This window comes from Gambusia affinis, linkage group LG16 (genome assembly GCF_019740435.1).
Source record: "Gambusia affinis linkage group LG16, SWU_Gaff_1.0, whole genome shotgun sequence".
In the NCBI taxonomy this organism is placed as follows: domain Eukaryota; kingdom Metazoa; phylum Chordata; class Actinopteri; order Cyprinodontiformes; family Poeciliidae; genus Gambusia; species Gambusia affinis.
The window spans coordinates 25,610,264-25,753,890 of record NC_057883.1 but is presented as its reverse complement, the minus strand read 5'-3'; the positions used below and the strand labels follow the sequence as shown (position 1 = coordinate 25,753,890).

General features: G+C 37.9%; 8 protein-coding genes, 2 long non-coding RNA genes and 2 other non-coding genes across 20 annotated transcripts; 3 read left to right on the top strand and 9 right to left on the bottom strand.

Moving 5' to 3' along the window:
• Positions 1-42,379: 42,379 nt before the first annotated feature.
• On the bottom strand, positions 42,380-46,685 carry rpl13a (ribosomal protein L13a). The gene is made up of 8 exons (XM_044143708.1): positions 46,661-46,685; positions 45,386-45,474; positions 44,305-44,377; positions 44,152-44,217; positions 43,858-43,959; positions 43,144-43,229; positions 42,903-42,962; positions 42,380-42,630 (listed from the first exon to the last, which is right to left on the bottom strand). The coding sequence occupies exons 1-8, from the start codon at positions 46,683-46,685 to the stop codon at positions 42,421-42,423; spliced, it is 711 nt and encodes a 236-aa protein (XP_043999643.1). The 3' UTR covers positions 42,380-42,420.
• On the bottom strand, positions 43,736-43,810 carry LOC122846726. The gene has a single exon (XR_006373272.1). It is a non-coding gene; the product is annotated as a small nucleolar RNA SNORD50 (small nucleolar RNA).
• On the bottom strand, positions 44,031-44,112 carry LOC122846737. The gene has a single exon (XR_006373280.1). It is a non-coding gene; the product is annotated as a small nucleolar RNA Z195/SNORD33/SNORD32 family (small nucleolar RNA).
• Positions 46,686-46,711: 26 nt separating the features above from the next.
• atp5if1b (ATP synthase inhibitory factor subunit 1b) lies at positions 46,712-50,606 on the bottom strand. Its single transcript, XM_044142475.1, has 3 exons — positions 50,454-50,606; positions 48,451-48,563; positions 46,712-47,167 (listed from the first exon to the last, which is right to left on the bottom strand). Exons 1-3 carry the CDS (start codon positions 50,520-50,522, stop codon positions 47,026-47,028), a joined length of 324 nt encoding a protein of 107 aa, XP_043998410.1. The 5' UTR covers positions 50,523-50,606; the 3' UTR covers positions 46,712-47,025.
• Positions 50,607-51,637: 1,031 nt separating this feature from the next.
• Positions 51,638-69,180, bottom strand: zmpste24 (zinc metallopeptidase, STE24 homolog). 2 transcript variants are annotated; one of them, XM_044142473.1, is made up of 9 exons: positions 69,079-69,180; positions 67,167-67,313; positions 56,072-56,275; positions 55,822-55,974; positions 54,786-54,927; positions 54,516-54,700; positions 54,328-54,429; positions 53,554-53,697; positions 51,638-52,806 (listed from the first exon to the last, which is right to left on the bottom strand). In XM_044142473.1, the coding sequence occupies exons 2-9, from the start codon at positions 67,260-67,262 to the stop codon at positions 52,582-52,584; spliced, it is 1,251 nt and encodes a 416-aa protein (XP_043998408.1). In that variant the 5' UTR covers positions 67,263-67,313; positions 69,079-69,180; the 3' UTR covers positions 51,638-52,581. The 2 variants fall into 2 exon arrangements, with proteins under 2 accessions (XP_043998408.1, XP_043998407.1); XM_044142472.1 differs by lacking the exon at positions 69,079-69,180 and adding an exon at positions 68,303-68,948.
• A 1,973-nt stretch (positions 69,181-71,153) lies between these two features.
• Positions 71,154-89,270, bottom strand: rlf (RLF zinc finger). The gene is made up of 8 exons (XM_044142462.1): positions 89,048-89,270; positions 83,793-83,947; positions 82,067-82,148; positions 79,962-80,097; positions 78,959-79,161; positions 78,032-78,168; positions 77,451-77,592; positions 71,154-76,155 (listed from the first exon to the last, which is right to left on the bottom strand). The coding sequence occupies exons 1-8, from the start codon at positions 89,225-89,227 to the stop codon at positions 71,638-71,640; spliced, it is 5,553 nt and encodes a 1,850-aa protein (XP_043998397.1). The 5' UTR covers positions 89,228-89,270; the 3' UTR covers positions 71,154-71,637.
• A 1,888-nt stretch (positions 89,271-91,158) lies between these two features.
• znf593 (zinc finger protein 593) lies at positions 91,159-92,465 on the top strand. The gene is made up of 4 exons (XM_044142471.1): positions 91,159-91,245; positions 91,479-91,694; positions 91,952-92,014; positions 92,091-92,465. The coding sequence occupies exons 2-4, from the start codon at positions 91,495-91,497 to the stop codon at positions 92,215-92,217; spliced, it is 390 nt and encodes a 129-aa protein (XP_043998406.1). The 5' UTR covers positions 91,159-91,245; positions 91,479-91,494; the 3' UTR covers positions 92,218-92,465.
• Positions 92,466-94,667: 2,202 nt separating this feature from the next.
• Positions 94,668-104,678, top strand: selenon (selenoprotein N). Its single transcript, XM_044142470.1, has 12 exons — positions 94,668-95,072; positions 96,287-96,404; positions 97,292-97,422; positions 97,492-97,704; positions 97,782-97,906; positions 99,002-99,139; positions 99,702-99,783; positions 100,609-100,797; positions 100,874-100,979; positions 101,491-101,603; positions 101,687-101,788; positions 102,190-104,678. Exons 1-12 carry the CDS (start codon positions 94,887-94,889, stop codon positions 102,358-102,360), a joined length of 1,674 nt encoding a protein of 557 aa, XP_043998405.1. The 5' UTR covers positions 94,668-94,886; the 3' UTR covers positions 102,361-104,678.
• LOC122845917 lies at positions 97,212-99,382 on the bottom strand. Its single transcript, XR_006373160.1, has 3 exons — positions 99,296-99,382; positions 98,996-99,179; positions 97,212-97,947 (listed from the first exon to the last, which is right to left on the bottom strand). It is a non-coding gene; the product is annotated as an uncharacterized LOC122845917 (long non-coding RNA).
• si:ch211-15d5.11 (nuclear receptor coactivator 7) lies at positions 103,824-122,880 on the bottom strand. 6 transcript variants are annotated; one of them, XM_044142463.1, is made up of 16 exons: positions 122,752-122,880; positions 119,265-119,452; positions 118,176-118,387; positions 117,504-117,556; positions 116,033-116,149; positions 114,674-114,844; positions 111,828-111,959; positions 111,566-111,750; positions 110,465-110,793; positions 110,126-110,264; positions 109,112-109,280; positions 108,929-109,036; positions 108,131-108,283; positions 107,952-108,047; positions 105,852-105,925; positions 103,824-105,059 (listed from the first exon to the last, which is right to left on the bottom strand). In XM_044142463.1, exons 2-16 carry the CDS (start codon positions 119,363-119,365, stop codon positions 104,924-104,926), a joined length of 2,175 nt encoding a protein of 724 aa, XP_043998398.1. In that variant the 5' UTR covers positions 119,366-119,452; positions 122,752-122,880; the 3' UTR covers positions 103,824-104,923. The 6 variants fall into 6 exon arrangements, with proteins under 6 accessions (XP_043998398.1, XP_043998399.1, XP_043998401.1 ...); XM_044142464.1 differs by having other exon boundaries at positions 114,674-114,841; XM_044142466.1 differs by having other exon boundaries at positions 118,176-118,375.
• A 3,261-nt stretch (positions 122,881-126,141) lies between these two features.
• mtfr1l (mitochondrial fission regulator 1-like) lies at positions 126,142-137,368 on the top strand. Of its 3 annotated transcripts, none has more exons than XM_044142460.1 (8): positions 126,142-126,256; positions 127,222-127,345; positions 127,440-127,547; positions 127,984-128,093; positions 128,859-129,070; positions 131,034-131,421; positions 132,469-132,619; positions 135,230-137,368. In XM_044142460.1, the coding sequence occupies exons 2-7, from the start codon at positions 127,331-127,333 to the stop codon at positions 132,587-132,589; spliced, it is 954 nt and encodes a 317-aa protein (XP_043998395.1). In that variant the 5' UTR covers positions 126,142-126,256; positions 127,222-127,330; the 3' UTR covers positions 132,590-132,619; positions 135,230-137,368. The 3 variants fall into 3 exon arrangements, with proteins under 3 accessions (XP_043998395.1, XP_043998396.1, XP_043998394.1); XM_044142461.1 differs by having other exon boundaries at positions 132,469-132,608; positions 135,230-135,543; XM_044142459.1 differs by lacking the exon at positions 135,230-137,368 and having other exon boundaries at positions 132,469-134,173.
• Positions 127,981-128,926, bottom strand: LOC122845912. Its single transcript, XR_006373158.1, has 2 exons — positions 128,838-128,926; positions 127,981-128,114 (listed from the first exon to the last, which is right to left on the bottom strand). It is a non-coding gene; the product is annotated as an uncharacterized LOC122845912 (long non-coding RNA).
• Positions 137,369-143,627: the final 6,259 nt, after the last annotated feature.

Here is a 143,627-nt window from a genome sequence, read left to right as displayed (position 1 = left end):
AGCCTTTGTATTTGATCGAACTCCTCCTACAGTTTTTCTGATACAGACTTCAAAATCGCTCAGCACACACTTGAGGCATGAAAGGTGAAAAGTTATCAAAGGAATTGTCGTACTTCAAAGTATGTGGGCGTGGCTATGTGTCAAACTTTGACTATTCGCCATGAAACATAAAACTCTTATAACTCCTACAGTAAAACTCTCAGAGGAACCAAACTTTCAGTGATTGATCATCATGGGTTGACCCAAAAGACCCTGTGGTCAAATGATGACATCACTCAGGCCACGTCCCCTGAGAACAGGAAGTGTCATGTTTTACTGGGAACGGTCGCTATCTTACACCTTTGACCTAATCAACTTGAAAGTTTTTCCAGACACAGAAGACATTCTGGTGTATTTTGGATTCCAGCCCGACCGGCTTTGATGGAGCAGGTGGCGCGTGGCGGTGACCTCTAACGCTGTCATCGCTCTGATTTCCACAGTTTTGGGCAGCTGTTCCAAACTCACTAGGATGGATCTTATCCACCCCTGAAAGAAATCCATAATAAAATTTGGTAGTGGCCTAATGTATTTATGGCGCCCTAGAAAATTTTAAATGATCAGCCTCAAGCCATGCTTCAACCTAGAATTACCAAACTTGGTACATATGTGTATCTTTTCAGGACGAACAAAAAGTCTCAGCCATATTCTAAATTCAACGGATTTTCTGTAATTTTAGATTTTTAGAAAAAAACATATGTTATTCCCATTAAGTCCTCTTGGTGTCACTGTTACTCCATAATGAATAAGGCGAGAATTACACAGTATGAGAGAGGTGCTAATGTGGCAATTGGTCACTATCACGCCATACATGACTAACATTTTTACCACTGCACCCAAAGATGCATCTGTGTATTTTGTAGTTCCACAGTTTGTTCGATACTTTGCTGCGTTGGGATAAAAATAGCCCACGGATAACATTAACGATCAATCCTTCCTTAATCCCGCAGTGCTTTTATTACAAGTATACATTTCCATCTCCTATATTTGTTTATATCACTTATTAGCACTAGAGAACTGAATATGACGGTTGACAGTCAAGCTAACGAAGCTATTATGCACAGAAGCATGCTTGATTTAACGAAAGAGCTGCAGCCTAATTTGCAATTAATTTGAAAAAAGAAAAGAAGAATTTCTGATATCTTTATTATTGAACCCTCTTTATAATTAAGAAATTATGGAAACATTGTTTCAAAACATCTTGTATTAGGCCAAAGCTTAAATCTTATTTCAGTTCGGTTTTCAGACGCCTCTCCTACCCACTTATATTTAGCAATGTGCTGATAAAAAATAGTCCACGGATAACATTCACGATCAATCAAGTCATGATATGAGTTCGATCATAACGCTTTTTATTAAGAATATGACGGTTGACAGTCAAAAGATTTTGTCGGACCTAACAGGGAGACAGATGTCTATTAGAGATGTCCTGTTGTTGCATAACTTATCAACGTGTTTGCTGCAGAGATGTGGATTCTTGAGTCTGATAAACAATTTCTTGCTCATTTAATGGAAGCCATTATTTTTGAACTACATCCTCAAAGCTGTGAGTTTAGTACTTTCAAAATATCCTTACAGTTAAAAGTTTGGCAAACCTATTAAACGATATTACAAAGGTGTTGACAGGAAGTGAATTTTATTTTAGACAATAAATGAACTGGTCCAACGTGAAAACAGCCAATGAACGTCCGTAGTTGAGATTATAATGGAAACTTAACGCACTATAATTTTATTGAGATATGTCAAACAGGATGAGTGCTGATATTAAACGAGGGGCCGTAACGCAGAACCTGAGGCGGGGGTTTTAAAGTAAGAGTTTTCCACATGTGGACCATAAATTACATTTTATTTTGGACAATCTCCTCTTCAGTTCAACCTTATCTGGATACATTGTTGATGTTATTATAAAATAGCTTACAATTAAGAATTGGCAAAGCTCAATGTGATACACAGACTCAGAGGAACCAAACTTTCAGTGATTAACGTCATGTGGTCAAATGATGACATCACTGGTTAAACTGTCACCTTAAAGTAAATATTGTTGTATTTAACATTTCAGGTAAGAAGTGAACATGTAATGAAATTGATCCTGTCCTCAATTTTATGTAATTGAACATTACAGCTAACAAATGTGATGATAATGAGGTAATTTATGAATTTGAGTATATTTTTAAATACAATTAGTTAAAAAAAAATGTAATAAAGATGAATGTTTTCATCTATACTCTCTAGTAGAACAATTTCACCTTGATTTTGAGTTAATGGGCCACACGATTTGGAAGCATTGTAGAAATCATATTATTTAATATTAAAATTATTTATCAACCATCTTCTTGGGTGTCAAACGTCCTCAAGGGTTGTCCTGCAACTTTTAGATGACATCTGTCAATGTTGAATATGTTAATTGCAAATGTCAGACCTCGCCATATTCATAATTGTCTTTAAATCACATGGATGATCCGATTCACCAAACTTGAAATGTAAGACCTGTGGTAACCTTTAAAGAGCTCAAATGTTTTGAAATGTAATTTGACTCCACTGTAGGTTAATCCATCAGCTATATCTCCGCCGTAAAATGGACCGATCGCCAGATTTTTGTGAGTCAGCGCTGCCAACGATTCTGTGTCGCCTGTGGCGACATGAAGGTTCACACGGCTCCTGTTCCAGGCGCTGCTCTGAAACGGCGCGAGCTGCTGATGGTGAGCCGAGTAGCTTGAGGGCCGCACAGGCTGCTTGCAGCTTTAATTATTATTATTATTATTCTGCCTCTTTGCCTTTTGGCTTTATCATATTCAAAAACTCACCAATTTGGCAGGCGAGCCTGTTTAAAATTTTGAATTTTAAGGTTTTAAAAATCAGAAAAATGGCTCAACAGCGCCAACTAGCAATTTTCAAAGGACCAAACCATTCACCTAACTTCATCAGAGACATGAAATTTGGTACAGTTGTAGAGCTCACAAGATGCTCAGAATTTACAATTATTGTTATAGTCCAACTATCACAGGAAGTCGGCCATTTTGTATTGAAGGTCACATTTTGACCCCATTTTGGCCATTTATAGCATTGTATTTGATCGAACTCCTCCTAGGGATTTTGATTGATTGGCTTCAAACTTGGTGAGTCTGATCAGAAGGCATGTATTCAAAGTTATCAAAATGGTGAGTTTTGAGCATGTTGAAGGGGTTAGCAGGGTCAAAGTTCACCGACTGCCACGAAATCTAAACAGTTATAACTCCTACACTAAAACTCTCAGAGGAACCAAACTTTCAGTGATTGAGCATCATGGGTTGACCTAAAATACCCTGTGGTCAAATGATGACATCACTAAGGCCACGCCCCTGAGAACAGGAAGTGTCATATTTACTGGGAACGGTCCCTATATTACACTTTGACCTAATCAACTTGAAACTGTGTTAACAGACAGTAAACATGTGGCTGTATTTTGGATTCCAGCCCCGACCGGCTTGGATGGAGCAGGTGGGTGGCGGCATGTCAAGTGACCTCGCCGCTGTCATTCGCTCTGAATCCACAGTTTTGGGCATAGCTGTTCCAAACTCACTAGGATGGATCCTTATCCACCCCTGAAAGAAATCCATAATAAAATTTGGTGGGCGTGGCCTAATGTATTTATGGCGCTAGAAAATTTTAAATGATCAGCCCTAAGCCATGCTTTAACCTAGAATTACCAAACTTGGTACATATGTGTATCTTTTCAGGACGAACAAAAAGTCTCTTGGATCCATATTCTAACGGATTTTCTGTAATTTTAGATTTTTAGAAAAAATATGTTATTCCCATTAAGTCCTCTTGGTGTCACTGTTACTCCACACATGAATAAGGCGAGAATTACACAGTATGAGAGGTGCTGTAATGGCGATATTGGTGTCACTATCACGCCATACATGACTATGTGTACATTTTACCACTGCAATTCCCAAAGATGCATCTGTGATTTTGTAGTTCCAGTTACGATACTTCTGCTGGCTATAAAAATAGCCTCCACGGATAACATTAACGATCAATCCTTCCTTAATCCCGTCTGCATGTGCTTATTATGTAATTATACATTTCCATCTCCTATATTTGTTATATCACTTATTAGCACTAGAGAACAGAATATGAATATGACGGTTCACAGTCAAGCTAACGCAGCTAAGCTATGAAGCATGCAGGATTTTATCGGAGAGCAGCGCCTGCAGCTGCACTCTGCTTATTAATTTTCCTGAAGTAAGAAAAGAAGAATTTCTGATATTTTTATTATTGAATCATCTTTATAATTATTGTGGAAAAAAAGATTCTCTGTCAAAACATCTTTAATGTAGCGCACGCCAAAGCTTAAATCTTATTTCTCAGTTCGCTATTTGAACCTCCGGTTTCTAAGAGCGGTTTGCATCCATAAAACATCTTGTACGAAAGACGCCAAAGCTTAAATCTTATTTCTCAGTTCGGTTTTGTTTATTTGGTTTTTTCTGTAAGCTAAAAATGAATAAGCAGAATTTGAACCTCCGTAGTTCTAAGAGCTTTGGATCCCAGCAGAGATACTTCTGGCTCGATCTTTAGCACACAAAACGCACCACGCTCATCCCCCACCCTCAAGGGTTGAATATGAGGGTTGACAGTCAAGCTAACGCAGCTCTTTGTTTTGACTTGATGTTTTTTCAAAAATTGCATAGAAACGAATGAAGAATTGCCTTAATTTTCATGCTAATAATGTTGTAAAACTGTTGTTTGCAATATTTTTACATCAGTTTAAGAAATTTACAGTATATATTGTAATTCTAAATTATAAAAATATTTTGTAAATATTTGACATTTTCACAGTGAATTATTTATTTTTTCAAATCGATTTTGTTTGAAATCAAAACAAAATTTGTTTTGATTTTGATCAAATCAAATAAAAATCAATGATTTGAATGAACTTTAAACTCATTCTTAGAGTTTAAAATAGAGTTTAAAATAATTTTAATTTTAATGCCATGGCTCTTCAGCATTTATGTGAGCTTTAAGGATTAATTTTTGCTTTGAGATCTGTTTACTTTCTTCCTAGTTAAAGAAAGCATTTCAGCAGCAAGGCATTTAAAAGTTTTTACACCAAATCAAAGACAAAAACACAATGCAACATAGAATCAACAATCAAAACAAAACATCAAGTCAGGTTTTGTCAATACATTTGCAATTTATTACATTTCAAATACAACTCTAAACAAGTGGGTTTTAATTTAGATTTAAAGGAAGTCAGTTTTCAGCTCTTACAATTTTCTGAAGTTTGTTCCAGATTTGTGGTGCATAGATGCTAAATGCGCTCATTTGGTTCTGGGGATGTAGAGCAGACCAGAACCAGAAGACCTGAGAGGTCTGGAAGGTTGATACAACAGCAGCAAATCTTAATGTATTGTGGTGCTAAACCATTCAGTGATTTATAACCAACAACAGTATTTTAAAGTCTATTGTTTGAGCTAAGGGAGCCAGTGGAGGGACTTTAAAACTGGTGTTATGTGCTCTATCTTCCTGGTTTTAGTGAGAACACCAGCAGCATTATGGATCAGCTGCAGCTGTTTGATTGTAACAGACCTGTGGACGCAGTTGTAATAATCAATGTGGCTGAAGATAAACGCATGGATGAGTTTCAGATCTGGCTGAGACATTAGTCCTTAATCCTGGAAATGTTCTTCAGGTTATAGTAGGCCATCTTGTATGTCTTGTGGTTGAAGTGGTCAGTCCATCACTACTCCCAGGATTCGGCCTGATTGCTGATTTTAGTAATAACTGAAGCTTTGCACTGACTCTAGATTGTTCCTCTTAGGTCCAAAGATAATAACTTCAGTTTTGTTTCTGTTCAGCTGAGAAAGTTTGGCACATCTGTTCTAAGCATCTGTTCTGTGTTTGGATGGGTTCTGAGTAACCTGGTGACTTTAGATGTGCCGCTGCACCACCTGGATAGAATGATTAGTTCATTAGTCCCACTACCCACAGAAAGTCACCATTTTTTCCTGCAGTATGTCTAACTTTTTCTGTTTTTTGGATTTAATCCAGTGCAAACCACTTAAAATAAGGTGATGACATCTGTCAATGCTGGCTGAACAGTGTGGGCGCCAGATGGCTAATCAGACCCTCGCCATATTCATACGATTGTCTTTAAATCACATGGATGATCCGATTGAACCAAACTTGAAATGTAAGACCTGGTAACCTTTAAAGAGCTCAAATGTTTTGAAATGTAATTTGACTCCACTGCCCTAGGTCAATCCATCCGCTATATCTCCGCCAAATGGACCGATCTGCGCCATTATTTGTGAGTCGGAAGCGCTGCAACGCATTCTGTGTCGTGTGGCGATCGGGCGGAAAGGTTCGCGACGGCTTATGGCGGCGCTGCCTGGAACGGTGAGCTTCTGGTTGCTGTAACTCCGCGTGGCAGAGAGAGCGCTTGACAGGGAAGGCTGCTTGCAGCTTTAATTATTCTTCTTATTATTCTGCCCCCAAAGACCTTTTGGGGATTTATCATATTCAAAAACTCACCAAACTTGGCGGAAGCATAGAGACTGGTGAAAATTTTGAATTTTAAGTAAAATCAGAAAAAAATGGCTCAAGATTCAAAAGACCCTTTTCTATTCACTTACTTTGTCGTAGAGACTTGAAATTTGGTACAGTTGTAGAGCTCCCAAGACGCTCAGAATTTACAATTATTGTCATAAAAGTATCACAGGAAGTCGGCCATTTTGGATCGAAGGTCACATTTTGACCCCATTTTGGCCGTAGCATTGGTATTTGATCGAACTCCTCCTAGGGATTTTGATTGATTGGCTTCAAACTTGGTGAGTCTGATCAGAAGGCATGATTAAAGTTATCAAAACGGTGAGTTTTTGAGTATGCTGAAGGGGTTAGAGGGTCAAAGTTCACCTACCGCCAAACTCAAAACAGTTATAACTCCTACACTAAAACTCTCAGAGGAACCAAACTTTCAGTGATTGAGCATCATGGGTTGACCTAAAATACCCTGGGGTCAAATGATGACATCACTAAGGCCACCCCCTGAGAACAGGAAGTGTCATATTTTACTGGGAACGGTCCCTATATTACACCTTTGACCTAATCAACATGAAACTGTGTTAACAGTCAGGAAACATGTTGCTGTATTGAAGATTCCAGCCCCGACCGGCTTTGATGGAGCAGGTGGGCGTGGCGGCGTGGCGGACATCTAACGCCATGTTTGGCTCTGAATTCCACAATTTTGGCGAGCTTCTAAACTCATTAGGATGGATCTTTATCCACCCCAAGACAGGAATCCATAATAAAATTTGGTGGGCGTGGCCTAATTTAGCGCCCCTAGAAAATTTTAAATGATCAGCCCAAGCCATGGTTTAACCTAGAATTATGAAACTTGGCACACATTTGTATCTTGTCAGACGTACAAAAAGTCTCTTGGAGCCATGGTCTCAACAGGAAGTCGGCCATTTTGGAATAAAGTTCCAAAATTGACCCCATTTTGATGTTTACAGCCTCAGTATTTGATCGAACTCCTCCTACAGTTTTTCAGATACAGACTTCAAAATCACTCAGCACACACTTGAGGCATCAAAGGTGAAAAGTTATCAAAGGAATTTTCGTACTTCAAAGTATGTGGGCGTGGCTATGTCAAACTTTGACTATTCGCCATGAAAAAGTTATAACTCCTACACTCTCTCAGAGGAACCAAACTTTCAGTGATTGATCATCATAGTTGACCTAAAAGACCCTGTGGTCAAATGATGACATCACTAAGGCCACGCCCCTGAGAACAGGAAGTGTCATGTTTTACTGGGAACGGTCGCTATCTTACACCTTTGACCTAATCAACTTGAAAGTTTTTCCAGACACAGAAGACATGGTGTATTTTGGATTCCAGCCCGACCGGCTTTGATGGAGCAGGTGGCGTGGGGCGTGGCGGTGACCTCTAACGCCGCTGTCATTCGCTTGGCTCTGAATTCCACAGTTTTGGGCAAAGCTGTTCCAAACTCACTAGGATGGATCTTATCCACCCTGAAAGAAATCCATAATAAAATTTGGTGTGGCCTAATGTATTTATGGCGCCCCAAAATTTTAAATGATCAGCCCCAAGTCATGCTTTAACCTAGAATTACCAAACTTGGTACATATGTGTATCTTTTCAGGACGAACAAAAAAGTCTCTTGGAGCCATATTCTAAATTCAACGGATTTTCTGTAATTTTAGATTTTTTAGAAAAAATATGTTATTCCCATTAAGTCCTCTTGGTGTCACTGTTACTCCACACATGAATAAAAGTAGAATTATGAGAGGCTTATATTAACCACTTGGTGTCACTATCACGCCATACATGACTATGTGTACATTTTTACCACTGCAATTCCCAAAGATGCATCTGTGATTTTGTAGTTCCAGTTACGTTGTTTTGATACTTCTGCTGGCTCGTGGGATAAAAATAGCCTCCACGGATAACATTAACGATCAATCCTTAATCCCGCCTGTGCTTTTATTATGTAAGTATATTTCCATCTCTATATGCTTATATCACTTATTAGCACTAGAGAACTGAATATGACGGTTGACAGTCAAGCTAACGCAGCTAAGCTAGGCGCACAAGCAGCATGAAACGGAGAGAGCGCCTGCAGCTGTACGCTGCTAATTTTCCTTGAAAAAGAAAGAATTTCTGATATTTTATTTTTGAATCATCTTTATAATTCAAAATTGTGAAACATTGTTTCAAAACATCTTGTACGTAGCGCATGCCAAAGCTTAAATCTTATTTCTCAGTTCGGTTTTTAATGTAATACGTAGTAAATGGCTGTAAGCAAAAAATAGCTCCACGGATAACATTCTATCAATCAAGCGTGATATGTTTTCTAATAACGCAATATTTTGTTGTGAATATGACGGTTGACAGTCAAGCTAACGAGCTAAGCTGTCAAACGAATAGGAGACAGATGTCATGGGTATTAGCAGATGTCCTGTTGCATTCCAATTTATCAACTTTGCTGCAGAGATGTGGATTCTGGTGAGTCTGATATGAACAATTTCTTGCTCATTTAATGGAAGACATTATTTTGTTTGAATTTCATGCACACTCAAAGCTGTGGAGTTTAGCTCAAATATCCTTACAGTTAAAAGTTTGCCTGGCAAACCTATTAAACGATATTACCTCAAAGGTGTTGATAAAGTGAATTTTTAATTAGACATAAACTGGTCCAAAAAAATGGAAAACAGCAATGATCAACTCATTGCAATTATCAACGATTATAATAATTTATTGAGATAAGTGTCACAAATCTGTGCAGAAATCTGAGCTGTTTCTTTAATATGACGGTTGAAAGTTAACGTAGCTAAGCTGTAAATAATAGGAGACATATGTCATGGGTATTACGAGATGTCCTGTTGTTGCATTCCAACTTATCAACGTGTTTGTTGCAGAGATGTGGATTCTGGTGAGTCTGATATGCTAAACAATTTCTTGCTCATTTAATGGAAGCCACATTATTTAGTTTGAACCGCATGGGCTGCACACTCAAAGCTGTGGAGTTTAGTACTTTCAAAATATCCTTAAAGTTTGCCTGGCAAACCTATTAAACGATATTACCTCAAAGGTGTTGATAAGTGAATTTATTTATTAGACAATAAAAAACTGGTCCAAAATGTGAAAACAGCCACGAATGAGCGTGTCCGTAGTTGCAAGAATTATAATGGAAACTTAACGCACTATAATTATTAATATTGAGATAAGTGTCACAAATATGAGCAGGAGGAGCTGAGCTATGATATTAAACATCAGAACGCAGAACCTGGATGGGTGGGCTTTAAAGTCTTAGAGTTTTCCACACAGCAGTGGACCACATAAATTACTCACGTTTTATTTGGACATCTTCAGTTCAACCTTATCAGTGGATACACATTGTTGATGTTACCATTATAAAATAGCTTACAATTAAGAATTGGCAAAGCTCAATGTGATTTTCTCAGTTGAGGAACCACTTTCAGTGATTAATCGTCATGTGGTCAAATGATGACATCACTAAGGTTAAACTGTCACACTTAAAGTAAATATTTGTTGTATTTAACATATTTCAGGTAAGAAGTGAACATGAAATTGATCCTGTCCTCCAATTTTATGTAATTGAACATTACAGCTAACAAATGTGATGATAATGTGAGGTAATACATTTTATGAATTTTTTTTATTATATTTTTAAATACAAATTAGTTAAATAAAAAGGGGTCAAATGTAATAAAGATGAATGTGCTTAAAAACAATCACCTTGATTTTGAGTTAATACACGATTTGGAAGCTAGAAATCATATTTAATATTAAAATTATTTATCCAACCATCTTCTTACAGCAGGTGTCAAACTCCAGTCCTCAAGGGCCGCTGTCAACTTTAGATGACATCTGTCAATGCTGGCTGAACAGTGTGGCGCAAATTGCAAATGTCAGACCTCGCCATATTCATATTGTCTCTTTAAATCACACATGGATGATCCGATACCAAACTTGAAATGTAAGACCTGTGGTAACCTTTAAAGAGCTCAAATGTTTTGAAATGTAATTTGACTCGCCCCCTAGGTTAATCCATCAGCTATATCTCCGCCGTAAATGGACCGATCTGCGCCAGATTTTTGTGAGTCGTCGGGAGCGCTGCAACGATTCACGTGTCGTCTGGCGATCAAGGTTCGGACAGCTCCTGCTGCGGCGAAGGCGAGAGCTTCACGGTTGAACTCGTGGCCAGTGAGCAGCGGCGCTTGCTCGAGGCGAGCTGAGTTTAATTAGGCCCGAGGAAAGCGCTGGCCTGGTACTGTTTATTAGGCCCGAGAGCAGCGAAGGCCTATTATATCTGGTTTATTATTATATTATTACGAGCAGCAAAGCTGGCCTATTGTTTTTGTACTGTTTATTATTCTTCTTCTTATTATTCTGCCCCCAAAGGGGCCTTTTGGGGATTTATCATATTCAAAAACTCACCAAACTTGGCGGAAGCATAGAGACTGAAAAAATTTTGAATTTTAAGGTCGGCAAAAAATCGCAAAAAAATGGCTCAACAGCGCCACCTAGAAATTTTCAAAAGACCCTTCTATTCACTTACTTTGAGAGACTTGAAATTTGGTACAGTTGTAGAGCTCCCCAAGACCAGAATTTACAATTATTGTCATAGTCCAAGTATCACAGGAAGTCGGCCATTTTGGATCGAAGGTCACATTTTGATTTTTGCGTTTACATTGTATTTGATCGAACTCCTCCTAGGGATTTGATTGATCGGCTTCAAACTCGGTCAGTCTGATCAGAAGGCATGGCGATTAAAAGTTATCAAAACGGTGACTTTTGAGTATGCTGAAGGGGCTAGCAGGGTCAAAGTTCACCAACTCGCCACAAACTCTAAACAGTTATAACTCCTACACTAAAACTCTCAGAGGAACCAAACTTTCAGTGATTGAGCATCATGGGTTGACCTAAAATACCCTGGGGTCAAATGATGACATCACTAAGGCCACGCCCCTGAGAACAGGAAGTGTCATATTTACTGGGAACGGTCCCTATATTACACCTTTGACCTAATCAACATGAAACTGTGTTAACAGACAGAAACATGTTGCTGTATTGAAGATTCCAGCCCGATTTGATGGAGGTGGGCGTGGGCGCTAAGTGACCTCTAACGCTGTCAGCTTGGCTCTGAATTCCACAGTTTTGGGCCAAACTTCTCCAAACTCACTAGGATGGATCTTTATCCACCCCAAGACAGGAATCCATAATAAAATTTGGTGGGCGTGGCCTAATTTTTCTATAGCGCCCCTAGAAAATTTTAAATGATCAGCCCAAGCCATATCTAACCTAGAATTATGAAACTTGTTACACATCTGTATATTGTCCTGATGTACAAAAGTCTCTTGGAGCCATGGTCTCAACCCAACAGGAAGTCGGCCATTTTGGAATGAAGTTCCAAAATTGACCCCATTTTGATGTTTACAGCCTTCAGATTTGATCGAACTCCTCCTACAGTTTTTCAGATACAGACTTCAAAATCGCTCAGCACACTTGAGGCATCAAAGGTGAAAAAGTTATCAAAGGAATTTTGTACTTCAAAGTATGTGGGCGTGGCTATGTGTCAAACTTTGACTATTCGCCATGAAACAAAAAACAGTTATAACTCCTACATTAAAACTCTCAGAGGAACCAAACTTTCAGTGATTGATCATCATGGGTTGACCTAAAAGACCCTGTGGTCAAATGATGACATCACTAAGGCCACGCCCCTGAGAACAGGAAGTGTCATGTTTTACTGGGAACGGTCGCTATCTTACACCTTTGACCTAATCAACTTGAAAGTTTTTCCAGACACAGAAGACATTCTGGTGTATTTTGGATTCCAGCCCGACCGGCTTTGATGGAGCAGGTGGGCGGCGGGCGGAAGTGACCTCTAACGCCGCTGTCATTCGCTTGGCTCTGAATTCCACAGTTTTGGGCCAAACTTCCAAACTCACTAGGATGGATCTTATCCACCCCTGAAAGAAATCCATAATAAAATTTGTGGCCTAATGTATTTATGGCGCCACAGAAAATTTTAAATGATCAGCCCCAAGCCATGCTTTAACCTAGAATTACCAAACTTGGTACATATGTGTATCTTTTCAGGACGAACAAAAAGTCTCTTGCCATATTCTAAATTCAACGGATTTTCTGTAATTTTAGATTTTTAGAAAAAAATGTTATTCCCATTAAGTCCTCTTGGTGTCACTGTTACTCCACACATGAATAAGGCGAGAATTACACAGTATGAGAGAGGTGCTGTAATGGCGATATTAACCACTTGGTGTCACTATCACGCCATACATGACTATGTGTACATTTTACCACTGCAATTCCCAAAGATGCATCTGTGTATTTTGTAGTTCCACAGTTACGTTGTTTTCGATACTTCTGCTGGCTCGTTGGGATAAAAATAGCCTCCACGGATAACATTAACGATCAATCCTTCCTTAATCCCGTCTGCATGTGCTTTTATTATGTAAGTATACATTTCCATCTCCTATATTTATATCACTTATTAGCACTAGAGAACTGAATATGACGGTTGACACCAAGCTAAGCTTTTATGTGCAGCATGCATGATTTATCGGAGAGAGCAGCGCCTGCAGCTGCACTCTGCTTATTAATTTTCCTGAAGTAAGAAAAGAAGAATTTCTGATATTTTTATTATTGAATCATCTTTATAATTAAGAAAATTGTGGAAACATTGTTTCAAAACATCTTGTAATGAAGCGCATGCCAAAGCTTAAATCTTATTTCTCAGTTCGGTTTCACATGTATTTTCACTTTTTATACGTGTATGGCTGGCTATAAAAAAATAGCCTCCACGGATAACATTCACGATCAATCAAGCTGTGATATGTGCAGTTCGATCTTTATAACGCACGCACACGCAATTTCCCCCCCTCGAAGGTGAATATGACGGTTGACAGTCAAGCTAACGTAGCCTTGTCGGACTTAATAGGAGACAGATGTCATGGGTATTAGCGAATGTCCTGTTGTTGCATTCCAACTTATCAACGCTGCAGTGTGGATTCTGGTGAGTCTGATATGCTAAACAATTTCTTGCTCATTTAATGGAAGCATTATTTTGTTTGAAGATATTACACTCAAAGCTGTGGAGTTTAAATTTCAAAAAATATTTGTTAAATATTTGCCTGGCAAAATTTTATATTCAAAGGTGTTGACAGGAAGTGAATTTTATTTATTAGACAAAAAATAAACTGGTCCAAAAACAAAACAGCCAATGAACTGTCTCAGAGTTGCCAAATTATCATGGCAATTAACGCCACTATAATAATTAATATTGAGATATGTCACAAATCTGTCAGCAATCTGAGCTGGAATTGCAGGAGGATCGCTGACTTTGATATTAAACGCAGCAACGCAGAACCTGGAGGCGGTGGTGGGTGCTTTAAATATGATCAAGACAACGTAGCTAAGCTGTCGGAATAACAATAGGAGACAGATGTCATGGGTATTAGCGGTGAGATGTCCTGTTGTTGCATTCCAACTTATCAACGTGTTTGCTGCAGAGATGTGGATTCTGGTGAGTCTGATATGCTAAACAATTTCTTGCTCATTTAATGGAAGCCACATTATTTTGTTTGAACCGCATGGGCTGCACACTCAAAGCTGTGGAGTTTAGTACTTTCAAAATATCCTTACAGTTAAAAGTTTGCCTGGCAAACCTATTAAACGATATTACCTCAAAGGTGTTGACAGGAAGTGAATTTTATTTATTAGACAATAAAATAAACTGGTCCAAAGTGAAAACAGCCACCAATGAACGTGTCCGTAGTTGCTAAGAATTATAATGGAAACTTAACGGCACTATAATTATTAATATTGAGATAAGTGTCACAAATATGAGCAGTGAGCTATGATATTAAACGCAGGGCCGTAACGCAGAACCTGGAGGCGGGGTTTAAAGTTTTAGAGTTTTCCACACAGCAGTGGACCATAAATTACTCACGTTTATTTTTTTGGACAATCTCCTCTTCAGTTCAACCTTATCAGTGGATACACATTGTTGATGTTACCATTATAAAATAGCTTACAATTAAGAATTGGCAAAGCTCAATGTGATTTTCACAGTAGAGAGCTCAAACTTTCAGTGATTAATCGTCATGTGGTCAACTGAGTACCTCACTCCGGTAAACCTGTCACACTTTAAGTAAATATTTGTTGTATTTAACATATTTCAGGTAAGAAGTGAACATGTAATGATATTGATCCTGTCCTCCAATTTTATGTAATTGAACATTACAGCTAACAAATGTGATGATAATGTGAGGTAATACACATTTTTTTATATAGAGTATATTTTTAAATACAAAATTAAATAAAAAGGGGTCAAATGTAATAAAGATGAATGTGCTTCATCTATACTCTCTAGTAGAACAATTTCACCTTGATTTTGAGTTAATACACGATTTGGAAGCTATTGTAGAAATCATATTATTTAATATTAAAATTATTTATCCAACCATCTTCTTACAGCAGGGTGTCAAACTCCAGTCCTCAAGGGCCGCTGTCCTGCAACTTTTAGATGACATCTGTCAATGCTGGCTGAACAGTGTGGGTAAATTAAATGTCAGACCTCGCCATATTCATACGATTGTCTTTAAATCACACATGGATGATCCGATTGGCACCAAACTTGAAATGTAAGACCTGTGGTAACCTTTAAAGAGCTCAAATGTTTTGAAATGTACTCCACACTGCGCCCCTAGGTTAATCCATCAGCTATATCTCCGCCGTAAATGGACCGATCGCCAGATTTTTGTGAGTCGTCGGGAGCGCCATTAACGATTCACACAAGGTGTCACGCTCCAAGCGGGCGCCGCTCAAAACGGAGAGCTTCCGGGTCTGAACTCCGAGAGTGGGGTGCAGCGCGAGTAGCGCGTTGTTTGCTGCATTAGGGCAGCAAAGGCTGCATTGTTTTAATTTTGTTTATTCTTCTTCTTATTATTCTTCCCCCAAATGAATTGCCTTTTTGGAGGCTTTATCATATTCAAAAACTCACCAAATTTGGCGGAAGCATAGAGACTGTTTAAAATTTACGATTTTAAGGTCGTCAAAAATCGAAAAAAATGGCTCAACAGCGCCACTAGCAATTTTCAAAGGACCCTTTGCTATTCACTTACTTTGTCGTAGAGACTTGAAATTTGGTACAGTTGTAGAGCTCCCCAAGACGCTCAGAATTTACAATTATTGTCATAGTCCAAGTATCACAGGAAGTCGGCCATTTTGGATAAGGTCACATTTTGACCCCATTTTGCACATTTATTTGATCGAACTCCTCCTAGGGATTTTGATTGATCGGCTTCAAACTCGTCAGTCTGATCATAAGGCATGGCCGATTAAAAGTTATCAAAACGGTGACTTTTTGAGTATGCTGAAGGGGGTTAGCAGGGGTCAAAGTTCACCGACTCGCCAAAACTCTAAACAGTTATAACTCCTACACTAAAACTCTCAGAGGAACCAAACTTTCAGTGATTGAGCATCATGGGTTGACCTAAAATACCCTGGGGTCAAATGATGACATCACTAAGGCCACGCCCCTGAGAACAGGAAGTGTCATATTTACTGGGAACGGTCCCTATATTACACCTTTGACCTAACTAATCATGAAACTGTGTTAACAGACAGGAAACATGTGGCTATAAGGATTCCAGCCCGACCGGCTTTGATGGAGCAGGTGGCGGCGTGGCGTGACCTCTAACGCCGCTGTCATACGCTTGGCTCTGAATTCCACAGTTTTGGGCCAAACTTCTCCAAACTCACTAGGATGGATCTTTATCCACCCCAAGACAGGAATCCATAATAAAATTTGGTGGGCGTGGCCTAATTTCTCTATAGCGCCCCTAGAAAATTTTAAATGATCAGCCCAAGCCATGCTTTAACCTATAATTAAAACTTCACATCTGTATATTGTCCTGATGTACAAAAAAGTCTCTTGGAGCCATGGTCTCAACCCAACAGGAAGTCGGCCATTTTGGAATAAAGTTCCAAAATTGACCCCATTTTTGATGTTTACAGCCTTCGTATTTGATCGAACTCCTCCTACAGTTTTCAGATACAGACTTCAAAACTTCAAGCACACACTTGAGGCATCAAAGGTGAAAAAGTTATCAAAGGAATTGTCGTACTTCAAAGTATGTGGGCGTGGCTATGTGTCAAACTTTGACTATTCGCCATGAAACATAAAACTCTTATAACTCCTACAGTAAAACTCTCAGAGGAAGTAAACTTTCAGTGATTGATCATCATGGGTTGACCCAAAAGACCCTGTGGTCAAATGATGACATCACTCAGGCCACGCCCCCTGAGAACAGGAAGTGTCATGTTTTACTGGGAACGGTCGCTATCTTACACCTTTGACCTAATCAACTTGAAAGTTTTTCCAGACACAGAAGACTTTCTGGTGTATTTTGGATTCCAGCCCGACCGGCTTTGATGGAGCAGGTGGGCGTGGCGGCATGTCAAGTGACCTCTACGCTCGGGTCTGATAAAATACAATATCAGACCCGAGCATATGGATTTAATCCAGTGCAAACTCACTTAAAATGATAAGGTGATGACATCTGTCAATGCTGGTTGAACAGTGTTGGCGTGGCCAAATGGCGAATATCAGACCCTCGCCATATTCATACGATTGTCTTTAAATCACACATGGATGAGCCGATTGGAACCAAACTTGAAATGTAAGACCTGTGGTAACCTTTAAAGAGCTCAAAAGTTTTGAAATGTAATTTGACTCCACTGCGCCCCCTAGGTTAATCCATCAGCTATATCTCCGCCGTAAATGGACCGATCTGCGCCAGATTTTTTGTGAGTTGTCGGGGAGCGCTGCCGAACGCTTTCATGTGTGTCGTCTGGCGGGCGATCGGGCGGGGAAGGTTCGTGACAGCTCCTGCTGCGGCGAGCGGGCGCCGGTGCGAGAGCTTTCGCGGCGGCTGGAACTCCGCGGTGGCCAGTGAGCCGGAGCGGCGCTTGCTGCGAGGGCCGCACGACGCTGCTCCGCAGCTTTAATTATTATTATTATTATTATTTTCCCTCCAAATGAATTGCCTTTTTGGAGGCTTTATCATATTCAAAAACTCACCAAATTTGGCAGACACATAGAGACTGTTTAAAATTTACGTATTTTAAGGTCGACGCAAAAATCTAAAAGAAAATGGCTCAACAGCGCCAACTAGCAATTTTCAAAGGACCCTTTGCTATTCACTTACTTTGTCGTAGAGACTTGAAATTTGGTACAGTTGTAGAGCTCCCCAAGATGCTCAGAATTTACAATTAATGTCATACTGCAAGTATCACAGGAAGTCGGCCATTTTTGATTGAAGGTCACGTTTTGACCCCATTTTGGCCATTTACAGCATTGGTATTTGATCGAACTCCTCCTAGGGATTTTGATTGATCGGCTTCAAACTTGGTGAGTCTGATCAGAAGGCATGGGCGATTCAAAGTTATCAAAATGGTGAGTTTTTGAGCATGCTGAAGGGGGGATAGCAGGGGTCAAAGTTCACCGACTCGCCACGAAACTCAAAACAATTATAACTCCTACACTAAAACTCTCAGAGGAACCAAACTTTCAGTGATTGATCATCGTGGGTTGACCTAAAAGACCCTGTGGTGAAATGATGACATTACTAAGGCCACGCCCCCTGAGAACAGGAAGTGTCATGTTTTACTCTGATCGGTCGCTATCTTACACCTTTGAACTAATCAACTGGAAACTTTTTCCAGAGAAAGAAGACATGTGGGTGTATTTTGGATTCCAGCCCCGACCGCGATGGCGCAGGTGGGCGTGGCGTGGCGAAGTGACCTCTAATTGCTTTGGCTCTGAATTCCACAGTTTTGGGCAAAGCTTCTCCAAACTCACTAGGATGGATCTTTATCCACCCCGACAGGAATCCATAATAAAATTTGGTGGGCGTGGCTTAATTTCTTTATGGCGCCCCCTAGAAATTTAAAATGATCAGCCCCAAGCCATGCTATAACCTATAATTACGAAACTTCTTACACATCTGTATATTGTCCTGATGTACAAAAAAGTCTCTTGGAGCCATGGTCTCAACCCAACAGGAAGTCGGCCATTTTGGAATGAAGTTCCAAAATTGACCCCATTTTTGATGTTTACAGCCTTCGTATTTGATCGAACTCCTCCTACAGTTTTTCAGATACAGACTTCAAAATCGCTCAGCACACACTTGAGGCATCAAAGGTGAAAAGTTATCAAAGGAATTCTCGTACGTCAAAGTATGTGGGCGTGGCTATGTGTCAAACTTTGACTATTTGCCGTGAAACATAAAACTCTTATAACTCCTACACTAAAACTGTCAGAGGAAGCAAACTTTCAGTGATTGATCATCATGGGTTGACCTAAAAGACCCTGTGGTCAAATGATGACATCACTAAGGCCACGCCCCCTCAGAACAGGAAGTGTCATGTTTTACTGGGAACGGTCGCTATCTTACACCTTTGAACTAATCAACTTGAAACTTTTTCCATAGACAGAAAACATGTTGCTGTATTGAAGATTCCAGCCCCGACCGGCTTGGATGGAACAGGTGGGCGTGGCGGCGTGCCGAAGTGACCTCTAACGCCGCTGTCATTCGTTTGGCTCTGATTTCCACAGTTTTGGGCCGAGCTGTTCCAAACTCACTAGGATGGATCTTTATCCACCCCCTGAAAGAAATCCATAATAAAATTTGGTGGGCGTGGCCTAATGTATTTATGGCGCCCCATAGAGAATTTTAAATGATCAGCCCCAAGCCATGCTTTAACCTAGAATTACGAAACTTGGTACATATGTGTAACTTTTCAGGACGAACAAAAAAGTCTCTTGGAGCCATGTTCTAAATTCAACAGGTTTTCTGTAATTTTGGATTTAAGTTCACTGTTCAGAAATAAATATGTGTAATTCCCTTTTAGGCCTCTTTGTGTCACTGTTACTCCACACATGAATGTGGTAACCTTTAAAGGGCTCAAATGTTTTAAAATGTAATTTAACTCCACTGCGCCCCCTAGGTTAATCCATCAGCTATATCTCTGCCGTAAATGGACCGATCTGCACCAGATTTTTTGTGAGTCGGGGAGCGCTGCGAACGCATCCACGTGTGTCGTGCCGGGCGATCGGGCGGGAAGGTTCGCGGACGGCTCCTGTGGCGAGCGGGTGCCGGCTCTGGAAACGGTGCGAGAGCTTCCGCGGTGGCTGGAACTCCGCGGTGGCCAGTGAGCCGGAGCAGCGCTTGCTGCGAGGGCCGCACGAGGCTGCTTGCAGCTTTAATTATTATTATTATTCTTTATTATTCTTCCACCCAAATGAATTGCCTTTTTGGAGGCTTTATCATATTCAAAAACTCACCAAATTTGGCGGACGCATAGAGACTGTTTAAAATTTACGTATTTTAAGGTCGTTGCAAAAATCGCAATAAAAATGGCTCAACAGCGCCACCTAGCAATTTTCAAAAGACCCTTTTCTATTCACTTACTTTGTCGTAGAGACTTGAAATTTGGTACAGTTGTAGAGCTCCCCAAGACGCTCAGAATTTACAATTATTGTCATAGTCCAAGTATCACAGGAAGTCGGCCATTTTGGATCGAAGGTCACATTTTGACCCGATTTTTGCCGTTTACACCCTTCGTATTTGATCGAACTCCTCCTAGGGATTTCGATTGATCGGCTTCAAACTCGGTCAGTCTGATCATAAGGCATGGCCGATTAAAAGTTATCAAAACGGTGAGTTTTTGAGTATGTTGAAGGGGGGTTAGCAGGGGTCAAAGTTCACCTACTTGCCATGAAATTCAAAACAGTTATAACTCCTACACTAAAACTCTCAGAGGAACCAAACTTTCAGTGATTGAGCATCATGGGTTGACCTAAAATACCCTGTGGTCAAATGATGACATCACTAAGGCCACGCCCCCTGAGAACAGGAAGTGTCATATTTTACTGGGAACGGTCGCTATCTTACACCTTTGACCTAATCAACTTGAAAGTTTTTCCAGAAACAGAAGACATGCTGGTGTATTTTGGATTCCAGCCCCGACCGGCTTTGATGGAGCAGGTGGGCGTGGCGGCGTGGCGAAGTGATCTCTAACGCCGCTGTCATTCGTTTGGTTCTGAATTCCACAGTTTTGGGCAAAACTTCTCCAAACTCTCTAGGATGGATCTTTATCCACCTCCTGAAAGAAATCCATAATAAAATTTGGTGGGCGTGGCCTAATGTATTTATGGCGCTGGCTAGAAAATTTTAAATGATCAGCCCCAAGTCATGCTTTAACCTAGAATTACCAAACTTGGTACATATGTGTATCTTTTCAGGACGAACAAAAAAGTCTCTGGGAGCCATATTCTAAATTCAACGGATTTTCTGTAATTTTAGATTTTTTAGAAAAAAAAAATATGTTATTCCCATTAAGTCCTCTTGGTGTCACTGTTACTCCACACATGAATAAGGCGAGAATTACACAGTATGAGAGAGGTGCTGTAATGGTGATATTAACCACTTGGTGTCACTATCACGCCATACATGACTATGTGTACATTTTTACCACTGCAATTCCCAAAGATGCATCTGTGTATTTTGTAGTTCCACAGTTACGTTGTTTTCGATACTTCTGCTGGCTCGTTGGGATAAAAATAGCCTCCACGGATAACATTAACGATCAATCCTTCCTTAATCCCGTCTGCATGTGCGTTTTTATTATGTAAGTATACATTTCCATCTCCTATATTTGCGTTTATATCACTTATTAGCACTAGAGAACAGAATATGAATATGACGGTTCACAGTCAAGCTAACGCAGCTAAGCTATCTACGTGCACAGAAGCATGCAGGATTTTATCGGAGAGAGCAGCGCCTGCAGCTGCACTCTGCTTATTAATTTTCCTGAAGTAAGAAAAGAAGAATTTCTGATATTTTTATTATTGAATCATCTTTATAATTAACAAAATTGTGGAGAAAAAAAAGATTCTCTGTCAAAACATCTTGTACGTGGCCGCCAAAGCTTAAATCTTATTTCTCAGTTCGCTTTTTTATTTGAACCTCCGGTACTTCTAAGGCGGTTTGCATCCCAGCGAAAACATCTTGTACGTAAGCGCCGCCTTAAAGCTTAAATCTTATTTCTCAGTTCGGTTTTGTTTTATTTGGTGCTTTTTCTGTAAGCTAAAATGAATAAGCAGAATTTGAACCTCCGGTAGTTCTAAGAGCGGTTTGGATCCCAGCAGAGATTTTTACTGTGTGGTTCTGGCTCGATCTTTAGCACACACGCACGCACGCATCGCGCCTCCATCCCCCACCCTCGAAGGGTTGAATATGACGGTTGACAGTCAAGCTAACGCAGCTCCCTTGTTTTGACTTATGATGTTTTTTTCAAAAATTGCATAGAAACGAATGAAGAATTGCCTTAATTTTCATGCTAATAATGTTGTAAAACTGTTGTTTGCAATATTTTTACATCAGTTTAAGAAATTTACAGTATATATTGTAATTCTAAATTATAAAAAATATTTTTGTAAATATTTGACATTTTCACAGTGAATTTTTATTTATTTTTTCAAATCGGATTTTGTTTGAAATCAAAACAAAATTTGTTTTGATTTTGATCAAATCAAATAAAAATCAATGATTTGAATGAACTTTAAACTCATTCTTAGAGTTTAAATTAGAGTTTAAATTAATTTTAATTTTAATGCCATGGCTCTTCAGCATTTATGTGAGCTTTAAGGGATTAATTTTTGCTTTGAGATCTGTTTACTTTCTTCCTAGTTAAAGAAAGCACATTTCAGCAGCAAGGCATTTAAAAGTGCTTTACACCAAATCAAAGACAAAAACACAATGCAACATAGAATCAACAATCAAAACAAAACATCAAGTCAGGTTTTGTCAATACATTTGCAATTTATTACATTTCAAATACAACTCTAAACAAGTGGGGTTTTAATTTAGATTTAAAGGAAGTCAGTGTTTCAGCTCTTTTACAATTTTCTTGAAGTTTGTTCCAGATTTGTGGTGCATAGATGCTAAATGCTGCTTCTCCTCATTTGGTTCTGGGGATGCAGAGCAGACCAGAACCAGAAGACCTGAGAGGTCTGGAAGGTTGATACAACAGCAGCAAATCTTTAATGTATTGTGGTGCTAAACCATTCAGTGATTTATAAACTAACAACAGTATTTTAAAGTCTATTGTTTGAGCTTCATGGTGCCATTGGAGGGACTTTAAAACTGGTGTTATGTGCTCTATCTTCCTGGTTTTAGTGAGAACACGAGCAGCAGCATTATGGATCAGCTGCAGCTGTTTGATTGGTTGGACAGACCTGTGAAGACGCAGTTGTAATAATCAATGTGGCTGAAGATAAACGCATGGATGAGTTTCTCTAGATCTGGCTGAGACATTAGTCCTTTAATCCTGGAAATGTTCTTCAGGTTATAGTAGGCCATCTTTGTGACTGTCTTTATGTGGCTGTGAAGGTTCAGGTCAGTGTCCATCACTACTCCCAGGATTCGGGCCTGATTGCTGATTTTTAGTTGTAATAACTGAAGCTTTGCACTGACTCTAGATTGTTCCTCTTTAGGTCCAAAGATAATAACTTCAGTTTTGTTTCTGTTCAGCTGGAGAAAGTTTGGCACATTATCTGTTCTAAGCATCTGTTCTGTGTTTGGATGGGTTCTGAGTAACCTGGTGACTTTAGATGTGCTGCTGCACCACCTGGATAGAATGATTAGTTCATTAGCCCCACCCACTACCCACAGAAAGTCACCATTTTTTCCTACAGTATGTCTAACTTTTCTCTGTTTTTTATATGGATTTAATCCAGTGCAAACCCACTTAAAATGATAAGGTGATGACATCTGTCAATGCTGGCTGAACAGTGTGGGCGTGGCCAGATGGCGAATGTCAGACCCTCGCCATATTCATACGATTGTCTTTAAATCACACATGGATGATCCGATTGGAACCAAACTTGAAATGTAAGACCTGTGGTAACCTTTAAAGAGCTCAAATGTTTTGAAATGTAATTTGACTCCACTGCGCCCCCTAGGTCAATCCATCCGCTATATCTCCGCCGTAAATGGACCGATCTGCGCCAGATTTTTTGTGAGTCGTCGGGAAGCGCTGCCGAACGCATTCGCGTGTGTCGTGTGGCGGGCGATCGGGCGGGAAAGGTTCGACGGCTCCGCCTGGCGGCGCCGGCTCTGGAAACGGTCGAGCTTCCTGCTGCTGTAACTCCGTGTGGCGTGAGCCGTAGCGCTTGCTGCGAGGGCCGCACGAGGCTGCTTGCAGCTTTAATAGTATTGTTATTATTGTTATTATTATTATTATTATTATTGTTATTATTATTATTATTATTATTATTATTATTGTTATTATTGTTATTATAATTATTATTATTATTGTTGTTATTATTATTATTGTTATTATTATTATTATTATTATTATTATTATTATTATTATTATTATTGTCATTATTATTATTATTATTATTGTTATTGTTATTATTGTCATTATTATTATTATTATTGTTATAATTATTATTATTGTTATTATTATTATTATTATTGTCATTATTATTATTATTGTTATTGTTATTATTATAGTTATTATTATTATAAAGTCTGGTCCACATTGCCAGCAGTAAGTCGGGCTCGTTTCCGCTGAGAGTTGGACTCCACCAGGGCTGCCCTTTGTCACCGATTCTGTTCATTACTTTTATGGACAGAATCTCTGGACCAGCCAAGGTGTTGAGGGGATCCGTTTTGGTGGCCTTAGGATCAAATCTTTGCTTTTTGCGGATGATGTGGTTCTTTTGGCTTCATCAGGTCGTGATCTGCAGCTCTCACTGGAGCCGAGTGTGAAGCCACTGGGATGGCGATCAGTGCCTCCAAATCCGAGGCCATGGTCTTGAGCCGGAAAAGGGTAGAGTGCCTTCTCCAGGTCAGGGGGGGTGTCCTGCCCCAAGTGGAGGAGTTCAAGTATCTCGGGATCTTGTTCACGAATGGGGGAAGAAGGGAGCAGGAGATCGACAGGCGGATTGGTGCAGCGTCTGCAGTCAAGCGGGCGCTGTACCGGTCCGTCGTGGTGAAGAGAGAGCTGAGCCAAAAAGCAAAGCTCTCGATTTACCGGTCGATCTACGTTCCCACCCTCATCTATGATTATGAGCTTTGGGTCATGACCGATAGAACGAGATCACGGATACAAGCGGCCGAAATGGGTTTTCTCCGCAGGGTGTCTGGGCTCGCCCTTAGAGAGAGAAGCTCAGTCATCCGGGAGGGACTCAGAGTAGAGCTGCTGCTCCTTCACGTCGAGAGGGGCCAGCTGAGGAGCATCTGGTCAGGATGCCTCCTGGACGCCTCCCTGGTGAGGAGTTCATGTCCCACCAGGAGGAGGGGAAACCCAGGACACTCTGGAGGGACGATGTCTCTCTGCTGGCCTGGGAACGCCTTGGGATTCCTGGGAACGCCTTGGGATTCCTGGGAACGCCTTGGGATTCCTCTGGAGGAGCTGGAAGAAGTAGCTGGGGAGGGAAGACTGGGCCTCCCTTCTGAAGCTGCTACCCCCACGACCCGACCCGGATAAGTGGAAGAAGATGGATGGATGGATGAACCAAAGTTCAACTGAAAATGAAGCTAAAAGGATCTATTTTTAATTTACTTTTACAAACATTAACAACGTTTTCTGCCTTCGATCCAAATTCAGGACTGAAATAAACCAACAGAGGATTTCAGTTCACCTGAACCAATAACACTAAAAAAGATCAAGAGCATCTAAATTTGGTTTGTGAAACAGTTTCTCTCCTGCTAGGCTGAACGGGACAGGAACCGAGTCTTACTGCAGAAACGGCCGATGGTTCCGTCCACAACCAGGTCATAAAAAAACGTTTCTGTGATCGGACCGAACGGCGCTTCACTGACCCAACCCTGCAGAGTTAATGGATTCCTCCGACTTGTGTGTCACAAAAACCCGGGAGGTGAATTCCTCTCACGTCTCACTGGAAGAATTGGACGACCTTTCAGGTCACCGCGGAGATCCAGACGCTTCTTTCTCTCTTGATTTTCAGATTAAGAACTGAACTGTGGAGAAATGAAAGAGTGAAGAGATGAAAAGCTTTTAACACCCAGTTTTAATCACAGCTTCTCTTCAGTAACCAAACATTTTTAATTTAACTAAAAGGAGATAAAAAATGAGTCAACATGGAAATACAGCACAATATGATGCTGCAGCTGATCGGCTGTGGAAATGAAGCATCTGACGGACACTTTAAGTTTATGATTTAAGCAAGTTTATAGAGCTTAATGCAAATTTTCCACAAAATTGTAAAAAAAAAAAACATTGGGCTTAAGTGATGCTACCTCCCACCTGCAGGTGGCAGTATCCCTATTTGTGCTGCAGTGCTGCCTCAGTCGTATTTTATGTCAAGTCATAATCTGTGATTGACGTAGAGAAAAAAGTCACATTTAGTGCAAATATCACAACGTTTCTCTGAATTAGCTCCACAAATCGTAGATTTTAACTGCAAAACAAAAACACAAATCCAGTCTCTTCTTACTATGGTGTGACTGCAGATAGAGATACGGGAGAACATTTCTGCCACAAAACTGTTGCAGGAAACAGCAACAACATTTCTGAGCTCCAGTCTGTATTCTCTCAAAGGTTGAACTTTTGCGAGTGCCGTAATTTGCTGACAGCTGACACAATTTACTTCACATTAATAGATTCATAAACACAAAACAATATATATTCTAGCTATAATTTCGGTATGTTTTACTTTCATAAACAGTTCCTGCTGCTCCAAGTGAAACTTTAAAGCTCCTTTAGAAACGATCCTACGCTGTCTAGCAGCAGAGAGGATCAATACTGAATTTCTTTTCTGCTTCTTTTTCCTGTTTTTTCTGTTGTTAAAACTCTTTAAAAATATCCTGAAATCTCTTGAGTTATTTTCCTTCCCTCAAGCTGCACATATGGGTTAAGTGCAGAGCTTTGTTTCACTTATAAGCTCAAAAACCAGCAGGAGATCCTCATTAGAGACGCTCAGAGCCGCCTGGGCTTCTGTGTTCAAACAGCTTTTTGTTTTTAAAGCCAACAAAAGAGGAAACTCTGGGTGTCTGCAGATTATGTGGTTAGACTCTTCTCATTAAACTCTATTTTTGTGGAAAATGTCTCTCCTGCGTTTCATCATCGGATCCAAACAGAACCAGATTAGATACACTGGTAAATTTTTTAATATGTTAAAATGCAGTGGAAGCATTTTCCTCCATGAAACATGTAAATGCATCATCTCTGTTTAAACTGGCTTCTGTAACTTCTGGTTGTATTTTTATTTCAGCAGGTTGTTGCATCTTAAGCTGTTTCCATTACTGGGAATAAAATTGATCTGCTTTCCTCTTTAAAAGTTTGTCTGTCACAGAAATCATTTGCTTTGATGTGATAAAATGTGAAAATATGTAAGACTTTTTGCATATTTAATGCAATCCATCAGGAGCAGAAGTCAGATTGGATAATCGGGAAAACCGGGACAATTCCCGGTGGGCAGGGTGGACGTGTACGGCAAGTCATTTGATCATCAAATCAGTGTCACCTGAACTTTCTGCAGTTGCATTCCAGATATCTAAAAATGAGTTTTGACCACATTTTAAGATAATTAGTACGGATGAACTGATGTCGATACCGACATCCGATATTAAAATGCTGTTATGATATTTACTGATATTATATATATTTCACTATCATTTTGGCACAAGAATAAAACTGGAAACAGAGGGCAACAACTGGACCTGTTGCAATAAATCAATAAATCAATAAATCAATTTATCACATAATAACTTAAAATGAGCTCAATAATTAGGATTTGCATGATGTCTTCCAGTTCCAGTGTTTTGAAACTGTGAGTATATTGAGAAACTACAGTATGGGACAGATAAAATGTGATAAAAAAAAATTAATTCTTCTGCTTCTCCCCTACTAACTAGAAACAGCCAATCAGAGCCAGGAGGCGGGGCTTAGTGCTGTCAGTCACCGTCACCCGTCCCCATGCCACAATGCAGCTAGCACAGCCTGTCGTGAATGCTATGGCTATTTAGCATGGCCACCGATGATTGCAAAGAAACAACAGGAAGTTGTTTGCACATTTAGGAGCACGTTCATGAGGATGACTGACAGCACTAAGCCCCTCCTCCTGGCTCTGATTGGTTGTTTTTGGCCAGGTGTGTTGCATTACCATAGTACCTAACTAGAGGAGATCAATTTTTTCACAGATTATTTGCCTCATATCAAACTGTCACAACATGGTGACAGTTTGAACAAACATGTAAAAAAACATTTTTTATAAAAGTTACGTACTGCAGCTTTAAGAAGAACTTCATCACTTTTCTTCCTCTTGTGAAAAAAGGTGAAGCTGAAGGAGATCCAGAAACCTGTGACTGTTCAAAATATTGGCTGGTTACAAAAAGAGCAGAGAGGGAGAGAGAGAGAGACACTGGACGAACTACTGAAAGAGTTTTAGCAGCTGATAATCAAAAGGTCAACACAGATGGTGAATTAATAAACTAGCGCTTCTGAACTTATCTGGAAAAAATCATTTTAGGAAGCTAAGTGCGGTGAAGTGCAGGTTTCTTCAAAGTTAGCTAAACTGCTAAGCTAAAAATTAGCTGTGAGATCAGCATATTAGTGCAGGTGTTCCCACCACTGACTAAACTAAATGTATCCCTAGAATATAGCCTTGAGGAATGCCATGTTTAATTTTTGTTTGCGCAGATTAATAATTGCCAATATCCAGTTTTTAAAACAAGATCTCAAACTGGCTATTAGCATATTACTGGACAAAAAGCTAAGGACTTTTCCAATCGTTTGGCATGCTAACTTGACCTCTGCAGCCTAATTTCTGTGGTGGAAACCTCAGTAAAAACCACACCAGGTTTTTTTCTCCTTCAAATCCGAGTAAACTTGTTTAGAAACTCCATTTTTATTTGAGATATGAGGCTTTCAGGTCAATTTATAGCTAAGAAACATGAGTACCAACAGAAACAGGAAGATATCACCATTATTTATCACTATAAAACAATTCATGATGTTTGTTTTCCAGGAAATTCAAGATCTGGAGAGAGATAAAAAATAATAATCAGAAGAGAAAACCTTGGTGCTGAGAGTATAAAGATATTCAACATTTTCTGTCAGGCAGTGGAGTAACAAAGATTAATGCTAGGAAAAAAGATGAACAGTTTTATTGCTGTGAAACTTTTTATGCACACACACACACACACCCTCACACACACACCCTCTCACACACACACACACACACACACACACACACCCTCACACACACACCCTCTCACACACACACACACACACACACACACACACACACACACCTATTTTCCTTCATTAGTTAGTGCTTTTAGTCAAAATAACGTATAAACTGCTTCTTTAAATCACACCTTATTTACGTTCAGCTTTCTCAAAAAGGTTGAACATCTTTTTATTAGTCATGTTATTTTAAGTTTTAGCTGTTTGTTTGTTTCCTATTTACATGTTTACAGTTTAATGTTTAAACTGCTTTAGCAATCATGCTAACTTACTTTAGCACACTTACCTTCCCTCAATTTTTTTTTCCAGAAAAATCCCAAAGTGCTAATTGACTTGTTGGTTTGTAAACTGTTAGCAAAATAAAGTTTGAAGTTTTAAGGATTAACAGTTAAGAACTATTTTTAAGTAGCAGACTGTTTATACTAGTGCTCTTATTTTGAAATGGGTGATAGCTGTTTCCGCTGTTGTGTCACTGAAACATGGTGGGTATCAGCGCGGTGAATTTAGCGCGTTAGCTTCCACTACGCACCACGATGTAGCATGTTAGTGCTACTAATGTTCATGATTAGAGCTGCTAACTTTTTCCATCTTTTTATTGTCTTTAGTGTCATTTTCCTTTTTTTATTTGCTTCTGTATTTCCCTGCAAACTATTTTTGAATTACAACGCTGGTACAATAAAAATAAACCTGCCTGCCTCCTTTGCTGTTTGGACAGAGTCTGTAATCCCCAGGACATTTTTAGCCTGAATGTTTAGCAATCTGAAGGCCACTGGAAGCTTATCAAAATGTATCACACACAGTACAGTTAACGTAGCACCAACAGCAGCCTTGCAAATGATCTGCTTTACAATCTCCACCATCCGACACTCAGGGGACGGCACATGCAAATTGCACGTTTCAAATGGTGTTGGGCTTTTTAGAGATTAAGCTCCAGCTTTCAGAACATCTCCCCTAATGCTCAGCGGAAGCACCGCAGACACTAATGTCAGCAGCCAAGCATCTTAAGCCCTGACTGAGCAAGTTAACAAAGAAACAAACTGCTGGGAAATTATCCAATGGCTTACAGTTATAAAGGAGTGAACATGATAATTCACTTTATTTCTGTAATCTGGAGTTAGCGGCTCATGTTTCGTAATCTTGCTCTTATTTTCCCCAAACGTTGTATAAATCCATAAATAGCAGTAATTGAAGTGGATTACTTTACTAATTTTACTGTATTGGGATATTTAAGGTGACCTATTGAACAAGTTTGAATAGATTTATCGGCTGTACAAAACATGCTAATTAGATTCTATATTCTTAGATCCTGAGATTTCAGTCAGTTCTGCATATTTTGAGCTGTTTTTGGGCATCTTGTCACTTTAAATCCAAACCACTTCCTGCTGGCCAAACTCAACCTTTCATGTGAAAACGCCTGCAAACATCTTTGAAAAGCAGAAGTGGAGCCTCCTGCACAACCAACAAGAATGCAGGAAGTGGTTTCTGGATGGTAAGTTGACAATTAAACACTTGTCTTTTCCAGCAGCCATTGTACAGCGGTAAAATCAGCTGACCAAATGTGATGGAGTTCTGCTGAGGTTGCTAGGTAACAGGCAGAGTTCTGCTGAGGTTGCTAGGTAACAGGCAGAGTTCTGCTGAGGTTGCTAGGTAACGGCACCATCCTCATGGAATGTGACTTAATCTGGAGATTTTTGAAGCAGCTCATTTTCCAGACACCAAAAACATAAATTTATTGCGTTAAACAGAAGCTGGGTATTTTTTAAAGTGCTTCTACTGTTTTTAGAATCATTAGAAAACCCAACTTAAGTACGAAAACATTCAAAATTAACCATATATGGTTTATCTTCCAAATAAAATTTAAGTGCTACTTTGTGTTGATCTGACACAAAAATGTCTCATGAAATACGTTCAAGTTCTTGAGGAAAAACCTTCAACACTAAACTTTTCTTTCTCTCTTTTATTTTTTAAAATGTATAAAAACATTCAGAAAAATTGTCCAACTTTTTATTCAATAATTGGATAATTGGTCCAACTGAATTAAACCAATTCATAATGAAGCTATTTTGCGCCGTCAAACCACATAAAATCCCGACAAAATAAGTGTCATTAAAAGAAACACTCCAGCTGCGGATTGCGTGTGTGTGTGTGTGTGTGTGTGTGTGTGTGTGTGTGTGTGTGTGTGTGTGTGTATTCTTTATAATGTAGCTGACAGACAAACAGTACACTGCTGTACTGTTTGTCTGTCAGAACCGTCCTCATTACAGAACAACTTCACACAGATTTTACCGTCCAGCTCCGACAGAAGATTCAAAGTGATTTGGGATCGATTCATTCGATGTGGATTTTCTTCTGGATTCGTCTGTGTTTGTGCGCTTTGAGGCGGTTTACTTGCTGTGCCCACATATCTCTTGTTAAAATGCCAGTTTAAAGGCCTCAGACTGGAAAAGCAAACGCCTCCGGCAGAAACACTGAATCCATGTGAAATACATTTACTTTACATTTCTGCAGCTTGCAGAAATCCTTCACATCTACTTAAAACCCCAGGCATGCACCATCAAGCTTATTTCAAGAATCCCATTTAATTTAATGGCAGTTCTTCACATGACACAACTCTTCATCTATTAATTCACATCCAAATACCAAACAAAAAGTTAAATGTTTATTATTATAACTGATTTAAAGCGTGTGAACCCAGGATGGATCAATAAGGTTCAGCATTGATGCTGGTTGGAGTCACAGAACAAAACGAAGACGTTCAGAGACTCAAACATCTGGAAATCATCTGAGGAAAAACCATGAAATGTGAATCCTGTGGTTAAAGTATTTAATTCAAACGTTCTTTTTTTAAATGAAGACATTTTAGGGCTTTATTTCAGACACACAGCTGGTTTTAACACGCTGGACGTCGGAGCCTCCTGCTGCTCACATCCAGTTCTTCAAACTGAACTGAGTTGGTTTGGATGTTTTCCACCTTAATAAATTAATTTATAGTTTTAAAACAGAGTTTTGTATTTAGTCTGGTTTTCTTTGATTAACCGAAACATTTAACAAAAACAGAAAATAAATATTTCTCTGCAAAAGTATTTTTGGTCCAATTTCTACTATAAATGTTAAAATAAAACAAAAATAACTTACAAGTAACTTTTCAGCAAGAAACAGGAGATTATTCTAATTAAATCATTTCTTAAAACTGATAAATATTGGTTCAACTGGCAGGTTATTTCACTTTTAACATGACATTTTCCCCATTTTATTAGTGAAATAATCTGAAATATTAAGGGATTAATGACTTAAAACAAGCTCCTGTATCAATCAATCAATCAATCAATCAATCAAACTTTATTAGTAGCTCATTTCAGCAAAAGGCATTTCAGAGCTTTACATCATAAACACAGAAACACAATGCAACTTAAATCAATAATCAAAACACAACATTAAATCAGGTTCCATCAATAAATTTATAATTGATTATGTTTCTAATAAAATCCTAATCAGGTTGGTTTTTAGTCCAGATTTAAAGGAAGTCAGTGTTTCAGCTGTTTTACAGTTTTCTGGAAGTTTGTTCCAGATGTTGCTGAAAAGTTAAATTAGTTTTGTCTTATTTGAAATAATAAGATATTTTACATCATTTTGTATTTCGTTCAGTTTATGCCAAAGATTGGAGAAAAACTAAAAATTTGTCAAAAACCATAAATATTTTTACTGTTCATAGGAGGAATTTTACTGTATAAACGTTTCGTTTCAGCGCATTGGTTCCTCCATGTTGGTTTGATTTGTATATATATAAAGTATAAAGACTTCAAATATTAAGAAAACATCTTTATTTTGAGCATTTTGTGATTTTCATCGGGGATCTTTGAAGAGGGAGAAAATGTCCCAGAAACTTCTGGATGTTTTGGTTTCTATAAACTCACATTTGTTGTTTATATAAAATCTGAAAGATTAAACCTTAAATTAATGACTTTTTTTCTCAGTTTCCGTCTTATTGCTACTAGATAATAACTAATAACTTCCTCTTTTAAATGACATTTTTTACTAAACTTATTCATAGTTTAGTTATTTGAATTTGACTTGTCACATTTCAGCAGTTAATAATTTCACTAATTCTGGAGATTTTATAAATAAATCACTGAACAGTTTTAATCTAAGATGCTAACTGTTGTCAAGCTAAACCTTTGGTTTAATTATCACAGCTGCTCCTTTATTCTCTAACTTTGTGTCTTTATTTGCTCCTGAGATCATTTTTAGAAGAACCGGAGAGCCGAAAGCTTTTTCCATGTGAGAGCCGCCGGAAACAGGTTTTATCCATCAGAGAAACGAGACGGCTGGTAGGAAAACACAGCTTCTAAAACTGTTGTTTAGAAGATGGTCCACTACTTCATCCATTAATCGTTAACTGCAGTAAACAACCTCAGTAACGAGGCAATTGGTGGAAGAACAACCTGATCACAGAAAAAAAATTTAAAGATTAAAAATTACGTTTTGCTTTCAGAATAAAAGAGTTTTGTCTGTAAATATGTTCAAAACAGAAATCCTCAAGTTATATTTCTAGCTTCATATAATGAAATTCTGTATAAAATCTCCAGTTAATAACATTTTGTTATCTAATTATTAATCAGTTAATCTAAACAGATGGTTGTTTAAACCGAGTCAAGCAGAAACGGTGTTTAAAATAACTTTGTCACATTAATGATAGATTGTCTTTGCTGTCGATGCGTCTTTATTCAATCATTCATTAAAGGAAAGCTGTTTGTGCATTTTATAAGAAGGTAACTTTGTATTTCTAATATTGTATAAAACAGTTTACTGGTTAAATGAAAACTGTGCCAGTATTTTTTGTTTTCATTTTAATGTGATGAATTGATTTTCTGGCGGTGGACAGTCAGACTCTGGTACTGAGCTGCTCGTCTGCAGCTGCTGTTTGGATTTTGTTGCTCAAGGACAATTGAATTTGGTCCTTCATTGTGTTTCATGCTAATGTGCATATCTTGCTTGTGATTGGTTAAAGAGGAGTTGATAAAGGTTTCTGACAGGTCATTTTCAGATCCTAAATTCAATTTGTTGCCCTGTGGGCCCAACAGCATCTGATTTCTGTTAGAATGCATAATGAGTTTGGAACGACGGAGCGAATCGAGTCGCCGCTCTCGCTCTAAATCTTTTCAATTACAGCCGGGGTCAGCGAATGAAGACGTGTCCTGCTGCACCTCATGTTTGCAGGAATGGGTTACTGCTTGCTTCACACCTGACATTTATCATGCAGAATGTGATTTGTTCGAATGACCTGCGACCTCAGCGGCTCGCTTTGGGTTTGTTTATTCTACACGGATTAGCGAGCTACGCTTGGATTTACATACGTTACCCTGACAACTGAGGGCTCTTCAATAAAAACACCTATTTCTGTAAAACTGTATATGGGTTAAAAGCACAAAGCCATTTGAGTGGTATGTTGGAGACATAGGAGACCAGCACCCCCCACAGAGATTTAAAAGCTCAATCTACCTGTTGGTCACTAAAACATGTAAGTGAGTTTACATCCAATGTTGGCAAATGACGGCGCTCCACTTCCACTAATCCACAATCTGCCGACGGCTGAAGTTCAGATAAAACACCAGAGGAAGTTGGTTGTTCAACAATAACTGAATATTTTCGTGAAAACAGTATCTTCTGTTGAGTAATCATTATCCAATCGATGTTTACACAATAAAATACTTTTTGAAATCTGCACCTAAAACCTAACCATTTTATGAGAAACTATAACTAACGATTACTAAATATCTTACCAATAATAACTAATAAAATATTAAGCCCTTACTAAAAAAGTCTCTACGAAATAAAACTAAATTATGATGAAAAACCCAGAAGTACAAATACACCAAATCTTACCAAGTGTTTTGATGTAATTTCTAGTATAAATACATTATTACTCTTGTAATAAGACCAAACTAATGTTTATACCAGTTCTATGAGCTCGTTTTTAGTAAATAATTACTTAATATTGACAGAAACATACTGGTTCCTTTGGCAGATTATTTCACTTTCAAATTAAAATTCTAATTAAAAAAATACTTTATTAATCCCAAAGGGAAATTAAAGACATTTTAAAATAATATTTAAATACATTTTAAAATAAAAATAGCTAAAAAATTCCTCATGGAAAAATATCCAGTGGTAAATTAAATAACCAATCAATAATTTGTCATCCATATTAAGGAATTATTTACTTAAAACAAGAAAAGTTACTTGTAAATAATTTTTGTCTGATTTCAGGCTCAGCAGGATGTTTGCAGTAGAAACTAAACCAAAATTATTTGGTCAAATCTATTTTTGGAATCTGGCTTCTGAGTAGAAAGAAAACAAGTTTCTTCCAGTGAATACTGGGAAAAAACCAGCTGACCACATGTGCTTGAGCTCCACCTGGGTTGCTAGGTAACGGGCTGAACTTGGCTGGGGTTGCTAGGTAACGGGCTGAACTTGGCTGGGGTTGCTAGGTAACGGGCTGAACTTGGCTGGGGTTGCTAGGTAACGGGCTGAGCTTGGCTGGGGTTGCTAGGTAACGGGCTGAACTTGGCTGGGGTTGCATGGAATGTGACTCAACATGTCATAAGTGAAATAATCTGCTAGTACTAGAACTTTTTTGTTAATATTAATGAATTATTGTTTTAAAACAAGCTGCTATAACTTGTTACCTATAAGTTAGTTTTGTTTTGTTTCAAGTGGACGGAGATATTTGCAGTAGAAACTTGACCAAAAATACTTTTTGAGATTTTTGCAGTGTGGAAACAATTCTGCCAAAACATCACATTTCCTCTGCAAAGCATGAAAAACAAATTTGGCCAAAACTGAACATAAAAAAGTTCTGTTTAATCAATAACATCAAAAAGAACCATAATCTGGTCTGAAGGATGGATTCATGGACAAACGCACACAGGGTCAAGTTTATGTTTCTTCCAATTTGCCGTTTCGTTTTGCTTCTTATTTCTCACTTCTTCAAGCAGCGTGAGAATCATTTGTCCTCCTTCCAGGGTGAAATTAGCAGAAAGAGGCCGAATCTCTGCAGCGTTTGGTCCCAGCAGCTCTCATCAGGACCGAATTAGATTTTAACTTGCTGCTCCCTGACGTTCCTCTGGCTGCTAATCTGATTCTGGAGCCATTTCTGGTTCAATAATGACTCTCCAGAATAATTCATCTGATAGCAGCTTAAGAAGCCAATCAGCTCAAAACCTTTTTATCGTTCGTATTAGAAAGTGTGTCAGACTCCCAGTAATGAAACATCGGGTTACGGGTTTAATCTCTCAGCACAAACAAGAAAATTCAGTCAAATGTCATAAATTTGACATAAAATGGTTTCTATTCTCAGCGTTTGGTTGCTATTCTACGTATTCACTGGATTATGACACTTTTATTTCGTTGGGACTTTTTCTCTAATCTGCTAGTTTTAATTTATCTTTAGAGTGAATATGTCAGTTTTTATTAGTTATTATTAGTTCAATGTTGTGGAGCAGTTTTGGAGTTCTCCGTTATGATTTAGTTTTATTTTGTTGAGACTTTTTGTTTGTCTAAATCAGTTAATTTTAATCGTTAAATATTGTTTTCTTTTCATCAGTTTTAGTTGTAGGTTGTGTGAGTTGTGATTATGTTTACATCGGTTGGGTAATAAATATTTGACAGAAAACAAACTGACTCGGTTGTTTTCTCCAAACTTTTCCAGTCGCCATTTTGTCAGTTAAAGCGCCGTAATTTCCTGAAATGTGATGTAAACTGCTTATAACTAAATGCTATTTCACATCAGTTCTAAAGGCTGAAAATAGATTAATAAACACAAAAATGAAGAATATTACTCTCATAATTTAAATATAATTTAGATAGTTCATTAAATGGATGATATATTTCCAGTTAGTTATTATTTTCCCCCATTAACTGCCGTTTTCATTTATTTCAGGTAACAAAAATATGTTCTCTATTTCAGTTTTCTTTGTTTTATTCAGCTTGACCGACATTAAATCATTTTTTAAAAACAGTTCAGGAACTAAATGAGCCTTTCTAAGCAGCACTTTGTCTGCAGCTACGATCATTTGTTCCCAATTCTTCAAGATGACAGATTATTGGGCACAAAGTTGTATTTTTGTCCCTACAAGGAGCTTTTCCAAAGAGCCATCACTGAAACTGTGACATTTCTCAGTGTGTTCGGCGAGTCCCTAATAAATTTGAGCAAACTGGATAATAAAGGGCAAAATAAGAAAAGATGAACAATATCTGAAACTTCTGACAAAACACGAGACCCGACAGAGGACATGTCAGACTAAAGTTTATGGAAATGTTCAAAATAATGTGCTTTATTTAGCATTTTGTCGTCATGTTTGTCAACAAACACGACAATAATTCAAATAAGTAACAAAAAGCAACAATAAAATTTTTCAGAATCAGTTTCTTTCAATAAAACACTTTAAAATAAAAAGATGTTAAAAAAATTCTGATTCTTGTTTTTTATTGACATTCTTGAAAGACAATTGGACCTTTTGATCCAAGAGAAAACTCAGGTTTTTAAGAAAACGGCAGTTTATGGATTACGGTATAATCTCAGTCAGCTTCAGATTAACTCATTAATCTGTACATTATTTGTTCAGTTTAATCTCTCGGGGTGAAACTGTCGATGTCTGTCAGCTGTCTGCATTTCTAACGGGCCGGGTTCAGACCGTCATGGCCGCCTCCATCTGTTCCAGCTGCTGTGATCAGAGCGCCGGTCCGATCGGTCCGATCAGAACCAACATCCCGACAGGCATCAGATGGGCTCTGATTCTCCGGATGACGGCGTTTTACGGGACATGTGACAGTTTGGGTAACGGGGAGGAACGAGGTTTTATCCACAGCTTTTATTGTGATGCAAGAAATCCTCAGGGTTTGTGTCTGCTGGTATCTGGAAAGATGAGAAATACTTCGCCTCATTTGGAGTCACTGGAAAAAAAGCTGTATGGCTGAAAAGTAACTAATCACTTTAATCTTCTGTTTAGAGCCACTTTACAGCATTATCACATAACGCTTAACTTCAGTCGTTAGAAAATGTGCTATTTACATCAAATATGACTTGGAAGTCATATTTGGGAGGAGCTACGGCTCGGAGGCGGAGCTAGGCCCACCGACAGCTGAACGGCTGCCAGGGATTAAACTAAATGTTTTCATATTTTTAAACATGGCAAAAAATATTTATTTTTTTTAACTTTAATGTAAATTTATCAAGCTGGGAAATTCCACTGGCATGAACTTATTTCACATAAACTGAGCTGGAAACCAAAGGTATAAAATCTTACCAAGTATTTATTTATTTTTTTTGTTTCCAGTAAAAATCACTTAAAATAAGACAAAACTAATGAGTCTGTAAGATATAGGAATTTTTTCTACTGTATCATTATTGATTAAAAAAAACTACATAGGCACCATTCTGTTAAAATTTAATCAGGATGATTGATGAGTGATTAATGACCCTAATTAATTACTTTGAATTTCTGGTCACATGATGTCCCCCCCTCCCCCCTCCCCCCCCCAGGATGTCTCATGACCTCAGCACGTTTACCTGGATTTAAGAAAACTTACATGATCTTTCCACAATAAAAAGCTCATATTCTGTTGTTTTACAATCAATGTGCATAATGGTTTAATATTCAGCCTCCTGCTGTTATGAAGAACTGATTTCCTGAATACTTTATATTTCAGTAGGCAGGTTTGAACCCATGACCTCGGCATTATTAGGACCTACTCTAACCAGCAACACATAATGTTGACTTTTCATCAATGTAAGAAAAACTGACATGATCTTGGCTAAAGCAGTGAAATTCTAAAGTTTTTCAAAATAAACATGAATAAAAGTTTAATTTAAAGTCTCCTGCTTTTTTGGAGAGTTGACTTTATGTTTGGGGATTGAACCAATGACCTTGGCAGTCTTAGCTCTTACCAGCTGAGCTAACCAGCCATACACAATGGTGAATGTCGATTTTATTTTCCACTTTTTTATTTTGAAATTGAATTAATTGTGTTTCTATTGGTTGAATTGAAATGACCAGGAATTTAATGTCACACGTGATAAGCATGCTGAGGTCATGAGACATCATGTGACCGCAAATTAAAAGCAATTAATTAATCACTCATCAATCATCCCCGATTAAATTTTGACAGAAGGATGCCTATAGCTTTTTTAATTTAGATAAAAAGTACTAGATCCATTTTGAGATTATTTCACTTATAACAAAACATTTCTTTTACTTTTGCATAATTTTATGAAGTATTTCTACTCTTTAGTTAAATTTCTGGATTTTCTACCCAGTGAATGAAAAACAAACATGTTTGAACCAAAGACTCGCCAGACAAACACCTGCAGATTTTGTTAAAGTTTCATAAGGTTTTCATAAAAACAAACTGATCTGGAAACATTTTATTTCGTTATTTTTCATTACTTCTATTAATTATTGTAATTTTCATTCCTAAAATTTCTACTGAAATTTACATTTTGGAGCTGCTGGGGAATACTGTAAAATGAGTTTGTTCATTTTTAAATACTCAATCATTTGATCAGTTGCTCAGGACTTCAGTAGACGTTTTACCAAATACTTTTTGTCACTCTTGACTAAATATTTTATCTTTTACCTTTACTCAAGTAAGAATATGTTTAAGTGGCGCTCCTCTTACTTCTCGAGTGTAATTTTTGTTACTTTGCCCATCTTTGGTTACATCTGAGTAGATTTTCATTTAAAACTCATAATTTTGTCAAAATTTATTGTTAGGCTGCACAAAATCAATTTAGGGTCTGCAAATGGCCCCCGGGCCCCACTTTTAACACCTTCTTCCTTTTCGACCAACCTTGGTTCTGACAGAGCAGAGAGTATTGGCGCTAACTGAGCTTCAACAAAGCCATTTAGTTCTCTGAATCTTTAATTTAATTTTTTAAAGGTGTGAATAATGGGATGTAATTGGTCGGTCATAACCTGAGAGTCTGCCCTAATTTCAGTTGGAAGCTATCCAGTCCGTCCCAAGAGATTCACAAGCAGAAGAAATTCAAATTAACACCGAGCTGTCCTGCAGATATCCAATAACCTCAGACTGCAGAGTGCAAATACTTCCAACACATAAATTGATATTCAATGGAGAGCTGATACAGTTATTTAAATACTTACTGTAACAAGGTTAATTGCAGAAAAAAGATTTTGATTTATTTGTGGTGTTGAATAATTTTAGATATTGTAGTCGACCCACTGAACCAAGGTTTGGTTCTATTTTATAAGATTTTAGAAAAATCAGTACGAAACCAGCAGAGCGGCGCTGTACACGTGAAGCACGATGCTGCCCTCTGTTGGTGGAAAGGAGAAATTACACAACCAGACGGAGTTTAGCAACATGGCGGTCAGATACTTCTAGAACAGGGGTGTCAAAGTCAAATGGACGGAGGGCCAAATAAAAAATTTAGCTACAAGCCGAGGGCCGGACTGATCGAATGTTCATTGAAATTTTTTTAAATGACGCATATAGTCTAGTGAACCTAATTGAACCTACTGAAAACCTAACAAATATATTCCAATATGATCAGATAAATAAAGCAATATTTTCTTATGGCTCTGTCAGTAATCTTTAATTTTCAACAGACACAACTGAAATATTTTTAAAATATAATTGGATTGAAATACAATAAAATAAAGTGCAAAAATCTATTAATCAAAAACAACACTTTCATCAAGGAGAAGTAACATGCAGTGAAAACAAATATTAAACTCAGTGTCCACCTTCCTTTTTGCCATTTTTGATGGGTATCTGAAAGTTAATTTTACAGTTATGCTGACGACTGCTGTGCTAATAACCCTTCTAGACCGGACGTGTCGCCGGCGACACATCTAAATTTGCAGTACCGTAATTCCGCCACACGTAGCGCTAAGTGGAAAAATTCCAACGGTTTCTGAAAGGGGAGACGTTGCACATTCCAGCAAGTATCGGGTTAATACGGTAACTTCGCAGCTGCAGCTGCAGAAAGTGTAATTAATCCGGGGGGCACTCATTTAATAGACGGTATATTTCGGCAATAACTTGGTGGATATTGAAAGTTCCGGTTGTTATGGATACATGGGTAAGTACATCATCTCACAGAACATTTAAAGAACTACTTACAGTTCAAATAAGGAAGATATTTTTTTTCAGACGGGGTGCCGGCTTGCTGCGGTCTGCGGGCCGGTTCTAATAATAAATCAAGATCATCCCAGGGGCCGTAAAAAATCTTCTCGCGGGCCGGATGTGGCCCGCGGGCCTTGACTCTGACATATGTGTTCTAGAAAGACACGAGCGTATTGTTACCATTATAGACAGAAAATTAGACGATTTTCACAGAAAACTGACATTTCAGGTCGATCACTTTCTTGGAAAAAACTCAATTTCTGACCTCAGAAAACTGAAGATTTAATTTTTTAAAAATTATATATATATATATATATATAAATAAAAGTATATATATACTTGTATATATATACTTATATATATATAAATATAAAAGTATATATATACTTATATATATATAAATATAAAAGTATATATATACTTATATATATATAAATATAAAAGTATATATATACTTTAATATTTTTATACATATATATATATATATATATATATAAAAGTATATATATATAAATAAAAGTATATATATATATACTTATATATATATAAATATAAAAGTATATATATACTTATATATATATAAATATAAAAGTATATATATACTTTTATATTTTTATACATATATATATATATATATATATATATATAAGTATATATATACTTTTATAAATGTATAAAAATATTAAAGTATATATATACTTTTTTATATATATATATATATATAAATATTAAAGTATATATATACTTTTATATATATATATATATATGTATAAAAATATTAAAGTATATATATACTTTTATCGAGCCAAAAAAATTTCGTTTTTTTTCTAGAAAATTTCTGACCTAGAAAAAAAAAACTTGCAAGTTTCTGAGTTCCTAAAGTTAAATTTGAAAGAAAATACTGAAATTTTCTGAATTGCAAAAGTTGAAAATGTTCCTCTTGATCTCAGAAACTGCCGTGTCATTTCAAGTACATTTCTGAGATTAATCTAAAAATTTGATTATTTTCCTCACAATCTGACATTTTGATCTCATTCCTGTTTTTTCTAGTAAATTTCTAAGATTGTTTTGGCATAAATTATCCCCCTTCTCCAATGGCCCTAATTAAGAATAACTGAATTTCTAAATACAGATTTGATATGAAACCTGTAAAAACCAGACCAGAGGGAAGCAGATTAAATGACTGGATGAGTGAATGTGGAAAATAAAATATTTTATCTTTTTCAGAGATAAAAATAAAACTAAACTTCTGATAGAAAACCATCCAGCAGATTTGATGATTTTTCAGTACAGTGGTACAAAACAAGACACTCAAAGTGAAAAATCTGACCAAAAAGAAGCCAAAGAAACGTTCTGTAAACATTTACTTAAATTTTTATTAGCCACTGAGAGCCAGTTTAGACCAGAACACCGTATTGTTTCAGAACGTCTGTGTACTTTGCGATCTTTTTCTCGACGTTTTTCTCCGCCTGCTTGGTCAGCTTGATCTGCGTCTTTTTCTTTTCGTAGCGGAGCTTCCCCTTCTCTTTCCTCTTCTCCTCCAGGGTGGCCGTGATCGCCTGGTACTTCCAGCCGACCTCGTGGGCCAGGCGGCCCAGGAGGGCAAACTGAGGGAAAGACAGAAATCAGCACTAAAATTTAACTGAAAAACATGACATTTATTTAACATTTTAAATTGAAAACATAGCTAAAGTTAACATTTAGCTTAAAAAACATGAAAGACTTGATAAAATTTTATTTTCTAGCTTAACATTAAAGACACAAAAGTATTAAACTTAACACTTTAGCCTTAAAAACATATAAAAATCTAATTAAATTATACATTTTAAATAAAACACTTCAATAAATTGAACATTTTAGCTTAAAAAAATGTATTCACCTTACGACTCGGCTTCAGACGCACGATTTTAAGAGCAGCTGGAACGACCATGCGCTTCCTCTGCAAAACAAAACCCAAAATTAAAAGAAGAACTAATTTTTCATCCATTTATTCCTAGATTTAAATGTCTCAGGGATTTTTTTTCTCTCTCTCATCTGAATTTCAGCTAAGGGAGTTAAGAATAAACATCATCACAGACGAAAAAGCTCAAATAAAAGTCAGATTGAAACATTTTCCCCACCTTGTCGTAGGGCGGCGGGATGCCGTCGAACACCTTCAGCCTCTCCAGAGCCGCCTGGCCTCGCTTGGTTTTATGAGGCAGCATTCCTAAACACAACAATATTCTTTAAAAAGATAAACTTTTTAGTATCAAAGCACACAGCTAACATTAGCTGCGTTTCCATTAAAAATGTCTGCAAAACTGGGGCGTGCCGTGGTGGCGTAGGGGATAGCGCCACCATGTTTGGAGGCCTAGAGTCCTCAACGCTGCTGTCGATGTTAACTGCATGTCTTCCACCTTCCCTGTCAGCCTACTTTCATATAAAGGGACACTAGAGCCCACAGAAGACCCCCTGGAGGGGCAAAAAAAAAAAAAAAAAAAAAAAAATGCAAAACTTTGTCATTAATCCGAAATACAACTTTCTAATTGCAGCGTTTCCATTAATTACTTCTTGTCTTCTTTGGCGTTTCCACCAGTAGTAACATCCTGTTGATCATGTGACTCGTGATCAAAAACATTTTTTCAAATTGCAGTGTTTCCATAAAGCAAATTTATCTTCAAAGTGTCAAACTGAGCAATTATACAATGAGTGGAAACGCAGCTGCTGATGCTCAACTCAGCAGTCAGATCTGATGTTTGGCTCATCAACTGAGGATCAGATTCGGGATAAAAAGCCTCATCACTGTTGAGCAACGGCAAACTTATCATCATTTTTCATTAAAGTCTCCTTTTTACCTCTAACAGTCCTCCAGAAGATCCTGCTAGGAGCTCTGAAGTGATAAGGACCACGAGACGGATTGGTGTTCATCCTCTTACGCAGGAAAGCCAAATACTTCACTGTTGGACAATAAACATCCGGTTACACATCAAATCAACCAAACAACAACTAGAGCTGCTGCTGCTGCTCTCAAGTCTCAGATGGTAGTGCATGTAAAGTATTCTCATGGTCAATGAAACTCGAACAACATTGGGTAAAACATCACAGACGAGCAATTCCAATAAAACACTGAAAATTCGGACTGAACTCACGTTTGTTACGGTAGAAGTTGCCAGAGATGTTGATGCCTTCACATCTCACCACCACCACTTTGTGCCCTGACAAAGCAACACAAGTATAAGTTAAAGTTAAAGATTAAGTCACAATTAATTTGATTAGAGGAAAAAGATCAAATTAAATCGAACCTAGGAGGACCTGTTTAGCCACAATGGCAGCAAGTCGGCCCAGTAGATGGCCTCTGCCATCTAGTAGCAGAACCTGGCAGAAAAAACAAAGATTGTTTTCTTATTTAGATGCATTTTGCTTCATAAAAAACCAGATGAAATCCTCAGTCATTTTTCACACATTACATCCAAATGTTGGAGAAAGGATACATCAAAAAATGCAGGTATTTTATTCAATTATTTATTACTTTCGGTATCACACTTTGCTACCCACTCGGGATCAAAGTAAAAAAAAAAAATCATGCTGATTTATCCACAATTTAAGTTTAAATTCTTAATAAAAACAAACCCTGGGCTGTAATGACAAAATCTTTAACATAAAATGTAAGGAAAGACAAAAAATAAGTTGAGTAACATCCCTAAATCTTAAAGAAAAGTACTTGTGAAACAAAACCCATGATGCAGCAACCATAACATACTCCTTTGTTTCAAAAGCAGAACCTTCAGTCCCGCTTTTAATTTTAAATATATTACTTACACACCCTAAATCTCGTTTGTGATTTAGCGTCAAAGCTAGGAAAATTAATATTAGTTTAAAACGCAGCAGGTTTAATTTTAAACATGCAGCTATCCTTTTTATTACTACATTAAATTGTTTTAATGTTTAATCGTTTGTAAAACTTAGTCATACTTGTTACGGACTCGGTAAATGAGTATTGCGAGCGGCTAAGCTGTTATCAACCACACAACACGATGGATTAGCTTCAGAGAAGCGTTGAAACCTGCTATAACTGTGCAAGTCTATAAACTATTTAACTACATTAAGCTTAAAAGACCGCTTCCCCAAACAACAGAAACAGTTCGGATAGTGAAGCTGAACGTGTTGTAAGGGAAGCTGCCATGATGGAAGGCATGTTCACACAGCTACGGCCAAACGCCTGTCATTAACCTAAAAATGCAGCGTCTCACAGAAAACAAAAAATCAAAGAGGTATTATATCGATAGAATATAACTATTTACAGCATATTTGCTATGACGGGCTGACAAAAGACGACTCAAAAGTTAAATTAACAAAGTAAATAGCTCCGTAGCGATTGCTCACCTTATTGAACCGGTCCGCCATGATGTGCGAAAAGAAAGAAGAACGGGGCTGCTCGTGGTAAAAGGCAGGGGCAGCCGGAAGTGACGAAACTTAGATTTCTCCGTTATGTACGTCTGGCGATAGCGCCATCTATGTATGGAGGAGGCTAAGTTTTTTTTAAACATAATTTTCTACGTTATTACTTTTTCATTTGTATCAATAATAATATTAATAATTGTTGTTGTTAGTAATAACAATATGGAAAATTAAATTATTATTCCACCTTTACATTTGTTTCAGGTTAGAAATGTGACAGTAAAATATTAATATCACCTCCAGTCAGGGAAAAAGCACATTGACAAAAATAAATTATTAATTTTAATCTAGAACTGCCAGTGACATTAAGAATTTTAAAAAGACAGCCATTCCTTTTCTCTTTTAGTTTTGATTGCCGTTGTACAGAAATATTTTTAGATCGTCACATAATTTGCAAACAGGCATTTCTAACAAACTAGTGACCCTTTCTACATGAAAACTGTAGAAAGTTTCAGCTTAGAACGTATTTTATGAGGCTTTAATATCCTGTATTTAATTAAGTGGAAACATTTTAGGTCCACTGTCTGTTAAAAGCATCAATTTACTGCAGCGGTCAGCCATTCACTTGTTGGAAGCGAATGACTGAGAGTCACTGCGCGTAACACAAACCCTGTCAATTCTAGACACTAACAGGAACCATAGAATTGCACAAAAATCCGTGAGGGACAGTGGAGTCCCAGAGCGAAATCCCATGAAAGAGGAGTAAGGAGCCTGGTGCTGGAGGCCCTTTGAAAGGCTGTTTACATGGTTTTAAACTGTGATTGTGAATAAAAACAGCAACAGGTATTTTGTTCCATATAACACAGTAGGAGTGTAACAGGTAAACCTTTTATGGATGCAAACTCCACTAAAAACCAACCCGATTAGGATTGTATCTGAAATGTAATCAATTATAAATTTATTGATGGAACTTGACTCATTGTCATGTTTTGATTGTTGATTCTATGTTGCATTGTGTTTCTGTGTTTGATTTGATGTGAAGCACTTTGAAATGCCTTGATGCTGAAATGTGTTATACTAATAAAATTTGATTTGATTTGATTGAATTGTTTTCTAATATCACTATGAAGGTAACATTGGTTTAAGGAACATTAGTTTGCTTAAAATTAACTATTGAAAGTATTTTTACAGTTTTTTTCTCTTCATAGAAGAAGAATCTAAATGTTTGGACGATTTTAATTTGTAACCACCTTGGAATACCAGAGCACTCCCAGAGTCCCAACATGTTGAAATAAAACACAGAAAATCAGCTTTCAGTGTTTCAAACTTACAGTGTAATGCACAATTTTATATATTTAAACGGTGCTAAAAGCTCATGTTGACAAACACAGCTTTAACTGTACTTCATGACAGTTTGCGACATAAAATGCACTGATGAACTTCAGTCAGAAATTGCAGATTGTCACAGCAGCAAACAACCAAAACACCAGTAGAAGAGGAGATTTAATAACCATCAGTCAACAGCAACTTCCACACCATCATGTCCTGCCTGGTAAATGCATGCAGCAACAGGTGTTTTGAATAAAGGCAAAGGAAAATACATTTTATTTTTTGGACTGTTCCACTTAGTCGTCATGCTTCAGCTTCCTGATCTTTCCCTTGTGGCGATCAATCTCGCGCTGCATGCGTTCGATCTCCTTCTTGTGGTGATCGATTTCTTCCAGGTGATGCTGCTTCAGGGCCGCCAGCTGCTCCTGCTCTTTCCGTCTTTTGTGTCGTTCCACAGACAAACACAAAAAAATAAAAAGGAGGGGAGAAAACCAAATGTTAGATTTTTAATAATTAATCCACCACATTAGCTGTGTAAATTGTGAAATTTAAATTAGGAAAACAAATTTCCTTAAGGGAAACAGTCCAATTTAAAAAAAAAAAAACATCACATTTTTCAATTAAACGTTTTTCAATAGGATGAGAGGGTTTTTTAATAAGCTGTGTTTCCATTAAACATAAAATTGCACAATTTGAAATTACAAAAGTAAATTTGCTTAACTGAAACACATAAATTTCAAGGGGAAAAAAAACACAGGCACAAATTTGTTGCTAAAAAAAAAATATCCGCCAAGATGAAGTACAAAAATAAAATCCACTAACCATCAAATTGTGCAAATTGAAATTACATCAATCCCTCCCTCCATGTCGGGTCGTGGGGTCAGCAGCTTCAGAAGCTCTCTCTAAGGGAGAGTCCAGACACCCTACAGAGAAAACCCATTTGGGCCGCTTGTATCCGCGATCTGGTTCTTTCGGTCATGACCCAAAGCTCATGATCATAGATGAGGGTGGGAACGTAGATCGACCGGTAAATCGAGAGCTTCATGTTTTGGCTCAGCTCTCTCTTCACCACGACGGACCGGTACAGCGCCCGCTTGACGGCAGACGCTGCACCAATCCGCCTGTCGATCTCCTGCTCCCTTCTTCCCCCATTCGTGAACAAGATCCTGAGATACTTGAACTCCTCCACTTGGGGCAGGACACCCCCCCAGACCCAGAGAAGGCACTCTACCCTTTTGAAAACATGGCAATTAAAAAAAAACAACTGTTTGGATAAAAAAAAAAAATTGTTTTTGTGCCAAGATGAAGTGGTATCAAAATACGCCAGTATGTCGCATCACAAGGAATCAACTAGCGAATGTTACTACTGGTGAAAACCATGAAGAAGACGACAGGAAGTGGTAGATGGATGATGGTTTTATTCCGACTGTCACAGCATCACACATGTGTCAGTCCAAGGTTCTTCTATAAAATGGCCGACTATAACAAGACTTCGACCTAGGATGGATGATTAGCGCTAGAATATTGTCTTATGTAACTATGTATGTCCGTCGCTCCCATGATCTTTAGGATTATTGCGTGAACAAGCGTAGTCACGTGATTTCAATTTAATTTCTTATTAAACTGAATCACATGTTCAGTTTCATATGTCACAAATATTTTGTAACATATTAAAACACAGCTACTATTGAATTTAAATATATACAAATAAAAAATCGTACTTGAAATACATTTCCTCCTCAGCAGCTTGCTTCTTCCCCATGGCGCCGCCCGCCTCCCTGATGGAGCCGCCGCCGCCGCCGCCTTTTCCTGCACCTTTTCCCAGCTCACCCAGCTGCAGCAGGTGAGACAGAGATTCAAAGAAGACAGACTGAAATCGCTTATTACTTCATCCAAAGTGCTAAATATTAGCAAGAAATACAAATATAATCATAAGCAACATATTATACACAAAATGCAATATTTTAAGTAATTTAAATATGACCTAAGGAGGCATTTGCTTTGTTGGTGTATTTTGATATTCTTTTTTATGGTAATTTTTAGAGATTTAAATGATTAATGTCCCATTTAAAGGTCAGCAGATTCACATTCTACTTTCTAGCAACTTTTGATTAAGATTAAGTTAAAAGTTTTTATTACGTTATTGTGAAATTAACACTCTCAGGTTTGATTAATGTCTAAACTGTATAAAACAGCATGTTTGACAGCATGAAGGAAAAATAATCTAAAATAAAATATGCAAAAAAAACAAACAAAACAATACATTATGACATGCTACCATTTAAAGAAATTTAAAAATGAAGTACAAAAGAGCCATTATAAACAAAAAACATGGATACTTTTCCCAGAAGAACCAAAAACTATTTAACCGACTGGCGCATGGCAGGCTTGACTTCTTTTGAGTGGCCTAGTCAAAGCCTGGATTGAAATCCCAGTGCAAAGAGTGACCACTAAGACTGAGAGGTCAGTATTTAATCCCTTAGGGCCAGGTCAGCTTCAATGTCTTCTTCCTTTTTTCCAACAGGAATAATTTAAATCATCATTTGAAAACTTCATCTTGCATTTAGTCAGGTAATTTGTGACCGATATGAAAATATTTAAGAATTAAAAACAAAACAAGCCTGTTTTTTTAAATATATGGGACAAAAAAGGAGTTATAAATAGTGACATGAAACAGAAATGCCCAGTTAACAGAAGTAACATTGGTTTGAAATATTAAAGAAATACCAGTGAAACAAATGGATACACGTTAAAATACTTATAAGGATTTAAAACTAAATTCACAAATAATAATAGGCATTGAATACATAAAAACAAACTAAATAATTTATCAAAATTTAATTTTTTAAAATCCTATAAAAAATTGTTTAATAATTTCTGGTGAAAAATAAAATGTTTTTAACTCTTAATTTCCTTCAAAGAGTTGGAGATGCTTCTGTAGCAGTCTGTGTTACAGGAGTTCTGAAGGAGCTTCTGAATGAAGACACTCTGTTGCTCAGGGATGTTTGTGATTCTGTCATCACAGCAGTAAGCAAATTAAGTACAATAAATAAAATTTAAATTAAACACAAAATAAAACTGAAACTGCAATAAAAATAAAAAATATTACTGTCCTAACACAAACTTCAGTTAGTTTCAAATAATCTTAACTTTGAAAAGTCAAACAAAGAGGATATGTTTCAAGTTTGTTGTTTTCTAACTTGAAAATGCAGGAAATGAGGCTTTCCTGTGGGTTTTAATTTTTTACTTCTGGTTTCATGTGAAAAACTTCTGATAGAAGTAGAAGGACTGCATCTAAATATTAATAATAATAAGAAGAAAAATTAAAAAAATATATATTATACAGTAACATAACACAACACAACTGAGTCAGCTGAACTTTGAAGGTCAAAATCAGGTTTCGAAATAATGAAAATAATAAAATAGTGACATGTTTTACTGTGTAATCTGAGCAAAATCAATCACAATAGGTAAAAACAATTCACAGATCCTCTGTTATGACGCAGCTGGTAATTAGTACCTTTGACAGGTCAGATTTAACCAGTCACTATTTACCCAAATCACTAATGTAATCTAGAAACCATTACTAGTTATTTAAAATCGATGTTATTCCAATCATGTTTTCCAACATGGTTTTTTAGTAAGCTAAAAAAAAACATGTTGTTGAATGATAGGGTCGCGGTCTGGTTTTTAAAGCAGCCAGGAAGAAAAAGACGTTTATTACCTGATCGGAGGACATTCTCAGCTGAGATGTGACAAAACTCCTGACGTTTAACCTCAACAGCCTCGCCATGTTTGACCGTCAGGTACAAAAACAACGCTGACGCTGACGGTTTGCCCTTGTCCACAGAAACCAGCCAGCGGACCGTACCATTAGCGGCGAAACGGAGGGGCGAGTCCGCCTGCTCGTTTGGTCTAAACTCTGTAGAAAATAATATGTTTTATATCGAATGGCGAAAAACACTTTAATACATTCGAGAAGTAACTTTGTAAAACTTTAGTTTGAAGAAATAAACGGTATTTAGCGTGAAATAGCTCAACTTCCGTAATGGTACGTTCCCCAGCGTAACATCTTACGTAATTTACGTACCTGTCGACCCCACGTTGATTCGGGTCATTTTCGCGTTTAAGGTAACTTTTATTTCATGTTAAAATTTACTATTTTTCCTGGAAATGGATCAAATATGGAATCTCAATAAGAAATAAAAAAAGTCTAACATTTTTTAAATAACCTTCGGCTCAAGTGGAACATTTTACATTTATAAATGACGTGTTACAAAAAGCATTAAAAATGTTTTTGTAAATCTTTAAAGAAAAAAAAATTGGAACAGGTCCTGTAATCAAACTTTTCTCATTTATATCAGAATTTAATTGGGTATAAACAAGATTTGATTTTTATTTGTGCTTTTATTTATGTTTTATTTTACTGTGGTTTTCTGTGATTTAAGAACATTTCCTTGTGCAGAATTAAGCTAATGTAACAACATTAGCTTAATTAAGTTCGCAGGTTAATTAAGTTACTGAAATAAATGAATGAGAGTTAATTCTTACAGAATTTGAGGGGAAATATCTCATAAAATTGTATATTTATTTACAAATTAGAGAAGATAAATATTTATAGCTATAACAATTTCAGTTGGAAATTCATCTGTTATTTATGGAATAATTTGTCATAATTATGAGATTAAAATCTCAAGAAGAAAGGAAAAGGTTTGTGATTTAAAAAAACATGTAATTAAGAATTAAGTTCAATGAAAATATTTAAAAAACACATTTAACTTATTTCTGCCTCATTTTTGGGTTTGGTTAAAATGGTTTTCCAACATCTGAGCAGCTATTCTTTCAAATATGTCTTAAATTAACACAGTTATAATAACTTTATGATCAGAACCAGATGGGAAAATGAAATGCGTTACAGAATTTTATTCAACACAGCAAAGAAAGCTTCAGTCCCCTTTTTGAGCAAACCAAACTCTGCCTTGTGTGCTGAAGGAAGTTTTCGCCTCCCAACGTCCCCAAAAATATTTTACATTTTGCTTGCCAGGTAACACAGAAAGAAACTAAAAGTAAAATTTCCAACCTCATTCACTACCAATGACATTATGTACAGGGCTGGTTGGACCCTCGACTGCAGGCAAATAATAAAAACAAAAACAATTCATCAGTTCATGTAGAAAAAAAATGAAACTAAAACTTTCACATCACTATCAGAACGGAAAGACATTCAGAGGCTCTCATATTTGTGATGATTACTCCCCTAAAGAAAATGAAAATGAATCAAATTGTTCATTAAAAACAACAAAAGAAATAGTTTTGATATTGACAGTTCAAGGGCTGGCAGCTGCAGGACGAATCAGAATCTGGTCTGTTGATCTGTAAAAAGCATCACCATAATTACAGATGTGTGTCTACTTAAGCAATAAACAACTGGAATAGCTAATTCATAAACTATTCTAAGAAATTCCTCACTAGTTTGACATCCTAATACTGGAAAATAATCCTAAAATGTATTTTTTTTCCCCCATTTAAAATATGTACAGAATGTAATTAATAAATAAGTTGAAAACAAAACCAACTGCCAAATCCATCCGTAAACTGTAGTCTGGCTATCTTTTCCTAAACAAACATTGTCCAGATGATTCCTCACAACAAACCGCACTGAGAAAACGCTTTTCGCTGACATGTTTTGGTTTTGCTGAATGTTTGGACAGTGAAGTGCTAAAATAAGGTAAAACTCAATGTTTGGGGGACAGGTGGGAAGAAAAAAAGACCAGGCAGCGTCACAGGGTGAGGAGGAGTCTGCAGAGGCCCGCAGGAGGAGGCGGCGCCCGCCGCTGCCCCGTCCTGCCGTGTCAGTCCTGCTTGACGTTCCCCAGCGCCCTGAGGCGCTCCAGCAGGGGCGGGTGGGAGTAGTGCCACATGGAGAAGAGCCAGTCCGCCACAGGGAAGCCCAGGTTGTCCATGTTGAGCTTGATGAGGGCGGAGTACAGCTCTGAGGCTTTGCCCATGCCACGAGCGAAGGCATCTGCCTGGAACTCAAACCGGCGGCTCAGAACCGTCAGACAGAAAGACAGCAGCTGCAGAACAGAGCAGGAGAAGGTGGATCAATCGACTTACACTTAAATGTTGATTCACAGTTTAGAAGATTAAAATTAGTTCCAACTGATTAACTCAAAATGTGCAAATAGAAATTCTTTGTGTTGTAGCTTGGCCTCCACCCAGCAGAGGGCGCCGCCGGTCATCCTTAAGCGGAACTACAAAGAAGGACGTCGGAGTCATGACACCATGGGAAAGAAATGGTCCAGAGTCCGATTTGGGATTCAAAATGCACTTTATGCGGTTTTGTTTTGAAATATAAACACTCGACAAGCTCCTTAAGTTTCACTTTAACAGCAGCCATTCATCCGAGCTCAAGCAGTCAACTTCTCTTCGATTAACGTACAAGCTATTACGTCCGTTTAGACTTCCTTTTAGTGTTGTAGTTTGGCCGACAGCCAGCAGAGGGCGCTTTAAACAACGCCAGTGGTACAGTAACAAAGATGGCGCCCAGCAACAACAAAGGTCCAAACGGAGTCTGTGTTGGAGGGGCAAATGCACGTTATGGGGTTCTGTTCTCGACAAAACTCCTCAAAAATATTAAAATAATACCATTTATTCAACTGCATGACTGAGCGGAGTCCACTTTTCATTTAAAAATGAATGAAATGAAAAATGAAAATAAACATTCCTCGGAGGCGATCACTTCAAGCAGCTAATTTTAAATTAACTCATTAATAGAGAACTTTAAAACAAAGGAAAATAAACAGTTTGGTGACCCAAATTACCTCGTTATAAGGAGAGAAGATGAACTGGAAGATAATCATCAAGCCAATTAATGTAGGCTGACTTTGAGTGAATCCAAAAGCCACAAACAGCTCCGTGCGCCCGATCAGAACCGCAAACAGGGAGAAGCAGAGAAAGGAATTCATCTGCAGACACAAAAAGATTTAAATAAATAAATGAGATCTGCTCCAATAAGCCCCGTTTGATTCACGGTTCTCTTTTACCACAGGTAAAAATTTTAAAATAACTTTTCCAGCACCGCAACAGGGACAATTTAAGCAAAAATTGTGTTTTGAAATGTTACAAAACACTAATTTAACACAAAAAAAATCTAAATAAGATCTTAATAACATCTCTTAAAGTTTAAAATATAAGCCAACACCTCAATCAATCAAACACATCAATAATCACTGAACAATTAGGAATAATCAATAAAACTAATTACTTTCCAGCTCAAAGTAAATATACAAAGAAAATGTAAAAAATCTCTAAATAAAAATTTTCTTGCTACGTTTTCTTGAATTTAGGAAAAAGAAATAAATTTGCTAATTCGAACTGACCTAAAAATAGACGTTTACTTCAGACAATGATAAAAAATATATATTTTTATTTGGTGTATGTACATTTTCCAAATTTAATTGCAGTTTGTTACAAAACTATATTTTGAAGGACTTTTTACAGAAATAAAACCTTGAAAACAGCTAACAGAGTTAAGCATGTTGATTATAGCGATGGTGAATTAAAAACTGATCCATTTCTGGTTTAGTTTCGATCACCTGACTGATGACGATGTTCTTGACGGTGTGACCGAGCTTCCAGTGGCCCAGTTCGTGACCCAGAACCGCCAGGATCTCCGCGTTGTTGCAGCCTTGCTTCTTCTGTGGAGAAAATTAAAATGACCCCGTCGGGTTTCCACTTTCATAACTTCCTGTGTGAGGAGGATTTGAATGATGATTTTTACCACCTTGGATTTTTGCTTTGTCTCGCTGGACGATTCTTCCGGGTCCGACTCCGACTGCGTGTCTGACTGCGGCTCTCCGGCGCTGTTCAGAGGGGAATAATCCTCCAGCAGCGTGTCGAACAGCACGATGCGCTTGTTCTTGAAGAAGCCGTAGAAATACGCGTTGCTGTGCGAAGAACGCTTCGAACCTGGACGGATAGAAAACAAAGTTATCCGGGAAGCAATTCCTCCCAAAGTTTAAGACTTCTCACAATCTACACATCACATTTCTACCTTCAACCACATAGAGCTTAGTGAGAGGGAAGCTGATGCTCTTGGCCATGTCCTCTATCGCCGTCTTTAGCTCGCCCTCCGGCAGCGGGGTGAACTTATCGAACAGCGGAGCGATGTAGTCCGCATAAATGGTCACAAGAACCTGCAAATAGCAGAGCAACGAGCCGATCAGCGAGCAGAAAATACAGCAATAACTGAGGAGACATTTAAACACTGAAATAACAGACAGAGCCTTTTAAAAGTATTCAAACTGCTTAAACTCTGTCAGATCTTATCCACTTGAACTTTAACCTCTAGTTAACAGAAAGTTACAACGACAAACTTCTGTGTATTTTATGGGTTCAAAGAAAAAAAAACTATTAGAACAATAAAAACATAATATTATGAGAATAAAATCCTTATAATACAAGAAACGTTGTAACAGCATGAAAATAAAGCTGTATGACAAAAAGTAATTTATAAAGTCAAAAAAACAAAAATAAAGTTGTAATATCATGAGAGTAAAATCATCTGACAGCAGATAAAAAAACTATAATAAATCTGAAATAGTATAAGAAAAGTTGTAACAACAAGAATAAATCTGTATGATAAAAAGTCAACATTATGAGAATAAAGTCGTAAAAATCTGAGAAAAAAAGTTATAAATATTTGAAAATAAAGTTGTAAAAATAATAATTTACTGATAACAGCTACAAATTAAAATGTGGAACAAATTAATATTAATAAAGTTATAAAAATAGGTAAATACTTTGTCTCTTAACACATCAGCATCAAATTATTACCAGCATGAATTTGAAACGAGGAAGGAAACAAACTGACTTCAGTAACTTCATATCAAACTTTGCTCCAGTGGTATTGTGACTTCATTGTGAGAAAATTATTTTGTTCTCATCATTTCAACTAGAAAGAAACAGCACCTACAATCAAATTTTAAAAACTTCATTTTTTCCACTTTAAAAAACTTTTTGTTCGTCTGTCACCTAAAATCAAAACGAGAAACCGACAGAGGAAAATGGAGGAAGATCTCCTGACTGACCAGAGAGACGAGCAGCGTGAAGAGCCAAGCGTAGATGAAGAAATAATCTCCTCCGATCTTTATGATGTACAGGAGCAGCGAGCTCACCGGCAGCAGGATGCACTGGGTCACCGCAAACTTCTTCACCGCGTCCTTCAGGAAAAAACCCAACGTCTGGGTGGGAGGAAGGACAGACAGTAAACCTTAAATCTGCCAGAAAAAGCTGCTCGTCTTCAGAAATGAGAGGAAAAAGTTTCTCCAGGTAGGAAACCTGCTGGTTGAAGCCGTGTTTCTCCTCAATCACAAAGGTGCTGTACAAACTCCAGGGAAGTCCGGTCACGGCGCCGAACAGCGTGGCCAGAGTCAGGAACACCAACGACTGGGTGATCTCGTAGTCCGGGCCGAACCCGAACCGAGCCGTCACAGAACCGGCAAAGTGCCACAGGAAAGGGATTCCGCCCAGCAGCAGGATCAGCTGAATGGGCCACAAACAAAACGTTGAGTTCACTTATACACCGATCACATATCAATATCTGTATCGGTCCTGCACTCTGGATCTATGCAGATCTAGTCAGTCTAATTCTAGGCTTTATATTTATTTTACATTACAGTATTTATCTTCCTAATTTAACTTTCTGAACCATTTGAAAGGTTTGCTGCCGTTTATTTTTACATGTTGTTGAGACGCTTATCCAGGGTTGCACGTGTACTCATGCACATACAGCTGTATTTCACACATAGTATGTTTCATTTATGCACAGAGAGCTTTTGGAGGAATGGAACTTGACCTTGCATGTTTCACTTCCAAACAAAAGGCTTTCAGTAGAAGTGAAACTTAAGCTGACACCATGATATCATGGCATTCCTTAGCTGACGTAGTTCATCAGACGACCAATAAGGCGTGTCTTAGATATAAAGAATGGATCGTCCGTTTTTGATCAGATGCTGTTCAGTCCCGGTGTATTCACGTCACAACCAATTAGCCTGTGAGGGTAAGCGTCTCTTTCTTTTTAGCGCTAAAAAGAATAAAATAAGTAAAGTCTGATTATTTGTGTTTGGCTGTTTTCTGCACGTGTGATCACATGGTTCCGATTCATCGATAGTATATTTGGTTCAACAACTTGGTAGCGCAGAGGATGGTTACATGTTGACACACGTGCAGAGTTGTGCAGATTTGGCCAGCCGTTTGGGCTGCTGCGGCCTGACCGGACAGTGTAACAGCGTTGGGCCCAAAAAATCTAGTAAGGAAGTTTTTTCCTTGAACGCATTTGCACTGTCTGTTGTGGGGCTGCCTAAAAGTTAAAATATCAGCCGTAATAGTTTAGGAAGAGTCAATAGAGCAAGCTGATTTGAATTGTCAGCTGTGTGTAATGCTCATGTGTAAGTGCAAAGTAATGAAATAGAAATAAAAAGAGATGAAATAGAAATAAAAAGAGATGTTTGCTGGATTGGCTTATTAGTGAGAGGTGGCCGTCTCCCCCTTGTGCCACTCACACAGGTGTGTGAGTGCGTCGGACGCGACCAAGGTTTTGGCTGGGTTTTTGTCGGTTTTTAGATCCCGGAGAAGTGACTAAGCTCCAAAAATAAACGCGTAGCCAATCCGAGCCAGCTCAAGAGAGCTGACCGCAGAGTAAAAGAAAAAGTTGATTACGATAGAGTTGATCGTGATCTGTGGCTAGGACAGCCTGGGACAAAAGTTGATTACGATAGAGTTGATCGTGATCTGTGGCTAGGACAGCCTGGGACAAAAGTTGATTGCGATAGAATCGATCGTGATCTGTGCCTGGGACGGCCTGGGACAAAAAAGTTGATTGCGATAAAGTTGATCGCGACCCGTGCCTGGGACGAAAAGTTGATTGCGACAAAGCTGATCGCGATCTGAGCCTGGGACGAAGTATAACTGAAAAGAGAATAAGAGATTTCTTCTGTGTGGGAAGAAAATAAAGACGTTTTCTTTGTGGGAAGAGAGAACGTCCAGGGCTCAAAGCGGGGATCCTTTTAGGTGTTCTCTGTCTGTTTGTCAGCTCCGCCGCCGAGCGGAGTGCGTGTGTGTCAGCTGTGGGTGTGTGAGAGCTGCAGACGTTTTTGCTCTCATGTGTTCTGGTGCTGGTGAACTGTAATTTAAACACGGTTAAACACGACAAAACAAACCGTGTTTAAGTTATCAAGTGTGTGCGGCCGCGCCCGTCACAGTTAAAGAGGTTTGACTTTGTCTGTGGTGTTGTCTCGTCGCCGTACGAGCAGGTGCCGCCGTGCCCACTAAACAAAACATAAGGTGATTTCTGAATTTGCAAAATGGAGAGTGACTCCAGGGATGAGGGTTACGACTCAAAGTGGGGCACAGGCCCTTGGGTGACTCTCGGGGAACAAATAGACGGACTAATAACTTATCTGGCGGAGCAAGATGAATTTCAAAATAAAGGGGAAGAACAAAAATAAAAAATAAAAACACACGCCGTGTGTGTGAGTAATAAATTATAACAAAAAAAAAAAAAAGGCAGGGAGGAGAGAAGAGGTGATTCTTGCTCCAGGCATGGCAGACGAGGTCGACAGGAAGAAATTTGATTTAAAAGGGGGTATAGGACCTTTGTTTATGGTTGGTGAGCAAATAGAGGGAATAACTAGCATAACTAGAAGAAAATCTACAATCACTAAAATTTCAGCAAAAGATCTAACAAAATTTATGCTACTAAATTTCACCAACTTAAAATTATCAGAGTCTAAGCTAATAATGATTTGTAAAACTTTCTCTCCTTTATTAAAAAGGAAAAGAAGGAATATTCCGGTAATACATGCTAGTTTGAAATTAAATTGAACAGTTTTAAGGGCTGAAAATAATTGAGACTGAAGTGTTTATATACCATAAAGTATTTGTTGCATTTAAACTGAACAGTTAATTTAGAATTTAATTCTATAAATGAATTTACATTTTATTACAATGGGTGAAGTGCTCTAGCAGCAGGTAGTTCAGTTACTGCTGGATTCTAACATATGTCTGACATAGTTTTAATAACAATAAATGAATACATGAATGAATAAATAATAAATAAAAATGTGCGCATTACCTAAAAACAGGAACCTGACAACTAAAAGATAAATATTAACATATTAAATATGTTAACTAATATTGGAAATTTCATGAAGCTTCAATAAAATTGATAATTTGAGCATAGGACAACAAGAAAAGCAGACTGAAAATTTGTGACTAACTGAAAATCAGATAAATATTTATGTTTCTGTTTGTGCTGCTTTGGTTGATGAAAATTAGTGTGATTATGAGAACAAACAAACTGTACTCAAGCACTGAGTAACTGATGAAGTTATTAATTATTTAATAAATAATAATTATAAAAAGATGTCTACTGCTATAAAATAAAAGATTAAAGGAAACTTTGATTTAAATAACTGGTTACTTCAAACTGATGATTGTGAATATAAATAACGTTTTCTAGACTGAAATTTAAACTAGGTTTGACTGATTGATTGATGATTATTAAATTCATAAATACATATTGAATTAGAGGATTTTAGATTTGGTTTAATTTTAGGACGGTAATTTTTGTTTAAAAAGTGTAAAAACCCAAGAAAAAAAACAATGTTCTGCAGAGGAGCGAACTTTGGGTTGTGTCATCTGTCAGGAATCAGACAGAAGTGTTCCACCTTGATGAATTTGACAACATCTACATGTCTCCTACAAACAATGTCACTACCAGGTAAAACTAATAATTTTTAAGCGTGCCATGCACACCACAGGACAGGATGAAGCTCTATAAGGGAAATAGGTCAGCTGATCAAATGTTAAAATAACAAAAGCAGCAACAGGATAACATAGAACTGGAATCCTCTTAAATTAAGATAAAAAAGAGCAAACAATAGATAAAATTGTTCTAGCTGACATGCAGGCAAATGCTCCAATAGCAAGATCACAAATGAGAATAATTAAAAGAGTCAACACTGAATGATAATAAAATTTTTTCAATTAAAAACAAAAACAGAAAGAGGCAGGAGTTTTCACTAAAAGAGGCTGAAAACAAAACAGGCAGACTGCAGAGACAGAACTCAGGCAAAATGAAAACTATTGGGTTCCTGACAGGGACAATAACATAAAATAATTTTTTTAAAAAAAAAGGGTCATTGCCACCAGCTCTGAACACACTAGCATAAAAATACAGACTTGACTATTTTCGTTTTGGGCAAAATCAAGAACATGAATGCTCTTAAAGGGCCAGTTGTACCAGAATGTATTGATAAAAGCCATTCACAAACTGTTAAAATATCACGCATTTCTTAAATATCATTGAATTTTTGTGATTTTTTGCAATAAAAGTGTTTGTGGTAGTAATTTGGAAATATTTGCACTTATTTATGACGGTAAATTTGACTTTTTATTACTCGCTGTACAGGTCATATAATGGGACATCAATTAGGTTTGAGGCAGCTGTTTAGTTCAAGTAAGGAAGTTTCACATTTTTTTTTATTAAAACTGCAAAAACTCCCAATTATTTGCTCAGAAAAGTGCAGGGATTTGTTGATTTTGGTGAATTTCCCTGATAATTCTAAACAAAACTGGAGCGACTGATTGATATAATTTGGCAGTAAACGGATAGAACTGCATTAATTTGATTGATGACATAATATTTAAGCACACTTAGTGTTTAGTTTAGAATCTGGAGGGCCGCACAAACCCACAGCGGGCTGGATTTGGCCCACGGGCCTTCAGTTTGACACGTGTTCTAAGGGGATATATCCCGTAATAATTAATATCACAGAAGGAACTTTGACAGTCAAGGGGGAACTGCTACCCCACAAAACTTCAGGAGTCCACACTGGGAATAGAACCCCGACTTGGACTGTATTAGATCAAACCCCATCATCACCAAATCCCATGTTTGGTCCCAACTAAATGACATTATATCTAAACTACAGTTAATCTTAAAGGTCCATACACAAACTTAATTGAAATGCTTAAAGAAGCAGTTTTAAAAGGCGTCCCTGAATATGTTATGCAGTCTATAAAACACAATCAAGATCTTGCAGGGTGTGAACATGTGAGATGGAAAAGACACCTGCTTCATCACCTCTTAAAGGCGCAGGACGAATAAAATATTAATAAAAAACAGTCTTAAGGGCTTAGACACTCAGACGCTGAAACTCCAATTGCAGGAAGCAAAACAAAATTACATTAATTAAATAAAAGAAAACAAGAACATGTGATGGTTGCAGCAGCATCTTCTCAAAATAAATCTACACAGGGTAAAATTCCAAATTACTGGCAAAACTCTAATCATACTGGGGGGGGAACTGGTTCCTCCTCCTGCTTTTTCTTTTTCATATCCTCAAACAGATACAGAGCGTTTCCTCGTGGACGGGGATGGCGTTTGGCTGGATGTGGATGGGGAGCCATGGGGCAAGGTCACGGAGCACGAGGCCAAGGACCAAAGGAACTTGACGTGCTACCAGTGCGGACATTTTGGACACTGGGCCAAACACTGTGTGAACATACCAAAGACTGCCAGGTATGATCCCCAACAATCCTTATGTGATTCCTGGACATTGCTTTCAGGGGAATACTGAGGCCACACAGAACATCTACTGACACACTGCTGAGGACCCCGGAGACAATGTGGGTACAGCAGACCCCATGTTGTCTGCAACAGTGGAAGGAAAACACACAGACTTCCTGGTTGACACCGGAGCCACACATTCCACTCTGAACTCTGCTCCTCCTTTTTCTCTGACATCAAGAACTGTGTCTTTAACAGGGTTCTCAGGGACTGAACAGTCTGCTATTCACGATGCCTCTGACCTTCATCTTGGTTAATCAGAATATGAAACATTCTTTTGTAAGTTCTCCTGCGACTCCCATGAATTTGCTTGGGCGACACTTGCTGATGAAGATGGGAGCAACAATCATGTGCTCGGCTGATGGAATAATTGTTGCTTTTCCTGATGGCACCTCCCTTCTTTGTGGAAATTTCCAAACAGAAGGACAGTATCTGATCCAGCCAGTGGTGTCTGAGTTTGCTGACATCTATTGGGGACTTTTAACAAATTTACCCTACAGCAGCCTAATGTCAACGTTCATGGCCTGGAAGCCCTGGCTCCTGTGTCTGCGCTTCTGTGTTCCTCCTCCGGATCCACCATGCGGCCCTGTTCTGCGACAGAGACGTCTCTGAATGGTACCAGGAACCTTTCCTTTCCACTTTGAAGGAAACAACCTGGCAGGTAAAAGTCTCGGACATTTATGTAGCTCCTGTTGGTGTAGCTGCTGTTGTCTCTTTCGCAAAAAAAAAAAAAAAAAAAAAAAAAAAATCAGAATGGTATTAATTGTCTCACATTTCTCTCTGTTTGCACCCTGAGCACCAAGTGAAAGAATTGGGCGTGAGGATGAAACGTTCCCTGGCAGCCACAGATTCGATTGCCACAGCAGCACTAGGTTTGTTTTTCTCCCGCTCTCTTGAAAAATATAAGATCAGTCATTCAGGATCTCATCACATAATTAATTTTAAAGTAAAATGTACTACAAATTTCCATATATTCGTGAAATTAGGCATTCTGATGAGACTCCTTGCTTTGTAAAATTAACAATCTTTAAACATATTTCCTAGCATGCCTACATTTCTTATTTAAATAGTTTTCTTTCTATTGTTTGGTAAGATATTCCAATTTCATCTGTCATATTTCCATTAACTGTGAGCATAAAATTATTATCATTACTAGACTTAAAGACTTTAGTTAAAATAAATTCACATCTAATATGCAATCCATATAAATATTTTTAAAATTGACTGTTCCCTCATAATAGAATCGCTTTTAGTTTAATCAGGTTTTGCAAGATATTTTGCAGGACTGCCCACTAGACCTTTTGCTTGCTGCACCATCTACGGAGACCTGTGTTAAAGCCACCTCTCTGGTTTTGCAGCGCCTGCGTCAAACAGATTTTAAGGTCAGTAAAAACAAATTGCACGAAAACAGGTTATGTTTCTGGGTAGAATAATTTCAGCAGGAACGACATGCATGTCCCCATTGAACAAGCTTTTGTCTCTCTCGAACAACACATGGCGTCAGCTGCAGAGCTCTCCATCCCTGACTACACTACAGTTCTTTTTGGATATTTCTGTAACAAAACTGGCTTTTAAAGGTGTTTTGTTTCAGAAAAGGGGGAGGAAAAGGGCATCACCCTTGTACGCAACAGGCAGCTGGGATACCTGATACAAAAACTGAACACATAGTCATGGGACATTCACTGAGTTTCACCATGACAGCGTCGAGACAACAAACACTTTCCAAAGTCCTGAAAGCTCCAAACATTTCAGTCACACACCAAGACATAAATATGGCAGACTGTTTTTCAGAAGGAGAACCCTGCGTGTAGACAAGGTAACACCAGGACTTCAGCAGCTCCTCTGCTGGGACCAGAGGTGAGACAGTTCTTTACAGATGGTTGTTTCAGAAACGACACACAAGGGTTAAGAGCCTGGAAGAGGTGGTGAGATGCCAAAAGGGGGCGTCGCCTGAAGAGAAAAACGTGAAACAAATGGGTGCTGGAGGGGCCCAGATGGCAGGTTAATTCTGCCTCCTGGGAAAATACAAGAGCTGCTCCAAGAAGCTCACGGGTTGGATATGTTGGGACAAAACAGATGATGCACAATCTTAAAGAGTGGTGGCACCTCAAATGATCCACATGGTGAAACATTTTGTGAAAAATTGTTCGGTGTGCGAACAGTTGAATCCTAAGAAAACTTTGAATCCACATCAGGGACAGTTTCCTCCAATCCCATGTCCAGGAAAAGAGATTGTGTTAAATTCTACTGACATAATAAACACGTTGCAAGACAAAAGATATCTGCTGATTTGTGTTGATGCTTCCACAGGATGGCCTGAAGCCTGGCCAGCAACAGCAGAAGATAGTGAAATCATCATAAAATGTCTAATCAATCATTACAACCCAAGGCAAAGCAGAATGAATGAATCAAAATTTAAAACAAAATTGGCTAAGGTTTGTGCACAAACAAAATTAAATTGGGTCGATACATTACACAGAAACCAACTTGTTGTTAGACTGATTAACTGCAACAGCACGATAATATCGAATGTCTAACTGTGTGGCCTGCACAGCTGGACGACTCAGAACCTATACTGAACCTGCTTCTTTGGGGTTCTAACTGCATGCTTAATATGACTAAGTTTAAACAGCCCTCTGGATGTGACACTTTAACAGCTTTATTTCCAGTAATCAACAGCGGAGCCCGGATGGTGCCGCTATTCTAGTTAAAGATAACTATGTCTGTTTCAATTTTACAACAGGTAACCGCAGTGTGGGCCGGATCCCTGACAGTTGGTGTAACATCAAATTCCCAGGGCACTTAATAGGCTAGAGATGGGATATTTTATTTATGCAGGGGTAATAAACTAATTGAGAGAATATAGACAGGTGTGACAGGTGTCTGTGCTATGGTGAGACTTAGAGCCTGTGTCATCATGGTAGGTGTGTTCACCTCTGAACCTCTGAATCACAGCATCTTTTCACAGGTCAAGTGCAGCGCAACTGTGGAGCTGCAACTTTCCAGATTTTAAATGCAAAAAGTCCAATCATTTCTCGGTGTGCCTGGATGAAAATGAGGCATCTGGACACACGTAGAAACTGGTTGACATCAACAGATACTAGACGACACAATTTTGAATTAAGTTTGCAGAGCTCATTAAAACAAATTAATCCTGTTGACTTCTTAAGATTTGGCCAGTATCATTACATTGTGTTAAGACTGAATTTTTATCTAAAACATTGATTGCCAAGTTTAAAATGTGTTTTCATTTTGTTCACTAAACATATTTCTTTTCAGATGGTAAGTTTGTATCCCTTTATGACCACTAACTACTTTTATATTTTGAACTTAAAGATTTCACCTCTCGAGTACAAAAAGGGATCTTAACAATACTTTGTTTAGGATTTTATTTGTCAGTGTTCTATATAACATTTAATCATTTATCTTATTCTCATTAAGTTTTGGCTCATCCAAGCTTTCATATTGACTAACATTTTATTCATCTTGCATTATTCAATTTATAGTTTACCGGCATTCACAGTATTAACCTCACATTGTATTCTATTTACATTTTATTGTTTGTTCACGTTTAAATAATAATAAAAAAAAAAAAAATTAATAATAATATAAGAAACAGATTTCAAATGCCGGTTTCAATTTCTAACATTTATTTTAAAATTTACTCCTTTAACTCATTAATTTCACTTTATTGTGCAATTCAAACCGGTTCGACATTGATAGGGTTTGCTAGAAGACATTGCCTTGATTAAACTTTGTAGATCGCATTACAACTCAATACTACTGAATTCTAATGAATTTTCTAGAAGAATTACATTGTACTTCTACTGAATTTTTGCCAATAACACTGATTTGCATATTTTTCGAGGGTGCTTGTTTCTTATTCTGTTTGTTACACATGGTTTTCATCTAAAAAAAGTATCTGAAAATTTCTTTGTTTACGTTTAAAATTTTCAAGCATCATCTAACAAATATTCATTTTAAGGTTTATCTTCTTGACTTTTGGTTTAAAAAATCAAAATTTTCACTGATGTTTATTCATTTCTCATTTTAAATTTATTTTTAAACAAAATCTAATGTTTTATTATTTTCTTCATTTTGCATTTCTTTTCAGGTATAAAATCCATAAATTTTTTAAATAATATTTATTTATTTTTTATTTATTTTTGTTGAATGTTCTTTGTTAGCCTGTAAGAGGAACACTGTGGTTTCTTCCCGCCGCCCAGGGCCAGGGGGCGCTCTGTTCGATTTTTACCCCATAAGAATGAAATGAAATGACAACAACAAACATCGTAATGGGCCCGGGGAGTTTTCCGAACAGTGGGCAGTGTTTCCTCAGGATGTGTGATGCTCCCCAAGCTGTTCGATGTTCTATTTGTGGTCTCTTAGAGACCAAAAGGGGGAGTTGTTGAGACGCTTATCCAGGGTTGCACGTGTACTCATGCACATACAGCTGTATTTCACACATAGTATGTTTCATTTATGCACAGAGAGCTTTTGGAGGAATGGAACTTGACCTTGCATGTTTCACTTCCAAACAAAAGGCTTTCAGTAGAAGTGAAACTTAAGCTGACACCATGATATCATGGCATTCCTTAGCTGACGTAGTTCATCAGACGACCAATAAGGCGTGTCTTAGATATAAAGAATGGATCGTCCGTTTTTGATCAGATGCTGTTCAGTCCCGGTGTATTCACGTCACAACCAATTAGCCTGTGAGGGTAAGCGTCTCTTTCTTTTTAGCGCTAAAAAGAATAAAATAAGTAAAGTCTGATTATTTGTGTTTGGCTGTTTTCTGCACGTGTGATCACATGGTTCCGATTCATCGATAGTATATTTGGTTCAACAATGTTTATTTCACATTAGCTGTTATAATCTAAAGGAGTAAAGACAGAAAATCTTTCTACATGTTTACACCAAGTTGTGAGGCTGTTGGTGTATTTAATTGTGCTGTTCTGTAATTCACCACATTTATGTCTGTGTTAAAAAATATTCACAGCAAAAACACAAAATCTCACCAAATATTTTTAGTATAGGTTCAAGTAGAACATCTTAGTTCAGTAGAAATAAGACAAAACTAACGAAAGTAACTTTTCAGCAAGATAGCAGCTTGTTTTAAGCAGCTAATTCCTTAATATTGATCAAGAAGCACCAGATCCACAGGGAGATTATTTAAACCAGTACTTTATCACCAATATTAAGGAATTATTGATTTAAAATGAGTTCCTATTTTTCTGAATAGTTACTTTAAAGTTAGTTTTGTCTTATTTCAAATGTACAGAGATGTTTGAAATAGAAACTAAACCGTTTCGGTATCAGAAGTGAAAAAAGTGGATTGGTGCTTCCCTACGTTAAAACTGCAGTATCTAACTTTTAGAAAAGAAAAATGTTTTACTTTTTTTTTTCTTTTTTTTTTTACATATTTCTTAAAACTCTTAACATGTCATGACAGTTTATTATGACATCTGATCTGTGAAAAAAAAAAAATCAACTTCTTCCACCACCTTCCTGAGCTGAACCAAAAACAACCAATCAGAGCCAGAAGGCGGGGCTTAGTGCTGTCAATCAAGTGCTGTTAATTGTGCAAATGGTGGACAAACAACTTACAGTCATAGGAACATGGAGAGTGGGGAAGGGGAGTTCAGTTTTTCACAGATTATTTACTTCATATCAAACAGACACGACTTGACAGTTTAAACAAATAGGTAAAAACAAAATTTTAAATAAAAGTTACATACTGCAGCTTTAAAGCAGCAAACTGTAAATATATTTGTAAACTGAGTGCTCTGGTGTTCTTCTTACTGTTCCTTCGATCTCTGAATACAGCCCCGACCAAAAGCTGAAGTTGCTTTTATCCAGCTGATACAGACGCGACTTCTCAAAGGTTTCAGGATCCATGATCTTTCCAAGCTCCTCTGGGACGTGAATGGTTGCCCGGTATATTTTCCTCTGCAGCGCAGAAAAAGGTCGAAAAATAGAAACCAAAAAATTACATTTATTCACACAATTAAAGTTTTAAATGTCTTTATCTGATGCTCAGAAAGGTGAATATTTTTAAATAGGTTATTTTTGTTTTGTTTTTAACAATAATCCATAGTATCTTGTAGTTAAATCTGATTCTCTCCGCTCTATAAACTGAAGACATAAAAAGCTGAAAAAATGTTGGAACGTTCTCGTTTTGTAAAATTGTAACAGATGTTAACTTTAGTCCCACTTTCTTGTTTTCGGAGAACTAAAGTCTTTATCTATGTCCTAAAATGCCGTTTCACCGTGACGCACCACAAAAATAGTTGTGCAAGCCAGAACAGCGCTGAATTATCAAGTCCATAACAACTTGTAAAAACTGTATTTTTAACTCAAGATTAAAATAAGTGTTGATTCGATTATTTTTAGAGCATATTTCTATTAAATCTAGTAATCCCAACCCCAAACACTTTCTTGAAAAAATAAATATTAACAATAATAACTTCTCCACATTTTGTAACATTAAAAACCTCAAACTTCAACGTCTCATTGGAAAGTTATATTTTGGGGGGATTTTTTGGTATTGAATAAGGTTTTTATCATTATTCATACTAAAACAATCAGAAGTTTGTCCCATTTACTGTAATATTCCTTGAAATAATTAGCAAAAAACAATAACAGATATATATTAATAAATGAGCAGAACGCATTGGGTGTTTTATTTAACATATATTTGAAAAAACGTTGTGTACATCTGTTCCCCACTTCATAATGAAACAAAACTTTGTGTTTATCTAATCACACAATACTAAAAATCACATGTTGTTGCTAAACACACACCTTTCAGACAAAAATAATTATATAATTCAATCTTTTATATGTGTTTATTTCATATTACAACAAGTAGAGCTATGTTTAATCTTTATTTGAGTTTTTTTCCTTCTGTACAGAAAGATAAAAACACATTTACTCACCTGTCGGCAGGACAGGTATGCCTCCCAGAGATAAACTGTCCATGAGAATACCAGGACTGAATAAAATATCTGCGTCTCAACGGGCAGCAGAAAAAGAGTTTTTAACATCTTTTCTCTGGGTTTTTTCTCCTCTGACTAACAGACTTGACAGGTTCGGGCTAATGGCTACTGCGCTTCCGCTTCACGCGCTTCAAACTTCCCGCAGCGGAGAACAAGACGATTCTGCGATAATCCGACAGACACCGACTAAAAAACGAAAGCTACACATCCGGCTTTCGTTCCCAAAACTACGAGATTCGCCGTTTTTCCCATTCATGTAAGATTCCCAAAGCGCCCGTCGGTGAAGTGTTTCAACGTTTTTTGTCCCCAATCAAACGGCTTAAACGTTAGTTCCGCCGCGCACCGAATTCCGACATGGAGATATTTCTGACACCAGGAGGCGCAGTTGCTTCATTAAAACTAAGTCGTTTCTTCGAGCTAACGGCTTGTTTTGTTCTTCTTTTGGCGATTAACAAGAAAACTAACGGCTTATTTTTAAAACTGGGTTAAACTCGTTCGAAATGAGTCAATAAATTGTAAACAAATGGCATTAACCAATTAAATAAACCCACAAAATAGTAACAATGCTGGTTCATCCGCCATATTGCGCGTGGCAATCTCACCTGATTTCGACCGTTACATATATAACTTGATGGTCAGTTTAAGAGACCAACACTCATTATAAGGACAAAAATATGTGTAAATCCACATGTAAAAAGAAGAGATAAACTACGTACAATCTGCTGCTCATCTTCTATTGGGTCATTGTTCGTCCATCGCTGCGATTTGGCTCATCCTCAAAAACAGAACCGCATCAAACTGAAACAGTTCTGCGAAGAGGATCATCAGGGCTGGACCTCCCTTCCTTTTTATTATTTTAAAAATCTTTATTGAAAGCAAAAATTACCCAAAGTAAAACCACAAAACATGGGGAATAAAGCTCATTATTTGTCTTTTATTCTACATAAAATTTAATTTACCTGAGAAAATTTGGGACTTGTAGAACAATTGAAAAAACTCTTGTTGCAAGGTGAATAGTTTATTTTATAGCAGTATTTTTTCCTATGTTTGGACAGTTAAGTTATAAGTCCTTAATAAGTCTTTTTGGCTGGAAGTTTGAAAGTCGCTCTTTCTCCAACAATAATTTTTGACGTTTTAACAATGCGTCCTAACATCCTTATAATAATGAAAATATAATATGTATATTTTAATAACATTGTTCCAACGACATCATTAAACCCTATTTAGTTCAGATATTTATTTTCCTCAAACAAATGTGGTGGACATGAAATCTTTAATGGAATGGACTAGAATTATTTTAACATTAAAACTACATTATATTTTTAAATACAAATGTTGGTAATCCTAACTAAGATGAAAAAATGTTAAAGTTTAATCTGATTCAATCTCAGGTGGTGAGAAAAGAAAGTTTGATGTTTTTTTATACAGTAAATGTAAATATTTGAGTTCAATTTGACAGAAATTATATGAGAACGTCCCATTATGAATGTTACATTAATTAATCTTGATGTATTTAGAGAAAGTCTTATTTTGGTGGTTAATCACCTAATAACCACCAAATACTACCGATACTACTTTTCATAATAATAAAAGTATATCTGTACGCATTTAAAATGTTGACAAGTAGTACTGACCTAACGAGGAATGATAAAACGCTTCAGTTATTACAGACTAGATATCCGGCCTGAAATCTGGGTGTAAAGATGAACTCTGACCTGAACATTCAGAGCCACATAAAGATAATTATGAAGTGAGGATTTTATCACCTAAACAACATTTCCAGGATTAAAGCACTAATGTTCAGTTTGCTTCCTGTAGCAGTAGCCACATTTAAGAGGCTCGTTGTATTTTCACTCAGCTGTAACTGGTGGAGGTTTAAGGATGCCTGGAGGATCCACATGGTTACATTCAAGGTTATGTCGTCCTGATTAAGAGTTGTAACGTTGTTCTGCCGGCTCCCTGTAGAGCAGAATGGACTTCAAAATACTTTAATTTTGAAGTATTTAATGTATTTTAGTACATTAAATAACATTATTTTAAAGTATTCTTAACCAGACATGGAAAAGCAGAGTTCAATATTATGCTGCACTAATCTGGAACAAACTTCTAGAAAATTTCAAAAGAGCTGAAACACTGAGTCCCTTTAAATCAAAATAGGTTCATTGTTCTAGATTCTAACTTTTCATTAGTTCTCTGTTTTGGTTGTTAAAGCACTTTGAACTGCATTGCTGATTAAATGTGCTCTAAAAATAAACCAGAGTGGATTCTAACTCACACACTTAAAACCAAACAACTTTTTTCAAAGAAATGCCACTCACAATATGGCGGCAACCATGCAATCTGAACCATCATACCGCCTCTAATTATGCATGGAGATACTGTAAAATGTAACCATGTAGGGGGCGTCAGTTAGTCATTTTCCCAACTGAAAAAGTACCACACCCAAAATGTTTGGCATCTGGAAGAATAATCACATATTGTCTATAATATTAGATAATCTTGATAAGTGTGAGAACAACGATGTAGCAAATAATTCTGCATAATTTCTTCTTCTTTGGCTTTTCTGTCACTTTAATACATGATTTACTTTTACTAGTCTTCTGACTATGTAAATACTATTATGCAACCGAAAACATGACACTATATTTTACAGATTTCAATGTACAAAGCTTTTTTTTCCTTCTTTCCAAATCAGAAACAGACCGAAATGCAATTATTATTGGCACTTAATGAATCCAACAAACTTCAAACTAAAAATTTCATTGATTACAAAATCAATGCCCTAAACTTATTTCCACATGTAATTTTTTTTTATTAGAAATCATTACATACATGTTGTCCAAGAATTGCTGCCAATACTGGTTTTATATAAATGGAGGTGAAAAATAGCCAAACATATTTTCTGGACTGAAGCAGTAGGGAAACATTTCAGTCCCATTTTCACCAGGGTGAAAAGGCTTGGCATTTTGCTACTGATCATCTCTAACAATCTGAAAAGCTATACATGTATCCGGGAGGGCTGGAGTAAATATACATTAGTGACTGAATTCACACACTGGATGTTATCTGACTGATGAAGCTAAAATACTGTCAGATTGTTCTGATGTTCCGCTGAGGCTCGTTCTTTTCTTTACTATTCTAATTTCTACAAAAGTTCAGTTAACTTAGAAAAAAATGTTTTGGATGAAATTAAAATACTGACATTTTTTTGTGTAGGGAAGAAAGTTCTTTTCGTTGCCATTGAACAGAAAAAGAAACAAAGGTGCTCAGTGAAACTAACTTCCAAGAAGCAATTTGCTGTTGGTCTTTGATGGGAAGAGGTCAGGCGTCGTGGCGCTGGACACAGGCCTTCCCAGCACCACCACCGGTCTGAGGTACTGTAGCTGCTTGATGGCCAGGTCCCCACACCCGGCCAGGGCTTTGTCCAGGATGGACTTCAAGTTTTGTACTGAGGTGAAGTCTCCAGTCATGGCGTGGGGCTTCACCAGTGGGGAGTGGGCGCGCCGGCTGCGGGTGTGAGAGATGCCCAACTGGTTGTTCTCCTTCAAGGAGCAGCCCCGTTTCAAAGTGTCTTTGCGTTTCGCCGGTTCGTCTTCCTCTGCCGGAGAGGAGTCTTGAATGAACTTCAAGAAGGATTCCTCGAAGCCCATTGGCTTGTAGGTGCCGATGTTAAAAGATGTTGGAGAGGGGCTTTTAGGCTTGGTTTCTTGGATGCCGAGAGGCTGTTCAGAGAGTTCGTTTTTCCGTTTCAGCGGCTGGCGGATGGGCGGCAGCGGTGGTGATGATGGAGACGCCGGCGGCAGTGGTGTTTGTGGCGGCGTAGTGTTTGTTACTTTATCATCTGCCTCAGAGGCAACATGAAGCGAGCACGGAGGCGAGAGAGCCACAGTGACGGGACGAAGCAGTGGTTTGAATTTGTCTAGTATTGATCTTTCATCCGGTTTTGTAGCACTGTCTGGTCTTGTAACTTCAAGCAGCTCCTCACGAGGCTCTTCTTTCATCTCTTCCTCTTTAGGCGCCTCATTTGCAACCTCAGGTGGAACCTCCTCGGTTTTTCTCTCCAATATTTCCAGAGGCTCAGGACTTTCCTCCTCCTGCGTTTTGGCTTCGGCTGCAGGAGGACTTTGAGACGGAGGCTGCTCCTCTGGGTTTTCCACTTCAGCTTTCACCTTCGTTGTCTGAACCACTGCAGGTGACGATTCTCCCATAATGGGGGGCCTGGCGGACTTCCTTTGGATCAAAACCTCCAGCTGCTCTGCGTTGAAAACAAGCTTGTCTTCGTGTTTGTAGAGATCTTCCTGTTCCATGCGGTGCACCCCCCTGTAGTGACGGTGCAAACTGTGCAGGTAGGTGACGACCGAGTCGCAGTCTTGGACCATGCAGGGGTACGCCGCGCGCAGACAGCGGTCCTGACACATCTGTAGCGCTTCCTCGTGAGATCTCAACACAAAGTCACTAAACCTGTTTCTCCTTGGCTTCTCGGTTTTACTCGACGCCTTTTTCCCATCAGCATCGCTGTCGTCCTTTTTTTCCGACTCCGTCGTCCCTTCGGACTCTGAATTCTCAGTGGTGGGTTCAGAGGTTTCGTCCTTCCGAGAACTCCTTTGTGGAACTATCACCTTCTTTTGGCAGCCAGAAACCGACTCTTTGTGCGTGCTCTGCAGCCGTACCACCAGCGAGTCATAGTACTCAAAGTGGCTGTAGAGAGTGTGTTTCTTAAGTTCCTCGTTGTGGCTGAAGACCTTTGAGCAACCGTCGAATTTGCATCGTATGAGCTCTGGAGGCCGGGAGTGCACATCTCTTGTGTGCCTCACCAGACTGCTTTTAAGGTGGTATGAAGCAGAGCATTTGGCAAAGTGACACTTGAACTGGGGCTGAGGTTCATCTGAGTTTGTGAGAGGTCTTTTCTTTGCAGGTTCCCTTCTGGCTTCTGGACTGCCGTGCGCATCACCGTCTTTCTCCAAAAGGAGTTGGGAACGGTTGTAGTGATGCACCAACTGCAGGTGGCGGACGAGGCCCCCCTGAGTGGAAAACGAGGCATAGCAGTTTTTGGCCACACAGTGGAACGGTTTACTGAGTTTATCCAGCATGTAACACAGGTTGCTTTTGGCCACGACACGCCTTGTTCGGATCTGCTGTGTTTTATCTTCTTCGTTTTCCTCTTTCAGCTCATCTTTATTCTCTGATTCATCCTCTCCTTCTTCCATTGAGGAGTGATTGCTGCCATTTTCTCCGTTCTCACTGGTCCCAGTCTCTTCCTTTGCCTCCAGATGCAGCGTCCCCTCAGCATCCTTTATAACTTTCCCACCGTGCTTTGGTGTTGGAGAGCCTTTGTTTCCTTCAAACGGCACCGGCCCAAAGCTCAGCTTCTCAAAATAGTCCTCAGTCATGTTGTGCGTTTGAAGATAGTGGGTCTTCAGGACTCTCTTCTCTCTGTGACTCTTGGTGCAAAGTTGGCATTTGTAAGGCTTGAATGAGGAAGTCATCAGCTTGGCCTCATCGAACGTGTGGTTGTGTATGGAGACATAGTGCCGCAGCAAGCTGTAGCTCCTTGCAGTCCGAAAGCCACAACGTTTGATTTCGCAAAGATATGGCTTGGCTGAAGCTAACGAGTCATCCTCCTCCGCTGTTACCGACGGCTGCTCTGCTTCGGATTTTACCCTCTGCTCCAGTAGATGGCGTCTCTTCTTGAGCAACACGACTGGAGGCTTCGCTATGATCGCCTGGTGAAGAGACGACTGAGACAATATAAAGTCTGAGGTTTGCGAAATGTGAGCCGAGGGGTCAAGGGTTAGATTGCTCAGCCCGATAAGGATTTCGTTCAGAGCGTCAGTTTCTGCGTTAAGGCTTAAGGAAGTTGTTTCATTTGGTGTGGTATCAAAGGACACATTGTTTTCTTTGCCTGACTCAACGGGCAACAGTGGAGAGTGATCTTGTTCTCCACGCTCATCGATCTCTTGCTCCATCTCCGTCTTGATGTCTTTGAGCGTCGGCGGGTTCTCCTCCTTGTCGTTTTTCTGATCTCTGTTTTCCAGCTTGAGATGTTCCGGGTGAGCACACTTTAGATGCCTCTGGACGTCTCTGGCTCTGGTAAAGGTCATTCCACACTTCTCAAAGCCGCATGTGAACTTGCTTCCATCGAAGCACACAGCCACCAGAGTTATCATGGCCTTGGGCTCACTGAACTCGGTTTCCTGCAAAGAGGAGCCAGAACTGATCGACTGAGAGTTCAGAACATCGCCGTTTAGAGCGTCCGTCACATCTGCAGGCTTCACAGGGCGGACCATCACCTCACGGACAGCCTTGAAGAATTTCCGCTTCGCCCTTCTCTGCGCCTCAAAGTCGTTTTCGGTGAACGTTGTGTTGTGTGTGGACAGATGCTTTAGGAAGTCCTTTTTGGATAAGAAGTATTTTTTACATTCACCACCACTGCAGGTAAAGGCGGCGTCTCTGAAGTGCTGCGCTTCGTGGTGGTAGATTTGCCCCAGGTCGGAGTATGTGACGTAGCAGCCCTTGAGCTCGCATTGGTAGTTCAGCTGAAAGCCGTGAGTGTGCTTGTGCATCACGAGTTCATTGGACGTCCCGAAACGAGCGCCACAGCCGTGGACCACGCACATGTAAGGCCGGTCGCCGTAGTGAACCTTCCTGTGTTTGCGGTGATGGTAAGCTGAGACAAAGTGGCGTCTACAGAAGACACATTTTTCCCTTTTGTCTCGCATCTGATGAAAATACTTCACATTTTCGTCTCCCTTGTGCTCCGACTTTAGGTGGACGTATAGATACTTGGAGTGTTTAAAGATACGAGTGCATTTGGTTGCTGGGCAGGGATACACCTCGCGGTTCTGCAGCTTGAAGTGTTTGTCGATGTAGTCGAAGGTGACGTGCTCGTCGCCGTCCTCCTGCTTCTCCTTGTTCTTGGCCTGTTCGACGATATGATGCAACACGTCCGGGTCATGCGTCGATTCGTAGTACAGCATCAACGAGGGGTCGACGGTGATCTCGCCCGGTTCGACGTCATCGTCTTCATCCAGTTGCTTCTGTGTGTCTTCGGTCTTTATGCTGTGCTGAGTTGGAGGCTGGTGGTTGGGGATGTGTCTCCTCAGGTGGGGAATCAGGTCCTTTCTGCTCCTGAAGTCCTCCAGGCACACTGGGCAGGGGTGATTGCTCTTCTCTGAGTGTCTTTTGGAGTGATGAATTATCTGTATGTCTGTGATGGATCTCTTACAAATCTGACACCGCAGCTTCGACCTTTTCGTCTCACACCCTCCCTTAACCCCCAGGTGGTTATTGATCTGACTTTTATCCACATCAAGACCCCCATTTATCCTGTTGTGGGGTTCCAGTTCCACTTTTATTTGAAGTCCTTGTTGCTCCTGCTGCTTAGCCTTCTCCTCCTCGTCCTCTTCCTCCTCCTCTGACTCCGGCCTAATCCCTAGGAGCGATATGCAGTGGTTTTTAAGAGTTTTCCAGTCCCAGAACTCAGGATCAAAAGGCCAGTCGGCTTTCAGCGCCAGCAGCAACTCGCAGCGGAGCGAGTTGGGGATGACCTCCCCCTCCTGGTCGTACTTTTGGTCTGGCCGCATGTAGAGCTCCTTCAGGCAATTGAAGGCTTCCTGGCTGGTGCCAAGGAGGAACTCTGTCAGCTGGCAGGCACGCAAAACTTCCAGGTCGTTGGGAAGGAGGGAGGACACCATCTTGCATATGGATGTCCTCGTTTCGGAGTCATCCTGCTTCGGCAGTTGAAGGGCTTTGACACAAAGCCCCACGGAGGAAAGTATTCCTATTTCCTCTGCCTGAAAAAAGAGAAAAACGTTCAAATTTACAAATCTGAAGATAATTTGTTTGTTTTTGAAAGAAGAGTAGGGCTGCAACTAACGATTATCTTAGTAATCGATTACTGTGACGATTAATTGGATAAACAAATCAGCTCATTCTACAACTTAGACCTTTTCAATCAATATTAGAAATACATTCAAATATACAGATAAACATGTTCTATTCATTTTTAATAATAGAACATGATAATATAGCACACTACTGGGAAAGAAGGTAAAAACATTTTTAAACAAACATTTTCATCGTTAAAGTAAATGTGTGTATAGATATATACATAAAAATATCTAGATAGATATATCTATACATATATATAGTTTGAAATTGATGCTTTGAATATGTTGTTTCTTCAGCCAATTGCCTTTTTTTAGTTTGTAAACTCCAGTTAGCGATTAATCGATAAGTAAATTAGTTTACTTTTTAAAAATGTAGAAATGTTTTAAAAAATGAATCTCATTGATTGTTTCAGCCCAAGCAAAAGAGTCGCTGCTCTGGTTCACATTCAACAGATTTTTTTATTTAACTTTTTTATACAGTATTAGAAATACATTAAAGATGCAAAGAAAGGATTCAATTAATTTTTTAAAAATAAGAAAATAGTCATTTTATTGTCTAAAATATAATAACGTAGCGTTCCTTTAGTGAATGTGAACCAGGTGGAGATAAAACTTTGCTATTTAAGGATTTTTGGGTAAAATATATTTACAGACAAAGCTGTCTTAATCTTAAATGCAAATTGTATAAATGTTGTACAGTTTTAGTTTAACCGCTGCTGTTTTTTCAGCAAACTGTTGATCAATTAATCATGATTAATCATTTCAGCCCAAGCAAAATAACTCAATAAAATCGGTGGTCTGGCCCTCCTAAATGTTCTGGTTGCTTTAGTGGCGCCGTTACCAACCAGCACCAACACACCTTGGATTCATTTCTGCTGATTTTATGAAAACACTAAAAGCAGATGTTCAGAAAATAGAGCTAGAACTGCTGAGAAACGTGAAACTGCAGCTTCAACCAGCATCTAAAGGGACGGAGGTCATTCTGGATCCGACATTTTAAAAACTACAAACAATGAATGAAACTGCTGTGAAACTTTAAAGAAAGTAGAAAGAAATGCATAGTGAAAATATATTTCAATAAGCTTCTCCTTCAGGACAGTAGGAACCGTATTTAGTCTGATGTAAGTAAACCTCTGTGACCTCTGACCCCGTCTGACCCTTCTGGCCTGTAGTGAAGATGTGGAAAGTGGTGAACGAACCTCTGCCTGAATCACACGGACCAGGTACAGCAGATGTTGGACCGTTTTGGCAATGGCACCAAGCTGAAGGCATCGTTCTCGCAGAGAGGTCAGCGAGGGGTCAAGTCTTCTCTGAAGCTTACTCCACAACGATATCAAATCCCTTTCAATCCAGAAACAGAAGAACATTTTCAAATAGGAACGTAAATGAGTTTTAAAGCCGGCTAAAAGCCACGCACAATCACAAAACCGCTGAGAAAAACCAGCCAGAAAATCTCTAATTGGTGCAAATTTCTGAAAAGGTTTTTAATTAGTTAGTGTTAAGATGCAAACTGAAACTGGTTAGATTAACAGTTGTCTTTTTTCCAAAGATTATGTGATATTTGCGACTCTAAGCCAGTTAATTTATCTAAACCGAGAGGAAAAAATGTCTCTTTGGGTTGTAAGCCTTGCAGATTCCTGAACTAGACAAACCTCCGTTTATGTCTAACAATGTTCCTGATTTAAAAAAATCATGTCTGGCTCCATGAAATGAACATATACAAGAAAAGAAAGTGTGACTGGAGGCGTTGGTTGCATTAGCGATGGACGCCTGGCCTCACCAGGAGCAGTAAAGACTCTGCTGCTGCAGCTGCTGCGTTAGGAAAGTAGTGCAGAGAATGAAGGCCGTGTTCTCCTCTCCCTCCGACTCCAGACTGGACGTGATGTCCAGAACGTCCTTACAGTCCAGCCTGGAAATCTGAAGAAGCAAACAGAACCAAAGACAAAAAGTAACTACTGCTGCAAGAGGGCCAGAAAACGGCTAAACAAAGGCCACGTGTCGGGTTACTTTATTTTTCAGGCTATCAGTTCATGAAAAGCATTTTTCTTTTTCTGCTGGTTTGGAGCTCAGTACGCTGCAGAAATCATTTCATTCTCGGAAAAACAATAGACTTGTTATCTAGGTGTGTTTTGGAGCAGCCTCTCCTTGAAACGTAAGAAAAAACCTGCTGAAGACGTTTCTCTTAAAGGGCCAGTACCACGTATTGGTTCCAAACATCATAACAGGAAGTTAAACTCCAAAAGGTTGATTTTACATTCAGTTTTCAGTCTTTGATTTGAAAAAAAAGTAATACGATGGTTAAATCTTTAAATATATGGAAAAATCAAGAAAAAGGGCAAGAAAAGAATTTCAAAAGCCCTTAAAAAAATAAAAGTTGAAATATGGCAATTTAAGGAAATTTCTACATACACTGGAAAAAACAACAGGTAAACATTTTTCTGTCTCTGTCTGAAGTCAAATCAGACCAAACTTCTCCTTTTTCTAGATGAGTTGGAATTATCAAAATTATTTCTATTTGCTAAACAAAACAATAATGTCAGAGATTTATTTAGTAAAGTCTTCAAAATCAGAAATGTAGCGTCTTTAAACAATGATGATGATGTCAGAGCTTTGGAAACATCTGGCAGGTTAACAGTGAATTGGAAGCAAAGAACAACAGTTGACTAAAGTTAAATAAAGTTAAATAAAGTTACATAAAGTTACATGCCTCCATGATGGCCTCTTCGTTGGGCAGCAGCAGGCACAGCTGGGAGACGTAAATCTGCCGGAACATCCCCTGGTTGGAAATCAGGCTGCATTCGGCGCAGGCTTTGGCCAACACGCCCGCCTTGGCCACCTCGCCCATCTTCTCCAGGTGCTTCACCCGCATCTCCATGAAGCCCTCGCCCTCCAGGCTGATGTACGCATTAACTACAAACACAAAACAGGAATTCATATTCACCACTAAAGCATAAAGGAACTGGACCTGCGTGGATTTTTCTTGCTTTCGTTTCTAAATAAAACAAATTGCAAATGGCAGAAAATATTTTCAAAAAGTGGATTTTATTTCAATAATCTCTTCCCTGAGCAGCACGACAGAATATTAGAGCCAATTTAATTATTTCAAATTCAATTCAAAATTCAAATTGAAAAATATTTTATTGATCCAAAGGGAAATTAAATATCCACTCACATTAGTTCAAATTCATCAGAATTATTGGCTGTTGGCAATTATGAGAATATAGTCATAATATTAGCAGAAAAATACATTTTACTAGAAAAAAGTCTTAACATTTCTAGAAAAACTTTGTTTTAACAAGACAAAAAGCTTCATTATGATCAGTGTCTTTTCGTTTCAAAGTCTTGCTACTGATCGTAATCTGACAAGAATGTTGTAAAAGATCAAGTATTGTCTGCAAAACTGATACATTTGTTATTTGTTCTAATAAAATTACTACTTCATTATCCTAAAATTATTGTTTTTTTAACCCTGGTCTTAATATTCCAACTTGAATTTAAAGTCTGAATAAACAGAAATGCGTTTGTCAAACAAGATGGCCGCCCTAGTTCATAGTTCAGTGACATCACTGAACTATGAAAACCAATGGAGAACATTGGTGGAAAAATCCAGATTTTCCAAAAATAAACTCTTTAAAAAACTAAAATGAAATGAATCGATTAAATTAGTTAATCTCCCAGCTGCCGCCGGCAGAAAGGGGGCGGAGCCTAACCGTCCTCTGGGCTGGTGGGCTGGCCGGTGAGCAGAGCGTTCAGGATCGGGTTGCTCCATGCTCCACCTTCTCCCGTTATCTGCAGAAGTGCCTGCAGGTCTGTGCTTCCGTACTGGATCAGTGTGTCATGGGCAATCTGCAGCAACACAGAAACAAATTCAGGTCTGTTAATTAAAGTTCCTGTTTGTTGGTTTCAAAGAGCGATAATGTAAATTACAGCATATGCCAACATTACCATACAGCCTAGTTTTCATCTGCAGGCCATCAGGATGCAATCAATATAAAAACAATACATTACAGTGCAAAAACAAGCTTGGTCTATCAAAAAAAGAGAATAAGAAAAATGATTTTTATCTAAAGAAATGATGTAAAAAGTGGGATCAATAGACGATTTTTTGATTAATCATGACGGTGCATGGAGGGACAGAATAAATGAATAACTTTATTATAAGGTAATTAAATGGAAATGTCTATAAAGTGAATAAACATTAAATAAGTAACTATACATTTTAAATGATGAAATTAACTAATAAAATGTCATTTTTAAGAAATAAATCAACTTCAAAATATATGTAATAATGTCACTTTGTGCTTCTTCTTATTACACTTCCTTGATTGGTCTAGGGGTGAAACCAAACACCCTCATTTCTCTTTTCTTTTGCCACTAAATTCTTCTCAAATAATAAGATTTTAAACTGCTAAATTCTGGACTGGATAAAATATTGGACCGGTCCATTTTATTGGTTCAGAATGCTCCAAAAACCAGTTTTTACATCATTATCATCTAAATTTGAACAAAAACTTGACAACATGAAATGATCAACAATATAAAAACAATAACTATCACCAATACTGTAAAAAATGGTTTGGTTGCTAATATGTCCAGCATGAAAATGTTTTAAGGTGTTTTGAGATTAAAACTTCTGTCCAGGTAGATATCTGTAACCAGCTGAAGCCTATTTTAGGTGTCACACAGTAACTGTCTCCTAAAGTTTCTTCTCAATATTTGTAGCTTGTTTGTTTCCCTTAAATTATGATTTTTGTCAGTTTTCCCTTCATAAAGATCCCTAAAATTATTCTACGCAACGTTTTCAGTGTTTGTGGATAAAATTTTCAGTTTGATCGACACCTTCACGACTCGGTCAGCAGGTTTCACTTTCATTTAGTTTTTACCCCAAAGAAGCTTTTTTTATGTACAGATTAATTCACACTTTAGTTCTCCAAGTCCAAATTTCTTGAAGTCTGTTTACTCTAGTTAATGATTAATCAATTAGTAAATTATTTGACTACTATTTCTATAATCGATTAATCATGATTAATCGTTTCAGCCGTAAACCCAAAATGTCTATTTGTAAATATCTGCTACTCTGACTGTGTTGTTATTTCAGCAAATTGTCTTATTGAGTCCGTTTACTCCAGTTAACAATTGATCTATTACTAAATTAGCTAATGAGAATTTTAATAATTGATTAATCATGATTAATCATTTCATCCCTAAACCCAAATGTGTATTTGAAAATATCTGCTAGTCTGACTGTGTTGTTCCAGCAAATGAGTTAACAAATAATCAATTACTTAATTAATTCCCAATTATTTCAAACATTATTTCATTATTTCAATAATAGATTAATCGTGATTAATCGTTTCAGGCTTAAACCCAATATGTGCATTCCAAACTATGTGCTGCTCTGACTGTGTTGTACTTTTAGAAAATGGCCTTTTTGAGTCTGTTTGCTCCAGTTAACAATTAATCAATTAGTAAATTAGGTAACAATTATTTAAACAACTGATTAATCACAATTAATCGTTTCAGCCCTAAACCCAATATGACTGTTTGTAGCCTGAGTGTGGAGTTCACACAGGGACAACATGCAAACTCCATGCAAAAAAACCTCCAGCCTGAATTTCAGATTCCAATCAAAAACAAAACAAATCATGGCGGCCTGGACATTTTGATTGGTCGCTGCTCTCCATGAACCAATCTCCAGCAGTTTAAGATGCATAAAGCACCAACAGCAGTTCAACACTGGAACTGGTTGGGTGGAAACCACCACTATGATTTCCATCTGTAATCCATCAGCAGGCAGAGCTCTGAAGGTTCCTACCTGGACAGAGTGGTGGAACTGAAGCCAGGCTTCATATGGGATTTCATTGTCAGGCACCGACAGTAACAGTTCAAAGCAGCTCCTGCATGAAATGAGAACAAGATGGCCGTCAATCATCTCCAAAGCCGCCTGGATTTCACTTGTAGGGCTTGTTTTTACAGTAAGAATACTTTAAAATACAAAGTAGGTATAAAATATTTCAAAGGTATTCTCTAATCATCATTTTAAAATCATTTTATTGGTTATATTTAAGTTAAAATAATCAACTCCACATATAAGGAAGGATTGAAGCCTTTCACCTGCCATTAAATTGGATACAAACCCAGATGAATTCATCAATGTTTACAAAACAAAAATAACATTCACTGCACAAAATCTGAAGTATTTTTAGTTTAGTTCATTTTCACTTTCACTGTCAGATCATTTCACTTAAAATAAAGACATTTTTCACATGTTACAAGTAAAATAATCTAACAATGGAATAATTGTGTTTCTGTCAATATCAAGAAATGATTTACTTAAAACAAGCTCCTATGTTTTCCTGAAAAGTTACTTTTAATTTAGTTTTCTCTTATTTCAAGTGTACCAAGATATTTGCACTAGAAACTAGATCAAAAATATTCTGTAAGATTTTGTATTTTTGCAGTGTTTCAATTAAAACATTTTTATTTTCTTTATTTCTGACACTAAATGGATTTGCAGATCTGATCTAGAACATCTAGTCGAAGTTCCTGTATTTTCCTCTTCGTGACGAAGAAAAGAAACAAAGATAAAAATGTATCCAACCAGATGCTAATGATCTATTTTTACCTCATTTTCAGGCACCAGTTTCCTCTTCACAGCCGTTAGGTTTATTTAAAGAACACACTTTTTTCTGCACCATCTTAAATTAAAGGTGAACTGGGGAATATTTAGGAGAGGATTTTACAGAATTATGTGAAAATATGATTTGCAAATACATTTTAATCAAATTTTCTCAGTAACTGAAGCCTGGAGGGGAAAAACTGAGAACTTGCTTCAGCAAAGACCAGATCTGCAGAGTTTTTAAAATGACTATCGACATCTTACTATCAATCCATCGCAACCACAAGGGCCTGCTGGGACAAAATATCTTCAAAGATACAAGATTTAAAGAGCAAAACATGAAAATTCTGCATGTCAAGAACATATTTCTGTCTCTGACAGCATCTGAAACACTTGCTTTATATTCCAACTGAATGCTTAAGAAAGGTTGCAGATACTGAACGCCATTAAACTACAGATAAACGGTAAATTAACAAAACAAATTCAAACAAATATTCAAAGATTGCAGAGCAAAGAAAACAGTGGAGCTAATTGTCTGGACTGCAAAAACAAAATCTCACCAAGTATTTTCTGTCTAGTTTTATGGAAATCTCTTAATACACATGAATTAAGACAAAACTATTTTCAGCAAAATGTGGGAGCTTGTTTTAAGTTAATAATTCTGTAAATGTCTTATCACTGAAAAAAACCTGCAAGTGGTTTTAAAAGTCAAAATTAAGAAATTATTGACTTAAAACAAACTCATATATCTTACTTAAAATCTACTTGTAACTTACTATGAAACTGAGGTCGAGTGAGGGTTGCATTAGAAAACTAGATAAAACTAGATGATTCTTTTGTCTAGTGTGATCTCTGCTAAAGAAGAAGCGTGACTGAGTTTGGTCCGAAACTTTCATGTTTGAGGATTATTTTCGTTACGTACAGAGCGAGCCGCTTCAAAACGAGCCCCACTCTGTCGGAGTCTGCGGTCAGGTGGGATCTGGCCGCGGCGAAGCAGTTAATGGACAGACAGTAGACCTCCAGCAGAGGCAGACCATGTTCTATGGAGTTCCTGCTCCCAGCGTAGTGCATCAGCGCCTGCAAACAGAAAGACAACACAGGAAACGTTTCAGTTCAATCTGCCTGGTACCACAGCGCGGTAGGCAATGGACCTTACAAGCCCCGCCCACAACCGACCCACGTGACCGCAAGTCTCACAAACAAAGTCCCCTGTTTCTATGGAAACATGACTCCATTAGTGCTTCATTTCTAGCGGATTGTCACAATATATCAGCTACTGCAATGGACAGAGGAACTAACAAGTTCATGTCATCAACTGGGAGGAGGTTACTGGTTTCTCAGTCACAAGCTGGTTGAAAACCTGAGGCCAGCAGGTGTCAGTCAGTTATGGTAGATCTGAACTTTGACCTCAATATGAGAAGCTACAGACTGATAGGAGGAACCAAAGAGCTCTGGAAAGGTAAAGAAAAATCTTTTGAAGATGGGATATAATTCATTTAATCTCACATAATTATTGCGGTAGAAGCCATTTGTTTGTTAAAATTGTATTAAATCTATTTGTTTTATGTGATGTTTGTTGTGAATGATGTAAACTCACAAAGGAACGAGGTAATTAGTCCAACGTTTAGAAACTACAGCGGCTGTAATGAACCACAGCAAAGGTAAACAAAGGTAACATAACCCGAACAGGTGATCAACTCAAAACCACTCCTACCTTTTTACTCTCTCTCTCTTTGTAGTTTAAACACACCTGTTACCATGGCAACCGCCTGCGAGACGAGTAAAGATTACATTAAAACAAAACATTCAGTCCGTTACCATATCAAGTTTATTTCTGGATTATTAATCGTTGCTTCCCTGAACACAGTGATGGTTGATTGACCAGCTGTACTTGGTGCTAGAGAGGCTAACAGGAGGAACAGTTTAGTCCAAAACCTTTTCTGTTAAAATAAAATCTTCAGTGTGTCAGATACACGTTGCATATTGATCTGTTTAGCTAACGTAAGACTGTAGCAGACAGGCTACAAGGTGTACAAGTTGTATCAGTGCTGCTATTATGCTGTACTTAGCTAACAGGAAGCAGTTTGTGAGACGGCCAATCACGTGACCACGTAGAACGGGCATCAACCAATGAAAAGTAGCCCCTGTGGTAAGGTCCATTCTAGATAGAAAGAAAAAAGTTTCTGACAAAAACATTGAGGTTTTTTTTCTCTCAATTGAATATCTTTTCCTGCTCAGAAAATTTCACTTTTTTCTAGAAGTTTTTTTCTAAAGATTTCTCAGATTTTTCCAAGCAATTTTTTAACTTTTAAGACTCAGAAATATTTTTGTTTATTCTAGGAAGTTTCTGAGACTAATATCTAAATGTTCTTGTTTTCTTCTGGTAAATTTTCAAATTGGTTTTTTCTAGAAGATTTCTGAGATTCTTCTCAAAATGTGAGCTTTTCTTGCAAATTTTTGTCTTTTCAAACTCTAACATTTCCACACTTTTCTTCTACAAAACTTTAGATAAATCTCAAAATTTGAGGATTTTTTTTCCCCAAGCAATTTTTCAACTTTTCAAAGTCAGAAATTTTTATGTTTTTTCTATAAAACGTCTTCAATAAATCTCAAAATTTCAGTTTTATCCAACAAATTTAGATCAACTGAAAGCTCAGAAAATGTTCCTGTTTTTCTCAGATTGATCTTTAAATTACAGAATTTTTGAAAATAAATGTACTCCTCTTCCCCCCCCCCATCTGAAATGGACCTATAACACCTTCTGTCTGGAATACTGGGGGTTTTCCTCCATGGGGAAAACCCAGTCTGCACTGGTTTGATCCCAGTTGACAGACTGAAGGTTGTTTTTTGATTGGGCCTGAGGGGAATTGACACACCTAAAGCTGCACCACAAAACCAGAAATAACAGCAAAAAACTGCTTATAAAGATTAAAAACCAGAAAAAAGGTAGATGACACCAAACTGAAACGTGATCTAATATTCTTCATCCTTAGCAGCGTTTTCTTCAGAGCGAAGGATCCAACATTTTCACCTGCATACAGACACAACCAACATCTCAGGAGTCTCAATTATCAGACAGGAGAAACGTTTTGCTGAATTAATTCCCCCCTGTCTAAATATACAGCAGCCAGGAATAAAGTCCCAACCCCAGAGACCTGCATCCGCAGACTAATTAACTCTGAACCACATCAGTGACTCACCGAATGGTTTGTTTCTCTACCAACTGAAAAATGGAAAGTTTTAACAGTTTAAACAAAATGTAAAAATGATTTAATGGCATATTGTTATAGTAATAAAAAAAATGAATGGAGACAAGTTTTAATCAACAATAAGGCTGAAATGATTAATCGTGATTAATCAAATAATTGTCAACTAATTTAGTAATCGATTAATTGGTAATTGGAGTAAACAAAGTCAAAAAGTCAATTTGCTAAAGAAAGAAAAACATCCTAACAGCAGAAATAAAGACAAAAAAATAAAAAATTATATTTTGCATTTAAGATAAAAGTAAACCTTCTTTGTTTGTAAATATGTTCATTTCGCTTCGCCTGGTTAAAATTCTGTAAAAACAATACATTAATCATATTTTGCTATCAAATTATTAGTCAATTAATCCAAATAATCAACAGATCAGCTCTACACTTCGTTGATGTTAAGTCAAGCAGAAAGAGATTTGTTTTATTTTAATATCTTTTTAGCTGCAGATGCATCTGTTGCTGCAAATGAACAAACGTTCCATAAAGGAAACTTATTATATAACAGCTAATATAATGCATATTTTCTTTAGAAAAAAAATTGAAAGTATCTTTTAATGCATTTCTAATGTTATATCAAAAGGGTAAAGTAGTTTAGAATGTAACACATTTTTTTACTGATTAGTCGGTTAGTTGATGCCTTAATCAACACAACAGAACAAATCTAGAACATAATATTAAAATCATTTTTCTCATGCTGAGTCCACTCTGATACACACCAGAAGTTAAAACTCTGAAAACTTTGTTTACCCGTTTTAAACTCACCTGGACTTTTAGCTGCATCCAAGAAAAATCTGCAGCTTCATATTCAACAGAAACTTTTTATTTTTGCCATATTTTGTCTTTGTAAGTATATTAATTATTATAAAATATTAAAAACAATCAAGCTGCACAGCTGGAAGATTGTAGAGTCAATAATAACAAAATATAAACAAACAAAATATTACTTAGGAAATATTATTCAAACAAAAGAATAATAACAATTTATGTAAATTATAATAATTTTCCTCCTCAAAGGATATTTGATTAATATGAAAGTATTGCTTGATTGTCTAATTAAATCTTTTGGTCATTTTTATTTTAAATAAATGCATAAGTTATCTGAACACCCTTCTTCCCTAATTGGGTCAGGAGGGTTGCTGGTTCCTCTCCAGCTACGTTCTGGGCGAGAGGCGGGGTCACGGGGTCACCCTGGACAGGTCACCAGTCTGTCGCAGGGCAACACAGAGACACACAACCATTCACACACACACTCACACCTAGGGAGAATTTAGAGAGACCAATTAACCTGACAGTCATGTTTTTGGACTGTGGGAGGAAGCCGGAGAACCCGGAGAGAACCCACCATGCACAGGGAGAACATGCAAACTCCATGCAGAAAGACCCCGGGCCGGGAATCGAACCCAGGACCTTCTTGCTGCAAGGCAACAGCTCTACCAACTGCACCACTGTGCAGCCCCCTCATGTGAGCCAAACTTTTACAAATTATTAATTCAAATAATCTCTCAACAAAGATTATCACTGATACAAATTTATAAGATGAACTTAAAAAAGAAATTAATTATTTACTAAATGTACCTTAATTTGTATTTTTTTAAACAACTAAAGCAGAACTAAGTTTTGGTATAAAACACTCATTAGTGCCTAATAAGTGGTGTTTTTTTTTTTTTTTTAGGGAAAATGGATTAAAAATATATTACTTTACTTACTTTATCTGTTGATTTATCTTAAAGATAAAAATCCTGGAAGAATATCAAGAACATATTTCACATCTTGCAATTAATATTTTTACAATATTTCTACGATGCCATAATGTCATTTTTAGTAGGAATGCACCAATATTCAATATTAATACTGCAATAGCCTATATTTAGCCCGATGTGTTAAAAATTATTAGCCAATACAGATGTTAATGTCGATATTTTTGAACATCCCTAATTTTTGGTATTTGAATTGATTTCAGAAGTCGACCTACAGGTCTAAGAATTAAGAATATTCCTTATGAATAACCAGTATGTAGTGGCGTCCAAACTCTCTCAACATGACTTTTGCTTTTCATTTTAAATTTTTAAATGGTTAAAATAAGGGATGCACTGAAAGATTTGGCCCTGATTTCCTTAATTTTGCTAAGTTGATCTCATATCCGCTGTTTAAAAAACAGCTTCTGTCCTCTTTTGCTGTCCTGTGAGAGATGCACCCTATGTTAACAATGGTCATCCCACTGCTGCCAACTTAGCAACTTTGTTGCTACATTTATTGACTTTTAAAAGGATTTTCAAAGGCACTGATCGGCCTGAAAACTGCAATTGGTGCAGCGCTTTTCAAAACCTTTTTAAAATAAAACAAAAGATCCTGGTTACACTTTCATATTGTGCATCCCAATGTTTGCATGGTGATTTAAGGTCATTATCATTCAGAAACAACATGGCAGAGAGTCCGGTCACCATCCAAATCGGGCGGTGATCGGTTTGGAAATCAGAAACAAATGAAGTTTTCAGAAAGGTGCAGAACCTTTGACATTTTGGGGTAAACACACCGCGATGCTGCCCCGCCCCACATGCATGCAGCAAGGCATCATGTGCAAACTGGAGCGATGTCATGAGCTAATTCTGCATTTTCATATTTATTTTCGAAACAAAAACAAGCCAATTGAGGCAACGGTACAGCTAAAACTAATTTAACATAATGAGCGGAACCAGCAAACAAAACATAAAACATATTGCAAATAATGTGAATTTTCCCTCCAGTAAGGATGTGATATATTCAACTGAACGCACTGAGGAATATTAGCAAATACCCAGCTGTTTTCTAAATAACGGGGAGGAGAAGAGCAGGAGCAGCTCTTCATGTTTTCTATGAGAAAAGACCCACAGTCCTAGCGGAGCTAACGTGAAGCTAATGATAGCTACGATATACACATTACCTGACAGAAGTTGTCGCAGTACTCCGTGGAAGATGCCGCGGAGATTTCTTGCTGTCTGAGAACGTCTTCGAAAGCTCTGAGCGTGGCCAGCAGGGTTTCCATCGCGATGACAGTGTCCTCGGCCGCATCGAGGGCCCAGTCGCTCCAATCGTGCTCCGCTTCGACATTATTCTCCGCCATCTTCGCTCTCCGCCACGGCGCGTATGCAGTGTAGCCTGGTGCTGCCTTCAGGGGCCGTCCGAAATTTTAAACATGTCAGAGGAATTTTACCTGTGGGAAAACCAACCAAAAACACTAGAAATTTTAATGTGAGCCGAACTTTCTATACAAACAACGTTTCATTTATTTTTTAAAAAAAAGTACTGTAATTAAATTACACAGGTTGGACGGAAATTCCCTAATTTAAGAAAGTGAAACTCATACATTCCCCTTCCTGAAATAATGGCTTAAGTCATTTTTTTCTCAAAAATAATTTTAGTAAAACCTAAATTATCTTTTGCCATGAAAGAGGTTGTGTTTTTTGTCTTTCTTTTTGTGTTTCTTGTTTGTTTGTTTGTTTGTTTGTTTTTTGCGAAAATCACTTTACTGAAGCCATTACTTTGGGAACGTGACGATATACTATCCAAATGTGAGATCCCACTAGTGCCATTACAATAAGCTGTGTTTTCTGTTGACCATATATTTGTGTGATTTAACATTTTGTAAATAACTTTGCTCAAAGAAAGCATGCCAATTAAAACAAAAATAAAACAAACAAAAAAAAACTTTTGTTTCAATTTGTAAACGTATCAGAGGAACTTCACCTGTAGGAAAACCAACCAAAGACACAAAAAATTTGTCCTTGAGCACAACCTTCTGTACAAATGCCATTTCATGTATAACAAAAGATGTACTGTAATGAAATTAAATCATTCTACACATACTGGACATAGATTCCCTCATTTCAGAAAGTGAATCTCATATTGTCACCTTCCTAAAATAATGCCAAAATCAGTTTTGGTAAAAAAAAAAAAATGTTTTAACTTATATCAACTTTTGGCACAAAATAGTTGTAGCTGTAATTTTATGACGGTGACAATGTTAGATATCCGTTCCAAATCTGGGATTCCATTAATGCCAAAAATATTCTTACACGCCTGCTCACATGCACTTAGATGTCTTACAATACATAAGCATACATACTTACCTTACATAAGCTGCATTTCCATTGACCATATGTTTGTGCAGTTTGACATTTAAAAATAACTTTGTTTAATGGAAACATGCCAATTTGGAAAAAAACCTCTCATTTGTCAATCAAAATTTTACCAGGTCACTTTTTTGGTTTATTTTGCAAAACTGCAATGGAAACATTTTCATATGCATCACACCAGTCATATGATCAACAACAAAATGTTGCCACTGGCACAAACCATGAAGAAGAAGACAACAGGAAGTAGTTGGAGGACCAGTTACTCATTGTGTGAACACATTTATTCACGTGTTAATTGTAACACATGAATAAAGTAACACATTCAAATAAATTTGAATTTGAATTGAAGCTAAATAGCTTATTATCAGTGGAATCTGATTTAGTGCTAAGTGTTAACAAAAACAGTTTGGCTCAAAAATTTGTGTTGTTGTGGAACTATCCCCAACTTATGCTATTCCTTTGAATCCTTATACTAGACTAGGGAGGCAAATATAACGGCGCATCAACTCCACCAAGATTTTTTTTCAACAGACTGACAGAAATATATTTTTGGCCATGATGGAACTTCATATAATTACACAGAGAGTGAACTGTTTTAAGCCTTACTTTCTTACTTGATTATTACGGCTTACAGATAATGAAAACCTTAATTTCTGTATCAAATTTGTATGAAATAAAAACTTGAAGTACAGCAATACATCTATATTTAATGAACAGATGTAGGCAGAGGACCTACACATTACATGTAAAAGGTATCACAACTCTAACATATTTTTAATCAAGTACAAGTAAAAGTAACCGTCCAAGAAATTATTTAACAGTAAAACGTTTCAAACCATTTTTAGAAGTAATTCTTTTTTTCTTTCAAACTTTATGACCCCAATTTAGCTACTTTATTCTCTCATCCCTTTAATTATAGACGTTTGGCGCCCCCTCGAGGTGAACAAATTAACTGCCTCGATAACCCGGAAATACATTCTATCTCCTTTGGTTGCACGTGCAGAAGGTAAGCAAAATCTGAAAGTCGGTCTGTTTCGAGGTTTTTTTAGTTAAAATTGGTTTCTATTTGTAGTTATTGATTATCTTCTGGTTTGTTTGGGATGTTTGGAGCGAGGCGGATAGTTCTTAATGGTTAAATCTGACATTAAGCTCGTTTGTAGTCCTTTAAACGCATTTGAGTTTGATTGTGACGTCAGATTCCCTTCGATCCAGCTGTTTTAATGATGTCGTGTTTTCCAGTCCTGCTCGGTCCAACATGGGAAAGTCCAAACAGACCGGAAATCATAAGGGCGACAAGAAGAAGAACATCGCTAAGAAGTGGAAGACGAAGCGCCGGACCAAAGATTTGGACCAGATACACTCGGACATGAAGCCGGAAACCGCGGCCAAGCTGCTGCGTCAGGACGTGGACTATGATGTAACGGGATGCGCACAACACTATTGCTTACACTGCGCGTGAGTGTTTCCTATGGACGGGTAGAAAGGAGTTAGAAGTTTGTTTAGATTTTAAAATCAGTATAGAGTTTGTTAGTAAATGTTGGCTAACAAGTCTGATTTTGTAGGAGATTTTAGAAATATTTGCTTTTTGTTTTTGTTGCCTTTATTGACACATTTATTCATTAACATCACAAAGCAAAGTCAGAATAAAGTCACTGATAATTAATGGCCGCCTGACTCTTCTCCTATGTGTTTGTTGACTTCTTCTCCTGCAGGCGATACTTTGTCGACATGCGATCCTTGAAGGAGCATTTTAAAACCAAAGTACATAAGAAGCGGTAGGTGGCAGCATCATCCTGAGGAGAGATGTTTGTACCTGCAGGAGTGTGGCGGCTCACCTGTGTTTGTCTGCAGGTTGAAGCAGCTGAGGGAGGAGCCGTACTCGCAGGCGGAGGCAGAGCGCGCCGCAGGGATGGGATCCTACATCGCCCCGAAAACCATAGAAGTGAAAACGCAACCAGTGGAGGAAAACATGGACTGAACGCTGCTTATTGGACGGACTCTCATTAACAGAATCCTTCTGTTATTTATTATGATCACAAAGCTGCTATTTTTATGACAGCTTGTAACTTTCTGTAAACATGGAATAATAAAGTAAAAAACTACATATTAAAATGTTAAAATTCTAGCTTTCTCTGAAATTGCAGAATAATTCTTAAAAGTAATTAATTATTCTAATTTTGAGTTGATGTAATTTTGCAGTATACAAATAAAAAACTGATTTGGTAAGACTGATAAAATTATATTTAAAGGGGATTTTTTTAAAGCAAAATTCACATTTTGCACATTTCTTCCATTTTTCTCGACTGCTTCTAGAAACATCCTAAGTGCTTTAAAAACACCAGGCGGATTTCTGGCAATAATTTCATGTTTTCTGGTGTCTAGAAATGCAATGTATCACATCAGCAGGCATAGCCCGTTGCCTAGTAACTTCTAGCATAGCCTAGCTCTGTTACCTAGCAACCCCGACTGAGTTCCAGCATTTGGTCAGGGGGTTACAATGGCTGCTGGAAAAGACAAGTGTATTGTTCTTGACTAACTATATCTGTTTGTCCAGTGTCATTGGTGGCTATGCTAACTTAATTGGTAAAATTACAGGATCAAATTAATTCCTTATTTAAATTATATTAAAAATGTATTTTAAGAATTCAGTTCAAATGCGGAACTGCAGTAGGTAATAAATTCATAATCTTAATATTTTTCACATTGCACCTATAAACGTCAATGTGTTTAACTTTGATTTCATGTAAGCAAAATGAAGTTATTTATTCTGGTTTTATTATTTTCAGGAGAGTTTATTTCTCCAGCTCTGATGGAAAAGCAAATGTCCACCTCGGTTGATTTGGATTGGAAACTAACAGCAGTTTTCTTTCTGGCACAAAAACTTGTAATTAACTCTTATTAGGGAGACATTCTTTGGACGGTCAAGGGGACCCTGCCCCTTTAAATGGGAGTCCCGAGCCAGCACGTCAAGATATATCTACGAGTCATACGACGAGAGCTTCCGGTTTATTTTCAAAATAAATACGCGGTCAGCTTGCCTTTTGTATTTTACTCAATCGTTTTCATTGTAACACAGTGGGATAATTCGTGTTCAATAAGCAATAAAACGAATAAAAAACTAAACAGTAATGACAAATTTACAACATAAAAAAATTAATACCCAGCTGCCTTTTCAAAAATATACTAGAATTAAATGCAATTATAAAGTTGATATTAATTTAGGTTAATTTAGAGAAAAATATATGGATCAGACATACATGGATTTAAACATGCAAAGTAAAAAAAACTTTGCAAACAATAAGAATGTGCAAATAATGGCAAGACGCTTATTTGCAATGAGAAAAACGCAGCAAGAAGGCAAATGGAGTCATAGTTGATTAAGGTGTATGGAGTACTATGGGTGGCAAAATTCTATAAATAAAGACGCCATTAACAAATTAAATGTATAAAATTGTCAAAAACTTTATTAAATTTACCAATACATAATTAGACATATTCAATTAAATAAGTTAATAAATAAATAAATAAATACACCAGGTAATCATCAATTAAATGTCCCATGAAATAATTAAAAATAAATATTTAAATAACGAATTTAAATAAAAGTATTTAAAGAAAACCTTTATTTAAAAATATGTTTCATTATTTCACTGTGTATTTATTTATGATGTAATGAAATAATTTAAACTGTCAAAAGCCTAAGAAGTCTCCTATGACGGCACATGAGGACATTTGTAGATAGGAAAAAGAAGCACATTTTTGCCAAATATAGATTCCTCTCAGAAATCTTCTAGAAAACACTTGAAAATTTCTGAGCTACAAAAGTCAAATGATTGCAAAAATAATTAAATAAATAAAATAAAATAAAATAAAAAATCTGCCATAAACTTCACATATTTTCTAGAAAAAAAATTACAAATCTGAAGTTGAATAGTTTCTATTTTCGCTTACAAATTTTGTTGTTCTTTCTGTGAATATTTCTGAAATTAGTCTCAAAATTAACATTTTTTCCTGACAAATTTACCAGTTTTGGAGCTCAGAGAATTTCCAAGTTTTTTCCAAAAAATCTCTTAAATTAATCTCAATTATTTTTTTCTATTCTGGAAAAAGAAAACATGTAACCTAACTTACAAAATTATCTAACTTGTAGCAAATTTAATAATTTGCTACAAGATAACTCAATAAACTTGTAAATTAAATTGTTAGTAAATTACATTTATCTAAGTAAATATCTAATGTTAAGTAAATTGTCTTGTTACACATAAATAAAGTAAGATTGGCAAATTAATTCAATTACATAAAGCAAATGAAGTTGGAGCTCCATTCCCTTTTTTCAGTGTACCCACAATGGCCTTTCGATCTTCGGGGCTTTTATTTTGTAGCCCCGTTTGCACAACATCCGGTTTTTGTCGCGTTGATCAGCGACACTAACTTTATTCGTGTAGCTGCATCCATATGGTTCCAGTCTGGATGTGGAAACAGAAATCTGTGCAGGCAGGAGGAGAAATAGCAGCTGGAAAACGGTCGCTTTCCCCGGCGAACTCTTCTTCTTCTTCGGTTGTTTTATTTTTTGTTATTTGAAGCCCTGCCTGCAGCAGGTTTAGCAGCTAATCAGTCTGCAATGAGCTGCTGAAGAGGGAGTCGAGCATGGCCGGAGACGTGGATAAAAGCACCCCGGAGAGAGAGCGCAGCACCGGGGGCAGTGGGCAGAGGAGTCCGGGATGTGGAGCCTGGTTCCGCGGATGGATGTGGACGCTGCTGGCGGTCTGCGCGGTTCCTCTGGCTGGTTTTGGGATAAAATACTACCAGAACTCCCAGCTACTCAGGCGTCATGTAAGATCCACTTCTGGGATTTACATCTCAGTTGCGTTTAAAGATATGATTTGATTAATCTTAGTTACGATTAATGATAAAAACGTGATTTTTGTTATTTTTACTCGCTGTTTTTCTGACATCAGTCGCCCCTACAAGTCCCATCAGCAGTTTTGTGGCGCCGCTGTGGTTTTATTGGGTGGGTAGGTCTGTCTGTCTGTCTGTCTGTCTGCCAGCTGCTAAAACATCACTAAGCCTGAAGTCCACAGCAGTTTGGCTCCAATTTGTTGTTGCACCCCCTCCTAAACCTCCCTCCATTGTAGAGCTGCTGGCAGACACGCATCTTCTTCAGAAAGGCAGATAATGTTTCCTCGGGCTCCACCAGCACAACGAGCGCTGCAGATTTCTGACTTTAAACTGAGAATTAGGACTTTTCCCCCCAAAGTTTCTGATCTTAATATTGGAATTCTGTGAAGAAAATAGAAGGATCTCAGAATTTGCTTTGGAATTCTGACTATTTTCTCCAAATTCTAACCCTTTTTTCCAAATGTACTTTTTTCCCAAACTGAAACTTTTTTCTCAGTATCCAGATTTTTTTCTTCAGATTTCTAACTTTCTTTTCTCAGAATTCTGACTTTAATCTTGGAATTCTGTGAAAAAGAAATCTGAGTTTTGATTTTGATTTGAGAGTTCTGAGGGTAAAAAAATAATCTGAATTTGTAGTTTAAACCTTGGAAAACTGACTCAGAATTCTGATCTTAATTTTAGAAATTTGGGGGAAAAAAATCAGAATTAACATTAGAATTCTGACTTCAATCTATGAATTGTGACATTTTCTCCAAATTCAGACTTTGATGTTGGATTTCTGACTTGTATTCTCTGAAATCAGACATTTTTCTCAGATTTATCACGTTAATCTCTGCTTTCTATCATTCTCAGCCATGTGAGAAAATCCCTTAAATTTGACTTTTTCCTCCTGAAAGTTCGCTGCCCTCCTCTCTCTTTCATTAGCTGATTTCTCCCAGAAGTCATGATTCTCTTTTCTTTCAGTGGCTCTATTCTTCCTCCATAGAATACTGATAAATACATTTGTCGTGATCTAAGCATGTGACTATTTGTTCCCTGGAGTGTTTCAGTTCAGCTGATGTTACGACTCATCATGTCCCAGTTTTTGGTTCAGCATTAGTGATCTTTAAATGGTTTTTGTGTAAATAAATGTCCGTGTTGCTCATCAGGAAGAGGCGGTTCAGACTCTGGGTGTCGAAGGCCTGTTCCTCTTCTCCTCCCTGGACACGGACCATGACCTGTACCTGAGTCCGGAGGAGTTCAGACCCATCGCAGAGAAGCTCACAGGTCAATCTTTTCACCTGTTTTCATTTCTTAACCAGTCCTTCTGTTTCTCTACAATATTCAGCCCTTTCCCTGTGATTTGTGACCTTAAAGGTGACTTATTATGCTTTCATGTAAAACCAAACGACCAAAAACTTTCTGGAGTTCCGCTTGGGTTGCTAGGTAACAGGGCTGGACTTGGCTGGCGCTGCTAGGCAACGGCGCTGCTAGGCAACGGCGCTGCTAGGCAACGGCGCTGCTAGGCAACGGCGCTGCTAGGCAACGGCGCTGCTAGGCAACGGCGCTGCTAGGCAACGGCGCTGCTAGGCAACGGCGCAGTGGAATGTGACTCAACAATCAGGAGGTTTTTGAAACGGCTTGTTTTCTAAACACCAAAACCATTAAATTATTGCCAAGAAATTGATGGTTGGATTTTTATCAGCTGTAGAAACCCAGATGAAAGTATAAAAACATAAATTTTGCATAATAGGTCCCCTTTAGATATTATTTTTATAATAATCAAATCAAAGCAGCTTTTAATTTGTACACTGCCAAATTACATCAATGTGAAAAGATGTTAATATAATTTATTTCAAGAAACACTTATTGAATCCAGACTTAGCTGGAATGATCATGTTGACTTATTGTCAAAACGGCTGTTTGGTTGTTTTTTTTTTAAATGCTTTGGCTGTTTTCAGAAACAATAGAGACCCAAATGAAAATATGAAGTGTACAATGCAAATTTTACATAATAGGTCAACTTTAACTCTTGTTTTTGTCAGTCAAATCAAATCAGATTAATGTAACATTTCACATAAATTCTCAATGAAACACCTTCAGGTCTGTGGTTGTATTAAGTTTAGGGGATGAAAGTCCTTTTCCAAGGATCTGTAACTGTGTTTCCCTTGCAGGGATCACAGCGCCGGTGGATCTGGAAGAGGACGTGATCGACGACCCAAACGGAGAGACTCTGGTTCTGGAGGCCAGCATGAAGCCTCTGCTGCTGGACTCCATGACAAAAAGCCGCGACGGCTTTCTTGGGGTAAAAACCATTAACTGAAAAGCATCCAAAAAGTGTTGAAATGTACGAAGCGGTCTTGTTTTTGTGCAGGTTTCTCACAGCTCGCTGAGTGGCCTCCGCTCCTGGACGCAACCCGTCGTTCCCTCCTCCTCGTTCCCCGCCGGACACTTCCGGGTGTTTCTGCCCCCAAAGGGCAAAACGCAGCCGGGAGACGCATGGTGGGTCATTCCCAGTGAGCTCAACATCTTCACTGGCTACCTGCCCAACAACCGCTACCACCCTCCAACCCCAAAGGGCAAAGAGGTGATCCAGCACTCCAGCTCGGTGTGTTTGGGTTAGTTTGGGTTTTGTTCTGATCCAATGTTCTGGTTCTGCTGCAGGTTCTGATCCACTCCCTGCTGAGCATGTTCCACCCGCGGCCTTTCATCAAGTCGAGGTTTGCACCGCAGGGAACCGTCGCCTGCATCCGAGCCAGCAGCGACTTTTACTATGACATCGTCTTCAGGTGAGGAAGCTAACAACTTCCTGTTTGGAGCATAACAGCATCTTTGTTTAATTACAAAACATGTTTTGTAATTAAACAAAGTTTTAATTACTAAAAAGTAGAGAGTGAAAGGGAAGCATGTCAGTTATGCTAGCTTGACTATACGACCTTAACATGTAGATGTGCTGTGGAATTTGGTGTGTTTTGGTTCAGCTAACATAAAAAGGCAACATAAACACCAACTCTGACAGATCATCGGTAGAGCAGGTGTTTAAATTAGCCGCAGTGGTAGTTAATTAATTAGCTTCCTACCACAGACATGTATGGTAGGAAGCTAATTAATTAGTTTGTTAGCTGTAGTTTCCACCTTCTGACTTTAATTTTAAAAATACAACTTTATATTTTCAGAATTCTGGAAAAAAGTTGCAAAGTTTTTACTTTAGAACAGTTTCGAGTTTCAAAATTCACAAATTTCCACTTTTTTTTTTTTTTTTTTTTTTAGAAAATATGAGTTTTTAAAATTTTGACTTCTCTAAGTCTGAAATTTCCAATTTTATTTCTAGAAAATTTGAGCTTTTTCTTGCAGAATTTGACTTTTCAAGCACAAAATGTTTTATTTTTCTTCTAGCAAATTTCTGAGTGATCTAACAATTTTCTTGTTTTTCTTGGTGAAAATTTATTCTTTTTTTTTTTCTCTGTATCTCTCCGGCCACAATACATTGTTGTACATCTCTATGTTTCCATCTAAACATGCAAATTCAGTTTTCTCAGATCTCCACTTTGTTCATGGTTTTTATAAATAATTATTTTTAGTGATGTTAAGCTGAGTTTTTGTGTGGATGAAAGGATAAAATGTATAACTTTTTAATTTTGCCAGATGTCCAGCTGTGTGGACTAGGAGTTCATCTCTTAGTTTAGAGAAATAACTTTTTGGTTTTGTTTAGAATTCTGGAACCTGAAACCTTAACACAATTGTAAACTAATAAAAGGGAAGAAACTAGACTTTTTGTAGTTTATAGTCTAACTCTGGAGCTCACAAATCTATATAAATATGTCGCTCTTGCATTGAAATGAGTGTAATACAAGATCAGACTCTCATTGTGTTCACACCTGCAGGATCCACGCAGAGTTCCAGCTCAATGATGTTCCAAACTTTCCCTTCTGGTTCACCCCGGGTCAGTTTACCGGAAACATCGTCATCTCTAAGGATGCCTCCCACGTCCGTCACTTCCGCCTTTATGTCCCCAGTAACAGGTAAAAGCTGCTGCTGTTTGTTTTCCCTCTGCTGTTTACACTAAATAAGAAATGTAATTAAAGTCACATTTGAATTGGATTGTTCACGCGATAAGTCATTAGAAATCATGGCAGCGACGGATGTAAACAGTTACATGACATTATATTAACAATTACCGCCATTTGTAGCCAAGCGAGGAGAGTCGGTGTTAGCTACTGTAGCTGCGTTTCTACGGGCCAAATAATGGCGCCATTTGATATTTCGAAAATCAATTCGCTTGAATAAAACACGTGAATTTCGAAATAAATTGTAGTTTTTGACACTAGGGCGAGATGGTTTTGGCCGCATTGAAATAAATATATTTTGTAAAATACGTTTTCACGTCATGCGAGTCACGTGATCATCAACCGGCTGTAGACATTGGCGCAAACCACGAAGAAGACGACCTGAAGGAAGATGGCGCGGCATAAACAAACCTACTCGCGTGATTTCAGTGGCGTTTCTACGTTAACAGAAACACCGCAATTCTGTTTTTTCGACAGTAGCGGAATATGAGAGGTTTTGCGCTCATTTGTGCCGCAGGTCTCTGAACGTGGACATGGAGTGGCTGTATGGCGCCAGCGAGAGCAGCAACATGGAGGTGGACATCGGTTACCTGCCACAGGTGTGAATGAACGTTCACTCCCGCACGAAGGAATCACTACATCACTTGTTTTTGCTCTGTAATAATAGAAATTACTGTCTGATTTCTTAGTTATTTTCTGTTTTTCCCGCTTAGCAGATAAAAGTTTTCATTGTTTAAGTTAACCTGACTACTTCTATTTCTACAAACACGCAACCGTTTTATCTCCATTTTGTCTTTAGTTTAACTTCTATTGAAACTATTTATGGTAAATATATCAAGTTTCAGTCACTGAAGATCAACCTGCCCTCTCCTCAACACATTAATAAAATTGATAGAAATGAACTTTTTGAATTCTTATGAAACATTTTTTAGCGTATTTGACACACATTAGTTTAACATCGATTCTGTTATGAAATTCATTCCCTGAGAATGAACTTTTTCTCAGCATTTTGACCTTAAACTAAGAATTATAATTCTGTCAGTGTGTCAAAATCCAAAGAAATGACCAAATATTCTTGGGTCTGATGTTTTTAGACCTCACATTGTTTCTTCTAAGGATTTCTAAACCTGCACTTTTCACTCTACATTCTGAGAAAAACATCAGAATTCTGAGAATAAATTTGGAAATCTTGAGTTTAACATCAAAATTTGGGGAAAAAAGTTGGATTATAAGATTAAAGTCTGAATTTTTCTGAATTTGTTCTGTATAAAGTAACCAACTTATTGTAATTTTTTGATTCTTGCACTTTCCCCCCTGCAGATCTGAGTATAGATATGAAAAGCGGTTGCAGTCAGGGTATTTTAACAGCCCTATTTAGATCCACTGTAGTTCAGTGTGTCAGTAGGAAACCTTTTCGTTTGCAGTTGGAACTGCGGTCTACAGGCCCCTCCACTCCCTCTGTCATTGTGGACGAGGATGGAAACGTCATCGACAGCCGGGACGGACGCAGCGAACCCATCCGCTTCGTCTTTGAGGAAATTCGCTGGACCTCAGAGATCAATCAGGAGGAAGCTTCCCACCGCCTGGAGGTCACTTTCTACCCGTTTAAGAAGGTAAACGTCCATTAAAGAGGCTGAACGGTCAGTAAGTGGCAGCAGTGGGTTGTTGTTGACTGCCATGTGTTTGCAGGTCCCCTACTTGCCTTTTGCAGAGGCTTTTGAGCGAGCCGAGTCGGAGAAGAAGCTGGTCCATTCGATTCTGCTCTGGGGAGCTTTAGATGACCAGTCCTGCTGAGGTAATGTTGCTAATGAGGAGCTAATATTACAGGATTAGCCATCCAGCTTTAATAACTGCCAGTGAGTGAGGAATTTTCACCCACACTTTTCAGTAAGGACAGCTAAAGCTAAAACACTAAGTTGGCGCCCAACCTGAAGGCTCTAATCAAAACCATTTGTTCTGCTGACGTTCGACTTTAACTTTAACCATGTTAGCCATGCTAACCATGCTAACCATGTCGAAGTTGGCTCACATGTTGGACACAACCCAGTGGCTCTAATCATAAACATTTGTTCTGCTAATGCTAAAGTGTTACATCAACATGGTGTTAGCTGGAAGCTAAAGCTAAAGTACTGAAGGGCTTTGGTCAGAAAACATGCAAAGCTAAAGTAGTAAGCTCAAAAATTAGCTCCACTATTAGTACTTTAGCAGAATTATACCCAGCACTGGTCAGACAAGTTGATGTCATTTCTTGATTCTACAAGTTTTTCTACTTTTTTCACCTTCAGTTTGTCTTTAAATGTCTGCAGGTTCGGGGCGAACTCTCCGGGAGACGGTCCTGGAAAGTTCGCCCGTCCTCGCTCTGCTCAACCAGAGCTTCATCAGCAGCTGGTCTCTGGTCAAAGAGCTGGAGAACATGCAGGTGAGCGGCCAGTGCAGCGGAGAACCAGTGAAACCACTGACCCCTGTGCAGCCACACAACTACTCAGTTTGTTTCTGTTTCAGGCTGACAAGCAGAACCCTGCACTGAGCGAAAAGGCCCAGTTACATCTGGAGAAGTACAACTTCCCAGTGGAGATGTTGGTGGCGTTGCCCAATGGAACCATTGTAAATATTGAGTCAACTGATTTGGTTTCTATGCTTTTATTTTATTAGAAAGTAGATTTTATTGTAAATTAGAAGTTACTTGGAATGGCTTTGACTTACTTTTACTGATATTTAATATTGTGGATGGAGAAGCAATGAGCTGTTTCCTCTGGGGATCAATACAGTATATTGTATTCTACATATGACTCATGTCAAAATGTTAATTTAGTAAATACATGTTGGGAGAATCTGCAGCAGTGTTATAAATTACCTTGAGAATGATAATTGTTGGTTGTTGTGTAACCAGACAGTCCTGAACTGTTTTTGCTTTGGACTCTTGGTATCAGTTTGTTGTTCAGAGATATGCAGCCTCCTTTCCTGATGAGATAAGAACGGAAATGGCTTTCTTGTGTATTCCTCAGGTCCACCACATCAACGCTAACTACTTCCTCGACCAAACGGCAATGAAACCAGAGGATGAAGGGGCAACTTTCAGTTTTTCTGGGGGGTTCGAGGACCCCTCCACATCCACGTACATCAACTTCCTGAAGGAAGGCCTGGAGAAAGCAAAGGACTCTATAACCCAGTACTAACTGTGTATTTCACAGCAACTGGCACCAGCCAGCATTTACAGAAGATTTATCATCCGTCTGCAGTAAAAAAAAGTTTTTTTTTCTCCTTTTTCCGCTTTGTTTTTATTTGCTTAAACACTTTTTGTGGTGAAATTAGGGCTGCAAATTTAGTAATCAGTTATTCTGACATAGGGCTGGACAATAATCAATAACACATTTCTTGATAGATCAATATAAACTGATATTACATTTGATAAAATGTTCAATAATTGCATTCAAACTCTCATGGCTACTTTAGCAAGTTGGTGGAATCTTCTAACCGACTCATTCATTGGTTCCCTAGCAACAGCTTGTTGAGTAACTTATGGTTCCCTAGCAACAGCTTGTCGAGTAACTTATGGTTCCCTAGCAACAGCTTGTCGAGTAACTTATGGTTCCCTAGCAACAGCTTGTCGAGTAACTTGCACAGCAGCAGTTTAAAGTTCTGCCACAGTGACTCATAACTGCTTAAAAATAAAAACTTTATAGGTAGAATAAGAAACGTGCCAAAAGTTTGATAGTATTTCAGATATTTAAAACAAAAACTAATGAACAATTATCAATATCGACTGATGCATAAAGCCCTATTATTGATGTTGTAACTGCTTAAACTTCCTTTATACATTAGAATTGCATTAAAATATTCTTTAAAAATGCAATTTTTTATTAAATAAAAAATACAATTTTTGATCTTAATTTCAATAATTTTTTGACCATTAATCAAATAAAAATATGCTCTAAAATGAATGTAAATTTCTATTTTCTATTTACAATTTTTGCTTAATTACTGATGTAATTCTGTATACACCAGTTAATGATTAATTACTTAATTAGTTCATGATTATTTCAGAAATGAATCGGACTTCATTTGATTAATCACTGTGGTCTAGTTAGCAATTAATCAGTTACTAAATTATTTGATCATTTCATAGATTATTAATCACGATTAATGGTTTCAGTCCTAGTCAAAGTAACCTTTTAGCAGACAGTGGGCTCTTCTTCTTGGCCTTGGCTGTGTGCTGTTGAAATGTTTTGGCTCCCGCCGTGTTTTGTGCATTTTGTGACGTCGTTGCCTGAAAGCTCTCTGAGTCGGGCGACGCCTGATGTTGATGCCGCTGCAGCTGCAGGAGCAAAAACTCAAACTGGCACTAAAATGTGTTGAGTCCAGATGTGAATGTGATCAGACCAAAGCGCATCGTTTCATCTTTATTCCACTTTATTCACGTTTACAGGAGACAAAACTGATGTTTTAACTGTAAAGATGTTTAGTATAGAACCTGTTTTACTGTTTTCATCGTTAATTTACGTTTGAGGGTAAAACAAGTTGGTTTCTACAAACTTTGCAGAACTTTAACTAGGTCATTTCAGTTTCTTGTACAAAGCCTTTTGGAGAAACAACAGTTATTCCCTGAACTATTGGTGCCATTTTTCATAATAAATACACATTTTTCTGTACAAGTTGGTCTTTTTTATTAACGGTTCTGGTCAGAAACATTAACGGAGGAGAATTCAAACATCCAAACAGATTTAAAGTGTTTTCTCTGCAGCTGGATAAGAAATGTTGAACCAAATATTAGGAGGCAGTTTAGATCAAAAAAATGATCAATAAATTCAAAGCTGTGAATTAAACTTTGCCTTAAAAAACTGAAATGTTTTATAGAATTACGACGGAGCGATAGAACCACGCTAAGAAAATAAAATATGAGGGTCAAGTGTCGTAATTAGTTTCCATCGGCCTCTTAATATTAAGAGTCAACTGAGAATTAAGTCAAAATAATACAAGAATAAAGTTGCAATATAAAACAGTCATGAGAATAAAGTCATATGATCATTGAATTATTCTCAGTTCTTTTAAAATACTAAGACTATTTTCAAAATATTATGACTTTATTCTCATTATTACATTATTAATAGTATGAATAGATGAATCGTTAATGGATTGAAATAATCTAATTTAGTAGTACTTTATTCAGTATTGATAATAAAGCCATAGTACTATGACTTTATTCTCATAAATTAAATTTTTAGTTTTTATTTTGGTAGTATGGCCGTAATACTTCATCGTTTAAAATCACTCCAACTTAAAGAACATTCATCATTAAACCCCCAGAACAAAATGGCGTCTCTGCAGGTGACGAGTCACAGCAAACGTTTCACCAGCCGTGTGGATCCGTTAAGCAACCATCCAGACTCACATGGTGCAGATTTCCAAGGATGGACGTCGGGTAGGAGGGTCAGAGTCTGGAGCAGCAGTGATGACGGTCGTCCTCCAGTTTCTACGGCGTTTTACCGTAGGACAGGATGATGATGATGATCAGTGGTGATGAAGAGCAGATCAACTCCTCAGATCTCGTAAGTATTTTAACATTAGTCAGGCAGTCAGAAGGCAGGATTATATTTACACACGTTAATGTTCAATTATAAAACAATGAGGATGCTAATTTACATTAAGAGCACTCAGTTTGGCTGAGGACAGTCTAGTAATATACGTCTACATAGATGTGATCTACATAGACGAGTTTCTTCTGGGCGATTAGCCGTGTCCTCAGCTGAACGTCCACACCTCCAGCTCCATGATGCGGAAATCGTCGGTTTCAGAGAGGCAGCAGTTGTTGAAGGTGTAGCAGGGGCTGCTGCGGCCCAGATACAGGTTCTCATCGACCCACAGGCCGAAGTGACCGCTGGGGAGGGGAACCGTCAACCAATCAATCACCATTAATCCATTACTGAAGTAATGTCAAGTAATCTGTCAACCAATTAATCACCATTAATGAAAAAATAATTTGATCAACTATAATTTATTGATGATTGAAACAATTAACTAATTTAGTAATGATTAAATCTGACTAATTGATTTTGTCTTGTCAACTAATCCATTAATCATGATCAATCAATTATTAAAATGATTATCAACTTATTTAGTTATGATTAAGCGATTATTAAAATAGTAATTCAGTAATCAATTAATTGTGATTAATCAATAATTAATAACTGTTTTATATTTCAAAATAGAACCGTATAAAGTGCAACTAATTTAATAAGTCTTTACTCACAATCACAATTAATCATGATTAATCAAATAACAAAATAATTGTCAACTAACTGAGCAATTGAATATTGAAAACTAATCGATTTGATATAATGAATCCACTGAATTAATCAATATAGTTATTGATTAATTGCTAACGTCTGGATACAGACTCAATTAAAGGTCAACAGAACAGCAAACAGTTTTTTCTATATATTTCTTTTATTATAAGGTTTACTTTATTGTAAATTAAAACGTTCAATACCAGTTACCACATATTATTCTTACATTGTTATTTTTCTTATTTTAAAAAGTAACTATTGATTTGTTTATTTGCATTCTTTAATGTATTTCTTATAATGTATAAAAATGGAATAAGTGGTAAATGAAAAAGGATGTCGTAATAAAGGATGATCTCGTCCTAAAACACAAAATGCATTTTTACCTTCCACCGCCAACAGCGAAGCAGTCCAAGTCTCCTTTAATGAAGAAGGAGTTTTCTCCCGTCCACCTGAAGCTCTGGAAACATTTTAAATATCCAAAATGAATAAACAGCAAAAGAAACAATTAGAACAAATTATTAAGTTTCTGTAAACAAAACTGACATTAAAAACAGGCCAAAGAAAGACTTTGTAGACTTTTATTATCCACTTTTTGGTAGAATGAGAAAAAAAAATCATGCAAATGGGAATCCTAGTTTGAATTTATCATGTGATTAACTGATGTGATGCTTATTGTGATTGTCTAATTGGACAGCAGATGCCTTGTTTTTAGTGTTGCAGCTCATTTTCAGCTGCTTTGATGGACTACAGAAAATAAAATGAAAATAAGAAAAGCAAAATTTGAAAGAAAGTAGAAACAGGAGGAATGTTAGGAGTTAAATGGACATTTGATACATTTTCCCAGATTAGCAGTGGAAAACAGTAACAACACAAAACAACTGTTGAAACATTTAAAACAAGTTTTCAAAAACTATAAAAACGGTTGGATGTTTTAAGATTTTAAAAAATTGAAGCCATGGATATTTTAGCTTTATTTTAGCAGGGAATGTTAATAGAGTGGTTTTGGAAGTGGGGCCGCCAGGGGGCGCTGTGGGGAGGAAAACAATAGAATAAAATACATTTAAATAAATAACTTATTTAAATGTAACTGAAATGTGTCTGACAAGAAAAAAATGGATGTGATTAATATGAAATATTACATATTTTTAAATAATCAAAACTGTATTCTAAAAAAAATTATAATACAAAAAATTGCTATAAAATACAGTTTTATATATAGTTTAATATATTATAACATGTTAAATGATAATAAGGTTTTCCGCCACAGGACTCGTGAGGTTAGTATTTTTGCTAAATTAATGTGGTAATTATTTAATAGTGAGTAAAAACATCCTAAAAGTTGATGTTTCTTCCCACGTCTGTTGGTTCATGCTCTTTGGTAACCTCTGATTAATCTACTCTAAGTTATAAAGAAGTCTCATAAATGATGTCATTTTGGAAATGTTTTTCCCTTAATGATAACATTAAAAGCTGGAGTTTGTTTTTTTTTAGAACTTAGACTTTTATTATTTTTGCAGAGCAATGATACAACCATGCATTAAAGGTACATAACACAAATGTTGACAATATAAAGTTTTCCATAAATAAACATCTTAGTCACAATTGTAGGTTCATCGTCATACAACCCCAAAATAAGGAAACACTTTGGGAGGGATAGCTAGACATCATATGCCAAGAGACAAACTTGTTGGGTTTATTTACATCAACATTGCTTCTGCTGGCCCCCAGCGCAGGATAAAAGTGTTTTTTTGAAGTCTTAATGAGTAGGTTATTTTTTCCATTCTATACAATTCCCTTACTTTTTGTACCCATAAGTCATAGGAAAGAGGCTCCAGCTGCATCCACCTGATTGTGATGCATTTCAGGGCAGCTGTAAAAAGGACATTTAACAGAAATGCTTTGGCCCGTCCTTACAAACCATCTGGTAAAATACCAAGTACCACAACTGTAACATCCTTTGGTGTAACTCCTGGGAAAATATAGTTTATAGTTCTGTACACCTCATCCTAAAGTTTTGAAGTTTGGGGCATGACCAAAAGATGTGTGTATGATTGGGGACCAACACAAGCTTGGTACTTTAGGATCCATCTTGGCAACCACATCTGGGGTCCTGAAATATCTGCTAATAATTTTCCATTTCTATTCCTGCCACATATTTGAGTTTGTACCTCTGAGCCTCAGTCCAGACTCCCTCCCAGCCTCGTCAGAGATTATTTTGATCGTCTCTGCCTCCCATCTTTGTTTGGTCCAAGTGGTTTCGTTAAGGTTCATTGACAGAAATACACTATATAACTTTGCTATAAATTTTTTATCTCCTCCCCCTTTCTGGTAATGGATTAGAAGGTTTTCTAATGGTGTTGGGTTTAGTACTTGTTCCCAGAGCGCAGCTGTAAATATCTAAAGAAATCACTTTTCTGGAGATGAAAATTCCTACATAACTCTTCAAACGACATAAAAGCTGGATTTTGTTTTGATTATCTTACCTTAAAACGAGGATGCAACATGAACAGGAAGGTTTCTCCAGTTCCGTAAAACGTCTCGCTGGGTTTCAGAGGATCAGACAGGAAGGCCCCAAACAGCTGATGGACGAGTTCACAATCGATCAAAAATAGCCGATAAAACCGGACGGCACCACATTTATAGTTTCTGTCACAGTTTCTACCTCATCCAGAGCATCTTTTATGACAATCAGCACAGGAGAGTCGGTGCTGCGGAGCTTCCTGTAGAGACACTTGAGGCTGGCGCCGTGCCGCCACGTGCTGTAGGCCAGCTGCCAGGCGCGGCCCACCGTCCTGGCAGGAAGCTCCTTACACAGCTGGAGAAAAACACTTTTTACCATCTAAAACCAGAAACCTCAGTGGGTCTAACTGGGATTTTATGCAACAGATCAGCAGCCTGTGAAACATTTGAACTTATTAATGTTGTTTGTCCAGGTTGTGTAAAAGAAGCAGAATGTAAATGTTTTATTTGATTATTATTCTCAACATTTGTTTACACAAACCAGAATATACTGAAAAAGTTGAATTATTATAAACCTTGACTGTATCTCCCACATAAACTTTACAATGTTGGCATTTAAAGTCAAAAGGTGCAAAATGTTTATCTGGTTGAGTTCCTGAAAAGAGTTGATCTGCAGATAATTAATCAATAAAGGAGGGGTGATTAATCAATTACTGAAATAATCAGCAACTAATTTAGTAATCGATTAAACATAGAGGAATTAAATAATCTGTTTATTTGCATTTCATTAATGTATTTCCAATATTGTACAGAATAATAAATCAATTAATCGATTAATCGCTAGTCGCAGCCCTACAGAATCAAAACTCTACTAAGTTTTAAAGAGAATTAAAAGCAACAACGCAGTAATTAAAGCTCTGATCTCAACTGAGTCGAACCTTTTCAAAGTGCATGTGAGTTTTGTGTCAGCAGTGGGATCACATGGCGGCGGTTCGCTCACCTCTCTGACATGTGAAACCTGCAGAACGCGGCTGTTCTCCACCACGTTACCGAGCCCTTCAGGGTCCCTGTCAACCAGCTGCTCTTTATTCTCCTCCATCAACACCATCTCCAAAGAACAAACACAGCAGCCGAATTAGCTCCTCTTGTTTTCGATCCACAGGTAGGAAAGGTTCCTGCTCACCTCCCAGTCGTCTCCGGAGCCGCGCAGCGTCTGAAACGTCTCTGCATCCTCCTCTCCCTTGTCCTCTATGAGAACAAACTCTTCTTCGTCGTGGTCCGGCTCCTCCTCCCCGTCCAGGAGACGCAGGTCTGGCCGGCGAAGCTTCAGGAAGGAGCGCAGCTCGTCGGAGCTGCAGAGGCAGCAGGATGAGTCAGGATTACTGGGATGACAAACTACAGCCACAGCGGCAGCAGGAAGGAGACGCTGATGCCAGGAAGACAGGAGTTAACGTCAGCTCTGCTTCTCCTGAGCTCCTCTCTTATTCGAACGAGGAAAAAATAGCAAATCTGCATGTTAAACAGTCACCTGTTAACAAGTAGTGACTTTAAATGAGTTGGAAACATTTATTTACTTTAGTAAAAACAGCAGAAATACCCTGAAAAAAACCAAAACAAAAGCAGAACTAATTCACTATGAATCTGACAAAATAAAAAACCAAACAGCAAAACATTTCAGCTTTTCTTGTTTCTTTCAACATTAACCATCAGTTCTTATCGACCAGTTGCAGCGTGACGTCGCACGGATCCCCCCCACTTCCTGCTGGAGGGCAAAAAACTGCCATGACTAGCATTGGTTTAGCTGTAAGTTATCAATATTACACACTAAATCTTAAATGTATGCAAGATATATAAAGGAAAAGGGACACAGTGCTTTGCAACAAGACAACTAGATGATAAGGTCCAGAAAAAGTTTTAATTAAGAGAAAAAAATAGTGAGGGAGAGGAAAGTGGTTCAGTTATGCTAGCTTGACTTTGACACCTTATCATGCAGACGTGACGTGGAATTTGGTGCTTCCAGTTCAGCTACAAAACAAAAAAAATCAACCCACATACCAACACCAATCTGACATCAGATGAAGTGACTTTAGCATTTATGCTAACCGAAAGTGAGGAATATTGAATAAAACTGAGGACAAACGTTCTAAAAGTCTATATTTCTTTACATATTTTGCAGTATTGTCTTTCCTTTCTGTACCTTTCTTGTGTCAGAGCGAGCCAGGTGTCCCTCCTGGGTAAAGTGTTAGCTGACCTCTTCTTCTTCCCTGCGGGCGACTGAACCCGCAGTCTCACGAACATCAAACCCCCGAGACTTCCTGCCGACGGCCTTCGAGGAGCTGGAAAGCAAACAGACATCCAGAGAAGAAGAAGCCAACATGAAGAGCAGATGGTATTCCCACCAGCAGTTAGGCTCAGATGGAAAATTATTTGTAACAAGGGTAAAATTCTGCTAAATTAAAAATAACTAGGTTTACTTTAATTTTGATTGCTGAGCTTCATGGTTCTGGTTTTAAAACGCCGTGTCATCCAGCCTTACCTTCAGTCTGACTCTTCTCAGAGGATTTCTCCGTGCCCTCTGGTCCGCCGCAGCAGAAAGTGGCGGCGCTGCTCAGGACGGCCAGGCCGCCCCCAGGCTCCTCGGTCAGCACCCTGAGCGAGCCGCCGTCCAGCCGCCCATCCACATCGTCCGTGTCTCCGCTGTCCGCCTCGTCCGGCTGGGAAACCTGGTTGGTTAGGCTCAGGGTGGGACTGGGCAGCACCGACGGAGCAGCAGAAACCAGCGCCGGGGGGGAATCCTCCGGCTTTTTGCCTCCATGACTCTTAGTGGATTTGAGCTTCTGGAATATGTTCTTTGCTTTTCCTCTCCTGCAATGAAAACAACAAAATCAGATATTTTAGCTTTTTCTTTGAACTAAGGAGGCAAGTTACCAATTAATAACTGAATGTAAAGTTGGCTGAACTCATCGATTGACCAGTTTTCTCTTGTAACAAGAAGATCAACCATCTTTTCATAACGTAAATAATGTTTTTTTTTTTTTAGATATTTCACTGAAATTTGCTCCCTAAAAACCCTAACACCCGTTGTCATACAAATAGTGACCAAACAAACAGAAAGTTGTTGTTTTCTCACAATAAAACAAGAACCTCTTAGGTTGTTGAACAATAAAAGAGGGAAAGAAAATATGCGAAACACTTAATTCCTCAGTAACAGAGATGCTCATACAGAAGTAGCCTGCGGTTGCTCTTGACTGAAGGTTAAAACTTTGCTAAATGAGATGCATTAACTCACGACAGTTCTCAAAATCAACCTTGCTTATTTGCATTTTACATAATGTTACTTAAGGAGCTTATCGGGTGTTTATATTTCAAAACAGAACCGCATAAAGTGCATTTTATTTACGAATCCGGACTCTGACCGTTTCTCTTCTGCCATATAGCCGCCATCTTTGAGTCTTTATAGTTAAAAAAGGTGACCAGCTACGCCCTCTGCTGGATTGCGGACAAACTACAGCTCTTAAAGTACGTCTAAAACGTTACTAGTTAGTCGACTGGAACAAATTTTAATCTAATAAATTATTAATCGACGTAACTGGAACCTATTTGTCTCATTTGTGCGCAGCAGTGAAACAGCACCGACCTCTGCTGGGAGGTGCTGAAGCGAACGTGTGAAACGTCAGAGAAGAAAGAGACGGACGCCAAACTGTCAACAGCGCAAGACAGAAGGTAATCCTCGAAGCCGTGCTCCGTCACCAGCGGGTGGGTTTTGGACGGGTCGAAGAAGATTTTAGTGGGCGTCACCACCAGGATACCAGAAACCACACCCTGGCAGAGACAGACGGAGATGGGATTTCAGACGTCCACGGAGCTGAAATCAGAGTTTAGATTTGGTCGATCCTCACCTTTCCGTCGGTGATGTAACGGCAGAACAGTTTGAGATACAACATGGCGGCCGGGCGCTCGCCCTGGCAGCACTCCGGAGGGAGAGCCAGAAGGCAGAGGTGCCCATCTGGCAGCGGCACCGCCTCCACATCCTGCCAGCAGCACAGTCACAAGAACAGGTTCGTTTTAAAGCGTGGATTAAACAAAAACAAGATTCATTTTTTGATCTTAAGATTCATATAAGAATCTGTTTTTGAATTGATTTACAGCTTATGTATAAGGTGAACCAAGCCTTTTGGGGGGCCTAAGGGTTTTCGTTTGGGGCCCCACATACCAACATTCCTAAAATACTCTTTGTGTAACATACCATTTATTAGCTTACATCATACCAGTATTATTATGGCTGTTTTAATTTTACAGGAGTAGCAAATAAAAAAAAGGGTTTTGAAATGAGAGTGGTGTTTAAGTGAGCCATATTATTTTAATTACTTGAAAGTAACGCCAGCTGATTAACACAAAATTTACAGTAAACAAGTTAAAAAGTTTGATGTCTTATATTTCCCTCAACACTGGCAGCAGTCAACAGCAGGACGAGATTAACCTATTATTTGTGTAACAATTATAAAAATGATATAGAAATCATTTTTCCATGAGTAATTGTATTTAATTTGTATTATTCAATGTTATTTTGTTTGTATATGCCTTAGGCCGGCTCTGCTTATGTAAAACTACAGCAGCATTAAGTTAGTTACCCAAAATGACACCTTGGATTAAAGAACTTGATGATTTTTCTAACTACAATAAATACAATATTGATCTCTGAAAGGCTTCTACTCTGAACTTACCCATATCTACAGTCAGAACAGTAATTAAAGCTTTGAAAACAGCACAATCTGTGACGAGCAGGGCAGGACATGAACCCGCATTTACCATAACACACAATATGGAGGACAATAAGGGGTCAAATAAATCTCCAAAGAGAAGTGAAGCACATTATTCATTGGGAATAAAAAAATGACATCCACCTCAGGGGCCAAAGCTGTAAAGCAGTAGTGAGCACTCCTGGTCCTGGAGGTCCGGTCTCCCGGAGGTCCGGTCTCCCGGAGGTCCGGTCTCCCGGAGGTCCGGTCTCCCGGAGGTCCGGTCTCCCGGAGGTCCGGTCTCCTGGAGGTCCGGTCTCCCGGAGGTCCGGTCTCCTGCAACTTTTAGATGTGTCTCTACTTCAACACACCTGAGCCAAATAATGAGGTCATTATCAGAACTCTGGAGAACCAGTCGGGTTCTCTGGAACCAGTCCGGACTGGTTCCGGAGAACCCGACTGCACTGAGGAGGAGATTGAGCTGTTGGATTCAGGTGTGTGGGACCAGGAGACTCCAAGAGCTGCAGGACACCGACCCTCCAGGACCAGGACCGACCCACTCCTGCTGTGAAGTGACAGCAGTAACACCTCCACACCCTGACCTACTTCTGCAGGAATCCCAGCCTGTAAACACTCCTTCAGTCCTTCAGGGTTTATAAAGGATTGTTTTAGATCCTCTAAGTGTCCTTTCAGAGCAGTTTGTATGTTTCCTAAATGTATTTCACGTGTCTAAAATGTAAAACCAGAAAGTTGGGCCTCTTTAAGTAGTTATTTATAAATCCTGGTAAATCTATAGGCTCAGAAAAGAACGACCTTTACTTTTCTCAGATTTCTTTTGCTTTGTATTGGGATTAATTATGTTAATTTTCAAATAACAAGGCAGACATGATGCACCGTCACATTGGGGCTGCAACTAACTGTTATTTTAGTAAATTATTCTGGCAATTAATCAATTAAATTAAAAAAACTCATTCTGCAGATTTTTCATTAATGCCTCTTTATACAATATTATAGTGGTAATTGATTATTAGTAATAATAATGGTATTACTAATATTACTAATCAATTATTCTATTGATTATTCTGACAATTAATTGATTAATCAAATAAAAATTGTCACCTTTTTCAGATATTCCATTTAAGACTTTTAATATAATATATTATTAGTTATTGCTTATTAGTAATATAAGTAACATTAATTATTAACATATTAGTAATCAATTATCCTGACTATTAATTAATTAATCAAATAAAAATTGGCATATTCTGCAGATTAAAAATACATTAAATGATGAAATAACCCTAACTCTAACCCTAAACAATTCAATTACTATTTTAAACATAAATACTTTTTTCTTTAACGTTTTCATCCTTAGTTCAGATAAAAGATGCATCTACAACTAAAAAATGAGACGAGCTTCTGCAGGATTTAACATCATTGCAGAGTAAGTCTGATCTGGTGATTGATTTTTGGATTAACCAATTAATAATCATTTAACAAAATGTGAAACCAGATGAAGTTAAAACTTCTGTGTAGAACATATTTATTTACATATTTACAGACAAAAAAGGGTTTTTTAATTTAAATGCAAAATGTGTATATTTTTGTAGTCTAGGCTTCAGTACTGCTGTGTCGTTTTCTCAACAAATGTTAGTGATTAATCAATTACTGAATTAGTTTATGGCTATTTAAATAATCGATTATTCACAATTAATCCGATTAATCATTCCAGCTCCATAAAACACAATATTTTGATGAAGTAAATAAGTTTGTTTTCTGTAAATCATGTTAGATATGAAACATAAACACCTGCAGGTTTATCATGATTAATCCAACTAATCGTTTCAGACCCTAATCAGAAGTAAATAATAAGTCTCTGAAGTAAGAAAACCGGTGCACTGGTTGCTAATAAACACTTTCTGGGTGTGAAGTACCTCTTTCTTAAAGGTTACAACTTGTAGACACTTCTCAGCAAAATGCAGAACATGCAGCAATTTTTCACTTACAAGAAGTTTGTCGTATTCAGCCTCCGGTGAGGGAGACGGAGTCTGAGCCGGCAGCGAATCCAAACAGTCCTGATCTGCATCTGCCTCCGGTTTCTCCTTCGACCCGCAGTCCAGTTCGAGCTGAGAGGATTTTCCAGTGACAGAGGCGTCCTTTCTGTTCGACACCAGCTGCTTCAGAAAGGAAGCCATGATAAGATTAACTCTGACTTTGACACGGACACACGGCGCAGCACGAAGACAGCAGGGATCACTTCCTCTTTCTGCATTTCCCCTCCTTTCCGTGTTTCTAGTCACATCTGAGGAGACGAGGGCTGTAAATGTGAAGCGGCTGTTTTATCTGCGATGCTCCAAAATATCCCATTAAAGGTCAACATTATGCTGCCTTGAACAGGTTAAGATAGATCAATGCAAAACATATCTCAAGCTGAAATGAAATGAATTGTTCATTACATTTTCTTACAAAGTTATTCTTGGATAATGAAATTTTAGTCTGCACAACTCAACGTTTACTCTCCCACCTGAAAATGGCTGCAAACAGATGTGTGACCTCTGGAGAGGTCGACCTCTCCAGAGGCGGAGCCTCCTGTATGGAGCTAAATTGGAGCGATAAATTTATAAAAATAAATTTGAAACTGAAAAGAAAAGATTTAAAACTGTTCAAATCTACTTTTCAGATTCAAATGTTTTTTTTAATTATTTTAGATGTTTTTTTTTCAGTTTCAATATCATTTCCAGTAAATTTCTTTCTTCTATGAGTTTAATTTTTTTTCTTTATGGCCCTAATTGTGCATTCTGCACAACCAACAGGAATGCAGCAAGTAGTTTCTGGACAAAGAGCTTGTCTTTTTGTGAAAACCAGCTGACCAAATGTCCTTGAACTCTCCTAGGGTTGCTAGGTAACGGGCAGAACTCTGCTCTGCCGGGGTTGCCAGGCAACGGGCTGGGCTTCCCTGGGGTTAGTTGATGGCTAACCCCGGGTCACAGCTCAGTGCCTGCTGATTTCTGATGTTACATTTGAGAAGTTTCTGAAACGGTTTGTTTTCAAATCACCAAAAAACAACAATTTATTGCCAAAAAACAGCTGGGAGGGTTTTTTAATCGTTTGGTTTGGTTTTAGAAGCAGTAGAATCCAGAATGGAACCACAAAAATGTGCAAAATGTGAATTTTGCATAACATGTACCCTTTAAAATAATATTAGCTTTTATTTATAAGTTGAATGTTCTGAGTGAGGCCTGGAAACTAAGGAGTAACTTCCTGCCTAATATCTCAGTCATAAGAGCGGGGAAGTGCTAGTTTGCATTACAAATCAACACAAGCCACATTTCTGCCGACATCAGATGCTAACAGCTGGCTCATACCTCTGTTATTACGTTGGTATCAGAGCTGAGTTGCTTTGAATTTTTGCTCTTCTCTCCTGAGGATCCACCGCTGCTGAACGTAGACGAAACGCTGAACACCGTGTCGCCGGGGAGACCCTGCAACGAGCAGCAACAAAATGGTTTCCGGTTGGTTTTAATCACTTCACATGTTCCTCTCTGCTAATGCAATAAATAACAGTTTGTTTTCAGTTGGAAGGCAATAAAAGTCATGTATTGTCTTTTATTGTGTATGTCATTAATCATCACAATTCATCTGAAGTGTTGTGCAATTCATTGGTGCTGGGAGGCAAATAAAAATAAAAACATCTGCAGGTGGTTTAAATGCGTCGCTCAGTGACTAACTGACGCAGTGAATCAGTTTTCTGTTCCCTGACAAGTTAAAACAGAAAGTTACCGCCCTGCAACACTTAGAGCTCTTATGACATATCTCTGGTCAACATACACTTCAGTGGTAAATAATTAATAATAGGAATATTCATGAGCACCGCAAAGTGCCTGCAAATTATTCTCCAAAAGCAATAAACGATAAACGATAAACGATACAACACACTGCAAAAACACACAAACTTACCCAGTCTGGTCTGGTTTCTAGCGTAAATGTTTTAATACACTTGAAATAAGACAAAACTAACTTAGAAGTAACTTTTCATCAACTTTTCAACAACTGTTACCTTAAAACCTTGTTTTCCTTAATACTGATGAAAAGGTTCTAGTTATACGTGAAATAATCTGTCAGTGGAAAACTTTGACTTTTAAACTCAGTGTTATTTAAGCTTTTTGGTAGTTTTTAAATATATTAATTTTATTGCCTTTTTTAACATATGTCAAAATAATTTATATTTCTATAAGACGGGAAAAATGTCTGGTTCTATTGGCAGATTTCACTTATAACGTTTTCTGCAATGTTAATTAGTTATTAAATTAAAGCAAACTCCTATATCTTGCTTTATAGCAGCAAGATATAGCTCAGATTTTCAGATGTATCAGATTTTACTGCTAGGTCAGTAGAGGTTCAAAGAAGCAAAATATAATGTTTTACAGCTCTAATAACTATTAATTCAATTTCTAAATGTTGGAGAATATGAGATTTATCACACCAGACATCACAAATCAATTCAAGCTTCCTGTTTTTTTAACTCATAAATACAATATAAGTAAATTATAAAAGTTAAACTAATAGGTACCTTGGAGTAAAAGCCTGAAAGTGCGTTCCTTCGACTGTATTTACTGCAGAAGTTCTTAAACAGACTTGTTTTCCCCATGGTGTCGCAGAACTGCTGAACCTGAATCGTAACTCTGAACTTTGGACTTACAGGCCCATAAAACTCAAGAAGCATTTCAAAACCAGTCCTGTTCCTGGCAACCACACAGAGATGTTACAGAAATGTCCCAGTTATCAGTTCGCTCATCTTTTAACAACCACTGGACGTGATGAAGGACGGTGACTCACAGTGCTGCCATCTGCTGGTAAACCGACGGTGTTGCTCCGCTCCCACGCAGTTCCTGTGGGGGGAAATTAAGCTCGTTTCAAGTTTTAAAGATACTCTGGGTAAAAACTGAGCTTAGGCCACAGAGCTGTAAGGAAGAGGATAAGGTCCACTAAAACAATAAACATTAATCTGGATAACTGAGATTAAAATCAGAATGAAAAAAAAATCCCAATACTGACAAAGTCAAAATTATCAGAAAATTTTCAAAATTGTCAGAAAAATTCAAAATTATGACTTTTTTCAGAAAAAAATCTAAATTTCAGAAAAAGGGTCAAAAGTCTGAAAACAAAATAAAATTTCTAAAACAAAACAAAACAACATTCTGAGATTATTGTTGTGTACAGCAAAAAATTCAAATCTAATCTAAAATCAGAATTATGAGTAAAAAGTCCAAGTTTCTTTTTTCAGTGGCCTTGTTCCTCTCCGTGAAGCTGAAACCAGGTTTTAAGTAATATTTAAATTTAAATTAATATGAAGTCAGCTTGTTTGATGTCGTCTCAAAGCGCTTTAAGAAAAGTAAAAATAATGATCTCAGTTCAGTCCAACTAATCTCAGTTATCCACCCAATATTCAATATTCAAAGTAGTTCAAAAACATTGAAGTAAATTTGAGATCATGCAGCCCAGCAGCACCTTGCAGGTAGTACTGCCTCAGCTTCGGGTTCCTGATGTGAGGGACGTGGTCCAGAGGTCGGCCCACGGCGACGGGGTCATTGCTATGCGCAGCGCCGGCCGCGGCGTTCTGCATGATGTGGGACTGAGGTCGATTCTCCCAGGGAGGCTTAGCGAATCGTGGAGGCTGAGAAACACCGGCAGGCAGCTTGGATCCTAACCTGAGACACAAACTGATCTATTACCAATAAAAACTGATCAATTACCAATAAACACTGATCTGTTACCAATATGAACTCATTTCTTACCAATATAAACTGATTTATTACCAACATAACCTAAATCCTGTTCTTATGACTGAAAATAAATTTGAAACCAAAAGAATTTGAAAACCAGACGCTGGTTTTTTTATGCAGCAACAGTGGAAAATTATTTCTAAGTTTTGGATCTACAATAAATTGCATCAAAAAAGAACAAAGATTGGACAATATTTGCTTGATTTCATGTATCTTTTCATTTTCACAGATTTTATTTTGAGGCGCAGCTTCAAGGATTTGGGACGTGGAGAGCCAAAGTGAGAGCAGCGCAGCATCCGCAGTCTGCTGGGAGTTATTAATAGAGGAGTGGGAGTCCTGAACACTTCCTGCCAAGATGGGGCTCCTCTCACCCACATGATGCTGCCATGGAGGCCCAGAGCAGTCGGCCCCCACCGTCCTCAGATCTAACAAAACTGTTTGTGCAGGAAATTTTTTATTTGTGCTGCTGTTATTTTAAAAATATTAATAAAAAGGTTTCCATAAGATATGATCAAATATCTTCAAAGCAAAAGCAGCACAAACAAAAACATTTTTACAGCTCAAACAATTGACACCAATTTTGTTAGATTTGGTTTATGTGGGTGGGGCTGGTCGACCTTTTGACCTTTAAACTTTCATCAATATCTTCAAAGGAAAAGCAGCACAAATGAAAATGTTTCCTGCACAAACATAATTGAGGTGATTGGCATCAACTTTGTTAGATTTTGGGAACGTGGACAGGCTTAGTTGACCTTTTATGACCTCTGGAAACATTTATTAGGGTTTCGACCAGCCAGTCAGTTGGCTAACTTACCTGCTCTTCACGTTGCAGAAGTAGCCGCTCCTGGTTTTATCCGCCTGAGGTTTGAGTTTGGCGGCTCCTAACGTCTCCGGCTGTCTCACTGATTGAGCCATTTCTGTTTTTCTGGTTTGGTGCAGGAGCTCAGCTGGCGTCCTTCCTCCTTTTGCTCCCCATGCTAACTGTTTAGCCCGTTACTGCACCTGCAGCACATGGGAAAGTCACACAATGTGAGCTGAATTTGACCAACACTCACCAGGCAGGAGGACGTGAGCCAGACGCCCGTCAGAATAACGGAGGCAGCCGTTCGATTCAGCAAAACTGCCAATCATCCCATGTCATTAGTTTGTAAGCCTGGCAATCAATATGAGCTTGTGGCCCAAGGCCACTGCGAAAACCAACCTGCTTCAACTATTTTATGGGTCTGACTGCTGCAGGAATCAAGAAATCAGTTGAATAGGATCTGTGTGACAACATGAAGTAGGCAAAAAAGCAACACAATGATGCCCTGAGCTAACAACATTGTTCCTTTATTAAACCTTCATCAATGTTTTCAGCAGCATTTCACTGAGCAGCAGCTCCTATAATGACCTCAGTTGCCCCTCCAGGTCTTTCCTAATTACTGCTGGCTAGTCTGAAGGAGCTGTGAGGGGGAGGAGTTTCATCCTTGAAGGCGGGGCTAGGTCCACCCAGGCGTTTTGCACAGTTGAGTGGTTGCCATGGAAATTAAAGGACTCCTCAAACATGCATGAAAAAAAATCAAAGGAACACTCCAGGTTTGATTTTGATGAGGGAGAAACAGTATAACACGATGTAAAGCTAAAAAAATGATTTTGCATAATACTTCCTCTTTAATTCTTTCCTTTTTGATAAAGGTGACAGTTCAGATATTCTGTAATGACGCTGCCATATGCTAAGGCTACTGGAGGTCAAACTGAACACTTATTCTCACTTTCTTCTTCTCTACAATTTGTATAATTTGCTGTTATTTCAACTGTCAGTGTTTCGTTTTCTTTGTAGTTTTTCTCTCCATACTGTCATGTTCCGTGTTTTTCTGTGTGTTTATTTCGAGTTTTCTGTGTTTCTGAGTCTCCGTGTTCTCCGGTCTCCCCTTGATTGTTCCCAGGTGTGTCTCGTGTCCTTGATTGCCCTCTGTGTATTTAATCCCACCTGTGTCCTTTGCTCTCTGTGTGGTCCTTGTCTGATGTTTCCCAGTTCGTCGTTTGTGTCCTTGTATCTCCAGTTGCTACCGGTGCTGAGCCCTGGGTTCTGCTCTGCTGTGCTGCCTGGCTGTTGGACTTATTTTGTGGACTATTTTCATCATTAAACTATTCATTCTCTCACTTCAACCTGGTGCATCTGTGTCTGCCTCACCACCCAACACCCCATTTCACGACACATAGAAGCAAAATCTGGTCTGGCGTTCAGTTTGGCTGTGGTTCATTCTTCTGATTTTAACTTTTTACTCTTCATGAACATAGAAAATAATCCAACACGGCCACTTGTTCTGGTTCTGCTTGTAAAATTCCCTTTAAATGTTGTGAATTTAATTGAATCAAATTGATGACAGTGACTCTTTAAGTCTGAAAATGGTACAGAGCTTTTTCTGAGGGTTTGGATCTCCAAGCAATCACAGTGAGCGCCGTATCCACAAAAACACGGAACAGTTGGGAAACTTCTCAGGATTAGCTGGCAAACCAAAGTTACTCAAATAATGCATCAACAAACCACCCAGAATCTGGATGACTTGTTAAAATCTCTAGCAGAAAATCAAGAGAGGAAACGTCTGACCATCAAGTTGAGAGTTCTTCAGCAGGAAAATGATCCAAAGCACCAGAAAATCCACGTCTGAATGGCTTAAACACTAAAATGAAGGTTTTGTAAGAACCTGGAGGCTTATCATTAATCTGACTGAAATCATGTGACAGGACCTCAAATGCTACAAAGTGGCTGAATTAAAACAATTCTGCAAAATCACATAACTATTTTAGTTTGCTACCTAAATGTATGCAACATATTTTGCAATCCTTTATTTAATCTGCAACATTCACCAATCAGGCACAAACCTTTTGGATAAGAGAAGGGAATAACAAGATGGAAGTAAACATTGATAAATAGCCCAGTTTTACTTATCGGACCAATAAAAAACAACTAACATCAGCTAATATCAGCTAGAACATATTATGCATGTCTATGTCGTTACTGAAAACGATTATTTTATTCTGACGATTAATCAGATAAAGAAATCGCCACATTCTGCAGATTTTTTTGCTAACCACCTTCGCTTATTTTATATAACATTAGAACTACGTTAAAATGCAAATAATAAAATCATTCAATTCCTTTTGTAAATTAGAAAATAAACATTTTCTTGCCTAAAATGCAATAGCATAGCATTCTGTTAGCTAATGCTTGATCATTTGTAGCACAGACAGCCCTTTCTCCTTGACTTAGCATCACTACTGTTGAGCTGATTGATACATTGATAATTGGATAGCAAAAGGTGCCTGATAGGAGATTATTTTTTACATAATCTGAACCAAGTGAAGCTAAAACTGCCGGGTAAGGAGTTCTGGGTTTTTCATCTTAAAAGCAAAATGTTTATATTTGTGTTGTTCTTTCAGAAAAATTCCCTTGTTTGATTCTCTATACTCCAGCTAACGATTAATTGACTAGTAATTAGCACAGGATTATTTTCATCACGATTAATTTGATTAATTGTTACATGACCAAGTCACTTCATTGGGGAACATGTAAGAAAAGTTACTAGAGCGGGCGCCAGATGATGGAAAAACATTTGCTGTCTGCATTTTGCCATGAACATATAGTTGCCTAGAATGTATCTGCATACAGTTCAGAAAGTACTTAGCTGCACTCCTGTGGAAAGGTACTGTCATACCGCCAATTTTAGCACTTCTAAAGCACAATTAGCTTAACTGCTAACATGGCCCTCAAATTCCTCAGATTTCATTCCAGTCGAGAATGTGTGGGATTTGCTGCCTAAACCAGTCCGGTGAAGGGAGGCCCTACCTCATAACTTAAGAATCAGCACACCTTCAGGGGTCAAGTGGAGCTAATGGACGGGTCATTGTTGTTTTGCAAAACAGCTTTACTCGACCATAAGCCTAATCGTCGAATATGTTTCAAATAATATGGTTCAGTTAAATAAGAGCCAATAATAATAATATAATAAACATTAGACTGCAGCCCTCATTTGGTATTCCGGGGTCACATCCCTCTGTGTGATGGTTTATTAGCAACAGAGAGTAACCAAAACATGCTTAGTAATTTCCCTCCATTCTTCAGTCATACTGTTGAGATCATGCAAGAACTTGTTTCCCGTAAAAGCTGGCGTTAACATGATCGCTGTGGAGGAAGTGAGCAATTCAGACGACATCACAGAATGATCTAGAGAACAGCTACTGCAGAAGCAAGCGACACCCAGCAGCGAGCAGAATGAAAACAAACGGGGAACAGAGAGGGGAACGAGATCTCTACTGACCTGAGTCCAGCCCGAGGACGGAGATGAGCGGCTGTCACATGAGCGCACCTTCATGTTGCAGGGTTATGATATCACTGCAGACAACAGAAACAAGTTGAGGCTCCTCCCTGTCAGCAGCGCCGACTCCGCCATTTGTCAAGATAGTTCCCCTCCCTTTCTAGAAACGCGGAATAAAATAGATCGGAGTGATGCATCTTGTAGAGTCAAACATCTTTGACAAAAAGGTAGGAAAGTAAACAATGAATATTATGGTTATTTTTAGACTAAATGTTTCATTTCTCGTCATTTCTAATCATGTGGAGTATTATACGACTGAAATAAATAGTCGACATAAACCACAATTTCGCAGTGACTGAAATTATTTCACAAATTATTGTTGAAAATAAGTTCATTTTTGTCCCGTTTGTTCGTCTTACCAGATTTTTTTTATGGAATACCCCAAGGCTCAGTGTTTCAGCCCATTCTTTTTCCTATTTATACAGCAAAAAACCGAATATTTTCATACTCTATATGACAAGACCAATTCATTATATTCACTGTCTCCCATTTTCCTTGTTTACGAAAATTACTTCCAGACACAATTTTGGATTTCTTTTTCTAATTACCTTAATAAAACCCAAATGTTAACATACCTTTTTGTCTATTTTGTAGGATCCATCCATCCATCCATCCATTCATCCATCCATCCATCCATCCATCTTCTTCCGCTTATCCGGGGTCGGGTCGTGGGGGTAGCAGCTTCAGAAGGGAGGCCCAGTCTTCCCTCCCCAGCTACTTCTTCCAGCTCCTCCAGAGGAATCCCAAGGCATTCCCAGGCCAGCAGAGAGACATAGTTCCTCCAGCGTGTGCTGGGTCTTCCCCGGGGTCTCCTCCCGGTGGGACGTGCCTGGAACACCTCACCAGGGAGGCGTCCAGGAGGCATCCTGACCAGATGCCCGAGCCACTTCAACTGGCTCCTCTTGACGTGAAGGAGCAGCTCAGTCATCCCTCCTGGATGACTGAGCTGCTCACTCTCTCTCTAAGGGAGAGCCCAGCCACCCTGCGGAGAAAACCCATTTCGGCCGCTTGTATCCGTGATCTCGTTCTTTCGGTCATGACCCAAAGCTCATGATCATAGATGAGGGTGGGAACGTAGATCGACCGGTAAATCGAGAGCTTTGCTTTTTGGCTCAGGTCTCTCTTCACCACGACGGACCGGTACAGCGCCCGCTTGACGGCAGACGCTGCACCAATCCGCCTGTCGATCTCCTGCTCCCTTCTTCCCCCATTGGTGAACAAGATCCTGAGATACTTGAACTCCTCCACTTGGGGCAGGACACCCCCCCTGACCCGGAGAAGGCATTCTACCCTTTTCCGGCTCAAGACCATGGCCTCGGATTTGGAGGCACTGATCGCCATCCCAGCCGCTTCACACTAGGCTCCAGCGAGAGCTGCAGATCACGTCCTGATGAAGCCAAAAGAACCACATCATCCGCAAAAAGCAAAGATTTGATCCTAAGGCCACCAAAACGGATCCCCTCAACACCTTGGCTGGTCCAGAGATTCTGTCCATAAAAGTAATGAACAGAATCGGTGACAAAGGGCAGCCCTGGCGGAGTCCAACTCTCAGCGGAAACGAGCCCGACTTACTGCTGGCAATGTGGACCAGACTCTGACACCGGTCCTACAGGGACCTGACAGCCCGTATCAAGGAGCCCGGTACCCCATACTCCCGGAGAACCCCCCACAGGGCTCCCCAAGGGACACGGTCGAACGCCTTCTCCAAGTCCACAAAACACATGTAGACTGGTTGGGCGAACTCCCAGAACCCTCCAGGACCTGCTGAGGGTGTAGAGCTGGTCCAGTGTTCCACGACCAGAACCAGAACCACACTGCTCTTCCTGAATCCGAGGTTCAACAATCCGACGGACCCTCCTCTCCAGAACCCCCGAATAGACCTTGCCAGGGAGGCTTAAGAGTGTGACCCCCCTGTAATTGGAGCACACCCTCCGGTCCCCCTTTTTGAACAGGGGGACCACCACCCTGGTCTGCCAATCCAGGGGAACTGCCCCCGATGTCCATGCGATATTGCAGAGTCGCGTTAGCCAACACAACCCTACAACATCCAGAGCCTTGAGGAACTCCGGGCGGATCTCATCCCCCCCCCCCCGGGGCCCTGCCACCGAGGAGCTTTTTGACCACCTCGGCGACCTCGACCCCAGAGATTGGAGAGCCCAACCCAGAATCCCCAGGCTCAGCTTCCACAATAGAAGGCATGTCGGTGGGATTGAGGAGGTCTTCAAAGTATTCTGCCCACTGGCCCACAACATCCCGAGTTGAGGTCAGCAGCACACCATCCTCACTGTAGACAGTGTTGGTGCTGCACTGCTTCCCCCTCCTGAGACGCCGGATGGTGGACCAGAATCGCCTCGAAGCCGTACGGAAGTCTTTCTCCATGGCCTCTCCAAACTCCTCCCACACCCGAGTTTTTGCCTCAGCAACCACCCGAGTCGCTTCGCCCGCCGGTACCCATCAGCTGCTTCCGGAGTCCCACAGGCCAAAAAGGCCCGATAGAACTCCTTCTTCAGCCTGACGGCTTCCCTCACCGAAGGTGTCCACCAACGGGTTCGAGGGTTGCCGCCGCGACAGGCACCGACAACCTTGCGGCCACAGCTCAGATGAGCCGCCTCGACAATGGAGGCACGGAACACGGTCCACTCAGACTCCATGTCCCCCACATCCCCCGGGACGTGTTCAAAGTTCTGCCGGAGATGGGAGTTAAAGCTCCGTCTCACAGGGGATTCCGCCAGACGTTCCCAGCAGACCCTCACAACACGTTTGGGCTGCCAGGTCTGACCGGCATCCTCCCCCACCAGCGGAGCCATCTCACCACCAGGTAGGTAGGATTCTGTAGGACTTTTTTTTTTTTAAACTTTAAGATTCAAGATCTCATTTACTAGAGATCTTGTTTGTTTTGTTTGCTTGTTTTGCTAAAAACAATCAGAAATTACAATCAATTATAATATAAGTAGTTAAAATATTTGGCTCCATAAAATTAGTTAATAAAATATGGCCTTAAAACAAGGTCAGGTTTTTTGTTGTTGTTATTGTCATTTTGTGTTATATAATTAAAGAAGTTGAACCAAGCCGAATAAATGTAATTCTAAAGATGTTTTTTATGTTTGTAACATGTATAAGGAACACACAACACAAAAAGCAGCTGGAAAAAATACATTAGAAAATTAAATGAACTCAACGAAACATGTTAGATACAAATCTTTGGGATATTTTGGATTCGGATGCGTTAACATGGTTCAACCTGCAGTATTCGTTTCTCTCGCTAGAGAGCGAGCTTGTATTTGCTTTGTTCGGTTTGCTCCATAAAGGAAGCCGGTCCTGGTGCAGCCAATCACATTACAGGACAGAGAGACGCAGGCTTCCGGCCTAACAAACGTCAACAGAGGAGAAGCGGTTATTCTCAGAGGCAGTTGTGCGTTAGCCTCTCACGATTCAGCTCTTATATCCCGTAAGTTGTTCACTTGATTTAGAATGAAATTTAGACAGAAGTGTTTAGTTTACCGAGTGGACTTTGTAAAGAAACCCTTTATGGTCAACCGGGTTCTCAGTGCGCTGAATGCTAACTGTGGGTTCCTAATGCTAGCCTAGCCACCCGGCCGGGGCTGTTGGTACTTTCTACTAACGGTTGAAATAATTATCGCAACGAACACTTTTCTTTGGTGAACATCCTTTTCTGGCACCACCGAAAGCGACTCACGTTAAAATATATCGTTACTATGTTCAATATGCAGGTAATACAAATATTAATCGTGTATATATACATATTTTTATTTATCAATTTTCTAAGAAAAAAAAAGAAATTACTTCTTTTTATTATATTTTTTCCCTGCAAAGTGACTTGGTCTCTGGTAAAGTGGAGAGATAAAAGAAGTACATAATGTTATGCAGCCCTTGAACATAATAATTTAAATAATAATATTGTTTTTATTCCCGACTATTGCTAAAAAAAGTAAAAACAACTCCAAAAAATCCTCCAGGATTTTTACTGAGAGTTGTGTATGACAACTAATGGGTTAAAATAAGTGGAAATTGTTTAAATGAGGATGAATACGTACATTTTTAGTTTTTTTATTTGTATGTTTTTATATAAAATTTAACAAAGTATCTTTATTCTATTTAACTTTTTTGTAACTTGGTTAATTTGTTCAGGTTATGTATGTTTATGAGTACTAAAAAAAAAGATTTTGCATAGTTTTTTAGAAAAAAATGTAATGCCTAGGTAATGTTTGAAATAAAACTTCACATTTTTTTGTTTTGTAAAAATACTGTAATTACTTAAAATTGCCTCATTTGGGAAAAGTTTGAATGGATTAATGAAACATTGGAAAGATAATTTTAACTGAAAACACTTGCAAAAGGGTTTTTAAATATTTGTTTGAATTTGACCTCAGTGAGTTTTGTGTTTAACTCCAGGAATTGGCACTCGCAGCAACATGACATCTCTTTATTGAGCTGCTGCTTCTTCAGACAACACTTGCACCAAGATTTGGTTTGGAACGAATGAGGCTGACACACCGTCGCCATGGAAACAGAGACAGTAAGATTATGCTGCTGTGGGAAAGTTGTGCAGAAAGCAGGTATACATGATGAGGAGAGATGAGGAGTGTTTTTATTTATTTTTAATTCTGCAGGAAATGATTCCCATCTGGCAGAATAAGCCCCACGGAGCCGCCCGCAGCGTCGTCAGAAGGATAGGCTCCACTCTTCCTCTAAAGCCTCCACAGAGGGCATGTTTTCAGGTACGCTTCACATTCTGGCTTGCACTCTGTTTTTTTTCTACTCCACCTTAATATTTCTCCAATATTTTTTGATAACTGCTCAGTCCCAGAATATGTGCGTATTGTCTTTGATTTCCCCACATTTTCTCCAACAACATGCAGTCGATGGTTCCTTTAAAAATTAGAAATGATTAGAGGGGTTGTAAAAATGCATAACTTTCAATTTCCAGTCAAATTCTTTCCATATTGGATCCTCTATCTGGATATTTAACTCACATCTATTATATATGCCAAATATTCTGCATAATATGAGAGCCTCTTTTATTAATTAAAAACCTATAATAGAACTAAAATATTGTCCTACATTATTGGGATGTTTATTGATTCTGTGTTTTGCTGTTTTTAACCAATAAATCCACTTCTGGATGAGTAAAAATGGCGCGTGTTGCTCCACCAGGAGCTGCCCGGTCTGCCCTCGCTCCGTCCGCTCGACGGCCCGTCGGTTCCGACCCTGGCTGACATCGCCTGGATCGTCGCAGACGAGGAGGAGACGTACGCCAGAGTCAGGTCCGAAATCCAAATCTGCTTCTGAGAAACCAACATAAAAGTACAAAATCCTTGAAAATGAGAAGTTTTCAAGATTTAGAAAGTGATTGATTTCTGTACTTGAAAGTGTTTAATATTCAAATTGCTCAGTTTTGCAACACAGTACAATTTAATGTCTAATGTCTTACAGTTGAAGCCAGATATTTTTACACGCTTAATGAAAAGACATATGCTTTTTTTTTCTCCATTTTTGAACTTAAATCAGACTAAACGTTTATTTTAAGTCAGTTACCAAAATTATTCATATTTGCTGAGAGAAAAACTTGATAAGAACTTTCAGTTTTATTTAATTTTGAATATTTAATAATCCTAATGGATAAATGAGTTATTGATTTGTGAAATTGAAATACAAGTTGGATTATTTTTATATGTTAAAGTTGTTAAATTTGTGTTTTTGTTCTCAGACCAGTGAGGTGTGAAGAGTGTGAGAGAAACATTTTAAAACGTAAAACTTTAGTTTGCCTCATTCCTGCTGTAGAAAACCATCATGAGCATCAACAGCAGTAATAAATCATATATAACAGTGAAGTTAAGCTGTTTCTTTTTTTTTAGATTATTTTGTATTCTTCTTATGTCCAAAGTGCAGTGATGGAAAAGTTTGAAGACTCATCGTGAAAATGGTTGAAAAGTGTTTGAATTTTATTGTGGAGAAAGTTTATAAACCGTAATATTGTGACAGTAAAGTTATATTTAATTAAACTCTACCTCTCAAACTTCTCTGCGCAGAAGCGACTCGCGGCCCCTGAAACACGAGTGGCGGCCCACGCCGCTCCTCGTCCTGCACAGGAACTCGTCCGTGCCGAACTTCCGGCGGGAGGGGAAGCGGATGGAGGGTCTGAGGAAGCCGGGCGTGACGGCGCTGAACCGAACCACGGCGCTGCAGGACGAGCTGAGCCGCCTCAGAGCGCAGATCGCCAAGATCGTTGCCAGCGACTCGGGTCAGTAACTCCAGAACAGAGTTATTATAATTCAATAAAACTGGCACAATAACAAAAACTGAAGCTGAGAAAACATTTTTGTTAAATGAAATCAATAAAAACTGTAATTAATGTGAGAAAAACTAACTGGAACTATATTGTGTGTTTTGAAAAGCAACTAAAAACGAGAAAACAGCAGTTAGTTGGTTATTCAACAATAACTGAATATTTATTTTTGAAAATGTTCTTTTCTGTTGAGTTTTTATTAACCAATCAATGTAAATATAATCACAATACAATACTTTGTCCTTTTTGAATTCTGCAAGTGTTAAAAACAAACTAATCTAAAACTAAACAATGTTTAACTAATAAAAACTAAAGAACATTTAAATAATGACTAATTGAAACTGATATTTAAATAATTGATAACTAAACAGTATTCAATTAATAATGGCTAATGATAAATAAACAATGTTTAACTAATAACAATTAGCAAAACTCTTAAAAACTAATTAAAGCTAACTGTATAATAGAAAAAGTCACAACAAAATAAAACTAAACTGTAATAAACTATTGCATTCGGCTCCACATGCTGTTTATTGTTGATCAAACTTCCAGTAAAGTCACATTTCTTCCGGTTTTGTGTCAGTGGATGAACCTGCTGCTGTTTAGAGGCTGATAACTCAGTTTTTAGAGGCTGATAACTCAGTTTTTAGAAGCTGATAACTCAGTTTTTAGAAGCTGATAACTCAGTTTTTAGAAGCTGATAACTCAGTTTTAGAGGCTGATAACTCAGTTTTTAGAGGCTGATGACTCATTTCTTCTTGTTAGTCTTCATGTGACTCTCTGTGCTGCTGCCCAGTCAGCCGCCTGGTTCCCTGTAAGCCGTTTGGTGACTCGGTGCTGGTTTGTAGGTCAGCGATGGAAGATTATCCCCGCCATTCTGTGGCAGCTGCACATCACATGACAGATAATTTAAAACGTTTTCTCTTCAAAGTTTTCTGATTGATTTGTATAAAAGGTTCCTGGAAGACTTTGACTTAGTTTTCAGTTCCAGAAAAAAAGTTTTAGGAAAACTGTTTGTACTTCCGCATCATATTCCCAGTTTTGTCCTAAAAAGATCCGTATCTCCATTCATTTGTCGGCTTGTCTACCTGCTTTCTTCCAGCTTCAGTCTATGCTATTTTTAATTATGAATCTAGTACAAAAAGCTAGATTAAATTGGATCGGATCAAAAAAAAGGTTTGAAATCGGATCTGAAGTCTTCAGTTTGTTCCATGAGAGCTTCAATAAATGTCAATAAATTCCAAAATGTGATTAAAACTACGATTAAATGCTGTTTTCAGTATACTGCAAAAACACAAAATCTTGCCAAGTCTTTTTGTCTAATTTGTAGTACAAATATTAGTTTACTTAAAGTAGGACAAAACTAAATTAAAAATGAACTTTTCAGCAACGTCTTTGATTGTTTAATTACAGAGCCTGCATTTAACTTAATTAAAAGTTGTGATTGAGTTCCACCATGAGTAAAAATATATAATTTTTACCTCCACAAAGTAATGTTTGTCCATAAATTGGTCTTTTACAGTTGGTATATTGGTGTTTTACAGTTTTAGCACAAAATCATGACTATATAATGAGATTTTATTCTGCCCACTTCTAGATATTTTCAGCTGCTTTTTAGGGCCTCTGTCACTTTAAATCAAAATAATCTGACCAAACATGCTGAAGCTCTGCTTTGGTTGCTAAGTAACGGGCAGAATTCCGCTGGGGTTGCTAGGTAACGGCGCAGCGCCTGCTGATTGGTTACATTTCAGAGGTTTTTTTTAACCCATTCTACAAAACATTAAAACTTATTGTCCAAAAATTATACTTGTGTTGTTTTTAGTAGAAGCACAAAAATGTGAAAATGTTTTAATCCTTTTAAAGTTTTTCTAATCGGTAATAAGTGACCAACCGGAGCGATCTGATCTTCTCCCTCCAGACTCCAACCCGCTGACCCCTGAACTTCTCTCCCCCGACGACACCAGCATGGCGTTCTCCATGGCGCCGTTCGAGGCCGCCTCCTTCCAGCCGGCGGCCGCCGCTCCCGCTTCCTTCGTCATCAGCGACGTCACCGAGGAAGAGGAGGAGGAGGACGAAGAGCCAGTGGAGGAAGATGAGAAGGACACGGTCTCCGTCGTGTCGGAGCTGCTGCCCGACCCGCTGCCGCCGGTTTCCATGACGGCGTCGGCGACCTTCGACCTGGACCGGCCCAGCATGGAGTTCAGGGAGGCGGAGGAAGACACGGTGTCGCTGTCCAAGTCGACGAGCTTCGCCGACGTCATGGACATCCTGAAGGACATGAACAAGATGAAGATGAGCAAAGACAGGTGAGGAAGGCGCAGAGCTCACCTGCAGCTTCCTGTTTGTCCGCCAGAATAAAACCAGATCCAGTACAGACGAAATAACACCAGAATAAAAGTTTAATATTAGAAAATAATGAGCAGGAAGTTCATCAGAACTCCGTCATGAACATTTACTGAACTCATCATCAAACCTTCTCTTCTCATTTAAACACATTTTTCCTCATAATTTTACGACGTTCTTCTGGTAAAATTGCCTTTATTCTGATATTATGACGGTTTTCTCATAATTAAACCCAAATTCTCATTGCAGGGCTCTGATACTCTGTTGTACAGCAAACAGAAGGAGAAACTAAAAAATAGTTTTCTGTCATTTCTAATTTCTTTCTTAAAAAGAAAACTGAAAAAAATTAATTAAAATCTAATCTGGTACAAAAAATGTCTTTATGAGAAACGGATCTAAAATCTGATTAGAAATTTAAAAAAGAAATAGATTGAAACCAGGATGAAAACAATTAAATTGAATCTGGTACAAAAACATTTTACTCTATCAATTTATCAATCTATCAAAAAAGATCCAATTTAAATCTGGGATCAAAAGATATTGATTGCAATTGTACCTGGTATAAAATTATTTTTATCAGATGTGGCAAAAAAATAAAAATTGATCCAAATCGGATCTTGTACAGAAAAAAAGATCAAAATTGGAATGAAAAGAAATTCCAGTAAAATCTGGTGGACAGGCGGATCAAAATGAGTTTTATTTTCCCGCCGCCTGCGCTGACGATGCGCTGATACTGACGATGCCCTGATACTGACGATGCCCTGATACTGACGATGCGCTGATACTGACCATGCCCTGATACTGACGATGCGCTGATACTGACGATGCGCTGATACTGACGATGCCCTGATACTGACCATGCCCTGATACTGACGATGCGCTGATACTGACGATGCGCTGATACTGACGATGCGCTGATACTGACCATGCCCTGATACTGACGATGCGCTGATACTGACGATGCGCTGATACTGACGATGCGCTGATACTGACGATGCGCTGTCTCCCAGGTACAGCCGCGGTTGCACGTCGCTCAGAGAGGAAGACTCCGCCACGCTGATTTCTGAAGCTCTGAGGAAAAAGTTTGTCCTGAAGGAAGAGGATTCTGCTGCTGCTGTGAAACGGAAGTAGCCACTTCCTGCTGCGCCACGTAAGTCAGTGGTGAGCTGAATTTTTTAGGCTTTTCAATTTTTATTTTTAATTTTAGACTTTACAGTTTTTTCCCACGGATCAGCAGCCGTTGTGATCCCAGAGCAAAAGACAGAGGAGAGATTAGAGTCGAGGTTCTTTTCTGGCTTTGTCTAAACTTGTTTTCCAAACTTTTATTATTGTTTATTGGATCTAAATGAGGCAACTTGGCTGTTGATTATCACCAGAAAAGATGCACATTTTTTCATTTTCTTTCCCTTTTGCATTGTTGGGAAAATTTCTCTTGTGTCAAAGTGAAGGAAATAATTCTTTTTGATTCCAGAAACATTTTCATCTCTTTAAATTAGAATATGATTGAAATGTTTCTTTATTTCAGCTTTAAAAAGTGGAACTCGTATAGATTGATAAAGTTTGGCGACTATAGCTTGAAATATTACATCAAATCTATTTATTGTTGTTTTTATGCAGAAATTCATCCAAAAAACCTCCAATACTTCATTCTCTCACAGAAGAAGAATTGGAGTTGGATTTTTTCCTTCCTCTCAACTTTCCACTGATATGTTAATACAGCACTTGGTTTCTTTAGCAGTTAGCTTTAGAAGCTTGTTTGATGGATTTCTGATAACAAACTAAAAGATTAAAACCTTTTATTGCTCTGATGTAATAAACAAGCAGGAATAAATTTTAAAATATACACCTATGAATTGAATATATATATATTTTTTTATTTATTTGGCAGGGGCAGTACACATTAACATGTCTATAAATGCACTAGAATTAGCCAAAGGGTTATTTTTTTTTAATCTCTTCTGCTTAAAACAAACAATAGTTACACAAAATAACATTAAAAAGACCAAACTACACACATTTTCTGAACAGTACATACAAGACAAAGAAAAGTACAACACAATTATTAAAATAAAATATAAGAAATAATTAAAACTAAACAGTTTCACTTTTTAAAACGGATAAATTTGCGATTGTATTCTAATTTATGGAGTTGAATTTGTTGTTTTGACTGTTAGAAAACCAAACGAAACCTGACCCGAGTGTTTTTATTAGCAGTAAAGTTAGTAGTTAATGCTTTAATTCAACAGTAAACAAACTGATCTACCTAATAAAATGTGTGTTTACATCATTCTGAGCCCTATTTGAACAAAATGAGTTAAAAAAACCCAAACAGTTTATTCCCATGTTGCTTGAGATTCTCCTGAATCTGTCTGGGATTTATTTGTTTCCCCAAATAAAGATTCTCTGTCTTTATTGGTCATTTGGATGTCTTGAAGAATGGGAATCTGTTTAATGTTTTTTTCTTCTTCTTGGTACTACAGCACTCATTTTTTGTTTTTAATCCTAAATGAGGTGAAATGTGTTGCAAACCTCCCACAGCATGCTCTGTTAAAGGGAACCTCCTGGTTTTATTAGGAGTTTTTCTGCCATAGAATGAGTGTGTAACTCTTATACCTCATCAAAATGTGTTTATTCTGTTTTTGTTATTTTTAATGGTTTTGTTTTTTTTCATGCAAGTAACTGTAAATAAAGGTTGTGCGACTGTTTTCAAAATGATTGCGTCTTTTTCTGATTATTGTGTAGTAACAGAGTGTAACCACATGGGGGCAGTGCAACCAAAATAATTAATTTTAAATATTAAAAAAGTGTTTTGTTTTGATTTTCATGAGGGGTTTGAAAATAGACAAAATTTGAGAATAATACTGTAAAAACATTTATAAAACAAAAAAAAATACCTGATTAAATTTGGGCTATTTTGATGAGTACCTGAGTTGCCTTTTTACCAAAAACCTTTTTATTCTTTAGTATTTTTTATTGCAATTATTTTTAAATTTTTCTTGAGTAAAATATATCTTGAAGTTGTGCTATTCTTACTTGAGATAATAAAAAAAACATTGGGGTACCAAAACTCAAATAATTGCTTTTTTTAATTTTTTTATTTTATTTTATTTTATTTTTTTACATATTCTGGAGTACGAAACATTCCTGAAATTAATTTTTTAAAAATATGTTGCTTAATAAATGAAGACTATGATGTTGATTAAATTAAATTTGTATGCTGTATTTTATACAGACAGTTTTATATAAACTGACCTGAGCTGAATTAACATAAGAGTTGCGTACCCAAAAAGTGTCCTCAAGTAAAAGTAGCACTTCTTCAAGAAATTAATCAAATAAGAGTAAAAACGTATTTGGTAAAAAGTTCATTCAATGTAACTCATCAAACTATCAAAATAATATTTAAAATTACATCATCGAGTTGTATTATGTGGATAAGTGGATATCAGGCAAAAGAAAATTTTCCAAACCAGTTTCTTTCGATAAAAAGCTTGGAAACTTAAACAAAAACCGCAGGTGAGTCTGGTGAATTTTTGGTTGAAACTGTTTTTTATTAGAAAAGCCAGAAATTTTACTCGAGTAAAAGAAGAAATACTTAATAATAAAATTACTCAAGTAAAAGTAAAACGTACTGCGTAGTAAAAATACCCAACTCTAACATTAAATACAAGAAAATTTACTTCAGAACCAACATATTATTGGTAAAAAGCTTAACGATGTCTCTTCCCGCTGGTTTTTCTGTGTAATTTGATTTCTCTCTGTCTAAATTTCCAGGATCAGCGTTGGCCCACATTCTTTTCCATTTCCGGTTCTTTCCCCGGATGATCCAGCTCCTCTGTGGTTCTCAGCCTACTTTCTGAGTCCTTGGCCTACTTTGTCCCTTGTCACCTCCGCCGTGGAGGTGAGGAAGAATGGATCCATCTGCCAATTTTAGATGCAGGCAGATATCTTTGGAGGGCTCTGTTAATGGGCCCTGGTGTCAAAATGAGGCTCTGGTGAACGGATAAGTACCGGCTTTCAAAGCAACACGGTAGAAAACTTAAGAAAACAGATTAAAACATTATTAAAGCGAACTGTAACAAAATCCGCAGAGTTCTTTGACTTTACTCAAATAAAGGTTAGGAAGGAAATCCTTATTGACGCAAAGCAATATGGTTGGTACTTAAGTTGCAAATAAAAAAAATAAAAGACGAAAAGAATGAAATGTGCAAGACCGAGATGTTCCTGCGCAGCTCGGCTGAATGAAGCGCTTCTAATGTGTAACTTAAGGACTTTGTCGAGAGTTTATATTTCTAAACATAATCGCAAACTGTGAATTTTTCATCCCACATCGGACTCCGGTCGACCGTTTCTGTTTTCCGTTCTTGTATAGCTCCGCCATCTTTAATGCTGTATCGCTGACTCCACTTAAGGATGACCAACGGCTCCCTCTGCTGGGTGGCGGACAAACTACAGCATTGAAATGATGTCTAAGGCGACGTTACAGTTTACTGAATATAACTAAAACTACTAATTGACTATTAATCACTAGCCATAAAATAAGGGTTAAGGTGCAACGGTGTATATTAGGGCCGTTTTAGATAGAAAAAAATGCAGTAAATTTCCTAAAATAAACAAGAAAATTGTCTGTTTGAAAAGTCGAAAATTTGCAAGACAAAAATCAGAAATTTTAAGATTGATCTCAGAAATTATCTATTATCTAGAAAAAAAGGGAAATTCTTGAGTTTGAAAACTAAAAAATTTGTGAGAAACTCAGAAAGTTGGTGATCATTCTCAGAAATTCTGTAGAAAAAAAATGGAAATTTTTGAGTTTTGAAACTTGCAAAAAAAATATCTCAGAAGCTTTAACATTATTTTAATTTAAAAAAAATTTATAGCTTGAAAAGTCAAAAAAATGGTTTGTCTATAAAATTATTGATATATATATATATATATATATATATATATATATATATATATATATATATATATATATATATATATATAAAAAAACCCTAACCCAAGGAAACTTACAAGGAAATTTGTGGACATTTACTCTCTCTTTTCATATCTACAATCTCCCTAATAGTCCAATAAAGACCCTTTACTCCACCAAAGTAACCATGGTTACATTAGTGTAGTTTTTGCTAGCGCTAGCATCATTGTTAGCTGCTCAAACAGCTTCTTTGTCTAGCCTGAGGGCCATCTTCTTCAGCGTATCGTAGCAACAATTTGAAAACACGGTGGATGCAAAAGGTCCAGGGGGGGAAAAACAAGAGCCTCTCGGCCGCCCACTCTTCCCCGAGTGTTACCCACGCGGCCCGCGGCCCACCCCCACGTCATTAAGACACAAATCTCCTCTGACTCACAATGGCGACAGCTCCACAAGGACTGCATCCGATCAATTCAAATCACTCCGCTGTTTCTATTTTCGATCATCTGCGTCTCATTAAGTGGGGTTGTCATTTAAAGATGAGTGCTGAGTAAATCCTGTCCATGAGTGGAACTGTAAATATTCTCTGATGTTAATTAGCAGCGCTAATTGGACTGCGGCTGTCGGCTTTTAATGGATGACAACTTTTATTTAGATCTGATTGTGAAATTCAAAAGATGTGACATCTGTGTTTTAATTGCTAAAGATCTCTGATTTTAAATAGCAAATTTTTAAGTTTTTATAGTGCCTCGTATAGTAGTAAGAAATATAAACATACTCTTGTACTTTTTAAATTTAAACAAAGAAGCAATTCACATTTATTTTTTAGTTGTGACATATCCAAAAGATGTTGGAATGATCTTGAATGCCACTTTTTCCATGTGACTAAAAAAAGACTCAAGACATTATTTGCTATCAAAGTAACTTCAAAATGTAAATTTATGCTTAATTTTCTTATCATAAATGCAGAATGTCTTTGACAAATAAAAGTTTATAAAATACATACCTAATATTCAATTTTTTTCAGAACTAACATTTCTGAGTCCCTGAAATTGATTAGTAATAAAGAAGAGCAACATTCTTTCTAATTACAAAAGTTATTTCCCAATTCTCTAATTTGTTTAGTCATTTATTCCACCTTGATTCATTTCTTTGGTATTCTTGTATTTCCTTTTCTTATTTATCTTGCTTAAATTCAATTTTCCTGCAAGTTTCATACATTATATCTTTGCTTTAATGCAAAACTTGCTTAATTTATTTTTGCACAAAAAATGTACAATAACAGAAAAAGTCACTGAATTTGTCACAAGACAATAAAAAAGCCATTAAATTTAGGGACAAAATCCACAACCTCACTTAACCCCATTGGCCACGCCCCTCAGCGGTTCTTGGCTCCGCCCAGTTTTGGGCGTGTGGCTATTCTTTCAAAGGGCAATTAGTTGCACCTTCAGTGGAAGAAAAAAAGTTGTGTAATTTTAAAATTTCTTTTTGCAAATTAAAATTTAAAAAATGCAGCATACATCTGTTTTGATCTGATTCTGTATCACGTTTGTTTGACCCAACTTAGAACTTCTTAAGATCGAATTCACTGCCCACAGTTGGATTTAGTTTGACTAGGCCAGTCTAACACATATACATGTATTGATCTGAACCATCTGCAAACTTTGTAATCAAAACAGAGATTTTTAACTCCTGTCTATCTAAATAAAATAACTTTGACAAATATGTACTGTAAAAAAATAGGTTTTCATGTTTAAAAACATACTTTTATTTCTATTTTTTAGGTTTTAAACCGAGAAGATGCAACATTTATGATGATTTTTATAGAAAATTCACCTAAAGTCTGTAACTGAAGTTAAACTTCTTGTTTGGGTGATTTTGAAAAAACACATAATTTCCAACATAATGACTAAAACAACCTAAAAATATTACTTGTTGTTCTGGAGTCATTCTTTTGAGGATGTTTGGTGCAATTATTCAATCAAAATAATCTGAAAAATTCCTAAAAACCTGCATTTGTTATCAGTACACCAGATGGTTGTTTATTACTTGGTTTCTTTATTGTTCCCTTTATACATCCTAGTTGTACCGTGTTGCTGTTGGTTTCTGCTCTTTTAAAACCTAAATGAAAGTAATATAATGTGTTTTTGAAGCTAAACTCCATTCAGATTCAGTGAACAACATGTTGCAATTCCTCAAACTGTTATTTGGACGCTGGATGCCATGTGAGCAGGACATCTAATAAATGTCCACTTAAGAAAACCCAATAAATTAGATTTTTGTAATTTCTTAAGACGCAGATAAACAGGAGTGTCCTGAAAAGGTCGAATGAAAATGAACTAAATTCAATAAAAAGCTTCAGGAGCTTTTCTGTAATAAACATCGACCATTTTAACCAATTTACCCAAATATGATTTTAGAACAGGCAGTGGCGCCACGCTGATGTTTCCGTCTAACCGATACATAAAAGTGTAATTATGGCCAAACATTTTTCAGAGACACAGATATTTTGTTTAGCTTCAATTTTAGTTTTGAAAACTCATTGAATGGAGAGTGGGGAGAAGCCATAGTATTATGGAGCTAAATTGGAGCCACAAAGTTTGCTCAAAAGAAAAAAAAGTTACATTTAAGAAAAGATTTTAAACAGAAAAAAACTGAAAATAAAGATTTAAAGTTGAAATTAAATCAAATTAAACTGCTATTATAAAATAATATAACAATAATAACAACTAAAACAATACAATAAAAACCTGTCAATCAAAAACCTTAATATTAAGGTTTTATTTTTGGATTGTCAGATTTTTTACTTTTGATCAGTTGGGACCATAAAGTCTGTTCAAAAGAAAAACAAAGGAACTGAAAAGATTTGAAACAGAAAAAGAACAGAAAACAAATATTTGAACTGAAGTTCTAAAATTGAAAAAATATGTTTTGAAACTGAAAAAAAAATGAAATTACTATTAGGTTTCAATGTTTTATTTTTGGATTGTAGGATTTTTTTCAGTTTTAAACTTTTTATAAGTTTACATTTTTTTCCTGTGAACAAACTTTATGGTCGTAATTTAGCTACATATAATACCAACTGCACTGTTGTGCGGCACATGATCTGAACTAATGACTAAAATTTACGGTCGGAACTTGAACGCATTAATTTTTATTTATGCTCACGTTTCTGGTACGCCCGTAAATCTGACGCACAAGCCGGCTAACCATCGCATCGATAGACATGAAAGTTGCTTCTCTTGGCCCGCTGGATTTAATTTTGTTTCAAAACACGATCTGATGGGACGCTGAAAAACGCCATTCAGCGTTCCGGCGGGTTGCAGTAGAGCTAGCAGGAGTTAGCCTGTCAGCGAAGCTCTTAACGCCCAAAATAGCATCTCAATGCTAAACATGGCGGCTGCGACAAGGCGTTAGGACCATGTAGAATAAAATAGAATACATTTCCGCCACAAAACTAAAAAATATTGAGATTAATCTAAAAATAAATAAATGTATATATAGAAAAAAAGTTGTAACTTGGGAGTTTCAAAAGTAAAAACAATACTTTTTAAAATTTTCTGAGTAGAATATTTTTTTATTTTTCAAGCACAGAAATTTCCAAGGATTTTATTGAAAATTTTTGAGACTAAAAATAACCAAACATATTATGAATATATTATTAGAATAAATCCACATTGTTTAAAGACATCTCCTCTTTCTAAAGATAATCTATAAACATCCAACATACAGCCAGAACAAATAAGCAGTAATAAATGTGTGACTCAAAGGTAGACCACTTTTAAAGATACTGTATGACTTTTTTTACTCTAAGAAGAAGCTACAGTAATAAATTCCAGACGGGCAGCTGAAGGAACCCATCTTTAATAAAATAGATTGTGTGGGTAATGTGCTCCCGAAACATTAATAAAATGTTTCACTCCAGGGGAATTCTGTGAATGTATATATTGCATGTTTCATAAAGATTGCAATCATTTACTTCTCTTTTTATTGAGCAATCCATATCATTTTATATTTATGGAGGTAACATTGTAACGTGACTCGTTTATTTTGAACACTTCTTGTTTTGGCCTGACTCAAGCATGCATATGAAGAACACAAAGCAGTGGATGCTCTACAGAAAACAGTTTGTAATTTAGCACAGCTCCTATAGTACTTCCAAATTTTACTCTGTTAAGCTCATTACAACAGAAAAGTTTTATTCTGGAAACGGTCAATGTAGATATTTTTCTCCTTGAATTTCACTCAATGAGTGTTATTCTCAGCTTTGGTTGTCCCTTAATACCAGTGATGAGCACCGCCAGCTAAAGAGCTAGCAGCGCTAACCTTAAAGTATCATAAACATTAACTCCACTAATGCTGGAGTGCTACACTAATTTGATATTTAACAAAAGCTAAATGGGGTAAATGTTTTCAAAGTTAGCAAACATGCTAAAGCACTACTGACTAAGTGTGCACACCACTGTTTAATACTGACTGACTCTTTAAGATTAACTGTAAAAGCAGCAGCTTTGACAACAGAAACTCAACACCTAATAAATATTAAAAATTAGCAGCAACACATTAGCATCAAACCATGTAAGCTAACAGAATGCTCAACATACCAGCCGGATGAAATTAACGTCTGTAAAATACACCGAAATTAATTTTTTTATGACAAAACATGAACGAATGTATAAATGTTTAATTCCCAGCAGGCTGTAGCTCTTTCCCTGAAAATCTCAATAAAATTCATTAAAGTTTGTATCTGTGAACTGAGAAAACATGAAAACCTTTAAACATTTCCAGCAAGACAAGCTAAAATGATCATTTCTTCCTCAGGCTAGTATTGTTTTGTAAAATATACTTTTGAATATTTTTTTAAAAAGATACTCCAACCCAACCAAACCGGTGCTGCTACCTGTCTGAGATGCATTTTATTTAATTTTGTATTACTAAGTGTAACATTTGGCTCTTTAACGGAGCCTTTTTTATTATTAGTGTGTCATCAATGAATGATTAATGAGGGAACAGATGGGCTTTAAGTTGAGAGGGATTCTTGATCTAGAGAAAATGGTTTGTAATTTTGGTTTAACTCAAAAAAATCTCAAGTTTTATTAGAAGTGAAAATTGATCATTTCTTAGCTTTTGTTGTCCTTTAATCCTGACTGGAACTCAGTTAATCTTAAAAATGAGCATCTGAACGCCAGCAAAGAGTTAATAAATGAAGCCCAGCACCTAACAGCAAATATTAAAAATTAGCACCAACACGTTAGCATCAAACGAGAGAAGCTGACAGAATGTTCAACATCCCAGTTGGATGAAATTAACACCTCAGAACTGTGAGGTGCAGAGGATTCATGAATCAGCTCTGAAAGACGAGGCAGAGTTCAACAACCTGCCGTTAAAATCTCTGCCTTTCACAGGACAAGGAGGTATGAATATTTATGACCTCGTGCTTCCACTGTGTAGTTTAGTTTAAACCAGCGGTGTCCAAAGTGTGGCCCGGGGGCCATCAGAGGCTCTTGGGAAGATCATCTGTGGCCGCAATCCAAGAAAAGACTAGATTTATTTCACTAGATACGCTTAAAACAAATTCAAATTACAAATAATAAGCAAACAAAAATGTGTGATTTTAATTTAGTTAGTATTGTTACTTTAGTTTTTTAGGCACAACCACTCAGAGGAACAAGTTGTGTGAGAGTTTGGGTGCCTATCATGATTTATGTAATATTACAGAATAAGGTACAATTTGGAACTAAGTTAAAGGACAATTTCAATTTTTTTAAAAAAATTACCATTTCTTTATATGACAAACACTAAGGAAACAAAATACAAGAATAAAGTTGTACAAGAAAAAAGTTTAAAAATTAAGACAATAAAATCATAATAACACGAGAAAAAAGTCAAAATATGACGTTAGTGTTGAAATATTGCAACTTTAATTTTATTTCAACTCTATTGTCAGATTACTTTATTCACATACTATTATGACTTTATTATCATATTAAGACTTAATTCTCATTTATTTTTACTTTATTCTTGTATCACTTTTTTCTCTTAATGACTTTATTCTCATATTATCACAATTTATTCTTGTATTATTTCGACTTTGTTCTCGATGTTACTATAACTTTGTTCTAGTAATTTTGTAACTTTATTCTCTTTTTTTTATTTTTATTTTTTCTTAGAATGCCCTTATTACTCCATTGGTAAGGCAGATGGATTATGCATAATTCACATTTTGCCATTTTTGTGGTAAATGTTTTTTGGTGTGGATTCTTAAGTAAAATTCTATGGGCGTTACCTAGCAACCACAGCAGAGTTCCGCCTGTTACCTAGCAACCCCAGCAGAGCTCCAGCACATTTGGTTGGTTAATTTTACAGCTGTGTAAGCTGTAAAATGGCTGCTGGAAAAGACAAGTGTTTTGTTTTTTATTGTCCAGAAACATTATCTTATTTTTGGTTCTGTATCATTCATTCATAACAACATGATAACATTTTTCCCCTCCAAAGTGGGACAAAAATCTTGAAACTCTCCACTGAAGACCTGCTGCTGTGGGAGGAACATTCACGGCTCCTGTTCTTGGCATCGACTCGCCAGGATACCCCTCAGTATTTTTAGTTCACCTCTTACAGGTCGATGGTTTATTTTGGGCGAACATCAGGGATTTCTGATTATTAGCAAAATGTTTCACCAGTGAAATGATTCACAGGGTTAATCAGTTTAACCATAATGTATTGTCTTTGAAAGTCATTTAATAAGGTTAATTCCTCAAGAGTGAAGCGTTTCTCTGACACATCAGCTCAGATGAGCCTAGATACAAACACACACACCCACACACACACACACACACACACACGTATCTGTGTATATATTCTATATTTCTTCCTTCCTCATTACTTTGTTCTATCCTGCATAGACGTTCCAGGGGAGGCTCATAATAAGTTAGCTAATTAGCCCTGGTTCTTAGGGAATCCATTCATCCATTAATGTAAGTCATACTGGGACAGACGTGTGTGTGTGTGTGTGTGTGTGTGTGTGTGTGTGTGTGTGTGTGTGTGCGTGTGTGTGTGTGTGTGTGTGTGTGCCTGTGGTTATTGCTAATACTTTCAGCTTTGAGCTCTGAATACAGAAACTACACTGACCTTCACTTTCAGGGTGTTTTCAGACATGATAGTCCAGTAGATTTGATTTAATTTGGGACCAAAACAGCTACATTTGTTACATTTTCAGCTGCTGCGGTTCACTTTCATACTGCACTGAGTCAAACCAACCAA

Coding starts and splice junctions, on each gene's coding strand:
- rpl13a (XM_044143708.1), bottom strand. CDS start 46,685: ATGTTGGGACTCTGGGAGTGCTCTG. Junction 44,378..45,385: donor TGGCGGACCGGTTCAATAAG/GTGAGCAATCGC, acceptor TTTTTCTGCCAG/GTTCTGCTACTAGATGGCAG. Junction 42,631..42,902: donor GTCTGAAGCCGAGTCGTAAG/GTGAATACATTT, acceptor TCTTTCCCTCAG/TTTGCCCTCCTGGGCCGCCT.
- atp5if1b (XM_044142475.1), bottom strand. CDS start 50,522: ATGGCGAGGCTGTTGAGGTTAAACGTCAGGAGTTTTGTCACATCTCAG. Junction 48,564..50,453: donor TGAGAATGTCCTCCGATCAG/GTAATAAACGTC, acceptor CACCTGCTGCAG/CTGGGTGAGCTGGGAAAAGG. Junction 47,168..48,450: donor GAGGAGGAAATGTATTTCAA/GTACGATTTTTT, acceptor ACGACACAAAAG/ACGGAAAGAGCAGGAGCAGC.
- zmpste24 (XM_044142472.1), bottom strand. CDS start 68,410: ATGTTAAAAACTCTTTTTCTGCTGCCCGTTGAGACGCAGATATTTTAT. Junction 54,430..54,515: donor AGACAAAGCAAAAATCCAAG/GTGGTAAAAATC, acceptor TTTTCTCCACAG/AAGAAGCAAGGCTGCAACAA. Junction 52,807..53,553: donor TCTTCTCTCCTTATAACGAG/GTAATTTGGGTC, acceptor TCTGTTCTGCAG/CTGCTGTCTTTCTGTCTGAC.
- rlf (XM_044142462.1), bottom strand. CDS start 89,227: ATGGCGGAGAATAATGTCGAAGCGGAGCACGATTGGAGCGACTGGGCC. Junction 77,593..78,031: donor CAGAGTCTTTACTGCTCCTG/GTGAGGCCAGGC, acceptor CTGGATTGAAAG/GGATTTGATATCGTTGTGGA. Junction 76,156..77,450: donor TCCGTGTGATTCAGGCAGAG/GTTCGTTCACCA, acceptor CTCTTTTTTCAG/GCAGAGGAAATAGGAATACT.
- znf593 (XM_044142471.1), top strand. CDS start 91,495: ATGGGAAAGTCCAAACAGACCGGAAATCATAAGGGCGACAAGAAGAAG. Junction 91,695..91,951: donor CACTATTGCTTACACTGCGC/GTGAGTGTTTCC, acceptor CTTCTCCTGCAG/GCGATACTTTGTCGACATGC. Junction 92,015..92,090: donor ACCAAAGTACATAAGAAGCG/GTAGGTGGCAGC, acceptor GTTTGTCTGCAG/GTTGAAGCAGCTGAGGGAGG.
- si:ch211-15d5.11 (XM_044142463.1), bottom strand. CDS start 119,365: ATGGCTCAATCAGTGAGACAGCCGGAGACGTTAGGAGCCGCCAAACTC. Junction 117,557..118,175: donor GAGGCAGTACTACCTGCAAG/GTGCTGCTGGGC, acceptor TTCCCCCCACAG/GAACTGCGTGGGAGCGGAGC. Junction 105,926..107,951: donor TGTTGCATCCTCGTTTTAAG/GTAAGATAATCA, acceptor AAATGTTTCCAG/AGCTTCAGGTGGACGGGAGA.
- mtfr1l (XM_044142460.1), top strand. Junction 127,548..127,983: donor CACAGAGGGCATGTTTTCAG/GTACGCTTCACA, acceptor TTGCTCCACCAG/GAGCTGCCCGGTCTGCCCTC. Junction 128,094..128,858: donor GAGACGTACGCCAGAGTCAG/GTCCGAAATCCA, acceptor TTCTCTGCGCAG/AAGCGACTCGCGGCCCCTGA.